The 144,179-nt window shown below is 43.1% G+C and overlaps 2 protein-coding genes and 1 long non-coding RNA gene across 8 annotated transcripts; 1 reads left to right on the plus strand and 2 right to left on the minus strand.

Annotated features, from left to right (window-relative positions):
- Positions 1 to 7,187: 7,187 nt before the first annotated feature.
- CEP152 (centrosomal protein 152) lies at positions 7,188 to 44,841 on the minus strand. Of its 5 annotated transcripts, none has more exons than XM_069983157.1 (28): positions 44,757 to 44,841; positions 41,284 to 41,408; positions 40,439 to 40,545; positions 40,286 to 40,349; positions 39,867 to 40,208; positions 37,652 to 37,820; positions 37,325 to 37,465; positions 35,693 to 35,832; positions 34,340 to 34,540; positions 33,888 to 34,035; positions 33,488 to 33,579; positions 32,911 to 33,065; positions 32,055 to 32,265; positions 31,843 to 31,965; positions 29,116 to 29,246; positions 28,215 to 28,343; positions 27,726 to 27,849; positions 27,442 to 27,633; positions 26,374 to 26,640; positions 25,566 to 25,697; positions 24,830 to 25,450; positions 24,610 to 24,712; positions 23,187 to 23,363; positions 22,018 to 22,108; positions 14,170 to 14,273; positions 11,000 to 11,156; positions 9,125 to 9,228; positions 7,188 to 8,215 (listed from the first exon to the last, which is right to left on the minus strand). In XM_069983157.1, the coding sequence occupies exons 2-28, from the start codon at positions 41,368 to 41,370 to the stop codon at positions 7,443 to 7,445; spliced, it is 5,085 nt and encodes a 1,694-aa protein (XP_069839258.1). In that variant the 5' UTR covers positions 41,371 to 41,408; positions 44,757 to 44,841; the 3' UTR covers positions 7,188 to 7,442. The 5 variants fall into 5 exon arrangements, with proteins under 5 accessions (XP_069839258.1, XP_069839269.1, XP_069839229.1 ...); XM_069983168.1 differs by having other exon boundaries at positions 7,188 to 8,212; positions 39,867 to 40,211; XM_069983128.1 differs by having other exon boundaries at positions 39,867 to 40,211.
- Positions 44,842 to 49,779: 4,938 nt separating this feature from the next.
- SHC4 (SHC adaptor protein 4) lies at positions 49,780 to 114,961 on the minus strand. 2 transcript variants are annotated; one of them, XM_069956603.1, is made up of 11 exons: positions 113,929 to 114,961; positions 97,377 to 97,447; positions 89,012 to 89,075; positions 85,291 to 85,410; positions 83,520 to 83,573; positions 81,245 to 81,296; positions 71,977 to 72,094; positions 60,920 to 61,088; positions 57,754 to 57,814; positions 53,947 to 54,179; positions 49,780 to 51,295 (listed from the first exon to the last, which is right to left on the minus strand). In XM_069956603.1, the coding sequence occupies exons 1-11, from the start codon at positions 114,481 to 114,483 to the stop codon at positions 51,149 to 51,151; spliced, it is 1,644 nt and encodes a 547-aa protein (XP_069812704.1). In that variant the 5' UTR covers positions 114,484 to 114,961; the 3' UTR covers positions 49,780 to 51,148. The 2 variants fall into 2 exon arrangements, with proteins under 2 accessions (XP_069812704.1, XP_069812705.1); XM_069956604.1 differs by lacking the exon at positions 113,929 to 114,961 and adding an exon at positions 112,701 to 112,766.
- Positions 67,329 to 72,893, plus strand: LOC138779432 (uncharacterized). Its single transcript, XR_011361103.1, has 3 exons — positions 67,329 to 67,405; positions 69,269 to 69,407; positions 72,447 to 72,893. It is a non-coding gene; the product is annotated as an uncharacterized lncRNA (long non-coding RNA).
- Positions 114,962 to 144,179: the final 29,218 nt, after the last annotated feature.

Genomic DNA, 144,179 nt, shown 5'->3' on the forward strand with positions numbered 1-144,179 from the left:
CGCCTGTCAGTGAAAGGTGCTTATACTAAAGGTTACTTAAACTCCGCAATAGATCACAGCATTTAAAGTGACACTGTCACTCCCTTTTTTCATTATGACTTCTTTACACAGGTGTAAAGGGTAAATTTAGCATTTTTCACACCTTATTTTATATCATACGTCATGGTGCTTGTTCCAGAAAAAGTGATCTTTTATCATCTATGGATTGTGCTATCAGGGCAGGGCTTCACGGGCAAAGCGCCACTTAGCCCTGCCCACATCACCATTGGCCACGCTCCGTGACAACATCAGTACATAGGCCATTGGTATGGGCCGAACTAGAGGGGGTGGGGCCTAGACCTTTAGGCTGACCTGTTTCAATGGCCGTCGCGGTGGCGGGACCAGCGTTGGTGTTGTGGGCGGGGCTAAGTGGCACTTCGGCAGTGAAGCCCCGCCCAGATAGCACAATTAACATGATAAAAGATCACTTTTTACTGGAACAAGCACCATGATGTATGATATAAAATAAGGTATGAAAAATGCTAAATTTACCCTTTAGACCTGTGTAGAGAGGTCATAATGCAAAAAAGGGGGGGGGGATGGTGGGGACCATGGCTTTGAGGACACTAAAGTGTGTGGGGCCAATCGCACTGAAAGGGCCCCGCACACATTAAAACCCCTTCATAGCCACAATGGTTTATACTTTGTGTTCCTGCTGCACGGTGCATCGGCAGCAGGAACATATATAGCCGCATTGTGGACTTGAAGCTGTTAATCCACTGCCCTGTAATTCTAACTACATGACTCTGCTTATCCCGTCCTAGTATAGACAGAAAAACTGAAAACTATTAGCTTAAAGTATGTTTCCTAGTGGCTAGTGTGAAAACTTGAATTTTTGGCCACAAAGAATTTAAAGAGAAAAAAAAACATTACATCTAGTTTTTGTTTTGTTTTAACCCTTTGAGGACCAGGCATTTTCGTTTTTCCTTCTCCCCTTCTAAGAGCTCTAGCACTTTCAATTTTCTATCCACAGGGCCATAAAAGGGCTTGTTTTTTACAGGAGTAGTTGTACTTTGTAATGGCATCTTTCATTCTAACGTGTATAATGGAAGCCCCAAATATATTTATGAAGATATAAATTGGTGAAATCGTAAAAAAAAAAAAAAAAAAAAAAAAAGAATGCAATATGGTATCTTTTGGGGGGTTCCTGATTCTACGTAATGCACTATACGGTAAAAGTGACATGATACCATTATTCTATAGGTCAGCCCGAACACAACCACATGCAGGTTTACACAAACATTCTTGTTATTTTTTATTTTTTAATGAAATCCTTTTTTGACATTTAATTATTAATGAAATTGGCCTATTGTGACGCTTCTAACGGTTTTATTTTTTCACCTACGGGGCTGTATGGGGTGTCATTTTTACCACCATTATCTCTAGTTTTTACTAATAACATTTGTGAAGATCAGATGTTTTGATCACTTTTTATTCTTCTTTTTTATATATTATGTAACAAAAAATAAAATTAAAAAAAATAAATAAAAAAAATCAGTAATGCGCACACTTTTTTTCCTATCTTCATGTACACCGTTTGCCATTATTGATGACGCTTGTTATATTTTAATCGGACAATTATGCACGCTACAGTATATTATATGTTTATTTATAGGTTTTATTTATAGAATGGGAAAGGGAAGTGATTTTCACTTTTATTGGGGGAGGGGCTTTGGGGTAGTGGAATAATGATTTTTTTGTTTTTTTACACATTTTAAGTCCTTTTTGGGACTTTTACATTAATTTATTACATTATACACACACTGATAACTGCTATGCCATAGGCATAGCATCATCAGTGTGATAGGCGATCTGCTCATTGAGCCTGCCTGTGCAGTGAGCAGATCACCGATCAAACCACACGGAGGCAGGTGAGAGACCTCCGGTGGTCCGTTACAATGATCAGGACCCCCGCAGCGGGGGTCCCGATTGGTAAGTGACAGGGGACTGCCCCTGTCCCTTACACTTAAATGTTGCAGCGTTTAAGGGGTTAATGACAAGCTGCAGCCTGTCATTAACAGTGAGGGCTAGGTTGCTCACTGCAGCCGGCCCCCCACCTCCTATGAAGCTTCATAGGTCAAGACGTACCAGTACGCCTAGGGTCGTCTGGGCACAGACTTCCAGGGCGTACTGGTACGTCCTTGGTCGTCTAGGGGGTTAATAAAAACCTGATTTTAATATGTTTAATAAAAACATTGTATTCAATGCAAATAAAAAAAGATTTATAAATAAACCAGTCCATAAAATAATAACTTTTGCATTACAGCAAGAGCAAGCGAGATACACTACCCTAGTAACTGTAGTCACTTTCTAACTTTAATATATATTTGCACAAAGCAAAAGTCAATAAAATGACATTTACAGCTAACATTTGGTAAACCAGAGGCTAATGGTTACAGTGAAGGCCTAAGTATTCAGGGAAGTGTTTTAACCTCACACTCAGCAGGAGAAAACCCAGATAGTCATGAGTCATGCAGCAAGTTTGTTCCTTTTTTCTCTATACAAGTAAAGGTGCCAAAGAATACAGTTAAATATGCAATAAATATTTGAGATTTTCTGTAATAAGCAGACATCCAAATCAAAAAGACTGCAAGAAAACAGTTCCACATATAAGACACAAGACATTTTCAGCTCATGATATTTCCTTTTTTTGCCACCTTGCCAGTTCTTAGAAAAATTATCATCATTTACAGAACAAACTGTAACACTTTAGAATGTTGCCCTTCAAGGGGATTAAGAACATAGCAACAGAAGTGGCTGAGCAAAATGACATTGGAGACCAGGACAGAAAAGCCTGGGAAAAACGGCTGCTGGAAAATTCTGATTTCAGTTTTCTGGCTGTTCTACAATGTTCTGCCTTTGGCAGCTCTTTTGTTTAAAGCTCCAGTGAGGCCCATTTCCAGCCCAGTCTGTTTCACCTTAAATTGTAAACTCCATTCTAAAGGCAATGTTTGATAAAACTGGCATTTATATCCTATGGAGACCCATAAAATAGAAAGAGTTGTCAGCATACAGATGTCACCAGTGTTTTATTTACTTACTCAACATACATTTCATATCATTTTAATTCAAAAGGATAAGTCCGGCGATTGTTAAAACTTGTCACTCGGCAGGGGCGGGGGGAACATATTAAACAATCACTGCTTACCTCTCCCTGTGCCTCTGCATTGCTGGCTTGCTGCTCCGGGCCTCCCGTTAGGTTCCTGGATCTCCTGCTGCTGGAACATCACGACTTGGTTGATATTTACCAAACTGGTGTCAAGTAGAACTGGCCCAGTTGCAACTAGCAACCAGATACCACTTTTCTTTCCTTGCAGATTTTTTGGTAAAAAAACTGATTGGTTGCTAGGGGTAACTGAGCCAATTCTACTTTACACCAGTTTAATAAAGTATTCATTGGCCCCGAATTATCAAACTGTAAAACAGAACATGGTGTTAGCTGCCCACAGCAACCAATCACAGCACAGCTTTTATTTTTCTAGAAATGACAACTGAGCTGTGATTGGTTGCTATGAGCAGTGTAGACCTGTCTCAATTTTACACTAATTAATAAATCTGGGTCCCAAATCTATACTGTAGTGTAGGCTCTATTTAAAATTAGATTTTTAAATACCTGATTAAACAGATTAGATGCACAGTTTGTTATTTAAAAGAGTTATCGCATTGACGCCATGGGGATTATGTTTTTTTTTTTTTTTTTTTTTTTTGTGTACTTTTACATCTTATTTTACTGTCCCACCATGGGAACTTCACTCTGATTTTATTGCCTGATCAGAGACGTATAATACGTTGCATTGTATTATACCTTAGGGGGAGAGTCTAATTGGCTTCCAAAGCTATGACACTGGAGGCCTCAGTATGAATACTTGCGGTCCTTTCTACAGCAACACTAGAGAGTAGAAGATAATTACAACTTCTATCGTTTCATCAAAAAGCCAGATTTAAAGTGTACATCCATTTAACATGTCGTACAGACTGCATTTATACAAAGTAAAAAACAAGACAATAACATGAGTAGGACTGACTGCACCTCAGTCTACACTTTGCATGTAAGCTCCTACAAGGCAGATTTCCACAATGGCTGTCACATATGTAATTAAGCATTTTAATAAGGACACATAAAAAAACATACATCCATCTGTTTCCATTACCTTGCTTGACCCAGACTACTCCCTATCACGGAGAAAAAAAAACGAAAAAAAAAAAACACGCACACATAGCCCTGCTCTACATAGATTCCTAACATGTTAACAACTGATATGCAAACATTACAAGCTCGACTATAAACTTACAGAACAAAACCATGTATCTGTCAAGCTTGATGCATGCGTTTATCTAGCTCCTATTAGGTTATAATCACAAGCAAGATAAAGGCCTCCTGTGGGATGAGTATCGGACATGTGGATATGGTTATCTCATTGTTAGAAAAACTGATAAAGTTAAACATTTTTTTTCTTTCATATAATAGGTTTTAGATGGGAATAGTGTAGAAGGGACACAGAGCTGTGTAAGATGACAACTAGCTTAGAACTCAGAACTGCCTCTGAGGAAATACTCTAAGGGTCCTATTCTATGGGCCGAGGAGGGCCCGATCAACGATGTAAACGAGCTCGTTTACTGGGCCTATTCCACGGCCCGATGATCGTTGAGCGAGGGCTGCAGGGACATAGTTACCGATGTCCTTGCAGCCCTTGCAGCATCAAACATTACCTGGCTGCAGGGCTTGTCCTCCGCTCCGTCTCCTCCCCGGGTCCCCCGCGCTCTATCTTCTGAATGGCCAGTCAGTTGACAGGCCACACAGCCAATCACAGGCCGCGGCGGTCCCGGCCTGTGATTGGCTGAGCGCTCCGTCAGCTGACCGGCCATTCAGAAGATAGAGCGGGCGGGACCCAGGGATGAAGACAGCGCGGAGAAGAAGCCCTGCAGCCAGGTAATGTATTATGATGCTGCTGTTTCTTCTCAAATCGTCGGTCGCCCTCCGCACACCACTATTCAACCGTAGCGATGCGCGGTGGGGGAACAATGATTTTAGGTCTGGCCCGAAATGAACGATCAGCCGATGACACTATCATCGGCTGATCGTTCTCTCTATTTCACCGAACGATAATCGGCCGAATCGGGCCGATCCGGACGATTATCGTTACTGTGGAATAGGGCCCTAAGGCTGCGTTCACACTACGTAAATTTCAGTCAGTATATTTCAGTCAGTATTGCAACCAAAACCAGGAGTGGATTAAAAACACAGAAAGGCTCTGTTCACACAATGTTGAAATTGAGTGGATGGCCGCCATATAATGGTAAATAACTGCCATTATTTCAATATAACATCCGTTGTTCTAAAATAACAGCAAATATTTGCCATTAAATGGCGTCCATCCACTCAATTTCAACATTGTGTGAACAGAGCCTTTGTGTTTTTAATCCACTCCTGGTTTTGGTTGCAATACTGACTGAAATATACATATACTGACTGAAATCTACGTAGTGTGAACGCAGCCTAAGGGCGCGTTCACACCTACAGGATCTGCAGCAGATTTGATGCTGTGATCAGTTATTTAAATGAAATCTGCTGCGGATCCGCAGCAGAAAATCAGCTGCGGATCGGGTAAGTGTGAACGTACCCTAAGAAAGAGTCAGTAAACTGCCTAAAAATATTAAGTTATGTTCTCACCTAGTATTTGGTCAGTCTTTTCTCAACCAAAACCAGGAGCCGGTTGAAAAACTGTGCAGATGTTTCTTTTATAAATTTTGCCCTGTCAGTTCCACTCCTGATTTTGGTTGGAACTGGAAAAGTTTACTTTCCCAATCCACAGGATAGAAGACAAGTAAGAGATCCATAACCCCTGCCAATCTCTGTATTGGGCCCCCTGCTTGGTTATGAATACAACTGCTGGTACAGCACGTGAACCGCACCTCTATTCATTCTATACTTTCTGATGGCTCCATAATAATGAAAAGAGCTGCAGGTCACATGCCGTGCCTGCGCCTCTATTCATAACAAAAAAGCCAGGGGCCCGATACGGATATTGGCAGGGGGTACGGAGGTTGGACCCCCTGGGACCTCTGCCTTGTCCATCTTGGATAGGGGACAAGTTAATTTTTCCTTGACAACCTCTTTAAGCTGCATACACTACTAGTAACCTGTCACCAAGTGAATGCTATCTAATCTATTAACATCATATTATAGAGCAGAAAGAACGGAGCAGATATATGTGTGTGCGTGCGCGTGTGTGTATGTATGTATGTATGTATGTATGTATGTATGTATGTATGTATCACATACATATACATATATCTATCTTTGGAAAATATATATCTTTCCTGCTCATTCCGTGATTAGGAGTCCAGCTGTCAGCCATTACAAGCGGCGGCAGCAAGCGGGTGAGAGCCAGGGGTGCCGCGAGAGGTGCCAGGGAAGGGGGGTTACCCGGAAGATCGTTTGATCGTCCGGGCAGCCCATGGCATATAGCAGTGGTCTGCTGCCGCAGCTCCTAGTCCATGGAGCGACGCCAGCTGTTATATGAGTCATTTGTCTTTCAACATGTTGAAAGACGACTACAACGGCTCCTGCTCGCCTTGCCATGCTCCGTGTGATAGAGACAATGATCGGCCGATGAAATGATTGGCTGATCATTTCATTAGGTCCAGACCTAAAATCATTACTCGCCAACTGTGCATCGCTATGTGTAATAGAGATGTGCGGCCGACAGCTAATGATTAAATAATCCATTCATACATTACCTCTCCATTCTCCCGGTCTTCTCCTGCCTTCGGCTTTCTTCCCTGGCCAGTCACTTCAGAGAAGCTGCAGCGCCCAGTGCCAGGAAGACAACCAAAGGCAAGAGAAGAACGAGAGTGTGGAGAGGTAATGTATAAACAGGTTAGGGAAAGGGCCTCATGGACACCGCTAACAATGTGAACATAGCCCCAAAGTGTACCAATGTCCTTAACTCCTTGTGGATACACCCCTCCAGAAAAAATAAAAACCTTTATTGTAGCGCTTGTCATTGACTGAGTAAGTGAAAAATAAATAGAAACCTCTCAGAATCCCAAGTGTTACTCAAAAGAGGTGGTAAAATAATAAAATTGATCTTTATTTAAATAACATAATTATGTAAAAACACACAAATACAAAAATAATTCTTTAGAAAAAACACACATACAAAAATAGAATATAAAAAAGGCACAAGGTTATATACACAAGCCAAAAGAATAAATAAGTTAATTTGTGTAGGAAGACTTGGAACGTAGCCTGCACGGCTAAAACAAGAAATGGTTGAGCAGTAGACGCCTTCTGAAGGCTTTTTACCATAAGTTAAAAGTACTTAAATAGGCAATGGACTGTCAAAGCCACTGTCTTGCTGTGGGGATACAAAATCAAGCAATAATTTACGTGAAGGTAGTTAGCTGCCTAGACCTACATCGGAGTATGGCTTAGATTCAACAGCTGTAGGCGGGTGACCCATAACTTTACTAGGATGCAGTGTACCAGAAGTCTGATCTCTCTTCTTTGCAATGTGTGCTGAGTGATTCTGACCTTCATATCTGCTGCCAAAGGTATCATGACTTCCCTCCACAAAGGAAAATAAACCTGCTGCTGAAAAATTCCCAGGAGCATTGGGATTTTGAGACTGTGCCTTCAAACTGGTTAAAGAGCTTTGCGTAGTCTGTGTAAAGAAGCGACCTTTACTTTTCAAGCAGCTCCAGTCCATACTTCCAGTTTCATCACGCACAGGAGTTTCTTGGAGTTCAAACGTTCGTCTGTCTGATCTGGATTTTGGATTCCCATGGTACGAGTGATCTTTCAGTCCATGTAAAACAGATGGTTCACTTTGTTTACGGAATGCGACCTGGAAAGAATCCGCATTAGTGTTTGGACTGCTAAATACAAGACCATCATCCAAAGGTGTACTCATAGAGCGTCCAGCATGCGCTGCCGCAGCTTTCTGCTCCGCATGGTTTTTTCCAATCTGCTTTGATACATCATGCTTAATGGCAGCCGAATCTTCAATAGTAAGGAATCTACCCCCATCAATCTTCTCCTTCATATGCCTCCTGATGAGCTCATCCAGTGTTTTTTGCTCGCTGTCTGGATCAGTCGATCTGTTACTTGAACAGCTCGGAACATTCTTCATAGGTTTAATTGCTTCAGGCTCTGATTCATCTTGGCTCGCTGCTAAGTAAAGATTGAAAAGATACTCAAAAATCTAAAGCCCAGTGTCACTGCACTGCAATTTTACAATGAGCTACAGTGTGATATCAGGACGGCTACAGTCAGCTGTCAGAGGAGATTTACACAGATAGCCATGAATGCCTTCAGGTGCGGACTGTGGCATCAGTGGGTTCAGCTATGGGGAAAAAAATCAGTGCATCATATTTGCTATAGCAAGTTTACTGAAATTTGCAGATTTACTACTGTCAATGTGCCAAATTACTGAAGCAATCTGCTCCAAAAAACGCAACTAAATTCATTGCACAATATGTACTATGTGTCTGTGTGTCTCACCTATAAAAAGGTATGTGACCCAATGAAAAGAGCACAACTATAAAAGCAAGTCAACTAATAAGCAGTATAACACTATACAGTGGCCAAATACAAATACATGTCTATATATTTTGGTGCATATTTTTACATGCAGATTAGTCTCATTGAAGTTAATGTATAACCTATTTTATTTTAGTAACTGCTCTATAAAGTGAAGTCACAAGTGGTATCTCATGGAGAGATGGCATGCCATGACCAGAAGGGAGGCTCATCCTCTGGGACCGCCACTGATTGAGAGTATGGAAAGGACACATGATAGAATTGGCTACACTGGCCTACACAGCAAGGTGGCTGGGAGTAATACTATACAGGTAAATAGTCAGAAGAGGACAGAGTACTACAGTCCCTTCATACTCATGTCCTAGCAATATGCAATCACTTTAGGAGATGAGTTAGGTTACTCGAATGTAAGATTTTGCTTTTGCATGTACCATTGCTGGGGAATGTGTTGGTGTCAAGCAGAAGTCATTCCACACAGAGCAAACCATCAGAGGGCAACAGCGATTATTACCAGCTTTTCCAAAGGGAATCCATACATACCTACATGCATGGTCCTGCTTTGTGTTTTTTGGGAGACTGGAGTTTCCAGCACTTTTGCCATAGTTGCAAGCTTGCTGGCGGCATTCATTATTTTCTTGTCAGCACTAAGAAAACAGATCAAATATTTATAAGAAAGGCAATGGAATGAAATGTTTATATATGTATTCTGTGGCATGCTAGTCAAATCCCACATGGGTCTGCTGTATATACCAGTAGCATGATGGCAGTCCAGTAAATGATAAGAAAGTAGCCCACATTTACCAAAAATGGCACCCTTTTAGCCTTTAGATCAGTGGAAGATCAGCTAGTTTAATGACACGTGATAAAATTATTACTTTTTTTAATTTTAATTTCCTTTCTGTATTGTAAGGCTAAGGGTGTCTTAAAATTAAAACAAGGCGTATTCATCTGTCCGCTGCTTCCTTGTGACATCTTGGAAACCACTGCCTGAGGCAGGTCATCACTGGGCAAAGTGACCGAAGCATCATTGGGAAATCAATGCAATGGATAACACAGATTTTTTTTCCCTACTCTGACTCCCATCATGTTCCTTTCCTCAGACATCCACTCGCTAGACCTATGGCTAAACGCTTGTTACTTTCTACACAGGGTAAGTGGAGTAGAGATGCAACTTCATAAATGTGCTTCTGACCATAAGTCCCGCCTGCTTTCAAGCCACTTTTATACACAGATGTATGGTACCATTCATTTATAAAGACAATTTTTGAGCGAAAATCACAAAAAGAAAAATGTTACAATACGGATAAATATGGGCCGCTGTATTTTAAATAGAACTGGTTAATACAGATCATAGATGTGCTAAAATTGTAGGCATCAAGCATTATATAATGGCGGTCATAAGGAAGAGGTCAGGGGTACTCAAACAAAAGAAATTATCCAAACCCATAGGCCTGGAGTACAACCCACTTCTTGGAAAACCCACCCCTAAAATATATCTTATTATTGTACTGATAAAATGTAAGCAGTGCAAATTCAGCGACCATTGGTGTGGGACAGTCTAGGGGGGTGGGGACTAAAGCTTTAGGCTGGCCCTTTCAATGGCTGCTGAGGGGGCGGGACCTATGCAGCGATGACATCATGGATGGGGTGGGGCTAAGTTGTGCTAGGGGTGGAGCGATGTGGCACATAGGCTGCAAGGCCCCGCCCACATATACCAGTCCACAGGTGATAAAAATGATTTTTTACCAGAACAAGCACCATGAGGTGTGATATAAAATAAGTAATGAAAGCTGTAACATTTACCCTTTACACCTGTGCAAAGTAGACAAAATGCAAAAAGGGGGTGACAGTGTCACTTTAACTGCCCTGAAACTGGGCAGAGCTAGTTTCAGGCCAGTTAAAAGGAAGTCCATAGCGTTATGGAGATTGACGCCAATTCTTCCTGATGATGTCGCCTAGTGACGAAACATATTGAAGAGGCAAATACATTGTTTTTAAATATGATGGTTAGGCTACTAGTTTCTAATACTGCAGACTGGATCTGATAGAGTATAGATCCTGCTTACAGATATTGTTCACCCTACATTTTAATCAGCACAATATTGAATATTACATTTTAGGGGTGGGTTTTGATAATGCCCCTGAAAAACATAGCACGGAAACTGTCAACTGTTCGAACCATCTGTTATATTCTGCCATTTTTATTTTTTTAAGCTGGCATACCACTTGAATGTTGGCAGTTTTGGAGACTCCTGACACAAGCTGAATGAGCATGTGTATAGGTAAGTGGCTAGGGCTAAATGCTTGTTTGGTCAACAGTTATTTAATGAGCCAACTTCCCTAATATACTAGCACTGGCAAGTAGAATTTGCTGCTAAATTAAGCTATAAAGTTTCTTGTGTGCGACACACTCACCCCTCATTCTTGCCATCGTCCTTTAGTAACTGCTGCAGACAGGTCAAGTAATATTTGCGCATTTTCCGAGCGGTTTCTTGCCGTTCTCTTAAAACTTCATTTTTCAACATTTCCGCTGCTCTTCCCTTACTTTCATGTATATAGCGAAGCATGTCATCTGTTTAATAAAAAAAAAGGGTGAAAAAAAACCCAACGTACTGCATGGTCTAAACACAGCAAAAGTGAACCTCATTACATCTTGGCAAACATGAATGCCATTTCCAAAAATCACTAAAAATAAGATACTAAAAATATTCACAGAAACTTACTATACTCCATGGGGGTAAAGAAGAGCAACAGACAAAAAAGCTAAATTGTATGGGTTAATTTGTCCTCTAAGTATACCTGCAATGTCCACAGATTGGGGGGGGGGGGGGGGGGTAAAATCATGCAGCGATGTGTGCAATTATCTTAGTGTAAAAAAGGTTTGAATTTTGTGCCAGAAAAGGCTTCAGAGCACCATTCGCTCCTCTGCATCTATCTACAAGTCGGAGCTTCCCAACTTATCTTCATAGCAGTCTCCATCACCAGACCCAGCACCGTAGCCTTACATAACGTTACACAAAGCTCATCTTATAAGGTACAGTTATATATGGTTGGAAAAACGGGCGCTCGCAGGCCTATTCCAACACTAAATTTAAACATTGACGTACATTTTTCAGAAACTTCTCGAAAAACAAACGAAGAAACTAGAAATACACTTTAAATAAGTACCTTAGAAGGGGCTGGCTACTTTATAGTAAAATTGTTCAGTGTGCAGTATAAGTAACTGTACTCCCTGTATATACCGACAGCAGCTCCCTGTGTACCTCATAGAGCTAATATCAGACTCCCCTCCTCCAGGCTGGGCTGCCTTGCTCTGTGGCCATAAAATGGCTGACATGGAGGAGCAAGTAACCATGCCCAGCCCACTGTGTCCTCCATTGGCATATACAGGCTCAGTCGTGGACAGGGCGGGGCATGGTCACATGCTCCTTCAGGTCAGCCATCTTAAAAGGGGTAGTGCGGCACTCAGCAATTATTCACAGAATAACACACATTACAAAGTTATACAACTTTGTAATGTATGTTATGTCTGTGAATCGCCCCCTTCCCGTGTCCCCCACCCCCGCACGTGTACCCGGAAGTGTGGTGCGGTATACATACCTGACGCGTTTCGACCACCCTTCTGTCGATGCAATCTTCGGTAGGCTGGCCGACTCGCTGCAGCAGTCCCGCATGCTGGCGCCCCTCTGCAACGTCATCAGCTGCTCAGCCGCGATCGGCTGAGCATAACTGTGCTCAGCCAATTGCGGCTGAGCACAGTTATGACACGGCAGAGGGGGGCCGGCAGGAGCAGGTCGGCCAACCTCCCGAAGATGACGTCTTTGAAGAAGATGGCGGACGGGGTCGGTCGATGCGGATCAGGTATGTATAGCGCACCACACTTTCGGGGGTGGTGTGGGTGGGGGGGGACACAGGAAGGGGGGCGATTCACAGACAACATACATTACAAAATTGTATAACTTTGTAATGTGTGTTATTCTGTGAATAATTGCTGAGCGCCGCACTACACCTTTAAGGAGATTCACCACAGCCTAGAGGAGGGGAGTCTAATATTAGTTTTATAAGGTACACAGGCAGCTGCTGTTAGTATTCAGTATTTAGTGAGTACAGTCACTAATACTGTACACTGAGCTACTGTACTATAAAGTGGCCAACCCCTTTAATGATAAAGTTATATCACTCACAACTATGTGCTCCTGCTGTTTCCCATACTCAATATTTAAGAAGTCCCACTTCCTTGCTGCTCCATCCTTTCTGGCACTGTGGACTTTAATACCAACTATAATATGTCAGAGCAATGTTTGACCATGGAGGACGATGGTTGACATGTTCCTTCATGTTCAGTCCCCTTATGGACAGGATTGCCATCTACTCTGCAGCTTATATATTGAGAAGCACAGCTCCCATAGACAATTAATGGAGCAGTAACATGGGTCTCTGTTCTTGAGTTTGTGCAGTAGTGCAAGCAGTCAGACCCCCCCACAATCAGAGTTATACCCTATCCCGTGGATATCCTATGTAAGATGGGAAAACCCCTTTAGGGTACGTTCACACTTACCGGATCCGCAGCAGATTTCATTTAATAACTGAACACAGCATCAAATCTGCACCATCAAATCTGCTGCGGATCCTGTAGGTGTGAACGCACCCTTAGGCTATGTTCACACTACGTAAAAGTACGGCTGTTTTTGCCATCGGCAGTAAATAGTAACTTACTACATAGTAGAGCTACAGTTCACAAGCTGACTGTTGACTTACAAGAACACATTCAAGAATAAGTGAACAACTTTGGCTTTGTGTTCATGTGGACTTCATGGTTCCATCTGATTTCCATAGCCTCCAATGGACAGAATAATGAAGTCTGCAATGTTTTTCTACACATCTATGACTCTAAAGGTAGGGCTGGGCGATACGGCGGAAAAAAAAAAAAAATCAACTTTTAAAATTTTTTGGATAAGCTGAAAATTTTTCTCGCAGCATCAGAAACTATTTTAATGACGTTTGAGACAACAAATGTATCGCTTCCCAGTGTAACAGTGCTCCCCCTGTGACTGGGGGGGACTGAGGGTGACTGGGGCAGGAGTGCACATAGCCCTCCTTTCACCCCGGCACACAGGTTCCCCTCCTGGCTGCACATGCAGGTCCCCGGTCTCTGGAGGAGGCAGCAGGGACTGCAGAATAGGGTGATTACTGGAGCTGTACAGCTCCAGGACCCACAGCGATCACCCTGCAGTCCCTGCTGTCTCCTCCAGAGACAGGAGTGTGTGACGCTGCGTGTAAGAGGCGGGGGGCAGGTCAGCAGCTCCTGGAGGCCGCCCGTGTCGCATTTCTCGGGACTGCCCGCCTGCCCTGCACCTCACTGCAGTGCCCGCCCCTCTCCGGACTGTTTGGCCGCCCGCCCCACGCTGTACCGCGCCGGATGCCTGCCTTATGCTGTACTGCGCCATTTGCTTAATTTGATTAATTGCCCAACCCTACTCTAAGGCAACAGGATCTGTTACAGATTTTTTTTTACAATGGAAACTAATGCCAGAAAGTTTTATAGTGGTTTTGGTTTTAAACAAACACACAAGTTGTTGACTCACTTTTTATTTTGTCCACAGCTTTGATATACTGCGCACGCATCTCTTCCAGTGCATTTCCTTTACACATAGCACAGCCCTTCGCTGAACCCTCTTCTTGTGGAGTGCTACAATGGAGGAAAAATAATAGCACAATCTGAGGTTATTGGGTGAAGATCTGAAACAGTCCATAAAATATTTTATTGAAAGAGTAGTAGGTGCTTGGAACAATCTTCCAGCAGACGTAGCTGGTAAATCCACAGTCAGTAAATGGAGACATGTCTAGGATAACTGTCATAAAAGAAAGAGGGAATAATATAAAGGTAGACTAGATGGACCAGGTGTTTTTTTACTGACATCATTCTTCGCCTGCATTTCCATAAGTGCTAAAGCGACTCTGTACCCACAATCTGCCTCACCAAACTGCTTATACCTTCGGATAGTTGCTTTTAATCCAAGATCTGTCCTGGTGTCCATGTGGCAGGTGATGAAGTTAATGTCCTAAAAACAAACTTTTAAACTTGCAGCCCTGTGTCAATTTGGCTATGTTCCCACTACATTTTTTTCCTCTGTTTTTGAAAAGAAAAAATTATGTCGCATTTCACCGTTTGGCCGTCCGTTGATGGCTGTTGGTACAGTATTCTAGTTAAGTTGGGCTTATTGGCCCTTGGGTGTGTCTTTAATTGAAAATTCCATTAAATTTAGTAGTAAAAACATTGAAAGGACAGGGAAAAAAAGAGGATTTTTTACTCACCGTAAAATCTCTTTCTCGTAGTCTTCATTGGGGGACACAGATACCATGGGTATAGGCTGCTGCCACTAGGAGGCGCTGACACTAAGAAAGAAACAAAGGAAGTGACTCCTCCTGAGCAGGATATACCCGCCCACAGGCACTGAGCTAAACCAGTTTGTACAAGAGCAGTAGGAGAAGTCAAGAACAGGTAAAGTAGGAATAACACCAAAATGGAGAAAGCTACCCTACCGAGGAAAAACCCAAAAGGAAATGGGTGGGTGCTGTGTCCCCCAATGAAGACTACGAGAAAGAGATTTTACGGTGAGTAAAAAATCCTCTTTTCTCGTGCGTCTTATTGGGGGACACAGATACCATGGGACGTCCAAAAGCAGTCCATGGGGTGGGAAAGATAACCGCTAGACAAGGAGCTTCGTGAGAAGGCACAGAATAGCACCAACACAACCATCAACTAGGAATAGAGCAACGGATGATGCTGAATGCATCAGAGAAAACCCCTACAGGTCCGCGGCAAAGGAAAGCGGGTCTAGTCCCTGGAGCAACGTGCTGCACTGCAGACAGAGAGGGTTGTGGCAATCCTGGAAGCCAGCAACATGATGTAACATTGAGTTCAACAGAACTGGTAGGCTAGATGTGGGGAAAAAAACCAGACGCCCAGCCAAGTAGGCGACCACAGGTGGCAGGGACTTACTCTGAGGTAGAACAGAAAAAAGGCAAATACAACCATGACGGGATAGACTGGAAAGTGTTTCATGGCACATAGAGGCCTAAGGTGTCAAATAAAGGAGAAAAAGACTGAGCGTCTTCTCATAGAAGGTGCCACATGAGATGCAGGAGAAGCTGCGTCCCTGACAACGGAGCTGGGAAGAATGGCCAGGCTGAAAGCTCCATAGGCCTAGAAGTACAGTCTTCACTGAGAAGACAAAGCTTGAGCACAAGAGAAGTATGGCAATCTGGGAGAAGCCATGGCCTGTGACATGCGTGACCCAATCTAAGAAACACATACATGTTAATAAGAAGAATAAAGCTTTCCAAGCGTAAAGCAGTCCAGGGAAAGGAAGGAGCAGGAGAAAGGAAAAACATGATCTGAATCTTGAGTAAGTTGTCCTGAAAGAAGTACAGAAGTACCTGGTACCCAGCAGTGCCCAACAGAAAAGACTAGCAGAGGAAGCCGGTAGGCCGGGAAAAAACATCTCCATGGGCTGTTAAAGCCTTAGAAAGGAGGTCGATCATGCAAAACACTCTACTCCCAGGAGAATAGAGGTACTCGAGAGCATGAAAGGAAAGGCTGATGGGCACAGGAGTTGTCACCGGACAATGGGCACAACAGGTAGCACATAGACTAGAGTCCATATGTAGACTAAATCTAGAAACCAACACCTCAAACAATGAGCAGAGGCGTTGCTTGGTAAGAGCAGAAAAGCAAAAAAAGAGAATATACGGCTGTTGCGAAAGTGGGAGAAGACCAGAAGAAAAGAACCTTATGCGGAGTCCGATGGCCACATAGAAGAGATTAGAGGATCAATCAGCTCAACCAGAGCCCTAGACAATTGGAAAGGCGAGCCAGATGCTCTGGTGGACAGAGCAACAGAAAAACAAGGGGACTTTAATGGTGAATGAGAAAAGATGATCGAGAATTGGCAACCTGCCCAGAATGCGATAGGGTTGGAGACTATAGAGTCTTAGGTAAGGCCAGACATGGGCCAGTGAACAACCCTGTTTGCAAGGAGAGGAAACCTTTAAGAGAGAAGTTATCGAGGACTCCACATGGGAGACAAGATTAGGGAGGGGGACCGGGAGTCCCGTCTGGAGAGCATGGCCGGTCAACAAGAAGACCAAGGACAAGCAAGTCAAGCAGGAGTGCTCATAGGAGGCCAATGAGGGCCGAAAACCCACACTTTCCTTTCGGCAGAAGCAATTTCGGAATAACAGTCCTCTGGAGGACTGTAAGATACTTATTATACTAAATATATTCCATCCTCACAGAGGAGGAAAGGACTGCTTGAAGAATTCCTGACTGAGTGGTAAAAAACAAAAAACAAACCAAACCTAGGATAGGGGGGTCATGCACAACAGTGTGCTACTCCAGAGCGTAGGAGTAACTGTGTATGCGGGAGCACTGCAAAACCCTGAACTGAGAACAATGCTTCATAGTCCATATGGCCAAGCAAGGACACTTGGAGAAGGTAGACCAAGAAGTGACCATCCACCTATGCTTAGGACGGTAGAGAAACAGTACAGGCAATAAACAGGAATCCTTACCCTGTGAGACTGCAGCTGCCTAAGAGAGAGACGACTAAATACTTGCCATGTTGGCCATAGGCAGATGCAGAAGGAGACATCCTAAAGCAGCACTGTGAGTCATGTAGGCAGTCGATGTCCTACATACACCAGGGGTAGAAGAAACCCTTTACTGTTTCACCTGAGGAACCGAGAGGCCTCACTTCACCCAGATCAAAGAGAAGAGGCAATGTGGCTGGTGCTGACCAAGGACAGCTTCCTGAAGTAGAGCACCATGAGAAGATAAGACCAAACCTCGCTGAGGACCATCCGCAGTATAGCAGAGGGGGCGGTCTAAGCAATACAATACTACTACTGTTACTAAGCCATACTACTGGGTAACAGCCAGCGAAACAAATGCCAAAATATGGTAGTTATGCCAGATGAAGGACAGGAGAACCACCCTGACAGTACAGGATGAAATAGTGACTGAACCTGTATGCTGCCGGCCACTCAGAGGACCAGAGTATGACTGTATGACAGTCCGGGGGCAGGTAAAGCAGGGGGTTCTGCACCTTGTGTAGTGGGACACGTAGCAGGATGCTCGGGCTTTAGAAAGGATACGGCCCGAGAGGAATACAACAAGGTTACGCTGCCTGAGAGCAGCTAATGAGACTTGCTAGTGGAAGATACAGAAGACAACATGGTGTAGTAACAAGTTACCCTATGATGATCCCCTGATGCGACAGGCACAGATCATAGGCGTCCTACGAGGATGAAAGGTAATATAGGGTAACACGAGCAGACTAGCTGCAAGCTGTACGAAACCGAGGACCAGCATTCAAGAGATACAAATCCCTGGACTGGAAACAGGTTCTGTGCCTGGTAGACATGTAAACAGAAGCCGGTGTGTGCTCTGGGAGCAGGGAAGAGATCAGGACTGTGTCCCAATGTAAACAAGAATTGGCTATGAGAAATGACCAGCATCACCAGTATAGTAAGTGGACCTGAAGGTGGTGTATTACATTGTGTAACAGAATACCACAATCTGTGCACACCGAACTACAGGTAATGTAGTTGGAGCCATATCATGCAGCAAAGGGCAGAGCTCTGAATAACCTTGTACCACCACCTGGGAGGGGGTAACATGTCCAGTTCTATGTCTCTGACATCATGTAGTAAAGGAATCTATGTCATGAAGATGAGAGGCAGGTCTGAAGCACCGCCCGCTAAGGGGTGATGTGAATGACAGGACATGTGTCGTGCTTGTGACATGCTGTAGCAGAGGGGGAAGCTCTGAGTAACACAGGAACAATGATTGGCAAAGGGTGATGTGTCTGGTCCCATAACCTGTATGACCAACCATGTAGCAGACGGTTCTCCTGGTTGTGAAACCGTGTAGCAAAGGGTTCTGCTCAGAGCACAGATACACCGCCTTGTTGACAGGTAACGTGTCTGGTCCCGTGTACTTACCGTGACACCGTGTAGCAGAGGGTTCTGCTCAGAGCACAGATACACTGCCTGGAAACAGGTAACGTGTCTGGTCCCGTGTCCTGCTCCTGACACCATGTAGCAGAGGGTTCTCAGAGTACAGATACACCACCTGGATAGTGGGTAACGTGTCTGGTTCCATGTACTTCTCGAGACACCATGTAGCAGAGGGTTCTCAGAGTACAGATACACCACCTGGATAGTGGGTAACGTGTCTACTTCCATGTACTTCTCGTGACACCATGTAGCAAAGAGTTCTGCTCAGAGCACAGATACACCGCCTGGATAGCGGGTAACGTGTCTGCTTCCATGTACTTCTCGAGACACCATGTAGCAGAGGGTTCTCAGAGTACAGATACACCACCTGGATAGTGGGTAACGTGTCTACTTCCATGTACTTCTCGTGACACCATGTAGCAAAGAGTTCTGCTCAGAGCACAGATACACCGCCTGGATAGCGGGTAACGTGTCTGCTTCCATGTACTTCTCGAGACACCATGTAGCAGAGGGTTCTCAGAGTACAGATACACCACCTGGATAGTGGGTAACGTGTCTACTTCCATGTACTTCTCGTGACACCATGTAGCAGAGTGTTCTCAGAGTACAGATACACCACCTGGATAGTGGGTAACGTGTCTGCTTCCATGTACTTCTCGTGACACCATGTAGCAGAGAGTTCTGCTCAGAGCACAGTAAACTCCGTCTAGTAGCGAGTAACGTGTCTGGTTCTGTGCCCTACTTGTGACACCATGTGGCAGAAGGATCTCACTGAGGGTACAGAAAACACCGTATGGAGATGGAGATACTATGGGACGTCCTGTCCTGCTCCTGACAGGAATGTGTCTGGGTGTAAGTGGTTGGAGGGGAACCAGAATGTGTATATAAGTATTAATGTAATCTTATATACATAAAATCTGACACAGAGGGGTCAACCAGCACCAAAAATGCTTGATCTGCAGACCAAGGGTTGCTGGAACCTTGTATGGAACATTGGCCATATAAAACCTGATGCAAGCCACTCACATATATACAATAGTGTAATAACACACTTCCACCAGTAGGTGTCAGGAGAGATGCAATGTGTCCCAAGCTGCTGGGAATAGGAGAACAGTGTGTGTGGTAACTCTCCAGGAGACCAGACACACATTGCAGGGGGAGGGGGGAGGAGCAGCATCCCTCAGTGCAGGCTCTGGGAGAGCCACAATCCAAAATAAAAAGGCAGGATGCTGTGGTCCGCGGCACCCGAAAAGGGGCGGGGCAACCCGGGAGGGGGTGGGGCATCCCACAGTAAGACTCAGCCACATAAGAAAAATGGCGGGATGCAGCGGCCCAAACGGCACCCGAAAGGGGGCGGAGCCTAACGGGAGGGGCGGGGCATCCACAGTGCAGGCTCAGCAACCTAAGAAAAATGGCGGGATGCTGCGGCCGAAGGGGGCGGGGCCTAACGGAGGTGCGGGGCCTAACGGAGGTGCGGAGCATCCCCCAGAGAAGGTACTCCAGACATAGCCACACTAAGGAAAAACGCGGGAAACTGCGGGAAACCGCGGGAGCCTGCACACCACTGACAGGAGTGGGAGACCCCTCACTGTACACCCCATGGCACCAGTACAAAATAAAATGGTGGAGGGGGCTGGCCTGTTACTGACTGAGGAGAGAGCCACAGAGGTACAGTGACCCTGAGGGAGTGGAGCATGGGGAGATGGAGAAATCCCTGTGTGAGGAAAGCATGGCCCGGGGGTTGTCTATAAGAATACAATGGCGGCCTGGGAGGGAGGGCAGGGGGAATATACTCACCATATAGGAGCCCATACTCACCATTGTCGTCTTCAGCCGATGGGTGCCTCACCTTAACGCGCCAAGCTTTGGGGGGCGAGGCGGGAAGGGGCTGTGCGGATACAGAGTCCGCAGAAAGGCGACCAGATTGACTCATCTGGGGCCCTGGTGTCACGTTGCCGGCCGGTGGCGACCGAGGGGTGACAGCCCATTTACATTTATGGTCTGTTCCCTGGTCGCATAGTGGGGGGATCAGGGTGAGTTTTAGATAACCCACCGTGCCCAAGAATCCATAGGACCTAGAAGGAAAAAGAAAATCTAACTAACTAAACATAAAGGAAGAAACTGGTCTGGAGAACCCAGACCTGTGTCTGCCTCCTACTGACACTAAGCTAAACTGGTTTAGCTCAGTGCCTGTGGGCGGGTATATCCTGCTCAGGAGGAGTCACTTCCTTTGTTTCTTTCTTAGTGTCAGCGCCTCCTAGTGGCAGCAGCCTATACCCATGGTATCTGTGTCCCCCAATAAGACGCACGAGAAAGAAAAACTGTGTGTGAACTAAAAAACAACATCCGCTGTTGGCAAAAGATATCTGAAAATAATTGTCATGATCATTATTTTGACGTTTGCGCAGACAACGTCCGTTATTTAATACACTGTGCGCATTGGATGTCCATCATTTCACTGACTGCAAAGTATTGCACTGAAGTTAATTCAATCGCTGCAATAAGGGATGTCTTTTTAAATACAAAAAGCAAACATTTTTTCTGTTTTTTTTAAACGTTGTGTGAACATAGCCTTTAAATGCTAGCTCTTCCACAAAGGCACCTTATTAACCTACCAAACCTGATAGTGTTTTTCAGATCTAACAAAGTTTAAAGTGTTATCTCATTTCATTCATTCTCTATAAAGCCAGAGGAGAGAGCCAAGTACAACACTCGGCTCTCTACAGCAGCTCCATAGAGAATGAAGGGACCAGCAGTGCACATGCCAATTACCGGCTCCTTTGAAAACAAAAGGAATCAGGGCGCTGTTCTAAATATTATAGTGGGGCGAGCAGTCGGACCCCCATGATATTACACCTATCCTCTATACAGTGGATAAGGGACAAGATAATTTAAATCACAGTAGCTCTTTAATAACAGTAGACAAATCCAAATGTATGTGCTTAAAGGTAAATTAGTCTTTCAAATCAACTTGTTTCATAAAGTTTTACAGATTTGAAATGTATTTCTGTTTTAAAAAGGTTTTTTGGTACTTCTTAGCTGCTGTATGTCTTGCAGGAAGTGGTGTATTCTTTACAGTCTGGCACAGTGGTCTCTGTTGCCACCTCTGTCTGTGGCAGGAACTGTCCAGAGCAGGAGAGGTTTTCTATGGGGATGTGCTACTGCTCTGCACAGTTCCTGTCACAGACAGAGGTGGCAGCAGAGAGCACTGTGTCAGACTGGAAAGAGTACACCATATCCTGCAGGACATACAGCAGCTCATAAGTATGGGAAGACTGAATATTTTTAAATTGAAGTAAAAAACAAATCTATATAACGTTCTGACACCAGTTGATTTGAAAGAAAAACTATTTTGCCAAAGTACCCCTTTAATGATAATAAAGCATGCATACCACTAATATAACAATCCTTACTTTTGTGATGTGCAGTTGGTTCTCATTTCCTCAAGGGTATTACGCAGTTCTGCATTTTCGTTCCTTAGAGTTTGGGTAACAATTTCATTATCTGGAATGACATAAAAACTAGTCAACACATTTACCCATAAAGGATTATACTGACTGTGGCATATGGCTATTCTCAAATGCATCAAGACACTGGAAAATATCTCAAAGTTAAAATTAAATGGACACAAGATATATAAGTTTAGTACAATAGGCAATGAACAGATGAGAGAACCCATTGTGAGCTAAACTGTTCTTTGTTGGTTCCTGGTATCTTACACTTACACATAACCAATTGCAGCCTGTTCATAGATGCTCGGAAAGGGGGGGGGACGCAAAGCAGCCAAAATACTATACAGAATGTTCTTTCCATCTTACAGGAAGCTTATTTGAACTTCGTTATTAGTCAGTGTGTATGTTATACTACATACAATTATACTGTATGCCAATACAATGGCCTCAAGATACAATATTTTCATCATACAATGGTCTTTCCTGGATCATTGTAACTTGAAACAATACAATGCAATAGACAACCTGGCTGGAAAATTCGACCATTTATAGTAAGGGTCCTATTAGACAAATCGATTTTTAACGATTGCAAACAAGATTGTTTATTGTTAACCTGAAATGGTTCACCATATTACACAGAATAATAGTCCTTAGTTACGATTGTTACTACAATTGTTACTCCCATCTGAACGACTAGTGAACAAATGCGGAATTACAGCGAACGATTAACAACGATTTTAGGGTCAGATCTACATAAACTATCAACGACTCAAGCGATTTTTCGATCATTGCCTGCAATTACACAGGACAATTATGTTTTAAATTCGAACGATATAACCATTTTCCACACTATAATCATCCCAAGTAATAGGGCCCTTGGTGTACCACACTTACAAGATTAATTAATTTCATTAAGACCATTGTAAGGGATCACTGTATATCACAGAATCCAAATGTAGCAAACATTGTAGTATTAGGTCTGTGACATTTAAAAACAATTTGTCTTTTCAAAAAATAAAAATTATGGAAGGATCAGTAGTGGTAAAATACTCATGACCCCCAAATCTGCTTTCATCTGCCATGGAAAATCTAGTGAATAAGAAAGGTACCAGTGAAAAAGACGTACTCACTTTTATACTGTTCTGCTTTCAGTTTCTGGTCTTTCACCGCTTGCTGAAGATGGCGACATGCTTTATCCAGTTTGCTGCGAAGCTCTTGACAGTCTTTCTTGTACTTCTCAAGTTGCAGCAAGCAGTTTTCAGGGCAACAGAATTGAGGGTTGTCACCTTTCCTTTTTAAAGGTTCATCTGTAGGATGGAAAATCAAAGCAACAAATATGAGTTATTATCTTCTCAAATACTTCTCTATAGAAGCTAACAAGCCCATATACTTGTGTTTTATTTATATACTTTATACAAGACAGCTAGCAAGCTCCTCATGGCAAAAAGCATCTTGAAAATCTGCCATTGTCAGAGGCATTTCCTGCTGTAACATTCACAGTGAGTACACAAGATTTTGGCATGGACAGGATAAACAATGCAATGTAATAAAAAGCCAAAGCTTTATAAAGAAACCCTTGTGAAGATAGATTCTACAGATTAAAGGGCAGACGCACCAATAAATAGCTTTGGACTAGACAGAAAGGCACATCAGAACCGAGGCCAAAAGCACATGGGAGCACCTGACTGGTACTTCATGGACAGAGCCATCATCGTCCCAGAGAAGCAAGGCTATTAGGAGCGTATTCCCCTGAACATCCAGATAGAGAAAGCCCCATTTAGCTTTGTCACAGTTGTATAGTATCCCACAGGGAAAGAATAAAAGTAACAGTCACCATATGAAGCTGTAGGCAAAACAAAGGCACCGAAGGAAGGGCCCTATTACACGGATCAAATTTCACTTTATAACACTGTATAATAAAACGTTATCTGCTGTTCCACATTAGGATTTTTGCTTGCCAACAGTGAACCTTGTTTACAACCAAAGAATAAAAACAAGCAGATCTAACACTTAAAAGCGGTTGTTCTGCCCGACCCTATTTGTTATATGATCTTAGGGAGGTATAGGATAAAAGGGGGGGGGGGAATCCCAACTACCCCCCCCCCACACACCCCCGCCATTAAAGGGATCCCTGAGCCCTGGTCTCTGTGGTGTAGTGCTTCTAGGACTGCAGACAATACATCACAGGCCCGCTCAGACAATAAGTGGGCACAGCAGTGCCCTGCCTTAGCAACAGGGGTCTGTCACGTATTATTTACAACCCAACGCAGAGATTGGAGCTCTGGGATCTATTAAAAAAACAAGGGAGCAAGGCAGGCAAGTGAGATTTTTGTTTTTAAAACGCACACCTCCTTGAGCATCATATATCAAATGGGGTCAGGCCAGACAACCCCTATAAAACTAATGCTCTGGCTGCAGGATAGGTTATAAGTGTATGATGGCTCTTACAGATTTCTATGTTTTCATGATTGTGGTATCCAGTTCAAAGCCCTGATATAAAAATAAAAACTTACATTAAAAACACAAACTTATAAAAGAGATCATAAACAATACCATTCAGGTGCCTCTTGTGACTTTTGGGTGCACCTTCTGCATTTCTAATATAGGATTGATCCTGTGAACTTGGGCCATGATTTGTAAAATTCTCATCTGGTTTCTGAAACAGATCAAGAAGAACATGTCAAATATGGAGTAAAAAAATAATAAAATAAAAAAATTAATCAAGACGTAGACTTCACTTAAAACATGCATACAGAGGTAACACAACTAGTACCTGCTTCCACTCAGATTTAGCATTAGAAATAGCCTTGTAAGCAATTCCTTTGACAGACTTCTGTAAGCAGGATCGTAGCTTATCCAAAAACTGGGCATCTAGATTGCTTGACGTATATGAGAAATGATCTAGAACGCGTTTTTCAACTAGTTCGTTGTGAATGTCAGACATAATTTGCTCAATTTCAGACAAAATCTCTTTATTGTGATCTTGGGTTCTCCTGGATTCTTCCCAAGTCCGTTGCTTGAGTTGCTGGTTGAACAGCTCGGTCAGTTCTGTCTCCTTCTGAGAGACCAGTTCCTTTTTTTGCTTTTCAAAATCGGCTTTTGCTGTGGAAAGGACTTCGCTGATCTTCGTCCTATGCTCATCCAAGAACGTGCGGTAATCCTTTTCATTCTGTGTCTGAATCTGGTGAATTTCTTCTTGTCTCTCTCTGTTCCACAGAGCACGAGCCTCCCCGAGTTCTACTTTCATCCGTGCCTCAATCTCGTGATTCTTTCGCTCCAATTCCTTCCTCAATAAACCTATTTGCTCCTCCAGTTCTTTTTCTTTCTTGCTGTAGTCAACATTTCCTCCGCTTAACTTCCAATTCTCTTCAGCTGCGGAAATGGCGTCGGATATCTACAAAATATTTAGACGCCATTACATGGCAGAGAAATCAGCAACATAATGCAACATTTGGATGACTGCTGAGAAAACATTCACAATTATAATAAATGCAGTTGTTTTTACTTACCTGCTTCTTTACGTTAAGATCATGAAGCCTCTCCCACTTTTCTCTCTCAAGCCTCAGGTGTGCTTTGTATTCTGACAGAGTAGTAAGTTCTTCTATCCACCTTGTGTAAGCTTTTGTTAGGGCTAGTTCCACCTGTCAACAAAAAATAAAAAAACAACACAATAATAAATCCTACATAATACCCATGTGTTAGTCTCAGCGAACCTTTACAAAATCGGTTCAATGCTGTATATAATGTCCATGATCTGCTGACAGGTAGTGTGCTTCCATTCTAATGTACATAGAGCACCTTATTAAGAATAGAATAAGAACTGGTCTGTTTGATGCTTACACACGTCCAAGGCTAAACTAACTACATATAGTGAGAATTTAAAAAAAAAAAAAATCTCCCTTATATGCCCTTTTTCAAAAGTTAAGGCTATGTTCAAACAATGTATGAACAATGGCCGTTGTTTGGCACACAGTTATTTTAAACAACAGCCATTGTCGCTCAGAAAATTGCTTTGATTTCAATGCACAACGGCCAGAAATAATTGACACATCAATTATTTCCACAGCCATACCAAACAACGGCCGTTGTTTATTACACTGTGCGAACAATGGCGGTTGTTTGCATTGACTTTAATGCAAAATATTTTTCTATGACAAGAACGGCTGTTTTAATTGCTAACGGACGTTCTTGTCATATAAAATATGTTGTGTGAACATAGCCTAAAAACGTAACTTATGGATACAGTGTCAATCTATGCCATATATGCTTCACCCAACACAGACTAAAGCAACAGAAAAGACATCCCAGGTAGCTCACCTGCTTTGAAATATCCTCTCGATGCTGTGTTTCTACATCTATTTGGACTTGCCGGACAGCAGTCTCCTTCTCCTGCACAGCATTCTGGAGTTGACGCTTCAGTTCATCTATCTGCTCAGCTACAGATGCAGATTGTGCTGCTAAAGTCTCCTCTGTCTGTACAGAACGATCTAGGTTTTGCAGGGATTTGGCTCTAGCATCTTGGACTGCTCTGTCTAGTTTGTGTCTCCATTGGTTCTCTAGATCTTGAATTTTTAATTCAGTTTTCTATGGAAAGAATAATAAGGTATGTATTACGTAACTATAATACATAGGTGTACTATGTACTTCATAAACAATGAAGATAATTATAAACCCACTTACTATGTGTATACAAGAAAAAAAAAAGATGAAGAGTAGATCCAAGAGACCATACAGTTCATTCTATTTAGAAAAGAAGACAATCCTGCCAGTGTGCAGTTTGTTCAGGTGCGCAATGGAGACGGAATTCTTCTGCAGGGCCTTTGCCTGCATAGTAAGTATGCAGTCAGAGGCTCTTCAGGAAGAAAACCTGCCTGAACAGGCAGCGTACCAACTGGATTTTTATAGCGTATCCTGCGCCAACACAAAATGATCGGTAATAGGTAATAACTTGACATGTCATCAGGCATGTCAAACGTTATTGATCGCAGTGAGTCCCATTGCAGAGACCTGCCGTGATCAGGACATATAGTAATCTATGTTTCTTCTATGTTTTTAGCAGGTGAGAGAGCATGGCAGCAGGACGATCCACTACCCGGCCGATCACTAATTACAACAATGTAGCCTCATAGACTTACATTATAGCCATTAGCTGCCACACTCTCTCACCTGCTATATTTCCTAATCACAGCTGGGGTGCTGAGACCTGTCGCGATCAATAACTTTTGACATGCCTGATTCCACAGAGTACAGGTCTTTTTAGAGATATATTCAACTTACATTTAAAGAGTATTCCAAGTTAAACCCCATACCCCTATCACATGAATCTGTGACATGCAAGAAGACCAATTTCTCAGTTCTACATAGTTTGACAACTTGTCTCCATACCTTCTGGTTCTCCTTTATCCAGCTGTCTTTTGCCACTGCCAACTGTGCATCAAATAGCTCTTTCATTGTGCTTTCCCTTTCTTTCTCCCACTGCGCCTTAGCCTCAGACAGTGATGACTGGTGCTTAATCTCTAGTTCTGTTTTTAGCGTTTGTAAAGACTTTTCATTGTCTTCTATCAATTTACTTCTCCACTGGTAAATAAACAAACACCCATGTATTAATCTCAGTATTAATCAAACATTTTCTCCATTTTATATTATTTTATAACAGATCACAAAAGTACCTTTTCTTCACTCAGCTGAAATTCTCTCTTCATGTTGTCTTCTAAAGTGTCCTTCTCCTTACAGACTGCTATATAACATTCCTGCACTGCTGTCATCTCATTCGTCAAATCAACGATCTGTGATCTGCAAAGATGCAAGAAAACACATGGCTAGTCATGGTTGAGCTATATTTTGGTGTAATACTAAAGGACTTATCATAAGTCCTAGATCACAAAAAAGTGCAGCTGACAGTGCTATGCTGTTGCCATAATTCCCATTTACTTCTACAGGAGTTACAGGAACGGCATGCAACAGCCTACTCCAAAATTCCCACCATCGCTGATCATTACATTCTAACAGGAGGGGGTGTGTTGGGGTTAAGTCTAAGTAGTGTGAGCCACGTTTATTAGACATTTATGGCACATCCTATGGACCTGCCATAAATGTCTGAAATGAGAAGAACCCTTTAACCACCAACCACTTCTATTACATAAATAAATGGGTCTTACTGTAAATTAGCTATTGTAGTCTCATAAGCCTGACATAGCTGGTTCTTTTCTGCTTCAAAATTGTCACTCAGCTCCATCCTCATATGGTTCTTAATGTCATCGTGATGCTGTTCATATGTGCGCTCACACCTAGGAGAACAAGGATGGAAAATGTTGTCAGTGCTGCAGGTCAGGCTCTGTCTTCGGCATTGAAGCCTGCAAAGCCTTAAAGAGTCACTGTCGCATTTTTTTTTTTTTTTTTTTTGCAGAAATCAATAGTCCAGGCGATTTTAAGAAACTTTGTAATTGGGTTTATTAGCCAAATACGCCATTATCTGCATTCAAAAAGCCTTTTCCCAGGTCCCCCCTTCCTTCCTCTTTTCCATTCACTGCAAAATATCAGGAAATTGTGACTTATTACATCAGACGTACCCAGTCTGTTCTATAGAGAGGGAAGGGGGGAGGAGGGAGTTAGCAGACAGCAGAAAGCTGAGAACATAGGATTAGAGGATTAGAGCTGAGTGAACTCTGTAATAAGAGGTCAGAGAGGTCAGTGCTGACTGTCAGAGGAGATAGAGAGTGATGTTTTTGTAGATTAACTCTTTGCTGTCCTGTTTTGGTGTTTTATTTAGCTCTCTCCATAGGAGAACAATGAAGACAGGGGGGAGAGCTTCAAACTGCTTTTTCATGATAAAAATTCATTTTTCGGCTAATAAACCCAATGACAAAGTTTCTTAAAATCGCCTGGACTATTGATTTCTGCAAAAAAATTTCATGACAGTGACACTTTAATCCACTGTGATAGAAGCTGCACATTAGAACTGCAAATATTGAACAAAGGAAGTTATAGGGTATTTTAAATCACATATATTGATCTCCACCGAGCAGGGGAAATGAGAGGATATTAAGAGTCTGTTAGCACCTTTCAATAGATTCCTTTTTATCTTTATCAAAGTCTTCAAGCATCTGTCGCATTTCACTGCAGAGTTGCTGGTTTGCCGCCTTTAGCTTCTCCTCATTTGTGGCAAGTTCTTTAATTTGCAGCAAATGTTTCTTTAAAAAAAAACAAAAAAAACATTGGACAATATGAAATATTTAGCTAAAGACTGCATTCTTTCCATTAGCTACAGTCACACTAGATTTTCTTTAAGACAAACCAAAGTTCACGTTCCTTTTGTATTAGTTTAAAGGGAATACTGCACAAACCCTCTTAGTAGGGCTGGGCGGTATACCGCAAAAATACCGATACCGTCACTGGCGTCGGTTAACCGACCTCAACTCTGCCAGGACGGTATCTGCGGTATTTTCCCCCCACACCCGGCGGCCGCATGCTCTGGTGCAAGGAGAGAGAGAGAGGGGTGCCGGGTGGAGAGACGGAGGCTGGAAAGCTTATGCTCCGATTCACCTCCCGAGCCAGGACGCACATGTACTGCTGCAGGGCAAGAGATCCTGCTGTGGGGGGGGGCTGAAGAAAAAGGCCGGAGATGTGACAGGCTGCACACAGACGGCATCTCCCCCTCCAGTGTGAGCTCAGCGCTGCTGCTGCCGGGCGGCTCTCTCCTCCTAACTTCTCTGTAAGCTGCACGGTGAGCCCTGCCCCCCCTCTCCCGCATATATAGTTGGGGTCAGGTATGGGTCGGCACCTTCATGCTTCACTGGCCACCGCACTCTGTCCCGCACAGGAATCCTCGGAGCCCCGTTATGTTTTGTTAGTGCTGGAAGCGGCCATGTGTGACGCTCAGTCCGGGACACAGATACATGTGCTACATCACCGAGTGACAGGGGCCGAGGATTCCTGTGCGGGAGAGAGAGAGCGGTGCCCGGGGGAGCAAGGAGGTGTCCACCTATACCTGACCCCCTGCAGCAACTGAGTGAGAGAGAGAAAGATAGAGAGAGAGAGAGAAAGATAGAGAGAGAGAGAGAAAGATAGAGAGAGAGAGAGAAAGATAGAGAGAGAGAGAAAGATAGAGAGAGAGAGAAAGATAGAGAGAGAGAGAAAGATAGAGAGAGAGAGAAAGAGAGAGAGATAGAGAGAGAAAGATAGAGAGAGAGAGATAGAGATATAGAGCAATCAGAAAATCCACAGCACTCCAGCAGTAAAGGTATAGGGTGCCACCCCGCACTAAGTATCCTTCCTGCACATATACAGACTAAAAAATAGGGTTCCGGCACTCCAATAGGGAAGAAAAGTGTAGTTTATTTGCTCAAAGGAACATGCAGCAGCAACGTTTCGATGCCACAATCAGCACTGTTTTCAAGCTGGAACCCTATTTTTTGGTCTATAGATAGATAGAGGAGATAGATAGATAGAGAGAGATAGATAGATAGATAGATAGATAGATAGATAGGAGATAGGAAGGAGATAGATAGATAGATAGATAGATAGAGGAGTTAGATAGATAGATAGAGAGATAGATAGAGGAGTTAGATAGATAGAGAGATAGATAGAGAGATAGAGGAGTTAGATAGATAGATAGATAGATAGATAGATAGATAGATAGATAGGAGAAAGAAAGATAGAGAGATAGGAGATAGATAGATAGATAGATAGATAGATAGATAGATAGATAGATAGATAGAGGAGATAGTAGATAGATAGATAGATAGATAGATAGATAGATAGATAGATAGAGGAGATAGATAGATAGATAGAGAGGAGATAGATAGATAATAGATAGAGGAGATAGATAGATACATAGATAGATAGAGCAAACAATATAGGCAGCACACTAAACGAACTGTGGAGGCCAGCAGTCGAATACCAAGTGGGCTAGTAAAAATACTCTGCAGCTCTCTGATGTGATACAAACGTGAATTTATTCCATATAACAATGTGCAGCAAACTTCACAAGTAATATACGATGTTTTGGCGTCTCTTATGCCATTCTTAAGTGGCACTTGAAAATGGTGTAGGAGACGCCAAAACATTGTGTATTACTTGTGAAGTTTGCTGCACATTGTGATATGGAATAAATTCACGTTTGTATTACCATCGGAAAATGGGGTTTTCAAAAGGGGTGTGGCCTTTTAAAGGGGCGTGTCATAATTATCGTTCAATTTATCGTTACCGCGGCTACATGTACGATAAACCGCGATATTGATTTAGGCCATTATCGCCCAGCCCTACCTCTTAGCCTACAAAGTTCCGGCATACAGAAACTCAGTAGAAATCTATCAATAAAGAATTGCTTCTTCATGCATCTTCTTGCTGCAAATTGCACACAAAGCAGGGCATCCTCCCAATCCCATCATTCAGAAGAGCTGATGGGAACTGTGGTTACTTGGTTTTCTCTCTGCTTGCCAGAGGAGGAAAAAGCTATTACAATTGCTCAGCATCTCCTGACAAGCAGAGAAGATACTGTAGTTTATGAGACAGCCTAGTTACCAAAGCAGGGACAGCTCTACCCAACCAAACAGGAGACCTAGCACAAAGGTCAAAGAAACGGCACATGCTCTGAGCACTTAGCAAGGTGGATGCCCTAGAGGGAGGAGAGGTGAAACTCTAGGCTCGACCAACGTTTGTATCTTCTGAAGTAAACAATACAAATATTACAATTAGGTGATTTAAGAAAAACAAAACAAAAAAACAAATTTGTATAACATAATAATTCACCAACTAATATCAGTAGCAGTAATATTTCTGTGCTACCTCAATTTCTTGCTGCAGCTGCTGCTTTTCCATGTGCAGTCTTTGAATCTCCTGGTCTGTATCAGTTCCTGGTCTACGTGGAGATGTACAATCCATCCGACTATCAGAGTTACTTGAACCGGCCTACCATCCAAAAAAGAAGAATACAATGAGAACACAAATCAAAGAATATGAACATAATGCTCTAGTAGAGTAGTACAGTAGACCCTCACCACACAGTCCTTGGTGTCTTTTTTAGCACTTTCTAGCAGCTTTTTCAGTTCCTCGGTTTTGGACTGATAGCTTTTCAGATCTGACTGCAGCTGAACAATCTGCTGACGTTTCATTTTGTTACTGCTCAAGCTGCGTTCAAGCTCTGCCTTCAGCTCCATTATAATCTCGTCCGATGGAAGATCTTTCCTAAGACCATTAGTATGCATCACCCTACAGGTGTATAACCAGAAAATCACCATATGCTGGAATACAAACAAATACTGCAGCAATCTCATTATGCGTTACTCTCCCAGATACCCCACCTTTGCTGGTGGCACAGCATCTATAGCATTTTCCAACAGAAATAGCTCAAACACAGCCCTGACCAGTGCGACCAAGAACTGCATTTTCTGTTTTACCAAATTCTGTGTGACAACCTCTGCGAGTGGGCAATAGCACAACACTACAGTCTTACGCAATAAACCTATAGAGTACCTATCATTAGGAATTTTTCCCCAATCACCGTGCAGTTGCTCCTGTCACTGTAAAAACAGGTAACTACGCATAGGACCATGATGGGTAAAATTTCTGCATGAGTCCTACTGATTCAATAGGGCTTGTGCACAGATCTCACCCAGCGTGGTTGTACCCATAGATACCTGATCGGATTTCTGCCGCTGGAAGATCAGGTGAAGAATTCTAATGACTGGTATACATTTTAAAAGCTCATTCTTACAATGAGTTGCAGACACCCTGGTATATCTGACAGGGCAGCAAATGTCTTTTGGTGATGACTTCCTGGTAACCTGTAAGATCATAATTTTATATCCTGCTCACATTGTCAGTCAGACACTATAAACAGAGTTTCTAACATACCTGTTAAATTGTGATTTCTGCCAGTTAACTTTCTTAATGCCCAGATCCACATAGGAGTCTGATAGTTCTTGTTCCTCGCCACCACTGATAAAAACCCCCATTTTGGCAGCAGATTCATACATGGTAATTTGCTCTTTTAATTCTTTTATTTCCTCCTAAATAAAGAAACATGCATTTTTGTTTTGAATTTATACAACTTGTATGAGGAAAAAATTTTTTGAACTTTTAGGCATGCTTTAAAAGACCTTTCACTTGTAAAGCAAATTTAAAGCGAACGTACTATCGGTTACATCGCTTTAAGATTTATGCATCAATAGATCTGGGCCCAGGCTAAAGCACTGGAGGCGGGCCTGCCCACCCCCAGTGTGAAGTCACGTCACAGAGAGGAGGGGTTTTGTCACACTGGGGGCAGGCTGGTGACCAGAAATAGACTGTCGCTGTGCACAGGAACCACGAAAATGCGGCACCAGCATCCCCATGCCGGCACCAGCCTATTGATGTAAAAATCTTAAAGAGATGTACCTAATGGTACATTTGCTTTAAAACAAATGTAAAAGGAAAAAAAAACAACACATACCTGTAAAGCCTTGTTCATGCCATCACTTATTAATTTTGATGATTGGAGCTGTTGAAGTTGTATTCGTAACTGTGTGTTCTCTTGAATCGAGCCTAGAAAGTGGGAATGTGCAACCATTAACAGTGATGAAGAAACAGCACTTAAAAGAAGATAAACTGAACTGTGGTGGTCCAATTGTTGGGATCCCCACCAATCCTGAGGACAAACTTGTCCCTTTTTTAAATAGTACGGACAGCCATGCACAGCCAGCACTTCAGGGTACCTATCATTTCCAAATCTGTAAATTTTAGCTTTTTATGTACACCTGCAAACTGGACCTGTTAATGCTTAGAGGGGTCTTTATCTTGGGGATATAATGGAGAGAAGTACTCTCATAGCCCCTTTCTAAAATGTTTCCTACCTGTGTGCAGGAGATTAGCGCACTGCTTTTGACTTTCCTCCAGGCTCCTAGTCAGGCGGTTTATAATCTCTGTCTTCTCCATCTTTATTTCTTCTTGGTTTCTCTCAGACAGTTTGACTTGTTGCTCCAAACGACTACAGATTTCTTTCTATTTGACAAAAAGTTGTGGGGAAACATGAGGACTCGAGATGTACAACTAATGTACACAGAACAATAGAATAAGGCATTGTTACTCTTTGGCATTAACTAGAAAAAATGTGCAGCTTTAAGTGCAACGTCAACTGCATCAGTTTTCTCCATAGGAAATAAGTGAAGCTGTGACCACTGTTCTACATTACTATAGCATCAGTCAGGAATACCACTAAACTATTTCCTAAAGACCCTTTTAGACACACAGCTAAATATATAGTTTGCTCAGCCTTCACTGGCTATGGGACTCTCATCAATCCTACCTGCTCTGTGAGTGCAGCATTAACCTCATCCAGCTTCTGCTGCAGGGACAGCAAGTGCTCCTCATTCTTCTTTTTAAGCATGGACACAACAGCTTCATGCTGTTCCCTAGCTCTGTGGATGGAATCAGAGCGTCGAAGGTCCATGACTTGCTGCTGCATGCTATCCATTGCAAGCTTGGCAACCTTCAGCTCCTTCCTTAACTAAAACAAAGTAATTGAACACTTTAGAACATCAGACATTAAAACCATCTGCTTTATCAAAAGCAGCACAAAGCTAGTAATAATTCTAATAAACATTTATATGCTAACAAGATGTTCCAGCTTTGTTATATGAAGTGATTACAGACACATGCATCCTCTTACATGAATATGAGCACTGGCAGAGGGAGGACGAGACATCTCTAGTCTTATGCTGATAGCAGGCACACTGCTCTATGCCTTCAAATTCCACTGTGGCTCACAAACAGACCCTCATCTATCCTGTAACCAGCCAAGTGTATGCTCATGGCACATCTGTAATCACAATAATGGGAGTCCCAATAGCGTCACTAAACCACCAAATGTGAGGGGATTGAATTCAGCAGTGGTCAAACATATACAGTGATAGAGGAGAATACGGGCCGGCACTATTGCCCTATACACACTAGAAACGGAGGAGGGGTGCGGCATACAATTCAATGTCCCATATAGCAATAAATTGGGGTGCCAAGACAAAAACTGACAGATAGGTGCAGTAGTCCAAAGGTAAGAAACAGAAATCCAGCACTATCCGATAAACCAATATAGTGCAAGTTTTATTCAGAACATCATGGGCTACAGCGGAGGGTGTAGGTGATAAGTAGGCAAGTTCCAGGTTGATGATTGTTTCGTACGTACTGTGCTTTGTCCAACCATGGACAATTGCTGTCGCTCAAATGTCCTGAATAAACGGTGAGTGCTGGATTTCTGTTTCTTACAGTACCTTTGGACAAGCATGTACATTGTCACTGCATTCAAAGTCTATGAGACTGTCACAAAGAGCGCTCCAATGGTGTGGTCCCCAGCAATCATATATTTATCAATTATAACACTGATAGGTGATAATCCCCCCCTCTCCCCCCCCCCCCAAAAAAAAACACACACAGCCCAGTAACGAATAATGAAAATCAGTCTTAATAATATGAACACCATAGTAAAAGAAATAAAATACAACACCCACTGAAATGAGTGGTCTGTTTATTGGGGGGCACTGCAATTCCTCCACAGGGAGAGCCCCTCCTTACAGAAACTGCTGTGGCTAATAAAGAGGCCCCAAGTGATATACCGGATGGGAATAGAGCCTTGATTATTCTTCATAACTTAAAGACTACTTACCTGCTCCTCATCTGAGGTGAGACCGGTCACAGTTTTCTCTAAAGCCGCTACCTGGCCTCTTAACTGAAGCTCAACCTCTTTAGTATTCTGAAGCAAAGACTGCGATTCTTGAAGACTCATTGCCACACCATCCTTTTCATCTGTTATTACAAAAATGATAAACAGCATTTAAGAGATCAGCGTTAAGTTTTTAATAGGTAGACAATTCTTTAAAGGGAACCATTCACCCCGTGGCCCCCGTTATAAACAGACAAACAGTCACATAAAGGTCAATATACTTACCATATCGCTCCCGGTCCCGTCCCGGATCTCGTTGTTGACACGGAGAAATCGCCGAATCTTCTTCTCGCGCCCATTATGGTAATGAGCGCCGCCGGCCCGAAGTCCAGCCTTCTCCCCGCCTCCGACACTTGATTGACGCCGGGTCTTCTTCGTCTTCGTCTTCTCTCTTCTCGCCGGATCCCGCGCAGGCGCCGTGACGGTCGTTTTCGGCGCATGCGCAGTTCACAATTGAAGCCGCTCCACAGCTTCAATGTTTACTGCGCGTGCGCCGATTGTCAGAGCTGGTGACGTGTTGGACTTCGCGCATGCGCGGTACACAGGAACGTCAAGAGCACGTATCCTGTTTACCGCGCAGGCGCAGAAGAGATGACGAGACCTTCGCAACGGCGCCTGCGCGGGAATTCGTGAGGAGACTGAAGACTGAAGACGTCAATCAAGTTCCAGGAGGCGTGGATGGGCGGCGACGAGAAGAGGACCTCATGAATAAGTTGGACTCGTCCGTCGTTTCCTATGGACGTTGGACTCATCTCAGCTCATTACCATAATGGGCGGGAGAAGAAGATTCGGCGATTTCTCCGTGTCAACAACGAGATCCGGGACGGGACCGGGAGCGATATGGTAAGTATATTGACCTTTATGTGACTGTTTGTCTGTTTATAACGGGGGCCACGGGGTGAATGGTTCCCTTTAAGTGTGCCCATCTAAGATGTATTTTTGGTATATTAGGGTAAATGTAATATTTAGAAAACATAGGCTGCCAATATCACAAACTCTAGCAATTGCAACAAGGAACTTTCAGTAATATCTGCAGCATGTCAGATTGGTTAAAGGGGTATTCCCATCACCATAACTATAGCTTAAACATTAGGTAACTAAAAGTTAAGAAATTTTGAAATTTGTTCTGGTTACAAAAAAGCTCTGATGTGTCCAATGTGTTTATAGCCGTTATCAGTAGCGGCCGAGCTGGTTACTCACTCTCTGGTTGGATCTGGGAGCCCACATCAGTGTGTGTACAGGCCCAACCTGCAGCCACCTTATCTCTGCAGTCATCCATCACACAGGCAGCTCCCAGAGTTGGTGTAGCTGAGCTTAGCATAGAACAGCAAAGCTCAGGCCAGCAGTGCTGATGCCAGCCTTAGTGCTGCTGGTGAAGAGGACTAACTTTAGCTCTGTACATTGCGGAGTGGACATGTCGGGTTACAGCAGTTCAGCTCCCAATAAGGTGAATGGGAGTCAAGCTACAGTAACCCAGACTAATACACAAAGTACAGAGCCAAGGCTACCAGCAGGAGTCCACTAAAAAGTAAAAAGGAAAATCCCTTTAAATTGGAAAAATAAAGAATAAATTACCTTTCACTAAGGTAAGCTGATGACTGAGGTATCGTAGCTGCCGCTCATTTTCTTCCAACTTTACATTTAATTCCTCCAATTGTCTCCCTCTCGCCTTGTAAAGGACTTGCAGTTGTACAAATTGCATATTATTTGATGTACCTAAAACATGAGACGTGACTACACATTAGGCAGCACAGATTGAGACAACCACACGCCACGTTCTAATGAATAGGACCTGTGCATGAGGCACTGTACCACCCCCAATGTCTCTCCACACCGTATCTGAACCTTGGGTGGGAGAGAAGCCATGGATTGCCCACAATAATAAAAGATTAGTTGTCTTACATTCACCAGTATCCAGGAAATCTCTTTGGAGATCCCCATAGTTGTCATCTCTTCTTATAAGATCTTGGCTGGTCACATCTTTTCTTGTAACATTTAGTTGGTATGGATTGTATTTTAGTTGTATGGTCTCCGATGTTTGATGGCTATTTCCTTCTGATGCTGGGAACATCTATTAAAAACAACAAAATAGTTACTGATCGCACTACACAGTAATAAAATCCGACCTAGCAAAATGAGTGACAAACGACATTATATATAAAAAAGAAGTTACATTTTCTGTAAATTCAGCTTCATTTTCAAAGTCCTCAGAAACTAAAATCACCCTGCAGAAAGAATGCGAGTAATATCCTGATATTTTCTTTCTAGATATAAATTTGTGATCAAAACCCAAAGTAAGCCACCATGGGCATTCAGTGTATCTGGAAATGCAGTTAAATGAATCCTCCAACACGTCATACTAGGAAAATAAGTGGAGTCACTGAGCTTTGTCCAGAAGCAGCATCCTTAAAGTGGTACTTGGCCCTTTAAGAGATATTCTCTATATATTTTTTTTTTAAGCCAAGCACTTCTCTCCACATATCATCTTTGTGAGTTTCATAGTTTGTTCTAGTGATCAGTGGGGTCTCTGAACACGCAGATCCCAACCGATCAAGATTTTTGATTTCCTGAGGCTGCTACGAGCAACACGACCAGTTTTTCTGTGGGTTTTGATTAAAGGCAGATTTTGATTCGGGTGCTCTTAAAAATGGACTTTGTCACCTCTTAACCCCCGCTAAACTTTAAGTTATCAGTAGAGAATACAATGCTAATTCTATATCTGCAATTTTTATCCTTTTATGTTCTTGCATTTCTTTGCTATAGGCCCACAAATGAAGGAGTCTAAGTAGTCCTTTCCATTATATTCCTGAGCTAAGTAGTCCTTTCTATGAATCAACATGCCCAGTTTGTAGGCTTACAGCGGTGAAATACAAAAAGGAGGAGAAAGTTACAAATTACAGATTTGGATTCAGCCTCCTTTATCCTACTTACAAATGACTTTAGTCATTAGAGTTTAGGGTTTTCAGGAAGGTGGGTTGGAGGTGACAGAGTCCCTTTGGAGTGCCTTCACATGTACTGGATCAGCAGTGGATTTCATGCTGTAAGCTTACAAACTGGGCATGTTAATGCATAGAGAGGACTACTTAGCTCAAGCAGCACTGGGGAGCCTCACACAGCCGCGGCGCCCAGCAGGTAATGTATGCTCTGGGCCGGGGCTGAGGGTGACGGGATGCAGGGGTTTAAAGGGGCCGGGTCACATATCTGCAGCAGAATGAAAATTCCGCTGCGGGTATGTGACCCCATAGAACTTCACTATACCAGGATCCGCAGTGGATTTCACAGCAAACTCGCAGCGTGAAATCTGATGCGGATGCTGTATGTGTGAAGCTTCCCTTAAGGTGTAAGATCAGCAGAATTTAGAATGGATGGATTGATGACGCTGTTTGAAGGCCACAACAACAAATCACAGCTCACCTGAATGAGTTCAGTTTTTCTTTGCAGAAACCAGACAGTGTGGGTTACAGGCAGTTTGATAAGCCTGGGCCAGTGTTTCCACTATTGTCATCCTCTTAGACATGACAAGATGACTTTTAGATGGATTTTCACCATAAAAATCTAAGTAAACATGTATGGCTGGAATCACATTTTTTTTAAACCACCACTGCAGTTTTTGTACCAAAACCAGAAGTGGATTCAAATGGAATGGGAAATAAAGGGAGGACTTGTACGTCTCATTTCTGCTGGATCCACTTCTGGTTTTGGCACAAAAACTACCATGTGTGATTCCAGCCTTATGCTGGATTTACACGGAACGATTATCGTTCGAATTTGCACGATAACCATCGAATTCGAATGATAATCGTACGTGTAAACGCAGCAAACGATCAAACGACAAGCCAGAAATCGTTCATTTTGATCATTGAACATGTTCTTAAATTGTCGTTCATCGTTCGTAAAAAATTCGCAGATCGTTCTGTGTAAACAGTCGTTCACCGATTTTACCTATGTGCGAGATAGGCTTAAGAGATCGCAAAACGAATTTTCCGTATGATATATCATTCCGTCTAAACGCTGATGGTTATAAAAAAAAATCGTTACTTCGAAATCGTTAATCATACGATTGGGCAAATTATCGCTCTGTGTAAACTCAGCATAAGGATGCTTCCTTTATACACACCTGAAACTGTTCTCGCTTAGCCTCTGGAAAACCTTCACCCATCTGATGTCCATTTTTGCTGAATGGCTGAAAGTCCTCTGGAAGATGATACAATTCACTGGTGGAGCAATGGTCAGGCCCATCGTAATGGCTGTTGCTGTGGAAGCTTCCCATATTAGATTCATCATTTGCAGGTTCTTTGGAATAGCTGTGTTTATTATGGAAAGGATTTTCTTCTTTCTCTCTGCTTAGAGCACCCCAGCCATTGGGCATTGTTCCTTCCACTTCTTGGCTTCTAGGCGGTCCATTCTGTAGGCCCATATATTGGGCAGAATTGGTTCTCACACTATATCCATTCTGGTACTGCTAAACAAGAACAAAAATTATAAAAAAAAAAGACAAAGGCTAAAAAGGAAAAAAACAAACAAAATGATACGTACATTTTGATGATCAGACATTCCTCCGCCATCTTCCCAGTGATCCTTAGGATTCCAGTGTGGATGCCTTATAATAAAACAAAGTATTATTGTTTACTCTGGCAATGATTAACACAAAAAAAAAAAAAAAAAGGCAAAGCGAATGACATTACTTACTGTTCAGACAAGTCAGGGTCACTGCAGTCGCTGAAGTTAGGTTCTGAAGATGAGCAGAGGCTGTCATCAAGCAGATCATGGGGAAGGTCTGTGAGGAGCTGCTGTAACTATAGGGGTACATAGGTCCATCAATGGAAAAAAAAAAAAAAAAAAAATCAGCAATTAATGGGGTTTTCCAGGAAAACTGTACTGATGACCTGATATCACTGGTCTGATATCATAGCTTTCCACCGATCTAACTTTTGCACATTTGCAGTCGCACTAGCTGCCCTACACCCCGCCTCGTTGTGAAGCCACACCCCCTTGTCAGATGTTGTGCAACAAGTGTCACATATTAAAATTAAAGACTATTTAGCTTGATAAATCTGGCACACTGTAGTAGCTATATTGGTTTATTGGAGTTCAGTGAAGTGCATGGGAAGTGAGCAGCAGTTCTGCAGCACAGTCACTACACAATGTCCGGAGGGGATGTCTGCTCCCTGCTCCATTCTCTGTGTATGTGGACACAGCGGCTCTAGCAAACAGCTGATCTGCAAGTAAGCTAGGTGTTGCAGCTTGATACATAGAAGCAGTAGAAACTGAAAAATTACATTATTTTAAGAAAAACTTAAAGGACATTTCCCCCTGAAAATGTCTGTATGTAAAGAATAAAAAGCAAACCCAAACCATTCCCACCAGTGAGTACAGCTAATAGCAGATGGCGTCAGGAAGAGGATCCCTAGGGTAATGTTACAGGAGAGGTGTGCCGCCGTACATTTGTCAGATTGTAGCCACTAATCCACCCTCCTCCTCAGGGATCAGCAATGACAAAGGGCAGAACAGCTAATAACAATCTGCAGCCGTACCTCTTGCTCCCTGGCATAATCCTCTTTATCATATTCATCGTCATCATGCTGGGTCTGTAACGCTCCGCTATCAAAGTCTATAGACATGGTGGACTAATTCTGAATGATCCGACGATGATGAAACCCTGCTGGGAAAGCAGAAGATAAATACTTCATAGAATATCACTGTACCTCAATGACACCATGTACGAATAGCAACCGATAGAAACTATGAACATTATATTGGAGGACTAAACTATTAGTTGTATCCCAGATCCCTGAACCAAAGAGCAAATCAGGCTCCGAAAATTCATATTCCCCGCAGCTGTCAGCAAAATACAAGCACATAAGAGTACAGTCACTATCCTGCAGATAGGCGATTGCTGTCTGATCAGTAGGGGTACAGTCACTATCCTGCAGATAGGCGATTGCTGTCTGATCAGTAGGGGTACAGTCACTATCCTGCAGATGGGTGGAGTGTCTGATGAGTAGGGGTACAGTCACTATCCTGCAGATAGCTGATCAGTGTTTGATCAGTGGGGGTATGGCCGCTATACTGCAGATAGGTGATCAGTAGGGGTATGGCCGCTATACTGCAGATAGGCGATAGTGTCTGATCAGTGGGGGTATGGCCACTATTCTGCAGATAGCTGATCAGTGTCTGATCAGTGGGGGTATGGCCACTATCCTGCAGATAGCTGATCAGTGTCTGATCAGTAGGGGTATGGCCGCTATCCTGCAAATAGTTGATCAGTGTCTATTTAAGTTCTCATACTGCTAATCACTTTTGTTCCTGCAGCTATGACTGGCTGAGGCCGCACACCACTGCAACAGGTGATCCGCTAAACAGGCAATTCCTGCAGGGACAACACATTAGAGGAAGAGGGGTAAAGCAGGGACCTGCATGGAATAATCCTTTAAGGAGGTATTTCTCTATCTAGCATGTGTGGCTCATATACAGGGCATAGGTATCTAATAGACCTGGGTCCCTATGTATAGAGCAGGAGGGGCAGTAATGTGAGGTGTCCCGGCTGTAGGGCAGTGGTCCCTATGTATAGAGCAGGGGGTGGGGCAGTAATGTGAGGTGTCCCGGCTGTAGGGCAGTGGTCCCTATGTATAGAGCAGGGGGGGACAGTAATGTGAGGTGTCCCGGCTGTAGGGCAGTGGTCCCTATGTATAGAGCAGGGTGGGGGGCAGTAATGTGAGGTGTCCCGGCTGTAGGGCAGTGGTCCCTATGTATAGAGCAGGGGGGGGGGCAGTAATGTGAGGTGTCCCGGCTGTAGGGCAGTGGTCCCTATGTATAGAGCAGGGTGGGGGGGCAGTAATGTGAGGTGTCCCGGCTGTAGGGCAGTGGTCCCTATGTATAGAGCAGGGGGGGGGCAGTAATGTGAGGTGTCCCGGCTGTAGGGCAGTGGTCCCTATGTATAGAGCAGGAGGGGCAGTAATGTGAGGTGTCCCGGCTGTAGGGCAGTGGTCCCTATGTATAGAGCGGGGGGGGGGGGCAGTAATGTGTGGTGTCCCGGCTGTAGGGCAGTGGTCCCTATGTATAGAGCGGGGGGGGGGGGGCAGTAATGTGAGGTGTCCCGGCTGTAGGGCAGTGGTCCCTATGTATAGAGCGGGGGGGGGGGGGCAGTAATGTGAGGTGTCCCGGCTGTAGGGCAGTGGTCCCTATGTATAGAACAGGAGGGGCAGTAATGTGAGGTGTCCCGGCTGTAGGGCAGTGGTCCCTATGTATAGAGCAGGAGGGGCAGTAATGTGAGGTGTCCCGGCTGTAGGGCAGTGGTCCCTATGTATAGAGCAGGAGGGGCAGTAATGTGAGGTGTCCCGGCTGTAGGGCAGTGGTCCCTATGTATAGAGCGGGGGGGGGCAGTAATGTGAGGTGTCCCGGCTGTAGGGCAGTGGTCCCTATGTATAGAGCAGGAGGGGCAGTAATGTGAGGTGTCCCGGCTGTAGGGCAGTGGTCCCTATGTATAGAGCAGGAGGGGCAGTAATGTGAGGTGTCCCGGCTGTAGGGCAGTGGTCCCTATGTATAGAGCAGGGGGGGGGGGGGGGGGGCCGTAATGTGAGGTGTCCCGGCTGTAGGGCAGTGGTCCCTATGTATAGAGCAGGGGGGGGGGGGCAGTAATGTGAGGTGTCCCGGCTGTAGGGCAGTGGTCCCTATGTATAGAGCAGGAGGGGCAGTAATGTGAGGTGTCCCGGCTGTAGGGCAGTGGTCCCTATGTATAGAGCAGGGGGGGGGGGGCAGTAATGTGAGGTGTCCCGGCTGTAGGGCAGTGGTCCCTATGTATAGAGCAGGGGGGGGGGCAGTAATGTGAGGTGTCCCGGCTGTAGGGCAGTGGTCCCTATGTATAGAGCGGGGGGGGGGGGGCAGTAATGTGAGGTGTCCCGGCTGTAGGGCAGTGGTCCCTATGTATAGAGCAGGGGGGGGGGCAGTAATGTGAGGTGTCCCGGCTGTAGGGCAGTGGTCCCTATGTATAGAGCGGGGGGGGGGGGGGGGGGGGGGGGGGCAGTAATGTGAGGTGTCCCGGCTGTAGGGCAGTGGTCCCTATGTATAGAGCAGGGGGGGGGCAGTAAGGTGAGGTGTCCCGGCTGTAGGGCAGTGGTCCCTATGTATAGAGCAGGGGGGGGGGCAGTAATGTGAGGTGTCCCGGCTGTAGGGCAGTGGTCCCTATGTATAGAGCAGGAGGGGCAGTAATGTGAGGTGTCCCGGCTGTAGGGCAGTGGTCCCTATGTATAGAGCAGGGGGGGGGGCAGTAATGTGAGGTGTCCCGGCTGTAGGGCAGTGGTCCCTATGTATAGAGCGGGGGGGGCAGTAATGTGAGGTGTCCCGGCTGTAGGGCAGTGGTCCCTATGTATAGAGCGGGGGGGGGGGGCAGTAATGTGAGGTGTCCCGGCTGTAGGGCAGTGGTCCCTATGTATAGAGCAGGGGGGGGGGCAGTAATGTGAGGTGTCCCGGCTGTAGGGCAGTGGTCCCTATGTATAGAGCAGGAGGGGCAGTAATGTGAGGTGTCCCGGCTGTAGGGCAGTGGTCCCGATGTATAGAACAGGAGGGGCAGTAATGTGAGGTGTCCCGGCTGTAGGGCAGTGGTCCCTATGTATAGAGCAGGGGGGGGGGGGGCAGTAATGTGAGGTGTCCCGGCTGTAGGGCAGTGGTCCCTATGTATAGAGCGGGGGGGGGGCAGTAATGTGAGGTGTCCCGGCTGTAGGGCAGTGGTCCCTATGTGGCTGCTATAACTACAGATGCACAGAAATAACGCATTCATTCTGTCTACAGTGTGAACACAATCGCTGATCAGATCCATGATTACCAGTACAGTGGAGACCAATGACGGTACCGGCCACGGATCCCCTTCTCAGCTGATCACCAGCAATCATTGTACCTGGTACTTGTAGTTCTACACCTGCGATCGCCCATCTATACAGCTGCACACACATGCCCTGCTCCATCACACACACAGCACAGTGAGGCGGTAACATTACACTGAGACACTTACCGCTCCACCACGTCCTCCGCCGGGCGCCAGGCTTCATGGGCTCCCGCACATCCAGACCGTCACCGGCATTACTACACCTACAACCAACAACCAACAACACCGTCCCAACAGTCAAAATGGGAGCCAAGTCGCTGATTCGCCCAGCAAGGAAAAGAGTGGCGGCCACGCCAACCAATCCAAAAGCAGCATTTGGTCATTATCACAGGATTGGGGCGTGGCTAACAGACAATGCTTCCATGTTAGATAGAGTTAGTAACGTTAGGTTGAGCTGCACAGGCAACAGCCTCTAGTGATAATTCCGGTGGGCGGGGCAGTGGCGCCATAGGCAGCGGGAAGAGAGTTGGCTGATCTGATTGGTTGGAGGAGGAGAGCGGAGTTGGGAAGCTCGGAGCTGAGCTGTCATAGTGTGGGGCCCCAGTGAGGAGGGCAGATGGCGGGGAGCCGGGCTCCTGAGGGGTAGATGGCGGGGAGCCGGGGCCCCAGTGAGGAGGGCAGATGGCGGGGAGCCGGGCTCCTGAGGGGCAGCATAGTACAAGAAATACTAATGTGCGGCATATGTGCGCACTGACCCTCAGCGCCGGCTGTTAAAATGGGAAATATTGTTACACATAACCAAGCATTGCCACCCAACCTGTGTGCAAGTAACGCCACACCACTACTGCACAATGTGAACAGGGCTACATCATTCCACCAGTGTGCAATATGTAGTCCGCTTTTTACCACTGCCGGTGCTACTATAATAGGTTGGATCCATATATCATGTTTGTGACTCTGATGGAACAGTAAATACGCAGCAGATTTGATGGTGCACATTTGATGCTGTGTTCAGTTATTTAGATCTAATCTGCATATTTTTTGCGTATTTGCTGCGTATCGCAGCAGTAAATATGCTGCATATACGGTGTGTGTGTTTATACCCTTAGACAGTGTTCACACATTGTAGTAGTGTCACACAGCACACCCGCCTACCATTTACAGTTTTCACCAAAGGTGAACCATGTTAACAATACGCTTTACAGTAATATATCACACTGCCGAAACCTGCAGGGCTAAACTACAGCAATTTGGGGTAATACAGTTAGGGTCCATTTACACAGAAAGATTATCTGCCAAAGATTTGAAGCCAAAATTAGGAACAGACTATAAACAGGGAACTGGTCATAAAGGAAAGCCTGAGATTTCTCCTCTTTTCAAATCCATTCCTGGCTTTGGCTTCAAATCTTTGGCAGATAATCTGTCAGATAATCTTTCTGTGTAAATGGACTCTAATGGTGCGTTTACACAGAGAGATTTATCTGACAGATTTTTAAACCAAAGCCAGGAACAGACTATAAACAGGGTGCAGGTCATAAAGGAAAGACTGAGATTCCCTGTCTTTTCAAGTCCATTCCTGACTTTAGCTTCCAAAATTGGTCAGATAAATCTGCCTGTGTAAACGCACTATAATGCTAAGTTTACATGAGGCGATTATTGGCCCGATCGTACGAATAACAATTTCGAAGTAATGTTTTTTTTTTTTATAACAATCAGCGTTTAGACGGTACGATATATCATACGGAAAAATCGTTTTGCGATCGTGCGCCCGCAGCCCGGCCCGCCCGCAGCCTGCGCCGCCCCAATCGCCACCCCTGCCGCCGCTCCGATCGCCACCCCCCAATCCAATCGGCGGGGGTGGTGGTCAGAGCGGGGGTGGCGATCAGAGCGGCGGCGGGGGTGGCAATCGAGCCGGCGCAGGGGGCTGCGGATGAGCAGGGCGGCGGGCGGCCGGACTATCGCGCAACGACTGTTTACACGGAACGATCGGCAAATTTTTAGCGAACTACGAACGACGATTTATGAACATGTTAAAAGATCTAAATGAACGATATTTCGATCGTTCGCTACGTTTACACGTACGATTATCGTTCGAATTCGATTGTTATCGCGAAAATTCGTCTGATAATCGCTCCGTGTAAACTTAGCATTAGTCTGCAGGGTCCGCTAGGAAAATGTCTCCCAGGTGTACGGATACATTCACATGTGCCATGTTTGCTGCAGATTTTGCGCTATATCTTTTGATATATTGCTGCCCATGGTGAGACTAACAATTCATACCATACTTGTTATTATCTTTTCAGTCTCCTTCCCCCAGTTCTTAGCTGCTGCTTTCTGCTAAGACACAAAAATCTGTGTGTGCGCCTTTCTCTCCCCCTCTTCCCCTTTTGAGACAGGTGACGTAAACAAGTCCCTGACTGGTCTTATCTGCAACATTGTAGCTTCTTTATAATGCTGGGAGGGTTATTCTGAGATCAAGTTGCTAAGGAACTCACTGTGATTATCCCTCCAAGCATTACAAAGAAGCTACAATGTTGCAGATAAAACCAGTCAGGGACTTGTTTACATCAGCTGTCTCAGAAGGGAGGGGGAGACAGAGATAACAGCATCATGTGTCACCCCACTTATTATACAGTATTTGAAATGTGTGCGCTAAAAAATAAGCACTGCAATCCCCCATTAAAAGTATATATTGCACATTTTTCTGACACTAATTATGATGTGTAAGACACTCAGAAATACAGCTCCATGTGAGTCTTACCGGGGGAGTTTATTATTGATCACAAATAACTAATCACAAATTTTTTAGCAAACATCTACAACATTAAAACTGAAATGAGCACATAATCCTTGATCAATCCCCCTGTGTTCTTGCCACGCAAGTATAATTGCATTGATAAGTTATGGTCCTTTTAAACGGAACGATTATCGTTCGAATTTGCACGATAGCGATCGCATTCGAACGATAATCGTACGTGTAAACGCAGCGAACGATCAAACGACGAGCGAGAAATCATTCATTTTGATCCTTCAACATGTTCTCAAATCATCGTTGGTCGTTCGCAATCGGTCTTTCACCGATTTAACCTATGTGTGAGATAAGCTCAAGCGATCGCAAAATGATTTTTCCGTACGATATATCATTCCGTCTAAACGCTGATCGTTATAAAAAAAAAATTGTTACTTCGAAATCGTTAATCGTGCGATTGGGCGAATTCTCGCGCCATGTAAAAGTACCATTAGCTTACAGCACTAGCAGAATTAGGGTACTATTACACAGGCCAACTACGGCCCCATCATTTTAGTAAACAAGGGCTGAACTGCAGCCGACGGGACCGGGAAGCTGCGGAGCACAGGAGAGAAAACCGGGAGTGGGGAAAGGTAAGGTATCAGGTGCGCGGTCGGTGTAGCGATGCACGGTCGGCGCCCAACAATTTTAGGTCCAAGCCTAAATCAACAATCGGCCAATGATCATTGGCTGATGTTGTCATCGGCTGATTGTTGTCTCTTTTACACAGAGTGATAATCGTCCGATTATCGCGCCGTGTAATAGGGCCCTTACCCCACATGGGAATATTTTGTATACTTCTAGAAGCCTCAGTCTTCTGGGGAGTTCCGGAAGCTTGCTGGCGGCTGTGACACCTCTAGTGAGCCTGGAGACAGATTGGGTCTGTTTCTCATTATAAAAATGCTGAAATACATATGGGGCAGTCCTTCATGTCAGGTTGTTATGCACAGAAAATTGACATCTTGCCAGTGGCACTCCAAAGAGATTGTAATTAAAGGGGTTGTTTATGGGTGGGCTCAAGGTTCAGGGAAGTGACTGATTGGCTTCTTTTGGCGGATAGTGGAATACGCCGGCCCATAGAATGGTGTCTATGGAGCCGGCGGAAAGGCGCGCACGCAAACATTATCCGCAAGAATTCCGTAGTATGAACCCACCCTTAGTGATCATGGTGCAAACCAGGCAGAAAGTCGCCAATCTTTGCACAGAGGGTTACTTGTGCGAAAGCTTGCAAGATTTTGCCAGGTCTGCGCCAGGAGCAGCATTGACAAATCCCATATAGATTCCCATAGAAATCTTCTTCTCTGGAGAGTTCCTGTCTTGGCCAGAGATGTCAGCAGAGAGCACTGTGTGAGACTGAAAATAAAACAACATTTCCTGCAGGACATTCAGCAGCTAATAAGTATAGGAAGACTTGAGATTTTTTAATAGAAGTAAATTGCAAATCTATATAACTTTCTGAAACTAATTGATTTAAAAGAAAAAGATTTTCGCTGAATAACCCCTTTAAAGAGGACCAATCACCTAAATGTAACTGTCCCTATTATGAAAGTATATCTCTCCCTAACTCTATTCATGAAGATACAGACTGCATTTGCAGTCTGTATCTTTATACTTTACCTGATCCTCTGTTCCCTGGCTGTTCCGGTGGGCGCCGCCATCTTGATGACGTCACTTGCGTTCCAGCGGTGCGTTCCAGCGTGACGTCATCAAGATGGCGCCGCCGCCGGAACAGCCAGGGAACAGAGAATCGGGTAAAGTATAAAGATACAGACTGCAAAGGCAGTCTGTATCTTCATAGATAGACTTCATGAAGATACAGACTTTATTTGCAGTCTGTATCTTTATACTTTACCTATCCTCTGCTTCAGTGCCGCACGGCCGGGCGCCGCCATCTTGATTACGGGCCTTGCGTTCCACCGCTGGAACGCAAGTGACGTAATCAAGATGGCGGCGCCGGCCTTGCTGCACCGAAGAAGAGGATAGGTAAAGTATAAAGATACAGACTGCAGAGGCAGTCTGTATCTTCATAAATAGATTAGAGAAAAGGGACTAGAAAATACACAGCGATCTTGCGCTGTATAGCGCGAGATCACTGTGTATTAACGGAGCGGCGGGCAAAGGATCATGGGAACCTTTCCTGCCGCTCTGCATGACGGGAGTTTCCTGTCTCGCGCCGGCTCTTTTGAAAAGAGCCGGCTCGAGACAGGAAAATAAAAAGTGAATAATTAAAAAACGTGACAATAAAAATAATGAATTATATTTACAAATGTTAATAAAATGATGATTTACATCTAATTAGGGAAAAAAAAATTTTTAACTTTCGTCCATGATTGGTTCTCTTTAAGTAAGAAAAAAAGGAATGACACAAATGGTATATATAGAAATGTAATATTTATTGAAAATAATCATGTTTTTCTACTGAACAAAACAAGAAAAGGTACAGTTTTCACATAGTTCTTATATGGAATGTATTAGATGAACAGACATAAATAATACTTTATCAAAAATTTTTTTTTGATAAACATGTACTGTTTTCTATACAATAAATAGATTGCCATAAAATATTTGTTACAAATTTAAAGGAGTATTCCAGTCTTGCCAATGAAGGAATGCGATATATGTGTAGATATGCTATCTCTTGGTGATTGTGGGGGTCAGACTGCAGGGACCACCACCAATAACAAGAATGGCGGGGCTGTGCACTCTGCCAGTCTGAAATCATTGCTGGCTCCAGCTCACAGAATGTGTAGGGTGTTTGCATTCAAGATATATCATAACTCTGTATGAAGATTGTTATACTTTGTATTGCCTATGAGTACATGTGTGACTGATAGAAGCTTTGGGTATGTAGTTATAATAATTTAGCATTTACACAAATGGCAGTTTTCTTCAATCTGTTCTGAAGATACATTTACAGTTCTCCACATCAATAATAGGGATGACGTAGGTACCCTCAAACCATAGGCAACATGATATAAGCTGGCATATGGCCCCATTCACACTTGTGTATCTTGCATCAGTAATCTAAGACCAACACAAAATTATTTAAAAGTAGACAGAGGGAGCAGAAGCTTCTCTAACCCTATTGCTTGATATAACAATATGTGATATCAGTTACTGGACATATGCTTTATGCATAGCATCCAGAGTGAAGAGCATGTAATACATTCCAATATTACATCCGCCTTATCACCTATGACATAGATATACTTTATTTCCCTTATAAAAGCAAGGGAAGTGTCCAGTTACTATACAGAGTTGAAGAGAAAGAAAGCAAGTGTTAGAATGATCTATATATGTCTATTTACACTACAAAAGAAAGATTGCACTGTTAGTAAAAATAGAATGTTACTAATGTCATGATCTATATACAAGACAGCTTTCTTTTTTTTTCCATTTTTTCACTTGATTTTGATCCATATTCTACAACTTCTATCTATATTATAAAGCTATACACAGTATACGGAGATGATTGTAGTATATACAAAACATAAACCCTGTTAAGATTATTCATTCCAAGGCACATACCACTCACTTTGGCTGACTCTGACGTACTGTTGGGGGGCTTTGTGCTTTCAAGTATTATTTGCCTTTATATCTTTATACAGAACTTTGACATTTTTACAGCGGTTGTTGTGAAAAATGCAAATCACATCTACATGTAAGAGAGTGGCCTATGGAGCCTTAATGTATCATTAACTTTATTATGATTGATGTAGGTCCATAAGGAGGTCCATAAGTATGACACATATTCCATAGTTCATATGCGGGCTATATAAATGCAGTCCATTTAACCCTGAAGAGCATCAACTTCTTGCCTCCTCACTGGCTGCCTCAGACTGAGCTCACTTCCAGATGAGGTTATAGGCACCTCATTTTCCATGTGGTACTTTATTAAGTGGCTCACATTGTCAAAAACACGGTCTTTAGTTCTTACCTATTAGACAAAGAAAATGTTTCAGTTACGTGATAAAATTACAGGCGTTAATGTTTGACAACATTGGGATCTATACAGGATTAGTCACAGAAAACAGACAATACCCTTAAGGGAACCACAATTTGTGGCAATACACGTCGGCTCACTGACCTCCTTTTTTGTCTATGAAACATTCATATGAAGATAAAACCTATTTTTTACTTATATATTTAAAGCAATAACATTGTTTTTTATTCTACAACTTATGTTGGATTCTGTGTGGCACTATGTTGCTAGAGACACAGGATGTAAAGAGAACCAATCACTACAGTTTTGCTGCTAAAGCTACTAGCAGTGCCTGATAGATGTGCTAAATCCGTCCTTACTATGTAATATTATCTGCTAAAACTTTTATTCTGGCAAGCCAGGCAGGGAGAGCGTCAGGAACTAGTCATCTGGGTGGAGGCCAGGCTGTAACTAGTCACAGCCCGGCCTCTGCCTGTTAGCATACTCTGCAGGGGTGACTGACAGGTAAAGAGGCCTATTAGAAGCCTTTTTTCCTGTCAATCACCCCAGCAAAGTATGCTAACAGGCAGAGAGCTGTGACAAGTTACAGCCCGTCCTCCACCCAGATGACTAGTTACCAGCTCTCTCCCTGCCTAGCTTGCCGGAATACAAATTTTAGCAGATAATGTTATTACATAAGACATAGTAAGGGAGGATTTACCACATCTATCAGGCACTGCTAGTACCTTTAAAGGAGACCTGTCACCCCCCGTGCTGGGGTGACAGGCTCCCGACCTCCAGTTACAGTAGATACCCTTATACGTACCTCATCCCGCCAAGTCCCGCTGCCGGAGCTGGTCCCGGGACGGAGATATCCCGGTCAGAAGCCGGCGCGCGCGCTCTGGAGAGAGGTCCGGCGTCCATAGAGAATGAATGGAGCCGTGCGCGTGCTGCAGAGATGAGTCCGGCTCCATTCATTCTCTATGGACGCCGGACCTCTCTCCAGAGCGGCTTCTGACCGGGATATCTTCGTCCCGGGACCAGCTCCGGCAGCGGGATGAGGTGGGATGAGGTACGTATAAGGGGATCTATCTGAGGGTCGGGAGCCTGTCACCCCGGCACGGGGGGGGGGGGGACAGGTCCTCTTTAAGGCCCTATTCCACGGAACGATTATCGTTCATATACTCGCTCCAAAGACCGCTCGTTAACGATAACCGCTTAGTGGAATTGGTGTAAACGAGCGAACAACAAAGACGAAATTGTTATATTGTCGTTCAAAATTGTTTTTCAGCATGTCGAAAAAAAAATCGTTGGTCTTTGAAAGATAATTCGCTAATCGGTCCGTAAAATTAGAAATCTTTCAGTCGTTCGTAAAAAGGTTTAAAAAAGTAGGTGTGTCGTATGGTCATGATCACCCCGGCGAAAGTTTTAAACGACCATGTAACAACCGCAAAATAATCGTTACACTACATATATCGTTCACATTATGTGTTATCCTTCGCTAAAAAAATGAACGATAATCGTTCTGTCGAATAGGGCCTTTAGCAGCAGAATTGCACTGATTGGTTTTCTTTAAGAAAAGTGGTTACAGGTCTAAGCATATCATGGCAATTCCTCCAATTAACTTTTATTCATCTTTTGGTGCTTTTAGAAGTTGATAATACTCTTATTCCCTGTTTTAATTGGAATTCAACACCAGAACTGTCATTTATATATCATGTGTGTATATATCTGGTGTCTTGCATATTTTGGTGTTTAGCACATTTCGAATCAGTCAATTTGTGCTGCCCAACATCGATATTTTTGGCTTTTTTTTAGGTTTAGTCACTGGAGAACTGGAGATGACAATAATCATAATAAGTAGTCCTTATATTTTACAAATAGTACCCTGACTTGTAGAGCAAAAGCCAATGTTGACATTAATATTTTGACATTATTTGCCCATACAGCAGTTCTTGGTTGGTTGGTTTTTATTTTTGGCATGTTGATTGGACATGATTTCAATATGCCTTTCCATTTGTTCCTGCGGAAAATAAACTACTGTTGAACAAGGCATGCTTGTTCATGTTGGAGTTGAGAGGAATATGTATCAGTCAAACAGCTATCTCATGAATGGTCATTTTTATATTGAACATGGACAAGGAAAGGATATATTAAAATTCAACCTTTCCAATTTCAGCTAAACAGTATGTTAGATAATTGCATAATCTATAGTTTTATAGTCTTTTCTTACTGATTATCTGACCTGCTGACCATCTAATGTATATGGTGGCCTCCCAACTCTTCCCTGACAGATGATGTCTGTGCAGAAAAGAGTTGGGCAGCTCAATTTCAAAATGTCTAGCAGCATCTTACACCCCTTTCTCCATTGAAAATTCATGTGTATGGGGGAATCGGGACAGATATCTGTTGACTAGCATTCACCAGGCAGCTATCTATGTGTATGACCAGCTTTCCTTTCTTTTACTGTAAATGAAGCTTACATTCAGCTGCTCACAGCAGGGGCAGCTGCATTGAATTTATCATGCAATATCTGTACATGAAAGGAAACTAGTGAGAGACATGTTTACAAATAATTCAGTTAACATAATGTCCTCCATTGCTTTAAGATTGCAAACCAGTCTCTTTATGAAAAGACAAAAAAAGAACAAAAAGTAAACACCTACTTTTCCCTCAGGGTCAACTAGCAGGAGATGTTTCGGGTGTCCACCATGAAGTCCACTCAGTACATACTGACCAATTGATGTCGTGCTTTCTCGAACTAAAAAGTCTCCGTCATGAATAAGTAAACTCTCTGCAAGCTTTCTGTTCATCTTGCCATGATACCATACTTCTCTCTGCATGGAGCTGCTGATCGGTGTTTTGTTTGCCTGACATAGATCTCCCGGATTTTGAATTGCTGTCAGAGTAAAAAACAAAAAAAAATTATTTTTGTTTTTATAATACGGATATAAAAAAATTACATTGATGTTCAACTTCGTATGGTGAGTAGAGATGAGCGATTAGTACTTAGTACTTGATCGAGTAGCTATTTGATCGAATATTAAACTATTCGATACATTAATTTTAGATCAAGTATCCGAGCGAGAATGCAGTAAAAAAATTGATTCTCCTCCCACCATGGTTGGCGCTTTTTTGTAGCCAATAACCATACAGGGAAGCTGTGACAGGCACTAGGAGCACATAGGCATTGCAAAAACAGCATCTACATTCATTGGATGGCTTATTCATGTGACCATGAACTATAACAATTCAGCTTCCGCTGCTCATCTTCAGGTGCCATCTTAAAGTGACTGTACCACCAGGCCCAGGCTGAAGCACTGGAGGCGGCTCGACCCACCCCCAGTGGGAAGAAACCCCAGCCCCTCCATGACGTGACTTCATTAGAATCAATGGAACCCTATCATAGAGGGGCTAGTGGTTTCCTCCCACTAAGGGTGGGTCGGCCCGCCTCCAGTGCTTCAGCCTGGGCTTGGTGGTACAGTCACTTTAAACCTAGTGAGGGAGAAATCTTGGAGTAGGGACAGTTAGGATTTTCGCTGATTTTAGGCAGGCAAGATCCCAAAGGCCCTTCTTAGGGCTACTACACCACACAGCATATAGCTCCGTACAGTGCATAGGCTGCCTACCAGCACATCATCTCCTTAGACAGACTTAGCCTGTGTTGACCTATTTTCTGTTACATTCTATTTGCCACAGGAAAAGATTTTGTGCTCTGCGCTACATAAAAAGAAAAAACTCTGTGTCACCTCCAAGCCATTGCCATCCATAACAGGTGCTAATTCTAATTCTAGCCTGTGTTGACCAATTTGCTGTTAAACTGTAATTGTTTTAGCACTCTTTAAAAGTAATAAAAGCATGCTGTGTCACGTCTGTGTCACGTCCTACAAGCTATTTCTCCTGAATACTCCTGTGTTTACCTAGTTGCTGTTAAATTCTACTCACCGGCTGTTGTGCGACGTGAGCGTGCGCTGGAACTTAACATACTACATGTTGGCCAGGGTTTGCGAGCAGCAGAGAGCATTAATGGAGTATCAGCTCCAAAACCCCCATATGCCTGCCAATCAGCTTTTGCAATTCGCTAGCCATGAGTGACCATGGATGTCTGACATATGCGAGGTGTAATACATATTTGAAGAGTCAACAAAGAGGGTGAGCTGCGATGACGCTATTGTCAGCTTAATACCAACTCTCTGTGTGCTCAAAGAATCTCTGATCACTATAAGGGAGAACACATTGCGTACGGAGGAGGCCAGGATGGGAGAAGTTATAAGGAGCTTGACACCCAGAGCACACTCGTGGTGGTTTCTCAGCGCCAATTTTTGGAGGAGGATGAGGAGGAGGCTGTTAAAGAGGAGGAGGACAAGGCTGTTGTCTATACTGCAGAGGGTAGCACTCATGCACCCCTATCACCCCAACAAAGCGTATGAAATACATGGTTTAGACCATTTCCTTCTCCTCCTCCTCCTCCTCAACCACCAGATTAACCTGCCATTGCATATAATTTTGGAGGGCACACCTCAAGAGCCTCAAACTTAATTATTATTGTGGGCTCACCTCAAGGGCCTTAAACTCTATTTTTAGGGGGCTCACCTAAAGGGCATCCAACTTCATTTTTAGAGGACCCACCTTAAGAGCCTCAAACTCAATTTTTAAAGGGTTTCCATGAGACCTACACCCCTTTATGTGACCACAACACACAAACACATACATACAATGACAGCGGTGGGTGCTGTGTGATTTCCCCTTTGCCTATGCAATCTGTGGTTGTCATAGGCAACGGGATTTAAAGGGGTACAGGATTTTTTTTTTATCTTACAATTTTGCTCTCTGTCCATGCTAAAGTAGAAAAAATAGAGGTTATGTTGTGTTTGGAGTTTATTGTTGAGAGTTGTGATAGTGGCATAATACTGTGACTTTGGCACGTTAGATGCACCCAGGCATGCTTCCCCTGCTGTCCCAGTTGCATTCCAGAGGTGTTAGCATCAATTTCTGAGGTGTCATGGTGGACTTGGTGACCTCCAAGTAGTCGAATTTAGGTTTCCAAGAAACGGCATGCATCTTCCATTAACTTTATTGGGATTCGATATTCAACCAAATTTTCAAGCATTACAGAATATTTAAATCAAAATAGTTTCTTGATTTAGGTGACAAACCATACATTTACAGCATTGCTGCAAAAGGTTGATGCAGCCTTCAGCATCTTGCTTGTAACTGAGAAAACAAACAGCAGTTCTGCAATGTCTGTATGCTGCCATAGCTGTTAAAAGCAACCTGGGCTATTACATCATATACAGTAGGTTGTTTTATGGAACTACTAAAAAACAGCAAATGCTCAGACTGCAGCTTTACTGGACCATCTTGTAACAAAACCAATGGATATTAAAGCAGTGCTCTGGAGTAAAAAGAATTTTTGTCAAATCAGCTGGTGTCAGAAACTTAGTAAATAGATCTGCAAATTACATCTATTTAAAAATTCTCAAGTCGTCCAGTACTTATCAGCTGCTGTATGTCCTGCAGGAAGTGGTGGATTCTTTCCAGTCTGACACAATGCTCTCTGCTGCCAACTGTCCAAAGCAGGGGAATGTGGATTTGCTTCTGCGCTAAACTATTCCTGACATGGACATAGGTGGCAGCAGAGAGCACTCTAACTAATAAAAAATACTCCACTTCCTGTAGGGTATACAGCAGCTGATAAGTGCTTAAAGGCTTGGTTTTATTTTATTATTTTTAACAGAAGTAATTTACAAATCTGTATAACATTCTGACACCAGTTGATCCGATTTTTTTTTTTCCTTTTAAGTCACATAACAATGTAAAAAACGAAAAATAAGGCAGAGTTAAGTATTTTTTGCATACTTGATTTTATACAAGCTTTTCCAGAAATCGGAATTTTATCTTGATTTTCAGGTTTTGGCACTGTGTTCATATAACAGGGATCATCCAAAAGACCTAAATGTACAGACTCTTTGGAAAATGAAAGGTGGAATCTGATTGGTTGCTAGGGGCAACTGAGCCAGTTTCACTTTACATCATGTTTGATAAATCTCCCCCAATATCTTCCACAATAATTCTAGCACAGACCAACACCAACCACTCAGGACTGCCCACAAGGACTGCAAACGCCATCCCATGTTATGGGGTGTTTTATTAACAATTGCTAACATTGAAACTAACATTTGTGGGCTGGTGGGTTAAATAAACATAAGTAAAATTCTGAAGGTGCCCATATACTTTAGAGTAATGTGGATGTAAGGCTCAGGTTTAAGTTCACGCTGCATTTTGTTTCCGTTTAATGTATATGGGTTGGGTGCTGCAGGTGCCAAGCGATGCAGACGTTATCACAGTCCACTATATAATAATAATGTGCATGCGTGTGTTTTGTTATACATGTAATGCCAGCGTTTTTATATTTGGACAAGTGGGTTTGGAGCATTAGCAATACACTATAATATATAATAAACATCTCATACCTACTATCTTCTGGTTCTCTATGCAGTTTTCATATATGTTGGCACTTTTGGGGCAACCCACCTATGATAGAGAACACCCAGAAAATATACATAAGTGAACAGTAATATATTACAGATATTAGGCATTTATTATTTCTATACTAATTTATTTATCATCCATTTCTTTACGTATCTCCTATGAAGGCGTACAGAATATTTATACAAATTATCCGGTTTCAAGAAAGACCAGTTTTTGAGACATGTGGCATGTTTCGCCATCTATGGGGCTCTCCCAATGATGTCGGTGGAGAGGGGGTCGGGCATGATGGAAAAATCACTGCCCAACCCCTCTGTTCCCAAAGAGCTAAGCCGCAGTCAGACTGCATCATAACCCTCCCCATAGAGAACAGAGGAATACTCAGCCATGCCAAGCACTCTGGTGTATGGGGAGGATGGGAGCCAGACAGGATAGATAACTGTCAGCCAAATGATCGTTATTGAAGGTGTATGGTCACATCTACACACAGCAGGTTTTTTACAGAAAATCCCCTTCTCAATGGGTTTCTGCGGCCTGTGAATATACACTTTGCCTCTGTAGATGAAAAGAACAATTTCTGAAATGTCTGTAATAAATCTGACACATCTGAACATATATTTATTTATAGAGGTTTATGCATGTATACATTGTAGTCCCGGTGTAGCAGGCCAGATTAACCCCCGTCCAGATTATACCCGGATATAAAATGGCCTAGGCCAGAGTATACCCCGGGGTATAAAATAGCCTAGGCCAGAGTATACCCCAGGGTATAAAATAGCCTAGGCCAGAGTATACCCCAGGGTATAAAATAGCCTAGGCCAAACTATACCCCTCCAGGCCAGAATATACCCCGGGGTATAAAATGGCCTAGGCCAGAATATACCCCGGGATATAAAATGGCCTAGGCCAGGGTATACCCCAGGGTATAAAATAGCCTAGGCCAGAGTATACCCCAGGGTATAAAATAGCCTAGGCCAGAGTATCCCCCGGTGTGTAAAATAGCCTAGGCGAGAGTATACCCATCCAGGCCAGAATATATCAATCTAATGTCGAACCAGGCCACAGTATACCCCTGGGAATAAACCCTAGACCTGGGGATGTAAAACAGTTTAGGCCATGCTATATCTCTCCGGGCCATACTGCTATTACTTCATTGGTTTTCTCACCCCTGGCCCAGGCCACAATATACACCAGGGCATATATTTTCATACCCAGGGGTGTAATATAGCCTAGGCTATACTATAAACCTGTGGACAATCTAGCCCAGGCCACAATATACCCCGCCAGACTATATCCCTCCAAGTTATCACGTCACTGTTTTTCTCAGTTCTGACCCAGGCTACAGTATACCCCAGGGGATATATTCTATACCAAGGGGTGTAAAATAGCCTAGGCCAGAATATATCCCTCTAGGTCATAATGTTATCACTTCACTGGTTTTTTAACTTTATCTCTAATTTGTAGAAAAGTGCGCAGAGTTATATATTTTTTTTTAATCATACTTGGACACACAGCTGCTTCCTCTTGTTGGGATATACAGTACAGTGCTTACATTGAACTGACAGTAGGTGGCCCCATCACTGCATCATCTGCACTATTTAAGCAGGTGGAGTTTTTTATGGGCTGTGCAAAATTTTTCGGTTGTTGCGCAAAAATCATCATTAGACGCAAAGTGCCTTGATACATCTTGCAAAATTTATTGCACAAATTATGCGTTTTTTGCAGTCCGTTTTTTTTCATCCTTTTTTGCAACAAAAAAAAATGGATTAAAAAACGGATCAAAACGCATCTTTTTTTAGTGTACACAAAAATGTGGTCAACTACAGTATTTGTGTACGCTAATAAAAAGGATGCATTTTTATCCGTTTTTTTATTATGGAATGGAAAAACTGATTAATGGAAAAAATGATCAAAATGGAGGCACACAAACGCTTCTTTTTTTTCTCATCCATTTTGCAAAAAACAAATGGAAAAAAAAATGGACTGCAATAACACAGTGTGAACCCAGTCTAAAACAGCTTGGCTACAAAGCTATGCTAGGGTAGGATTTTGCACAAAAAAATTAAAATTTGCACTTAGAACAACCCCCTCACCTTTGTATACATTAAAAAAAGGTGCAGGCATTGAAAACTGATGTAAAAAAGTGCAAAACCCTTAATAAGTCTAGGACAGGTATTTATGCAGTGCACACAATCTCCTTATTAGCCAAAAAAACCCAAAAAACAACATAATGATAAATGTCCCCTATGGCCGCCGTGCTCAGTGTGCTGCTTTGAGAGTAAAGGAGAGGGCGCGCGCTCCTCTGCTGCCACTGCTCATGACATGTCATTTCTTTGAGCGGACAGGGGAAGAAGCGGACGCGTGTGTGCCCTCTACTTCACTCACAGTGAGACACTAAGCATGGCGGGATTCCACGGCCGAGCGCTCTGCCGCGGAATACCGACATTCCTGCTCAGTGTGAACGGGGCCTATGGGGGAGGCAACCAATCAGATTCCACCTTTCATTCCTCACAGACTCTTTGGAAAAGGTCAATGGGTTGCTAGGGGCAAATGAGCCAGTTTCACTTAACACCATGGGGGAGATTTATCAAACATGGTGTAAAGTGAAACTGGCTCAGTTGCCCCTAGCAACCAACCAGATTCCATCTTTCATTTTCTAAAGAGTCTGTGAGGAATGAAAGGTGGAATCTGATTGGTTGCTAGGGGCAACTGAGCCAGTTTCACTTTACACCATGTTTGATAAATCTCCCACCATGTTTTATAAATATCCCCCTATGTGTTTAGATTTTTAAGATTGACATCAGTAGCTTCTCACTTAACTCAGCAGACAAAGACGAATCCCCAATAAAATGTTGAAATATTAAGTATTTCTTGTGTATATCACTCACTGCTGCTGATTTCATGGGGGTATAAAATGGCCTGAGGGAGTATGAATTGGCCTAGGCCGAAATATACCCCAGGGTATAAAATAGCCTAGGCCAAAATATACCCGGGGTATAATCTAGCCTAGGCCATTTTAACCCCGGGTATAGTCTGGGCTGGGGGTATACTCTGGCCTGTTACATCGTGCAACCATGTTAAAAAAAAAAAGTCATGCAACTTCTTGTATAAAGGAACAAACATCTTAAATTAGATATTTGTGGAAAGTACCTTAGGGTCTTTCTTATCACCATCAGGTCTTGATCCTGTAATCTCCACTTTCATTCTTTTGTCAAGTAGACCACCAGCAGGGGGCTCCTTTCCTGGCACCTCATTGTAATATTCATGACCCTCTTTTCTTTCTGTTTTCTCTGCTACATTGGTGGTGCTCAGTACTTCACTAAACAGAAAGAAATATTATTACAGTAATGCATGTCCAAAAGACAACAGCCATACAATCCATAGAAATTAAAATCTCATAGCCATTATCATTAGATATCATTTTACAGTTAACAATGGAAAAAGTTAAGCAACTTTGTATGCAGTGTTACCTATTACTTCACCTCTATAAGTTTTATCTTTTTCATTAAAAAAAAGGTACAGTTCACTTAAAAATTTGCATAAAAGTTTGTTTCTAAATCAGACTCGTTTCAGTAAATGAAGTCTATGCAGAATTGTGTTTACACTGCATTTCTGGTGTATGTAACAGATGTACAACAGTGGATACTCCTGACATATATTGCTTCTGTATTCTACTTTACAGTGGTCCCTCAAGTTATAATATAAATTGGTTCTAGGACGTCTATTGTATGTTGAAAATATTGTATCTTCAGACCAAAACTCTATGGAAAACTGGTAATTGGTTCTCAACCCCCCAAAATGTCATCCCAAAATGAGAAAAAATAAGACAAGAGGATAACTTAAGTACTGTAGATAGACACATACAACAGTCAGAAAGAGCTACTGTACTACAGACTATAAATTACTTTCTGTGTAGAAGATGGGAGTGTTTTCAGGGCCCTCTACAGATCACACAGGGTCCCAGGAATATATAATAAAACCGCCCTCACCTGATGCTCAAAGGAGCAACTCACCCTGGCCCAGGTAAAAAGGACATGTAGTATCAGGCCATGTTCACACAACATATATTTTCGTAAAACCACATCCATTGTACAACAGCCGTGATTATTACGAAAATATACGTTACTTTGCCATCTATGGGATCCCGGCCGGAGCGTATACACATAGTATATGCTCCGCCCGGGATCCCTAGCGCCGCCACAAACAACTGACTTGTCAGTTTTCTGCAGCCTCTATTCATTGAATAGCGGCAGCAGAAAACCATGTCAGTGCGCACTGTGGAGCGTGCGGCTCCAGCTACTCGCTCCATAGTGTGCGTGCGCACCCGCATCTGAACACTACGACACCAAAGATCATCCGCCCGGTACCGTCCGGGTCACGGAAAGGCCGGTCTCTTACATTGTGCGAACATAGCCTCACACTGTATTGTAGAGAGGCGCTATTAGACTGCCAGTCACTGCAAGCACTCCAGTAATACTGGGGTCTTACCAAGAAAATGGCCACTTTTTGGTTGAACATCTATCTATCTATTCACATGTGCTGCAGATCCTGACTGTCTGCAGCACTAGATGGTAAGTCTGGTTTGAAGTTACGATGGTCCAGAAAGGACCATTGTATATTGAAAATATTGTAAGTTGAAGCCAGTGTAAGTTGAGGGACCACTGCAATGGCATATAATGGCATACATCACTCATTGTTTAATATTATTTAAAAAAAAACACACAGCATGTATTATACACATTTTGTCCAATGTATATTCCCCCCCCCCCTCAGTGTGTTAATTAGATTTGTTCTAAGGTGCCCAGGAGGCCAGGCTAAAGGTATTGTTTCATCTGAGTTAATCAGTGGAATTAGTGTATACCTGCAGTGCATATTTGGAGGGGTTCTGTATACCCACAATGTATAGTTTTTAGGGGTCTTGCATATCTGTAGTGCATAGTTGGGGGGCTGTATACCTACAGTGTATAGTTGGGGGGTCCTGTATACCTGTAGTGTGTAGTTGGGGGGGGCTGTATACCGGTAGTGTATAGTTGAGGGAGGTCCTGTATACCTGCAGTGTATAGTTTGTGAAGGTCCTGTATACCTGTACTGTATAGTTCGGGGGTCCTGTATACCTGTAGTATATAGTTGGTGCTGTATACCTGTAATGTATAGTTGGTGGAGGTCTTGTTTACCTGTAGTTTATAGTTTAAGGGTCCTGGATACCTGTAGTGTATAATTGGAGGAGGTCTTGTATACCTGTAGTATATAGTTCGGGGGTCCTGTATACCTGTAGTGCATAGTTTGAGGGTCCTGTATAACTGTAGTATAGAGTTGGTGGAGGTCCTGTATACCTGTAGTGTATAGTTTGGGGTCCTATATACCTGTAGTGTATAGTTTGGGGTCCTATATACCTGTAGTATATAGTTGGTGGAGTTCCTGTATACCGGTAGTATATAGCTTTGGGGTCCTGTATACCTGTAGTATAGAGTTGGTGGAGGTCCTGTATACCTGTAGTGTATAGTTTTGAGGTCCTGTATACCTGTAGTGTATAGTTTGGGGTCCTATATAACTGTAGTATATAGTTGGTGGAGTTCCTGTATACCTGTAGTGTATAGTTTTGGGGTCCTGTATACCTGTAGTGTATAGTTTGGGGTCCTGTATACCTGTAGTATATAGTTGGTGGAGGTCCTGTATACCTGAAGTATATAGTTGGTGGAGGTCCTGTATACCTGTAGTGTATAGTTTTGGGGGCCTGTATACCTGTAGTGTAAAGTTTGGGGTCCTGTATACTTGTAGCATATAGTTGGTGGAGGTCTCGTGCACCTGTAGTGTATAGTTTTGGGGTCCTGTATACCTGTAGTGTCCTGTATACCTGCAGGGTCGTATTTACCATTAGGCACCCATGGTCTGGTGCGTAGGGTAGCACCTTGCAGAGGGGCAGTACCCTGCCGTTCAGACTTGCCAGAAAATCTGGTGTCTTTTCGAGGGGGGTATGGCGGTATTGGTCAGGTCTGGTATAGGGGTGTTATCCAGTCACAGTATGGCGGTATTGGTCATGTCTGGTATGGCGGTGTTATCCAGTCACAGTATGGCGGTATTGGTCACGTCTGCTTTGGCAGTGTTATTCAGTCACAGTGTGTCGGTATTGGTCATGTCTGGTATGGCGGTGTTATCCAGTCACAGTATGGTGGTATTGGTCAGGTCTGGTGTGGCGGTGTTCTCCAGTCACAGTGTGGCGGTATTGGTCAGGTCTGGTATGGCAGTGTTATTCAGTCATAGCATGGCGGAATTGGTCAGGTCTGGTATGGCAGTGTTATCCAGTCACAGTATGGTGGTATTGGTCAGGTGTGGTATGACAGTGTTATCCAGTTACAGTATGGCGGTATTGGTCAGGTCTGGTATAGCAGTTTTTTCCAGTCACAGTATGGTGGTATTGGTCAGGTGTGTTAGTGTCCTGTATACCTGCAGGGTCGTATTTACCATTAGGCACCCATGGTCTGGTGCGTAGGGTAGCACCTTGCAGAGGGGCAGTACCCTCCCATTCAGACCTGCCAGAAAATCTGGTGTCTTTTCGAGGGGGGTATGGCGGTATTGGTCAGGTCTGGTATAGCGGTGTTATCCAGTCACAGTATGGCGGTATTGGTCAGGTCTGGTATGGCAGTGTTATCCAGTCACAGTATGGTGGTATTGGTCAGGTGTGGTATGACAGTGTTATCCAGTTACAGTATGGCGGTATTGGTCAGGTCTGGTATAGCAGTTTTTTCCAGTCACAGTATGGTGGTATTGGTCAGGTGTGTTAGTGTCCTGTATACCTGCAGGGTCGTATTTACCATTAGTAAGGTGTGTTATGACAGTGGGTAACACTGTCAGGTGTGTTATGATAGTGTTACCCAGTCACAGTATGGTAGTATTGGTCAGGTCTGGTATAGCGGTGTTATCCAGTCACAGTATGGCAGTATTGGTCAGGTCTGATATGATGGTGTTATCCAGTCACAGTATGGCGGTATTGGTCAGGTCTGATGTGGTGGTGTTACCCAGTCACAGTTTGGCACTATTGGTCAGGTCTGGTAGTGTTATCCAGTCACAGTATGGCGGTATTGGTCAGGTCTGGTATGACAGTGTTATCCAGCACAGTATGATGATATTGGTCAGGTCTGGTGTGGCAGTGTTACCCAGTCACAGTTTGTATACCTGTAGTGCCCTGTATATACATGTACTGTATAGATGGAGTAGGGGGTCCTGTATACCTGTAGTGCCCTGTATATACATGTACTGTATAGATGGAGTAGGGGGTCCTGTATACATGTACTGTATAGATGGAGTAGGGGGTCCTGTATACATGTACTGTATAGATGGAGTAGGGGGCCCTGTATATACATGTACTGTATAGATGGAGTAGGGGGTCCTGTATACATGTACTGTATAGATGGAGTAGGGGGTCCTGTATATACATGTACTGTATAGATGGAGTAGGGGGTCCTGTATATACATGTACTGTATAGATGGAGTAGGGGGTCCTGTATATACATGTACTGTAAAGATGGAGTAGGGGGTCCTGTATATACATGTACTGTATAGATGGAGTAGGGGGTCCTGTATATACATGTACTGTATAGATGGAGTAGGGGGCCCTGTATATACATGTACTGTATAAATGGAGTAGGGGGCCCTGTATATACATGTCCTGTATAGATGGAGTAGTGGGTCCTGTATATACATGTCCTGTATAGATGGAGTAGGGGGTCCTGTATATACATGTACTGTATAGATGGAGTAGGGGGCCCTGTATATACATATACTGTATAGATGGAGTAGGGGGTCCTGTATATACATGTACTGTATAGATGGAGTAGGGGGTCCTGTATATACATGTACTGTATAGATGGAGTAGGGGGTCCTGTATATACATGTACTGTATAGATGGAGTAGGGGGTCCTGTATATACATGTACTGTATAGATGGAGTAGGGGGTCCTGTATATACATGTCCTGTATAGATGGAGTAGGGGGTCCTGTATACATGTACTGTATAGATGGAGTAGGGGGTCTACCAGTTATTACTGTGGATGTTGTGAGGCAGCTTCCCTAGCAACCATTGCTCCCTGTGAAAATGAAAGCAGTAATCCTATTGGTTGCTAAGGCTCCAACTGCTGTGTCTGCTACAGCTAATTATATCACCTGTGTTTGCAGTGAGGAGATTTACCTATTCATCTCTATGGGGCGCTCTTCCCCCTCCCCCTCCCCTTCTGTACATTTGGCGGGGACGGGAACTTCGCAATAACCTTCCCGGGCACCCAATGTATCTGTGGGCCAAATTTGGGGTCAAACGGTTCAGGCGTTTGGAAGTCTATATGGGACAGACAGACAGACAGACAGAAGGACAGACAGACAGACTTTCATTTTTATTATATAGATAGATATACTGAATGTAGTGGGAAAAGCTCTATAGGTTAAGAGAGCTTTATGTGTCTCTTCATTCTGTGTCTGGGTCTGTGCCTCTGCGGTATTCATTTACATCAGCATAGCCACAACCTAGGAATGAATACTCATGGGACCAGTAGATCTCCTCTCTGCAGCATTGGAGTTTATTGTGGAAGAACCATTTAATCTGAATGCTAAAGATATCCTAATAGATAGCTAGAGGGTTAAACAGCCAAGTTTACAGCTGAATAATTCCTGCTGCTTTTGTGGAAAGTGTCTAGATAAAATAGTTTGCTTTTAAGACAGATAAAAAAGTTGCCTACAACAAAGAGGCCGAAGATCTGTCTGGGAAGACGTTGGGAGGTAAATGGATGATGAGTGTGTATTTCAATGACGCTGGTAGAAAGTATGAAAAATATTATTATAGAGAATGCATTAGATCAGTGGAGATCACTGTTGGTGGTTCGTTCTTTTACCATTACATTGCATTTATATATTATTTTATCACATATTTTCTTCCCCGGGTTACAATGTCACTGTCATTTTTTTGTTAATTGCCACATCTGGAAGGTTTCATGTAAAACCCCTTATCATCTTCCATTACAGCATACTGTAGCCTCCAAGGATTTCTCAGTTTCTCTACTATTCTTCTTGGAAGATAAAGTCTTTTTTATGTGATAAAATACAAACATGACTTATTTTAATTGGCAAGGGCTCTGAAACCTCTCAGAGAAGCACTCAGCGGAAACGTCTGTACTTCATTTCCCAGAACCACGAGGGGAGAAAGAGCATTTCCTTTCTCTTAACTTGTGGATGTTTTCAATTTGTTAGAATGCTGATATATTTATACTTTGCTAATTTGCCTTCATAAAATATATACGAAAAAATGTAACCCTCAAAAATGAACAATGTGATGTGGGATTTCTATGAAGGATTTTTGGAATTCAAAAACATAAGGCCAAGGTACAGACTTTGAAAACTTCCTTTGGTATCTGACACTAAGAAATTAGGAGCAAAACCTATAACCCGTTTAGGCTATGTTCACATAATGTCTTTTTCTTGTTGTTTTTGTAGGTGTCCATCATTATGGCGCCAAAATGCATCTGTTTTATGCAAATGACTACTGTAATTTGCATAAACCGTCCATGTTTTGGTGCTAAAATGACAGCTGTCCACAAAAACGGTTGATAAACTGTCAAAAAATTGGTTGAGTGGACATAGCTTAAGTTCTAAGGTGAGTCCTGTCTGTCAACAATCAGATTGATATATAAGGATACTGAAGGCCATATTAACACCTAGTATGACTACTCTTGTCATGCTCTTCAAACAATTCTAAAACATTTTTTAAAGTATGGCAGGGGCATTATCCTGTTGAAGGGGGACCTTGCCATTATGGAATACCACTAGGAGATGTGCTTAGTTCCAAAATGTATAGGTAAATGGAGCATGTCACAGTAAGATTCACATGTATTTCAGGACTTAGGGTTCCCCGACAAACATTTCTTACAGTGTCAAACTGCCTCAATCAGATTGTCTTCTTACCATACTGCATAGTGCTCTCCCTTTCCGAATAGGCAACACACACAGCCATTCACGTAAAAAGATGTGATTTAGGCATCCTATCATGCAAACATATATACACACAGATGATTTGCTAAGTTTCTCCTCTTACATTCTTAAAGTGTAACTGTCATTTCAGGGCCATTTTTTTTAAAACATTAAATATCAACAGTTCAAGTGATTTTAAGAAACTCTGTAATAGGTTTTATAAACCAAAAGAGTTTCCTTCTGGACTGAAAAAGCAATCTCCCAGCCTCCCCCCTCACTTCAGAAGAAGCAGGATTTCTCTGTCCATTATGTGTCTATGGAGAGGGGAGGGGCTGTTAGGAGTGACTGAGCACGGAGCAGTCCTGCACAGCACAACACCCTGCAATCTTTTCTCAGTAAGTTCATAGATAAGCACTGACCTTTCTGACACCTGAATCCTGCGGTTTAGGTGCCCAGACAGTCTACAAACAGCTGACCTTCCTGTCACCTCTTCCTGCTCCCTCATCTCCCTCAGCCCCTCTCCCCTTCATAGGCTTACAATGTAGAGAGCAGAGCCCGTCTTCACTGGCTTCTCTGTAATGAAGACGTGTTTGCCTGATAATGCACAGATAAGAAGTCAGGGGGGGGGGGGGAGGCTGGGAGATTGCTTCTTGAGTACAGAAAGAGTTTTTTTTGGCTGATAAAATCTATTACAGAGTTTCTTAAAATCGCTTATACTACTGATTTCTGCAATAAAAAAATATGACAGTTACGCTTTAAATTCCATAGTGGGAACATACCCTAACACTCAGGTTCCTGCACATCTGACTAGGCTCTTCCAACTTAATTTCTATTGCATCTTAGGGCTGGAATCACACACTGCATAGGAAAGAGAAGTACAAGTCCTCCCTTTATATTTTTCATCCCATTTTAAACCGCTTCTGGTTTTGGCGCAAAAACTGCACTGTAAGCTTTTAAAAAAAAACTGCCGTGTGTGTTTCCAGCCTAAATAAAGTTAGGATAGATCTATCAAAATGGAGAGGATTCTCACTTTCTTGACTTAGCAGAATTTACTGGGTAAAAAAATTAACGTTCTCCCCTATATCTCATAATTGACCCAGAAAGTCCCAATACATATTCCTAGTAGATTTTTGAAAATCTAAGATCCCTCAGACTGTCTTTTGTTTGGGATCGGCTTTCTTCTCCACTTGATTATAATGACTTAATGTGATGGAAAATGAAAGGTTCCACCACTGTGACCACATAGACCTACATTACCCTCCTTATAATAATATGTTTTAGGCTAAATTTTCCCCCCAACCTTTTTTGACAGCTTAGATTTCCCAGTGACTGTGGGGTGCTCATATATATTGGGCATGCCACATAATCTCTATATGCAAATTAGACACCTGTGGGTTTAGACCTTTGGCTAATTGGGCCATCTAAGGGGAAGCATTCCCAGGAGCTTGGCTTCAGTACACTAGATTGTCTAGCTTTCTAAATAAACTGCACCCTCCTTCCTCTTTATACAGAGACCTAACTCACCTTGAACCTATGTGCTACCTTTCAGGTTATTTTATACATTTGGAATGTCTTCTATATGGACCGATGCTCAAGAGAAGAGAGCTTTATTCCCTGAACCTATTTGTAGAAGCAGCAGGCAGAGGATTGGATGAAGGCCTACATCTTTACACATAAGTTAGATATAGGTAGGTCATATAGGAGGTGAGCACAGCTGCAATATGCATATGTGGCCATCCATGGGAAGCATTAAAATAATAAAGATGACAGAATTGTTAATAGTCAGTATCCTCCTCCACTCCTAGGCGGGTAAAACAGGCGCAGGTCCAAGAGATAATAGTGATATAAAATATCATAAAATTTATTAAAAGAATTATGACAGCGACACAACGCGTTTCGAGACCGGTCCGGTCTCTTTATCAAGTGTCTAATAATAGGTGTTGAACACTTAAAGGAGAAGTCCGGCGAAAATTATTTTTTTATATGTTATTACTTATGGAAAGTTATACAATTTTCTAATGTACATTAATTATGGGAAATGCTCATATACTGCTATTTCCCTTAATTTTAGTGTATCAGGAAGTGTTAGAATTATCTCTGAAGCAGTGACGTCACGACCAACGGTGTAATTCCTATGGAGTGTCCAGCAGGGGGCGCTCTATATATAGAAGTCAATGAGTACCATTGACTTCTATATATAGTGCGCCCCTGCTGGACACTCCATAGGAATTACAGTGTATGTAATGTAATGTAATGTAATGCACTGTACTGTTGTGACTTTATGAATACATTTATGGAATACTTTGGGGAGCAAGTGTCCTTGCTCCCCAAAGTATCCCATAAATGTATTCAATGAATACATTTGCAGGGCACCGAGCAGGGAGGGAGAGAGGTGCCATCTACCTCCCCCCCCTTGCTCGGTGCTGGGAACATATACAAAGTACTACTCCCCCATTATCTGCAGATAATGGGGGAGTAGTACCTGTGCTATCCCTATCACCGCCCGCGCCGCCGCTCACACAGGGGCTGCTATTCATCGCGCTGCTGATTCCCCGCCGCCCGCGCCGCTCCTAACTACCCGCCCGCTCGCTCGCCCGCCCCGTTCCTGGTTGCCGCTCTCTGCTCATGCCGTCAGCCCACCCCCACTCCGGCCGGGAGCACGGCGCTTCCTGGTGTCCCCGGCCGGGGTGGGGGCGGGCTGACGCGGCCGGCATGAGCAGAGAGCGGCGGCCAGGAACGGGGCGGGCGAGCGAGCGGGCGGGTAGTTAGGAGCGGCGCGGGCGGCGGGGAATCAGCAGCGCGATCGTAAGTTTGATGCCGGGAGGAGGAGGGGGAGCGGCGGGGGGCATGAATAGCAGCCCCTGTGTGAGCGGCAGCGGCGCGGGCGGTGATAGGGATAGCAAAAGGTACTACTCCCCCATTATCTGCAGATAATGGGGGAGTAGTACTTTGTATATGTTCCCAGCACCGAGCAAGGGGGGGGAGGTAGATGGCACCTCTCTCCCTCCCTGCTCGGTGCCCTGCAAATGTATTCATTGAATACATTTATGGGATACTTTGGGGAGCAAGGACACTTGCTCCCCAAAGTATTCCATAAATGTATTCATAAAGTCACAACAGTACAGTGCATTACATTACATTACATTACATACACTGTAATTCCTATGGAGTGTCCAGCGGGGGCGCACTATATATAGAAGTCAATGGTACTCATTGACTTCTATATATAGAGCGCCCCCTGCTGGACACTCCATAGGAATTACACCGTTGGTCGTGACGTCACTGCTTCAGAGATAATTCTAACACTTCCTGATACACTAAATTAAGGGAAATAGCAGTATATGAGCATTTGCCATAATTAATGTACATTAGAAAATTGTATAACTTTCCATAAGTAATAACATATAAAAAAATAATTTTCGCCGGACTTGTCCTTTAATAAAGAGACCGGACCGGTCTCGAAATGCGTTGTGTCGCTGGCATAATTCTTTTAATAAATTTTATGATATTTTATATCACTATTACCTCTTAGACTTGCACCTGTTTTACCTGCCTAGGAGTGGAGGAGGATACTGACTGTCTTTAATCCCTGTGGGGATTAGTCAGGAGTGGCTGTGGTTCATTCACATGCTATCAGTGAGAGTTGTGCCTTCCATCAGCACAACCTACTCAGGTGAGAGTTCTATGTGCTTACTTTCACCACTTCAGCCCTGTCTGAATTACGCTATGGAGAGCTGTCTTATATTTTGTTTCTAAGAATTGTTAATAAGAACCCATTATAAGGTTTTATATGATTTCCCTTAACATATAAACTTATATACTAAACAAATTAGTAAAAAAAACAATCCAGGACAATCCCTAACATTTCATCATGAGGTACATACAGATGCAATGGGGTGGTATGGAGAAGTAGGATTCCATATGTCTGCCTACATTGACCTTACTGATACCTTGCAAATCTCAGTAATTCTGGATCCCCATCAGTTATGACCAGTTAAATGTTATATCTGTCATCACCAAATAATTACTTAGAAGAAACGGGACAACCTAGCAGAAATAATTGACACATGGCTGTAAACTACTACTGTTTTGAGGGAAAATGGTAACAACAAGATGATCAACAAGTATCACCGGCCAGTCATATGGTGCCACGTAGTGATACATAACCCCAGCTGATACTAGTGATAACAGGGTCTGAGAAGCAATACATTGTGAAGCAGAAAAACATAATTATTTTCATTGTAATTCAAAGATTACCTCTCTTCTATGAAGGACGGACTCTTCAAAAACTGTTTAAAACGCAGTTCAAATGCTTGTCCTATTGTATTGATGACCTCTTGAGCTTTGCTGTTTGGACATTCCAAAATATGACAAGCTACAAAAAAATGTAACACACAGTTATGAGAAATCTCAGCATCATACCTAAAATTGTTTAAAATGTCATATTATAAAATATACTGCATTCAAAAAGTCTTCAGACCTTTTCACTTTTTTTCAGATTTTCTTATGTTGAGGCCCTATGCTAAAATAGGAAAAAAAATCAGGTTTTCTCAATCATGGTCAATACCCCCATAATGAGAATGTGAAAAAATATTGTTAGAATTTTTGAAAATTAAACATTTTTAATTTCCATTGACTCAAGTATTCAGACCCTTTGTTATGACACTTGAAATTTACACATGATTTGGAAAGCCTTGTCACAGCCCTGTCTATATACTTTATTGCAGCTGACAATGCATATCAGAGCAAAACCAGGCCATAAAGAGGAAAGAACTACCTGTAGAGTTCAGAGACAGGATTGCGTGGAGGCACAGGTCTGAAGCAGGGTACAAACACTTCATGCGGCAATGACAGTTCCCAAGAGCACTGTCTTAAATGGAAGAGGTTTGGAACAACTAGTCTAGAGCTGGCCATCCCACCAAGTAACTGGAGAAGGGCCTTGGTAAGAGAGGTGACCAAGAACCCAATGGTCACTTTGGCTGAGCTCTAAAAATTCACTGTGCAGATGGAAGAAACTTCCGGGAGGTCAGCCACCACTGCAGCACTCCATCAATCTGGGCTTTATAGCAGAGCGGCTAGAGAGAAACCTCAAACGCCTGCCTGGAATTCGCAGGAAAGCACCTAAAGGGCTTTGACTGTAAAAAACAAGATTCTCTGATCTGATGAAACCAAGATTGAAAGAAATTCTGAGCATCATGTGTGGAGTAAACCAGGCACTGCTCATCACCTGCCTAATACCAACACTGCAGTGAAGCATGGTCAGGGTTGAGAGAAAGCTGAATGGAGCAGAGTACATTGATATTCTTACTAAAGTAAGGTACAAGGTACTCTGGACCTCAGGCTGGGACAAAGGTTTACCCCATAAAAAGACAGTGGGGGAAATTTATCAAATTTGTTTTAAATAGAAACTTATCTATATTATGCCTTTTGCCTTCAGAGCACTTTTTTCCCTGCACCAAATTGATCAAAATGGCACAGGCACTGTTATAAATTTAAAGCAGACAAGATTTGGAGTGGCTGTGCCATTTCACCCAATAAAATGTGCCATTGTAGAACAAGTCACATTTCTTAAAGGGGTAGTACAGCGGTAAGCAATTTTTCACTAAATAACACACATTACAGTTATACAACTTTGTAATGTATGTTATGTTAGTGAATGGCCCCCTTCCCCGTGTTTCCCCCCACCCACGCCACCCCCGGAAGTGTAGTGCTCTATACTCACCTGATTCGTGACGACCCCCGTCGGAGGGACGGTCGAAGTGGTTTGGCCGGCCGCCCGAAGATGACATCATTGTCTCAAGATGGCGGACAGGGGTCGACACGGATCAGGTGAGTATAGAGCAGGGGTGGGGAACCTTTTCCATGTCGAGGGCCGGTCGGGCCTTAATAAAATCATTCGAGGGCCGCACTCAATGTTATACCGTGCGCGGCAGTTAGTAGCGGGGGTTTGCAGCACCCGAACAAGGCAAAGTATTGTTCCCCTAATGCCCCTGCTATTGTAGTTAACCCTCTGTGATGCCCCTTGTACCTGATTTGAATCCTTAGTGATGCCCCTGGTAGCCTAGTTAACCCCCCAGCCATGTCCCTGGTGGCCTAGTTAACCCCCCCAGTCATGTCCCTGGTAGCCTAGTTAACTCCTCAGTCATGTCCCTGGTAGCCTAGTTAACTCCTCAGTCATGTCCCTGGTAGCCTAGTTAACTCCTCAGTCATGTCCCTGGTGGCCTAGTTAACTCCTCAGTCATGTCCCTGGTAGCCTAGTTAACTCCTCAGTCATGTCCCTGGTAGCCTAGTTAACTCCTCAGTCATGTCCCTGGTGGCCTAGTTACCCCCCCCCCAGTCATGTCCCTGGTAGCCTAGTTAACTCCTCAGTCATGTCCCTGGTGGCCTAGTTAACTCCTCAGTCATGTCCCTGGTGGCCTAGTTAACTCCTCAGTCATGTCCCTGGTAGCCTAGTTAACTCCTCAGTCATGTCCCTGGTAGCCTAGTTAACTCCTCAGTCATGTCCCTGGTGGCCTAGTTAACCCCCCCAGTCATGTCCCTGGTAGCCTAGTTAACTCCTCAGTCATGTCCCTGGTGGCCTAGTTAACTCCTCAGTCATGTCCCTGGTGGCCTAGTTAACCCCTCAGTCATGTCCCTGGTAGCCTAGTTAACCCCTCAGTCATGTCCCTGGTAGCCTAGTTAACTCCTCAGTCATGTCCCTGGTGGCCTAGTTACCCCCTCAGTCATGTCCCTGGTAGCCTAGTTAACTCCTCAGTCATGTCCCTGGTGGCCTAGTTAACCCCCCCAGTCATGTCCCTGGTAGCCTAGTTAACTCCTCAGTCATGTCCCTGGTGGCCTAGTTAACTCCTCAGTCATGTCCCTGGTGGCCTAGTTAACTCCTCAGTCATGTCCCTGGTAGCCTAGTTAACTCCTCAGTCATGTCCCTGGTGGCCTAGTTAACTCCTCAGTCATGTCCCTGGTGGCCTAGTTAACCCCTCAGTCATGTCCCTGGTAGCCTAGTTAACACCCCCCCCCCCCAGTCATGTCCCTGGTGGCCTAGTTAACCCCCAGTGTCTGCCCCAAATGAAAAAAATAAACATCCCACTCACCTTTCCTCCGCTCCCACGCTGTCCAGGTCCTCTTCTCCCTCCTCTCTTCTGTGCCGGTCTTCTCCTGCAGGCGGCGCGCGATGAAATGACGTCATCGCGCGCGGCCCGCAGGAGTCAGAAGACGTGCGCCGCGCTGGTGAGGCAGGAGCCGGCATACAACACATCTTCCTGTGTCTGTGCCAGCTCCTGCCTCACCAGCGCGGCGCACGTCACAGGAGGGCAGGAGTCAGAAGATGTGCACCGCTCTGAGGGGAAGGAGCCGGCACTCACAGCATCCTCCTGGCAGCTGTCACAGACAAAATAATATTCGTGGGAGTTGTCCTTTAAGGACAATACTGTGAATGTCCTTGAGTCGTCCAACCAGAGCCCTGACTTGAAGCTAATTGAACATCTCTGGAGAGACCTGACAATGGCGGTCCACTGGCGGTCCCCATTCAAGCCGACAGGGCTGGAGAGGATCTGCAGAGAAGAATGGTAGGAAATCCCCAGATCCAGGTATATAGACCTTGTGGTATCATACCCCAGAAGACTGGAGGCTGGAATCACTGCCAGAGGGCTTCAGCTAGTAAAGGATCTGAATACTTATGTCAATGCAAGATTTTAGCTTTTCCACGTCAGTAAATTAGCAAAGATTTCTTCGTTTTAAGGAGTATTTAGTACAGATTGATGTAAGAAAACTTGACTTTTATAGAAAAAGGCTGCAACATAAAATGTAAAAAAAAGGGAAACAGTCTGTAGCCTTTCCAAATGCATTGAATTATAAAAATATACTTTTGTAAGCAAGTCAACCAACAGTGCCATTCACAGAGACTCCCATAATATTGTCAGCTATAGAGCACCCCATAATATCAGCCATAGAGCACCCCATAATAGTGCCAGTCATAGAGCACCCCCATAATAGTGTCAGCTATAGAGCACCCCATAATATCAGCCATAGAGCACCCCATAATAGTGCCAGTCATAGAGCACCCCCATAATAGTGCCAGTCATAGAGCACCCCCATAATAATGTCAGCTATAGAGCAGCCCCATAATAGTGCCAGCCATAGAGCACCCCCATAATAGTAACAGTCACAGAGACTCCCATAATATTGTCGGCCATACAGCGCTCCCATAATAGGGTCAGCCATAGAGCACCCCCATAATGGTGCCAGTCACAGAGACTCCCATAATAGTGCTAGACATAGATGCCGCATAAGCACATAGTAGTGACAGCCACAACAGCCCTTATACAGTGCCAGTCACAGTGATTAAAAACTTCCTAAGGCTATGTTCAACACCAGGGAAACACCAGGGTGGCCCCTTTTTGTCAATGTCTAACTCAAGGTGCGAGTATTGCGATCATGACAAGGGCTTGCCAAGGCAGGCTTCCATCCACAGACAGCCGTTTCGGGGTTTTTGCCCCTCGTCAGTGTGGAGTAGGATTCTGGCTAGTTGGGGCAATAGCAAATCGACCAATAAAACACAGTTATCACTGAACTCAAGGAGAACAGTGAAAAAAATTCCTTAAGGGGCTATTTATCAGGGTGGTGTGGTGCTCTCCCTATCATGGAGGCACCCCGTGGCAACAGGCTAGTGATATCTGGCTATCCCGTGTTTTGAGACTCGCAACTGAGGCTCCACGGACTCCTGTTTTGCATATTTAAATTTTTGGGGGCATCAGTGGAGACTCTTGACTGAGTACTTCATTGGAATTTTTTTCACTGTTCTCCTTGAGTTCAGTGATAACTGTGTTTTATTGGTCGATTTGCTATTGCCCCAACTGTCTGTGGATGGAAGCCTGCCTTGGCAAGCCCTTGTCATGATCGCAATACTCGCACCTTGAGTTAGACATTGACAAAAAGGGGCCACCCTGGTGTTTCCCTATTTATGTTCCAATACTCGCAACCGAGTGGGACTTAAGGGGCTATTTATCAGGGTGGTGTGGTGCTCTCCCTATCATGGAGGCACCCCGTGGCAACAGGCTAGAGATATCTGGCTATCCCGTGTTTTGAGACTCGAGGCTCCACGGACTCCTGTTTTGCATATTTTAATTTTTGGGGGCATCAGTGGAGACTCTTGATTGAGTACTTCATTGGAATTTTTTTCACTGTTCTCCTTGAGTTCAGTGATAACTGTGTTTTGTTGGTCGATTTGCTATTGCCCCAACTAGCCAGAATCCTAAGGCTATGTTCCCACTATGGGATCTTAGTGCAAAATTACAGCCGTCTATTTATAATGACAGCTGCATATAGTGTTCATGATCATTATCAGTAGCCGTCATCATGAAAAGACGTCTGCCTTTTGTCGTTGAATGACAGCCTACTCCCATAGTGGCAATACTGCCTAAAGAAATAGCAATAAGTGTCTAATATAGATAAAGCATCTTTCTCGAACCAAGTACTTTAGGGCCCTATTACACCAAAAGATGTTTGACAGATAATCTGACAGATTTTTTTCAGTCAAAGGCAGGAACGGACTATAAACAGAGAACAGGTCGTAAAGATAAGACTGAGATTTCTCCTCTTTTCAAAACCATTACTGGCTTTGGCTGGAAAAAACTGTAAAATAATCTGTCAGACATCTTTTGGTGTAATAGGGCCTTAACTCTCTCGCACAATTTTCACAAAAATTTGTGCATAATCTGCTTTGTAAATTGCTTTATATCTGAATATATACTTATTTATTTATTTATAATTTTTAGGAAAATGTTCCATTGTAAATGTGGATCTGCTGTTATGTCTTTCACCATTAGATGTCAGTGTTTCTCAAGTTTCCCAGCCGGCATCGTTTAAGGCTGTGTACAGCTGTCTACTACAAAGCCATACAACCTGTCAGATTCTGCCATGTACAGAGATATTCTCCTATTACTATGCATACAAACAGAGCTAAAATATGACAATGGGAATAGTACAGCTAGAAAAATCAGCAGTTTGCAAGCATCCTTTTTTAAGACTGGGTTCACATCATATGTGGACTGCACATTGCTGTATTCTGATGGATACTACAGCATACACCTAGTCATTCAGGGGGGCATTTATCAAGATTGGCATACTCCTACCTCAGTCTTAAATAAAGCCTCGTCCCCTTTTTATGACCGGATTTACCATGAGGCATACACCTCATAGTAAAGCCAGCTAGCCCTGCATCTGGCGCAGACTTTGCGCAACAAATCTACAGGGGAGCTACAGGAGGGGATCTTTAGATTTTCCGGGTAGTCCACAGGAGATAGCGGTGGTCTGCTGCCGCTGATCTTATTACACGGAATGACGGCCAGATGGACAGACTGTCGCTATCGTTGTTGGGATTTTAGGGCATGCTTTAAATCATTGTGCATGTTGGCTGACTGTTGATTTAAAATATTACTTGAAACAGAACGTCTGGCAGCGGGGAAAATGTTTGAATCTCTGCAGCTCTGTCATTACAGTGCCACGGCGATTCAAAAAGTTTCCCTGCTGCCGCCATGATGTTGCTATTTAATGCCAGGCGGGGAAACAATCCAGGACAGGCATTCACCGCCCATAGGTCTGGACATGTGAATGTGGCCTTAGTTCTGTCAGTCTTGACTATGATTGTTGCATAAAAAAAAGAATGCTTAAAAAATAAAAAGACAAGGGGGGAAATTGATCAAGGGCAATGGGGGACATTTACTAAGGAGTCTAATAAGTGCAACAATTCTAATGGGGATTGGTGTGTATTTTGTTCCAAAATCTTGTCACTTGATTCATTAAAATGTAGCACTGCCATAGTAAATGTATCTTATTAAAAAGGTGCAAAAAAAAGGCGCAAATATGAAAAAATTGCGCATTTATATTTACCTGGTCCTGACCAGACGTAGGCCTGCGCCTGTTTATGCGACTTTTTAAAAAGTTGTAAATTATAAATTGGGCGCTAATCCCAGATTTCGCGAACTTTTGGGTGAATACTTAAAACAGGCAGATTAAAAAAAAGTCGCATCTAAAAAGTATTCACCTGTCGAATACTGGTTCATAAATAGAACTTAGACCGAAAATGGGTGAAAAATGTGAAAAATGTAATTATTCACCGAAAATTAGGCGCAAAACCCTTGATAAATGTCCCCCTTTGTGTCTATTTTTAGGTTAAAAAAAAAATTAGATTTTTCGCACATTTTTGGTCAAAGTTCTACTTATGAACCAGTATTCGCCGGACGAATATTTTTAGATGCAACATTTTTTTAGATCTGCCTGTTTTGAGTATTCACCCACAAATTAGCATAATACAGAATTTGTACCTAATTTATCATTTACAAAATTACAAAATGAGCCACCTAAGGGCCTAAGAGCATGCCCTTTACTTTTTAACCACCAGAAAAGTGTAAAATGTAATTTTTAATAATCGCTTATAAAATGGACACACATGCTAAAAAACCAGAGTAGAGGAGGTGCCATCGTGCCCTTAGTAATGAGATCTACTGTGCAGCCAAAAACGTCCAGACTACATCTTAAACGGACCCACCGCAGTTAGATCAGATTGTGCTGATTTTCTGTCGTCATACATATACATTGGAGGTATTTGTCCCGAAAATATGTGCCTGACAGATACTGCTAATACAGTGTGAAACCAGCCTTACATAGACATTTTTACACCTAGCTGTCAGGGCAGGCAACATAAAGTTCCTCATGGAGATATTGTGCAGGAACCACGCCTGTTAATAGCTGAACAATGAAATAACTCTGTTATTCTCTTGCTGTATCACTGTCTCTGCAAATCTGATTTCCTGTCGGATACTGGAGACTCTGTTCAGCTTCATTGTGACTTCTCCGTGACTAATGCAGGCCATATAACCACAGAGAAATCATAATGTCCTGTAGTCAGAGTTCATTTCCCTTTCTCTCTCTAAGGCTCTAGCACACGCTGCTGTGTATATTATGTAATGGAATGTTACACTGCAACAATACACCTTGTTAGGTCCATGAACAATGCATGCACCCATGCGTATGAAAATTGGATTCAATATATTCTGAATCTTTAGTCCTCACCTCATCTTTATTTGTATGTTAATTATATTTACAAAGGTATCACAACATCCCAGACATCAGATTACTAAGGGAGCCTTTACACATAGAGATTTAGCCGACAGATTTTTTAAGCCAAAGCCAGGAACAGACTATAAACAGGGAACAGGTCATAAAGGAAAGACTGAGCTTTCTCCTCTTTTCATATCCATTCCTGGCTTTGGCTTCAAAAATCTGAAAGATAAATCTCTCTGTGTAAAGGCACCCTAAAGGCCCTATTACACAAAGAGATTATTATCTGACACAGCCGTTACGGCCGATGATTGCCTCGTGTAATAGAAGGCAGTGATCAGCTGACATGCACAATGTCAGCTGATCGTTGTCTTTCAACATGTTGAAAGATCAACGATGAGGATAGCAGCAAGATGCTGCCATCGCTCCGCATAATAGGAGCAGCGGCAGCAGACTGCCACTATCTTCTATGGGCTGCTCGGACGATCTAGCGATCGCCTGGGCAGCTCTCTGCCCCCCTCATGCTGTTACCGCTTGCTGCCGGTGCGTGTAATAGCACTGACAGCCAAGGGGGGCAAGGAGAAAGGGACAGGTCCTGACAGGTTGGCACTCGTTTGCTCCTCTGAATCGCCAGGTGTAATAGGGGCTTCAGTCATGTATCCTGTGTGATAGTATTCAGGGACGTGTGCAATGAATGTCTGTGGGGGGTGGGGGGATACAAAACTGAAAAGCCTCCTTGCATTCCTTTCAACTATATTTGCATAGTCAGGATGCAGATATACTTAAGTACCATGGTGAAGCATGAAGCCATTCATTCATCGCCCTGCCATAAACACTTATAGGCTGCAGGCACTTTTTGACATAACCTCCAGAAAAACACATTAAAAGTCAAAACCAAGGGATTTTTTTCATTGTTTTACTATATTAAAATGCTTTTAATCCAAGATCTGTCCTGCGGTCCGTTTGGCAGGTGATGCAGTTATTGTCCTAAAAAAAACTTTTAAACTTGAAGCCCTGTGCCAAATGGGAGTATCTGTGCCCTAACTTTGCACAACCTCTCTGTCCCTTCTCCCCACCCTCTTCATCAGTAGGAATGCTCCAGGCAGATTGCCTCCTATTCCCCACCTGTGTCAGCACAGCACATGGGCTGGATCTTTAAGAACTGTGCAATGTTCAGCATGGAGAAAATGTTTCAGTGGCATTCCTAATGATGAGGAGGTTGGGAAGGAGGGACGGAGGGGCGGTGCAAAGTTAGGGCACAGATACTCCCGTTTGGTACGGGCTTCAAGTTTTAAAGTATTTTTTTAGGACAATAACTGCATCCCCTGCCGAACGGACGCCAGGACAGATCTTGGAGTAAAAGCAGCTATCTTTAGGTACAAGTGGTTTGGGGGGGTCAGATTGTGGGTACAGAGTCGCTTTGACTTTTGGTGACTCAATGCGCAGATCTAAAAGACTGTGACTGCCATACCTCTTTGGTTGACTGGATCCTTAGCTACATAGGCAACATAGTCAGTCGTGTCCTGAAAAAAAAAAATGGGTTAAAACAAAAAGTGTGTTTTTCATGCCAAGAATCCATAGCTTATATAAGTAGAAATGTTAGAGTGAAGTCGCACACTGCAGATTTGTAGAAGAACAACATTTATGTGAACAAATCCACACATTTGCCACCAATACTTCTTCAGATAAATTGAATAGATTTTTAGTTGCCGAGAACGCTTGTCAAATCCCCCTTATAGGGCCACAAAAAAACTAAAGTACGGAGAATATAACAAAGAATTTCTAATTATAAATCTACGTTGAAATACAGATGTTATTTGTAATTCTTTGGCTGGGTTCACATTAGTGCAATATATTATGGCAGCAGTGGCCTAACTGGGTGCCTGATAATGGAAAGTAACAGCCATCATTACGGGTCATCGGACCTGTGCCCAGGCAAGGACTTGAGGCTGTAACACGAAAACATATCTGTACTAGCAGAAAGAAATGTGGATAAAAAATGCCTTCTCATAAGAGCTGTATCAGAAGGAATATTTTTAAGTACGGTAAACTAAATATACAAAGGATCATAATATTATAAAATATAAATGAATGGAATTGTAATAAACAAGAGGTTGCAATTTGTTGGCGTGTGATAATATGCAAATTGTATAAACAGCCTTAGAAATGTAAATTTGTCACCAGAGGAACTACAGTGAACCCTCAACTTACAATGGCCTTAAGATACAATATTTTCAACATACAATGTTCCTTTCTGGACCCTCGTAACTTGAGACCAGACTCAACATACAATTCTACAGACAGTCCAGATCTGGGGAACATGTGAAAAAAACTACATGATCGACCAATGAAAGTGGCCATTTTACTCGTAAAATCCCAGTATTAGTGAAGTACATGCACTGGTGTGCTGTCTAGTATCTCCTCTCTACAGTACAGTATGATACTACATGTCCTGTACTGCTGTGTGTGTCTAGTATCTCCTCTCTACAGTACAGTGTGATACTACATGTCCTGTACTGCTGTGTGTGTCTAGTATCTCCTCTCTACAGTACAGTGTGATACTACATGTCCTGTACTGCTGTGTGTCTAGTTTCTCCTCTCTACAGTACAGTGTGATACTACGTGTCCTGTACTGCTGTGTGTCTAGTATCTCCTCTCTACAGTACAGTGTGATACTACATGTCCTGTACTGCTGTGTGTGTCTAGTATCTCCTCTCTACAGTACAGTGTGATACTACATGTCCTGTACTGCTGTGTGTGTCTAGTATCTCCTCTCTACAGTACAGTGTGATACTACATGTCCTGTACTGCTGTGTGTCTAGTTTCTCCTCTCTACAGTACAGTGTGATACTACATGTCCTGTACTGCTGTGTGTCTAGTATCTCCTCTCTACAGTACAGTGTGATACTACATGTCCTGTACTGCTGTGTGTGTATATAGTATCTCCTCTCTACAGTACAGTGTGATACTACATGTCCTGTACTGCTGTGTGTGTCTAGTATCTCCTCCCTACAGTACAGTGTGATACTACATGTCCTGTACTGCTGTGTGTGTCTAGTATCTCCTCCCTACAGTACAGTGTGATACTACATGTCCTGTACTGCTGTGTGTGTCTAGTATCTCCTCCCTACAGTACAGTGTGATACTACATGTCCTGTACTGCTGTGTGTGTCTAGTATCTCCTCCCTACAGTACAGTGTGATACTACATGTCCTGTACTGCTGTGTGTGTCTAGTATCTCCTCCCTACAGTACAGTGTGATACTACATGTCCTGTACTGCTGTGTGTGTCTAGTATCTCCTCCCTACAGTACAGTGTGATACTACATGTCCTGTACTGCTCTGTACCCGTGCCAGGATGAGTTGCTCCTTTGGGCACCAGATGAGGGCTGCTTCATTTTATTTTTCTGGGACCCTGTGTTATCTGTACAGGACCCTGAAAAAGCTCCAGTCCTCTACATAGAAAGTAATTTAGAGTTTCTTGTAGCTCTATCTCACTGTTGTATGTTAGGACTTGCTGTATCCATATTAGTTTGCTGCTTATTTTCCTTCAAATTTTCCTTTTTTTTTCTCATTTTGGGGGTTTTAGAACCAATTACCAGTTTCCCATAGAGTTTTGGTCTCAACATACAATGGTTTCAACCTACAATGGTCGTCCTGGAACCAATTGTATTATCATACAGTGAATTTACTATGTAATAATTGCAATGTTGATTTTATAAATTGTGGAAAAAATATTATACTTACTGGATCACCACCCGAAGCAAATGATATTGACTGCATGTGATGATTTGCAACTACCTAGAAGACAAATTGAAAAATTGAAAAACTACAGCCCTAAACATTATTTTACTATGGTACATGTAATACAACATCCATAAGGAGTCTGCATGTTCTCCCCGTGTTTGTTTGGGTTTCCTCCCACAGATTAAAACATACAAATAGTTAATTCTGGAAATTAGAGCCCTATTAAACAGATCCAAGTACTAGAGATAATGATCAGCCGTTAAACGTGTCATCGACTCATCGTGTCTTTAGGTCCGGACCAAAAATCATTGACCACCGACCATACATCGCTACCTGTAATAGCGATATGTGGCCAATGGCTAACCATTGAACAAACTGTTATATGTCACCTCTCCATGCTCCCGGTCTTCTCCTGTTCTCTGCTTCCTCCCCAGCGCTGTGGCTATAGCTTCAGACTGGCCTGTCTGAGCTGGCAGGCTGCTCAGCCAATCACCGTCTGCAGTGGCCCCACACAGTGATTGGCTGAGCAGCCTGTTATCTCAGACAGACTGGGATCATGGAGAGGGGATGTATAACAGTTTAGGGCAAGCTCTGCACGGACATTGCTAACGATGTCCATGCAGCCCTTGGTAAAGATAATCAAGCCGTGTAATAGCGCCAGCAGATTGGGGCTCATTTACATTATTGATCAGGCCATCATCGGCCCGTCTAATAAGACCCTTAGATTGTGAGATTAATTGGGACATGGAACAATCAGTATAAATAAAAGTAAAGAAAAGAAAGAAAGTTTTAACATTTATTTTGGAACTTTTCTGCCAGGGGGGCAGATAGGTGGTAAAAGGACATCCTCTGCATACCACGCAGTGTCAGCTTTGCACAAAAATAAGAGTCTCTGAGGGCAAGTTATGTTATTGAAGGTTATGGCCACACATGACCCCACGCCATTATTAGTCACAAAACCATAGACAAAAGCCTACTCTTTATGACTTCTTTTTCTGGCCCTGGTAGCAATGAGACTTGCAGGACCTATATTTCTTATCAGCTTTGATATATACCCAGACATTTTCATATACAGGAATATTTGAAAGGGCTGAGCTTTCCTGTGTTCTCTATAGGGAGCAGTAAGCCACAGCAAGTGCACTCTCACCGCAGCTTATTTCTTTCTGAACAAAGGGGTCAGCTGTGGTCGGTGGTGGTTCTAGATGGCCCCATACACGCTAGACTAAATTGTCACTCTATGGGTATGTTCACAGGTTCTGTTTGCAGCAGATTTCACACTGCGAGTTTTGCAGTGAAATCCACTACAATAGTCAGTGGAATTACAGTCTATGGTCCTTCATTCTTGTAGCTGAATTTTATTCCGCTGTGAGAATGCAGTGAAATCCAGATTTAACTAACTGCTGACTGCAAATGCTTACCTTCCCGCTCTCCCTCGGTGTGAACCTGCTTCAGTCTCCTGGTCCCGATTCACTGACAGCTACAATCACTGGCTGTGGTGGGACAGCGCATTGATTGGCTGAGCGGGCCATCAGTGAACCGGGACCAGGAGACTGAAGCAGGAGAGCACAGAGGGAGCGAGGGAAGGTAAGCATTTGCCGTTTAATATTTTTACCAGCCGAGCAGCTAATTATTTAAATCTGGCTTTAATAGATTGTAATTGTACCGATTATCACAGCGGATTTCACTGCAAAACTTGCAGCAAATGCGGTACATGTGACGACACCCTAATACTATAACTGCACTGTATATTCACACAGTTCTCCGCTCTTACCTGCTGGGTGTCAGTATCTGTTAGCCTAAGGCTGTTGGTGGAGATGGTCAACTTAACATTTATCCCAGAAAACTGGAGATTACTTTTCCCCAGTATGGAAGAAAGATATTTCACTGGAGGCTGTAAAGAAAAAGGAACTTTTATATGTATTTTATATTTTGACGCCATCTTTTGATAATTACTGACACAAATAATGATCAACAAATGTGCTGTTTTTAGTAACTTACATCCCTGTACGGTTTTTTTCTAACCTGTGCACAGGGCCGTCTTAACAGCATTATGGGCCCCTGGGCAGAGGTGCAAATTGCTTTTTATGCACCCCTTACATAAGAGTTTTCCTACATAGACCAAAATGTATAAACAGGGCTATCTTTACAGCAAAAAATTCCTACAAGACTGATAGCTTACACCAAGATATGATAAACAATATACACTTTATTGATAATTCATGTGAAGTTCATAAAAATACATATTTAAAATTCCAAAATCATGATATAGACAGATTTGTACAGATGAAATAGGTGGGCCACAGAGATCACCAGGACATAATTGAGCAGTGAGGGGAAGCGTAGTAAAATTAGTCAGGCGCCCAAACAAAGGGAGAAATTGATAAAGTGCACAGTGCTATAGGATCTAGTGTCCAATCAACATGTATAGCAGCAATAATAGTATATATTAAGGTGCACAGTGCTGCAAAGATACTGTATATGAAATCTCTGATATATGGGCGACTGCGGTGATTACATATATACACAGTAATAGCGACAATGCCTAACCAGCTTCCAAACTAGTAACATGCTACAGTGCGGGATATACCTCAAGTCCGATGACTGCGTGGTCCTCCTCCTCCCCAACGCACGTTTCACGTTAGCTTGATCACGGGGCGTGGCTAAACACTCTACCCTCCCAGTTTATATACCTATCGGCTCATCCTTCCATCTACGGGCGCTTCCGTCATGCGTCCCGCATCATCACGCCACTGACGTGGCGCCGCTCCGTCCGTCCGCCCACCCCCAATGACGTAGTCTCCGAGGGCGGGACAGGCCGACATCAAGGCGACGCGTTGCCATGGTGCGACGCACGCTGGGCGCACTGAGTTCAGCGTCCGATGTAGGGACGGCTCCATAAGCCCTATCTAAGCACGTTACTCGTAGTAAACAGGGAAGCTGGTCATCACTATCAAGCCATATACGGCACCAAGTATAAATGTGTCATAGGTAATATGGGGTTAAGAAATGGGCATACACAATAAAGACAACAAGGACATATTACAATCAACCAAGTGGTGCATCATCACCAATTAAAGTATAAATATGTGTATAAATTTTATCATGGTGAAAAAGGCTATATAGCTATATAAAAAATAAATATATAATAAGATATTAAATATATTTTTTATATTTAATATCTTATTATATATTTATTTTTTATATAGCTATATAGCCCTTTTCACCATGTTTCACCAAGTCATCGGACTTGAGGTATATCCCGCACTGTAGCATGTTACTAGTTTGGAAGCTGGTTAGGCATTGTCGCTATTACTGTGTATATATGTAATCACCGCAGTCGCCCATATATCAGAGATTTCATATACAGTATCTTTGCAGCACTGTGCACCTTAATATATACTATTATTGCTGCTATACATGTTGATTGGACACTAGATCCTATAGCACTGTGCACTTTATCAATTTCTCCCTTTGTTTGGGCGGCTGACTAATTTTACTACGCTTCCCCTCACTGCTCAATTATGTCCTGGTGATCTCTGTGGCCCACCTATTTCATCTGTACAAATCTGTCTATATCATGATTTTGGAATTTTAAATATGTATTTTTATGAACTTCACATGAATTATCAATAAAGTGTATATTGTTTATCATATCTTGGTGTGAGCTATCAGTCTTGTAGGAATTTTTTCCCTTACATAAGAGGCATATTATATGACGTAGATCACGCCATAGATTATTGAGATGGCATTTTCTATCATTTGGCAATCGCCCTTTATGAAACCAGACAAATTTCTTGGATGGTGAATGATGTGCCAATTTGCTAATAAAAAGACTGGGCACTTCCCTATCAAGATTCCTCCCTTGCTCTGGTCATGTAGAGGATAACTTTGCTGAAACCATTGTGAACAAAGAAGCCTTTGAGAAGTGCCTGAGATCACATGTATGAGATATTATGATTCATTTCTTGCTTGTATTATGGGACTGATACCTTTGCTGGTCAACCAGTAATGTTATACTGTATTTCCAAACTTTCCGAAGACAAAGGCCTTTTTATTAGACAAATATAGAAAAAGTAAACTTTGTAAACTAGTCTCTTCTATTTGAAAATATAATCTTTTAGTTGACCAGTAAATGTATCACTCCCATAATACTTTTTTTCTATCATCGAAATACATAGAAACAGCATGCATTCAAATGTGATTTAATAAAGTTTTTATTCCTGTATCATACAAAAAAAATGCAAAGACTTTGTCAAGCTTATGAACGGCAGGTAAATCAAAGACATATATATCAGTATATGATGAATATTTGCCTCCTTACCCTAATCATCAGATCGTATATATATATATATCAAATATTTCTACAAGTCATAAATAAACCAATACCCATTAAAGGGTTTTTTAGGGCAAAAGTGATTGATGCCCTATCCCCTGCGGATCAGCGGGCCTGCCAGATCTATGCTGTGAACTAGAAGCAGTTGGCTTATTTCACTGCATAGTGGTCCAGCATGGGTGCTGGTTGTTGAAACACCACCAATCAGCAATTGATGGCCTATTCTGATGCTGCGTTTACACGAGACGATAATTGGCCCGATCGTACGATTAACGATGTCGGAGTAACGGGGTTTTTTTTATAACGAGCGTTTAGATGGAACGATACATCGTACGGAAAATTCGTTTTGCGATCGTTTTACGATTACTTAAGCCTTTCTCACACATTGGTTAAATCGGCGAACAACTGTTTACACGGAACGATCTGCAAATTTTTTGCGAACGACGATTTGAGAACATGCTGTAAGATCAAAATGAACGATTTCTCATTCGTCGTTTGATTGTTCGCTGCGTTTACACGTACGATTATCGTTCGAATTCGATCGTTATCGCGCAAATTTGCACGATAATCGTTACGTGTAAACGCACCATCAGGATAAACTATTAATTTTTGTTGCCTCTTTAAGAACAGTGCCTTCTAATCCACACACACTGTAACTCACATTCATATGTGTTTAAAACTTACCAACTCTCTAGAGTTATGAACAGGTAAAGCTCTGCTGCTCATGCTTTGAATTAGCCGACCATATTTACTTGCCTTATATCTCTATCCACAAAAACCCTACAGAGGCTATATGTAAGGAAACCTGAACATCTTTAAAAAAGCTATGAGATGCAAAACTTCACACCATCATTCTCAAACAGGACTGGATGGATATTGCCTATTAGAATGTTATTCTAAGATTAAGAAAAATTCTGTTTTTTGATATGGTTATAATAAATTTACACTGTGTCACATCTTATCCCTCATAGTTTGCCCCACTTAGTCACCTTGCATATACATGTATATACTAAAAAATTACCCATGAATCATGTATTTGACTATTTTCCATAAATATGTGACCATTTGTTCCATTACGCTCTGTTTATCACACATTTTATTACAACAAAACAATAGTTAACAGTAAGTTGCCATGTGATCAAATCAAACTGATAATTACCCTTCGTTTCTTGGCAGCTCCTTTTGCACAAGGGACGGCCTCACAAAGTCGGCTTATTGCTTCCCTGTAGACAGTTATAGACAATGTACATTAAATGTCTTAAATGTGTTAAAATACAGTTTTTATGAAATCAGAGACAAAAGAAGGTAAATTATTGTTTCATAGGCTTTATATGGGTGAGTGATATGAATCTGGGAACAGGATCAAACATCTCCTCTCTTCCCTCACTTACCTTATTCTTCCATGAGGAGCTGATTTTATCGTTAACAAGTTCTTAATACACCAATGAAACTGACTATGGACCCCCGGTAACTGGCTGCCACATGTATGACTGGTCACTGCTATACATCATTTCTGATAATGTGAAGACACAAATCACCAGATTTCAGATCATACCCCAGTTGGCCGCTGCCATTTGTTTTAGAGACTGGTGGGGGTTACATCACCAGACCTCAACAATCGTAATTTCTGCCATGTCGCTATGACATGTCAAAAGTTTTTCTTCTAAAAAAGAAACTGAGAAATGAGTAGCTATAGCAGATTATATGTGGGTAGTTGGCTCTGTAGAAGAATTACTGGGCCAAAAAATGCCTTACAGTACTAGGCTTTTCTTCACTCACTGACCCCATTAGGGTTCACAATCTTAATTCCAAATTAAAAGGATTTTCTGGAACTCTGAAGGGCCTATTACACGGAGCAATTATGTGCCGAATTAGGCAGCTATGTCCCTGTGTAATAAAGACAGCGATCACTTGTAGGCTGATCATTGTCTTTCAACATGTCATAAAATCATCGGTCATGTACTGTAATAGCTGATGCATGGCCAATGGCTGATAACAGCAAGGGCTGCAAAGACTAACAATGTCCGTGTAGCCCCGCCAACACAATTATCGAGCTGTGCAATGGGCTCGGCAAGCGAGCGCTGATCTAGCAGATCCCGGCTTCTAATACGGCCTTTACATTGGAGGCCTATCCTCAATATAGGCCATACATATCTGACTGGCAGGGTGCCAACAACATCCCCCACCGATCAGCTGTTTGGCACAGCAGCTCCAGCTACAATAAACAAGTCCATAAGCAAATAGCAATGTACTGTATAGTGATCATGCAAGGTTACTACAGCTCAATTCTTATTAAAGTGAGAAAGAGCCGCATGGCCGCTACACAGTGAACCCTCAGTTCATTGGGTATTTTTTGAAGAAGTGTCTCTGAAAAACAGCTGATCAGTGGGGTCCTGGGTGTTGGTACCCCTCCGATCAGACATTGATGGCCTATGCTGAATATAGGTCCTCATTCTAAAAGTCCCAGAAAACCCCTTTAACGTTAGTATGTTTTTGGAGTGTAGTAGAAAAACACATTACCCAGTGGAAACCCACACAGTCAGAACAGGCAAACTCCATATGTTGTCCTTGGTTGGCCGCAATGTAACCACTGAGCTTTAGAGACTGATTTCTACACTTTCAATGATAATGTTGTAAATATCCAGAAGACACATTCTCACGATACTCAAAGACATGTCCAGCTTACTGTCCTAGTCATGGCAAGTTAACCAACACTTAGATCTTTTTTTCCCTAATACTTTGTTCCTAGGCCTTGAGGGTGCAGAAGAAACTAATAATGATTTGGCCTCCACAGTTTCCAGTTGAAGTGGAGGAATGGTGTGTTTCAATCCAGGGATGACTAACCGGATAATTTATCTGAAATAGCTGGATGTTACTTGAAAATCTTATTTTGTATTTTCCTTTATCATGCTTTTACATACATATCCATTTTGTATCTCTTTTTTTTGCCCACTCAGTAATCACAATTACACTAGTCTTCTTTGTTCATTGTAACTTCTTGAGAACAGAGGGATGATATAAGAGGTAGAAAATTCTATTGGAAAAAAAATTGCTTTTAAGCAGAAAAAAAGCACAGCTCGTCACTGAACAGAAAGCTTTATTGTTTGAACAAAACGGAAACATCTTATGTGAACAAAGATAGTTATTCAGCAAAAATCTGTCCAACGTAAGAGGCAGTATTACTAAAAAGACATTATTGTCTAGTTCTGGAAAAGAGTACGGGGTAAATCGCATCTCTGATCAAATTGCTTCAGTGCCTCAATTATTCTAAGCTTGGTTCGTGCAAGTGCAAAAGTGGTGTAAAATTTGGGAACAATCACTATAAATTAAGCAATTTTTGGGTCAGAAGAATATTTTGCAACTTGAGGGGGAAGGCAGGAATATGACTTCTCTTTATCTGAAAGGGCACTTTCAAGTCAGAAAATGATGTTTTACAATATTTATAAGCATAAAAGTCTAAACCATATCTAAAATTCACCATATATAAAAATGCATTGACATAAGTTAAATTAAATATGTGTTGTCTGTATGGATATGATATATAGGTATGGAATCATCAGTAGCAGCCAGATTATTAAGTGACAAATATGATACACATGGCACAATATGATTAATACACATTGCTAAAAAATATATAGGGGAAAAATGATCAAACTTGCACCCCTGGCGTATGCCACAGAAAAGGCACAGATACCACCTTTTCTGTGGCGGTCGCCTGATGGGTGGGCAGGGGGGTGCGAAAAGGTAGGGAGGAGGCATGGCCTCTTACCGCACCTAACCTATCATGGTATACGCCTACGCCTAGAAACAGAAGTAAACTGTGCAGAAATGTACACCTGCTCCAAAGGAGGTGTCGATTTTTGCGCAACCCCTGGGTGTGGAATGAGTGCAATGGTATGAGTACACCAGTCTTGATGTCCCCACAATAAATTTCCTACACACAAACACTTTTGTTTTGTACATTTTGCTTCCCTAATCTCCAATCACGATCTGTAGGCAGGACCTTCATAACAGGACATGAATGTATGCCTTGGACATAAACAGTTGTCAGTACAGTATACACAGTTGCATGTTTGTCATTTGACTCCTATTAGAGGGGTTGTCCAGGGGGGAAATTTCAAAAATGTACTGAAGCAGGAAGCCACACCAATCCTTGTTACTGAAGCTTTTTCTCTCTCCATTGAGTGCCTGGTGAATTGGTCATGCTTTATAAATTCCTTTTCTCTCAGTCCGGATTCCTACTGAAGCTTTTGTAATGCTGTATACTGTGTTACCTTCTTGTTTTGGTTCACCCTTTGTATACACTACCGTTCAAAAGTTTGGGGTCACCCAAACAATTTTGTGTTTTCCATGAAAAGTCACACTTATTCACCACCATACGTTGTGAAAGGAATAGAAAATATAGTCAAGACATTGACAAGGTTAGAAATAATGATTTGTATTTGAAATAACATTGTTTTTACATCAAACTTTGCTTTCGTCAAAGAATCCACCTTTTGCAGCAATTACAGCATTGCACACCTTTGGCATTCTAGCTGTTAATCTGTTGAGGTAAGCTGGAGAAATTGCACCCCACACTTCTAGAAGCAGCTCCCACAAGTTGGATTGGTTGGATGGGCACTTCTGGCGTACCATACGGTCAAGCTGCTCCCACAACAGCTGGGGTTCAGATCTGGTGACTGCGCTGGCCACTCCATTACCGATAGAATACCAGCTGCCGGCTTCTGCTGTAAATAGTTTTTGCACAATTTGGAGGTGTGTTTTGGGTCATTGTCCTGTTGTAGGATGAAATTGGCTCCAATCAAGCGCTGTCCACTGGGCATGGCATGGCGTTGCAAATTGAGTGATAGCCTTCCTTATTCAGAATCCCTTTTACCCTGTACAAATCTCCCACCTTACCAGCACCAAAGCAACCCCAGACCATCACATTACCTCCACCATGCTTAACAGATGGCGTCAGGCATTCTTCCAGCATCTTTTTATTTGTTCTGCGTCTCACAAACGTTCTTCTTCGTGATCCAAACACCTCAAACTTGGATTCATCCGTCCACAACACTTTTTTCCAGTCTTCCTCTGTCCAATGTCTGTGTTCTTTTGCCCATCTTAATCTTTTTCTTTTATTAGCGAGTCTTAGAAATGGCTTTTTCTTTGCCACTCTGCCCTGAAGCTCAAAATCCCGCAGCCGCCTCTTCACTGTAGATGTTGACACTGGTGTTTTGCGGGTACTATTTAATGAAGATGCCAGTTGGGGACCTGTGAGGCGTCTGTTTCTCAAACTAGAGACTCTAATGTGCTTATCTTCTTGCTTAGTTGTGCAACGCGGCCTCCCACTTCTTTTTCTACTCTGGTTAGAGCCTGTTTGTGCTGTCCTCTGAACGGAGTAGTACACACCGTTGTTGGAAATCTTCAAATTCTTAGCAATTTCTCGCATGGAATAGCCTTCATTTCTAAGAACAAGAATAGACTGTCGAGTTTCAGATGAAAGTTCTCTTTTTCTGGCCATTTTGAGCGTTTAATTGACCCCACAAATGTGATCCTCCAGAAACACAATCTGCTCAAAGGAAGGTCAGTTTTGTAGCTTCTGTAAGGAGCTAGACTGTTTTCAGATGTGTGAACATGATTGCACAAGGGTTTTCTAATCATCAATTAGCCTTCTGAGCCAATGAGCAAACACATTGTACCATTAGAACACTGGAGTGATAGTTGCTGGAAATGGGCCTCTATACACCTATGTAGATATTGCACCAAAAACCAGACATTTGCAGTTAGAATAGTCATTTACCACATTAGCAATTTATAGAGTGTATTTGTTTAAAGTTAGGACTAGTTTAAAGTTATCTTCATTGAAAAGTACAGTGCTTTTCCTTCAAAAATAAGGACATTTCAATGTGACCCCAAACTTTTGAATGGTAGTATACATAGATATCATTTGATTGTCTATTTGAGCACTGTTGCTCCTTGCTGCAACAGGTGACCCTTGTATTCCTTAAAGTGTTCATGTAATTAGAAAAACTTTTGACATGGTCACGGTTTTTATTGTTTAGGCTTTGAGTGTTGAAACTGCGACCAATCATGAGAATGAGCGGGGAGAAGTCCACACTGAGCACATTCCTCTCCCGGCCTGTGAGAGGCCCGGTCTGTGAGAGGAGGACGCTTCATAGACTTACATTATGTACAGTAGCTGTCCTGGTCACATTGTAAGAAATGGACCTTAGTAAATAAATATTGTATGGTATGCCTATAATTTTTCATTTATCGGAATTTTTGTATTCCATGCATGCTAAATGCCCATTGTTTGCCAAGATTCTCACATCAAAAGGTCACTTTCCATAGACACCATTCTACGGGCCGGCTCATTCCGCATTCCGCCAAAAGAACTGACATGTCAATTCTTTCGGTGGAATGCGGAATTAGCCGGCCCATAGAATGGTGTCTATGGAGCCGGCAGAAAGGCGCGCGTCTGTGAGCGCGTACAGCTGGCGGAATTCAGTGGAGTTTATCCGCGAGAATTCCTCAATGTTTTTTCTAATGACAGCTACAGGTTAACTCGACTCACAGTTGTTTTTCCCTTCCCTTTTTTCTTTTTTTCCTCTCCCTTAGCTTACTCTTCTGTAAATAAAAATATTTTTAGTTAAAAAGTATACTTAACTGTATTTTTCTCAATGTAATTGAAGTAATGGTATACCAGCATATAGAGGCCAATTGTGTAACAAGATGTAAGTGGGTGTAACAGTTGCTTGTTTCGACCAAAGTTTCCTTTTTTAGAAACTTGAAGTATCAGATTCATCAGGTGTCACAATGGGAAACTTTCAGACCAAATTCCACAAATAAATTGCCCGCATGTTTTGCATTATGTCTACGTGTATTTTTGATCCAAAACCAGTTTTGCAAGTTACACAATAGACTGATCAGCTTTTGTCAGGTATATAAAGATGAAAATAGATGTCTGGGCGAATTCTGAGTTCACATGAAAGCCTTGTGACAGAAGACTGATCACATGATGGGGGTTACCAATGAGTTCTTATGTGTTAAGGCAATCTGCCTGATCTGTGTTACATAAATATAAAGGCAGTCAACAAAAAAACTTTTGTTTTTAAGATGATGATCATTCAAAGCACAAAAATAGTGATATTCTTATAAATCCAAAGTCAGAGCAAGCATAAACATTGGTTGTTCTATTTATTTTACAGAAAGTGCAGTCTCACTAGTTCATACTGGCTGTTTATATCCCTAAATATTCCCCTATTATTACCTTTTTGATTGTTTATTAATTAATATTATTTTTTATTTATTTATTTATTTATTCATTTATTTATTTATTGGACAAGCAGTGGCGGAACGGCGACATGCCCACCAGTCCTCCTCAAGAATGAACAAAAGCAAGGGAAACAAAATCAAACATAAGCCTACAGCTATATATGACTCCCCTCTAAATAACACGAGGAGTACCCCGGGGCCGTACTAGGCCCACCCCGATCGTCCAATGGTTTTTGTATTGTAGAAAGACCGAAAAAAGTGAGGGAAGAAAAGGAGAAGCGAGAAAAGAAGCAGGAAGAAAGAGAGAAGAAAAGGGGAAAAAATAGAATAACTCGGGGGAAGGGAAGGGAAGGGGCGTGTGGAGGGAAAAAATTGGGAGGGGAAGGAAATGAAGGGGGTAAAGGGAAAAGGGAAGGGGGCAGTCAGTGGACAAGACACCTTGCAACGATATGTAGGGAGAGTGCAGTCACCAGGACCAAAAGCGACCACAGCAGTTTAGCCTGGGCCTCATCAATCACCAAGGACTCATATTAAGGTGTGTCCTTGAAGTGCATCCAATCTTACCAGGGCTTAGTGAACGTCACATTCGTTTTATGTATAGAAGAGAACAAATCTTCTGTGTACTGCAGGTCATTTACCCTGCCCTATTATTACCTTTATATTTTCTCCATATTTTCTTTGTATACTGATGCTTTAGTGACTAACAAAAATCGGATAATGCTTAGCCTGTTAGAATGTCTCCAAAAGCATGAGAGTTGCAATCCGAAAAAAGGGGTGTAGTCTTCATTTCTTGCAAGGTTTCAGCTTGCGCATAGGGAAGGGTTCAGTAGGGCAAGACATCTCCTTCCAGCACTGAATACCATCCCTAGGTGACGCCTTACAGCCTTAGGAGCTGGGTTCCATTGATACCCATACTTGTAATTTTGACGTACATATATTACTGGCTTGTGATTTGTTTCATTCTTAATATATCAGTAAAAGTGACTTGTGACTTGTATTCAGTTCAGTCTCCTGTCATGCGGTTCACTTTGAATTAGCTTCAAAGAAACTTACAATCAGCTGCCATGAGACAATGTGATCTCCAACCTGTGTCTCAGGGCGTACTGGGAATCTTTGTGGTATATCCCAAGGACAATACAATACAGCAGTATGCGTGGAGTTCCACATGGTCATCACTGATAAAAGGATGCATTGATTCAGTTATACAATGCTAATTTATATGGTTTATCAGTCATGTTGGAAAAACTTCCAACAGTTTTGATTTTTTTTTTTTTTTTTTTTAATAAGCCCTGACGTCATGTAGGAGGCCCGCTCAGTGGCTGTGCTATGTCACGTCCCCAAAGCAGCATGGGCGCCAACACAGGAGCCAGGGAGGTAAGTATTATTTTTTTTACTTACCCTCTCCCCAAACAAGTGTCATTTCCTCCTCTGTACTGTCTTGAAAAAAATAAAAAAAATTGTGATTTTACACCACTTGAGGTGCTGGACTATATGTTGTGTATCCATTTAACGCTGCTCCAGGTTTTCATTGGTGGGAAGGAAAGGAGTGCTGGATGGACAACCCCTTTAATGGTCTCTTCCTGCATATCCAGCACGTGATCACTGAGGCTACCTTAAAGGGACTTTCTGGCTTCATAACAAATTTACCAAGAGGCAGGTGATGGCAGAGGAAATACACCCTGCCCTTTTCTCTTTCTCAGTCTAGTGCTGCCTCTTGTTCTTGCTGCCTGTTGCTGACGCCAGTAACTTGCATTCCACAGTGTAAGGAGTATACTTTACCAGGGTACTTCCAATTGGGCCCTCAGAGGAAGCATTGTGGAGTATAAGGTTTTTTTTTTCCAGAAGCCAGAAGACTTTTTTTTCCTTTTTTTTTTTTGGTGGGGGGGGGGGGGGGGTTAACATACAATCAAGAAAACAACATTAATAAAGTAAATGACAGACTAATGCATAAGGAGAGAAGACTGACCATGAGGGCTTACTATCTACAAAGCAGCACTGTTGTCACTGTTTTCACACACATATGGTTAGAGTATTATGCCAGTTGTGATAACCGGTGTATAGGTGTCTATTCATACACTCAACTTTTTTGTTCTTTTATAGATTTTTTATCTTGCAACAGCTGAAGAGCCATAGCTTAGTTTTGATACTACTTCTCTGAAGTACAGAAAGTTAAATAATAATAAGAAAAAAAACAGCAAGATGACCTTCATTGTTTACTAGTTATGTTATCACACTGAAGAGACAGAACTTTTAGGAATTAATTTTACCTTGTAACTTGCGTTCTTGTGCCAAAGTCAAGGGACCTCATGGACTGCAGCACTTCAATACAACCCATATACTGCAAAACACATAAACAGGTTCAATAAGCGGAGTCATTCAAATACAAAAATACATTTCAATGTGCATTGAGTAACTGTGCTATGCATTTTATGTGACAATGAATAAAGTCAATATTTGACTGTAGTCTTTTGGGTAAGCAAATGTTTCTGCTGACACTGCGCTGCGTGCGTCCCATTGTTTGGAACGCACACGTACCTGGAGCGTCACTTCCGGTCAGGGAGTGACGTTACTTCCAGTCCGGGGCCGGACATGCTGCGGCAACCTGTGGGCATTTCGTATGAAATGACAGGGGACATGTATGTGATATATATATATATATATATATGTATATGCATTTTACTGTGAATATTTTTAATGGCTTGAGAAAGGTGAGACCTATAGGTTACAGAAACGTGTTGCCTTCTATATCAATAGATTCACCTATTGGTCGGAACTCGTGGACCAGTGTGCAATATTGACTATATGCTTTCTTGGAGGGGGGTCTTTGGAGATCATTCGGTCCTAAACCCCCCTATGTGGAATGAGTACATGCATTTACTTTCCAATTTCATTTATTAATGATTAATAGCAGTCCTGAGCGCAAATCTTGTTTTTTTTGTATTGTTTTCTTTATTATGATTTATTACAAGTGCTCGATCAATGTAGCTGGTACAGGGCTAGGGGGCTGGAAATATACTCACAAGCATATGTAGGATGCTAAGTGCCTGCTTTCTTTCTATGAGATCGTTTGGTCATGCATCAGTGTAATAACATGGAACACATGTAATAACTTGGTGTTATATGTTCACAGGCAAATAAAGGGTCAACTGGTAAAATGGCTGCATTTGACTGACCTACAGACATAATATATTTTACTTATTGTGTTGAAAGTATTACCATAGGAAAATAAATCTCATCCTGTTCTAATCATATACTCCTAATTTCATTTTAGTATTCAGCCCTCCAGTTGCTGCCATGTGATGGGTAGCGCACTAAATAATTGCTGTCTAGGCTCTAACATTTCCAAGAAGTGAAAATACTTTTGCTTGACGTTGAAACATGATGTTGGTTATTGGTCAATTAAACCTTTAATTTTGTGGATCCCTTTGAAATAAATGGCACATTATATGAGCTTAGCTGTCTTTGGCACTTCTATAAATAATGAATACATTGTCTGCACTTGTCTGGACACACAAGTCTGTGCACTGTCACTCCATTAAGAGTCCTATTTAGGAGTTCTCAAGATTGCAGACCCCCTGTGACCAGACACCTATCCTGGGGATAGGGCATAAGGGAAGTATTAAACAAAGTGATTTTCAATGATTAACGACTAATGATAAACGATCGCAAACAAGATTGTTTATCATTAACCTAAAATCTTTCACTATATTACATAGATCGATAGTTGTTATAACGATAGTTACAACGATTGTTACTACGATTGTTTACTCCATCTGATCCCAGCAAAAGAATGAACGAACAATTAGTGAACGAATGTGGAATTACACTGAACAATTAGTGAGCGATTAACGATGATTTTAGGGTCAGATCTAAATCAACGTGCAACGACACCATACAATTTTTCGATCGCTGCCTGCATTTACACAGGACAATTATCGTTTAAACTCGAACAATATAGCGATTTTCCGCACGATAATCATCCCAGTGTTCCTAGCGGTCTTATCGGACCGTGGAGCAGGTGACTAACTTTAATGGCGCAGAAGAGGAAGGTAAGAGGCATACCTTCCTCCTCTGCATCTCCTGTGCAATAGGGGCATATCAGCAGGTTAGATTTGTTCAACCTACTAATAGTTGCCCTTTAAGGAGTCCTTTTACACTTGTCAATCTCTCAATCCGCATGGCTTCCTGAGTGTCACGGCCGCGGCGGGCCGGAGCACGGGACCTCTCCATGCAGCCGCCGGGGTCCATGTGCAGGGACCCGGCGCTGCTACTAGTTCGGCCCCGGGGGGCGCCTTACCTCGCCCTGTCACCCGCTGTGCCGGCCGGTGCGCGCACGCCGGTTGTCTCTAATTTAAAGAGCCAGTCCGCCCCTAATTGGTAGTTGCACCAATCACTCCCTATAAATCCCAGCATGCCCTGTCCCTCGTGTTGGAGCCTCTACATGCTTCCCATAGCGTTTGGCCCAGCTCCCCGTTGTTCCTGACCTCAGTCCTTGTTCCTAGTCCCTGTCCGCTGCTTACCCATTGTTCCTGAGCACTGCCTGCCACCTGCGGTTACGCCCTCAGACCTCTGCCTGCATTACCATCTGCCTACTGCTCCTGCCACGCCTCGCCTGCTGTCACTAGCAACCAAGCCAGGGGTAGCGACCTGGGGGTCGCCTGCCGCAGTAAGTCCATCCCGCCTTGCGGCGGGCTCTGGTGAAAACCAGCGGCCCCTTAGACTCCGCTCCCTGGTGCGGTTACTACCATCGCTAGTGACAGTTCAGTGGATCCACGACTCCAGGTGTTACAGTAGGCTCCAACCATGGATCCCGGCGAGGTGCCTGATATCCGCGACGTAGCCCGAGTGGTCGCCCAACAGGCTCAACAAATCCAGCAACAGTCGCAGCAGATCCAGCAACTCACTGCCGCCTTACAGCAGCATACTACAGCCCAACGTCCTCAAGCGTCCGGGAAACGCCAGCACCTAGGTCCGGTGGGAGAGGTCTCCCTAAGTGTGAATGCCACCTCTCCAAGGTTGTCTATGCCAGTCTCCATCCAGACACCCACGGGACAAAATCACCAGACTACTGCCTTTCTCGATTCTGGGTCAGCAGGCAGTTTTATTGCAGCAACATTGGTCAAAAGATGGCGGCTACCGACCATGTGCACTACCAGACCGCACCTCTAGTCCTCCAGGTGGGCACTTCACATCAGGAAAAGATCTCCTTCTACGTCCTGCCCCATTCTTCTTTCACCATCCTTTTGGGCGGTTACGCCCTCAGACCTCTGCCTGCATTACCATCTGCCTACTGCTCCTGCCACGCCTCGCCTGCTGTCACTAGCAACCAAGCCTTGGGTAGCGACCTGGGGTTCGCCTGCAGCAGCAAGTCCATCCCGCCTTGCGGCGGGCTCTGGTGAAAACCAGCGGCCCCTTAGACTCCGCTCCCTGGTGCGGTTACTACCATCGCTAGTGACAGTTCAGTGGATCCACCACTCCAGGCGTTACACTGAGCCCTCTGTGACACCCACTTGTCGAGCACTCAGAAAGTCAGCCACAGCACTGCTTGTCACACAACGGTTGCAGCAGTCACACACACTGACTCACTCTTGCCTATGCAACCTTCTTATTTCCTTTGGTGCCACCCCTGAAAGAACTGCAAAACCTTTGCACCTTTGCACTAGGTCATCCCACAGGCTGTAGGCATCCACAAGGCCTGGCCGTGAACCCTGTCACCATGATTACCAACCCCCAGATAATATGTTCACAAAGCAGTATAACATTGATATGGTATTGCTCAAACTGTTCCAAACTGTGTGTACAGACTGTAACATACAATAAATATGAGCACACATTATATAGTCTATTTATATTTACAAAAGTAAAAGACATAAAATCATTGCCAATATCCAAAGCATAGGTCCATACATAAAACATGGGAACCCCTATTCTATGTACAAGCAAACCCCATACTATTACAGAAAGCTGCAGATTCCTTATAAACTACAGATGACTAAACCGCCAGTAAAAAAGGATTATCAGATATACTGAGTCTTTGCAAGAGGAACATGAACAATCACTTCAATAAACATAAGGCACTTAAGTGCTAATAAAGAACCAGACGCAGGATGTAATATAAAGAAAAATAATACCATAATAGCCGACCTACATGCTGGTAGTTTCCATGTATGTTGCAAAGATGTTAGATTTTACATGTGCTGACTGTAGAGCCAAAGTTACAACAAATATATATATAGCCAGTCAGCAGCTGTAGTGGGGTCCAGCCTCAGGAGGTAAGAGCATCTTATTTCTTTTATCCTCACCTTCCCCAGCACTTGATAAAAAAAATGGGCCTGGACGGACTTCTTTAATGTGACCATCTCTACAATTTTTAATGCACATGTCCAGCTGTTCAATGCTTCAGTACTTTTTGCACATCTTGCTGTTTTTGCTGTTCTTTAACAATGAGCTTGTTACTTGCTGGCTTGGTGGTGGTGGTGTTACAGTGAGGGTAAGTGTGTCTAGTCAATACAAAACTGCCCTACACTTAGTGAATGGTACAGTGACAAGCCCAGACTACTTGAATTAGATCATTAATCCAGTCATTGTACTTCTGCATGAACAACACATACCAAAATTCATTTTTATGGATGGCAATGCTCCAGTTTGCATCATTAGAAAGCGGCTGCTGGAGACTGGGGGACCTCAAATGGAGTGGCCTAAACTGTCTTCAGACCTGAATCCCATAGAAAGTCAACTTGTGAACAGCATGATACATTGTTGTCAAGCTGCAATTGATGCTCGAGGACACATGACAAGTTATTGTGACATTGACATTTTATTGTTGGGGTATACTCTCTACTGGGGTTGAATTTTTTCCAACAAATTGTTTCAAATGAGGTCACCATTGCATGCCTCTACTTAAATGCCTTACTTTCATGATATAATATCACTTTTTATGTTTTCCATAAATGTGGCCCGAAAGTCAAATATCCCTCCATTTTTGAGAGGTATGTTAATATGACAGATAGATCAACCATAATATTAAAAAAACACTATCGTCTTGATGCCACATACCACAGGACACATTCAGAGGTCTTGAGGCATCCGCATCTTAAAGGGTAATAGCTGTTTTTGGGGCATGGCAGTTCTATATATTATATATACACTTGGGGGGGACATTGATCATTGTTGTGCCGATGGTGTACATCATGGGTCTCCAAACTGCGGCCCTCCAGCTGTTGTCCCATCATGCCTGGGCAGCTAAAGCTTTGGATTTGGCTGTCCAGGTATGATGGGAAATGTAGTTTTGCAAGAGCTGGAGGGCCGCAGTTTGGAGACCCCTGGTGTACATCATGGAGAAGGTATGAATCTGTACCTTCTCCCTGGCATACGCCAGTCATAACCCTTGCTCCCGTTAGCAGGCAGGGTGCGCGGCAAGGCAGAGAGGAGGCGTGGCCTCCCCACTCCGGATTTACCATGATTTACATCTGCTAGTAGGAGTGATAGAAATCTACACCCACTAAGGATCAGGGGTAGATTTGCGCAGCAGGTGCAGGTCCCGCCAGATTTACTTAAGAGATATAACACTGGCGCACTGAATGTCTCCCTTGCACTTAATGAGAACCTTCCTAATAGCATAAGTAAATGTGAATTAATTTTCTTGTGCAGTGTTTGCTTGGGGTTTTAGTTACACATATATCCTGTATTGCTTAAGCAGAGAATCTGCAGGTCTAGCACGGCTCTTCATTATGTATTCTCACTACGTTACATGCAGGGATGCTCTTAGCCAGCATCTCTCCCCTGTCATTGATAAAATGAAATATTCAGTGGAGTAGGTGAGTCATGCGCTGAGATCATATGATGATGAGTAAGTGTTCACTCGCCTCTGTGGCCTGTGCGTGGGAAGCTACTCTAAACTAAGATGAGAAAATCAATATGAGAATTACTCAGAGGAGAATACAGGCCGATGTTATCTTTTATTTACAGATGAAGCCTTGTGCCTGGAATTGAAATACAGATCCTTTTAATTCTCAAGTAATTGAAGAACTTGAGACCAATATACAAAATGTTTTATAAGATGGAGATTTTGGACTTTGCTCTATAGGACAGCCTCCCACGTCTCATTGAGTTTCACTGTAAGGAATATACAACAACTTGACCTTTCAGCAAGTTCACTTTTAGGCACTTACATCATAGTTCAGTGTACGGTTTGCAGTGCTGTTTGTTTATGCTTTGTTCATGGCTATTCCTAATATAAATTTTAAGGCTTATACATAAGTCTGTTGCATTTAAGACTATTTGGGCTCGACACGCCAGGAATCCCATCTATATTCATTTAGCAGACCCCTGTGTTTTGGGAAAAACTTTCAATTAAAATAAACTGATTTAAAAAAACAAGTCTGTCACAGCTCTGTACAGCGTCATACAGAGCTTTAATACTGTATCTATATTACCCTATGGAACCCTGCTGTATATCTGCATGCACCCAATGTCATACAGTGGCATAATAATAAAGTTTTTGAAGTGTGTGACTCATATGGAACAAAATGTTGGCATGCCTTATCATATGCCCTACCGAGGTGCAAGGATATTCGTAAGGTACCTCAAACAGGCTCCATGCTCACAGCACACCCCTGATCTCTCACCTAGCATCTGATACTGTTCATGCCATATACATTACTTGGCATATTTCCAACACAGCCTTATATTAGAAGAAATGAAACTAAAGTGTAAATCTTCTGTGTATTAAAGCTATTGTGCATGTTTTAATGGAGGGCAAAACCAGATGGATAATTGTGATGATTTTTACCTTAAAGGGGTAGTTCACAAAAAAAAATCTTTCAAATTAACTGGTGCCAGAAAGTGTTAGAGATTTGTAATTTACTTCTATTAAAAAAATTCCAGCCTTCCAGTGCTTGTCAGCTGCTGTATGTCCTGCAGGAAGTGGTGTATTTTTTTTTAGTCTGACACAGTGCTCTCTGCTGCCACCTCTGTCCATGACAGGAACTGTCCAGAGCAGTAGCAAGTCCCCATAGAAAACCTCTTCTGCTCTCCAGACTGGAAAGAATATCACTTCCTGCAGGACATACAGCAGCCAATAAGTACTGCAAGACTTGAGATTGTTTAATAGAAGTAAATAACAAATATCTGGTACTTTCTGGCACCAGTTGATTTGAAAGAAAGTTTTTTGGGGTGAACTACCTCTTTAAATGGGTTATCCAAGACAAGAAGATGCACTGCTACTTTCTTGCAAAAACAGCACCACACCTGTCTTTAGGTTGTGTGTGAAATTACAGTTCAGGACAGGTCCCCCTAACTGCTGGTACAGCTCTTTAGTGTTCCTTATTGCATGGCGGGTGTCTGTATGTCTGCTGGAGCTGGTATTCAGGAAAAACAACTTTTATTTCAGCGGCCCAGTTTCAATGAGGCGGAGCCTAGAGCATCTGTGCCCTCGGCTTGTAGCGTCTCTTATCCCCCCCTATTTCTGTCCTCACATTCCTGGACTGCATCTTTATCATTGGCAGATCTAGGGGATGGATGCCCTATGCCCCGCCTCAGACACCCTGCCACCTGCCACCCTGCCAAAAGTTGTTTTTATCCCAAATACCAGATCCAGCAGACATACAGCCATGCAATGACGAGCATAAAGAACAGTACCAGAGATTTGGGGGCTTAAACTAAAGATTTTTTAACACAGCATTTTGCAGTGTCCAGTAGAGGACATCATGAGACTCCCCAAATGATGCCAATAACAAATGCCACAGTGCCATCCATCATACATAGGGTCCCATGTCTGATGCCAGAATACCCATTTAAACCCCTTTACATGGACCTATACCTTGTGAGGGTGTGTTCACATACAAAATGGTATTCTGCATTTTCGTTGCTTCAGTCAACCCCCCCTCGGACTTGATTAGTGATCCCCAGCACCAGAAGGACCTCAGCAGCGATGCCCGGGATCCCCTTTACCTCCAACCTCCCCCCCCCCCCAGGACCTCGGCTTTGATCCACCATCCTATCAAACATACACCCGCACTTCAGCAGCGATCATCTGTCCCCCCCATACCTCACACACATACACACACACACACACACTTTTTTTTACCTCATGAGAAAATCCTGAAGGCCTTTCCTGATAATTTCCTGAACATAAAAACTGATCACTGCCAGGAAATCCTGATGCTTTCTGGAGGCCCCTTCACATGTCAGAGGCTACATTCACAAGCTTCACATGTTCCTGTTCCGTTCCATGTCGCCTTTTTTTTTTTTTTTTTTTTTTTAAACTTATTAGAGCCAGATATTGAAACATTCTTTATTTTATCCTGCTTCTAGTTACTGGTTGTAAGTTTATTCATGTTATTTTTGGCACATGATTATGGGGCAGCCATCTTGCCTGAGCTGTTTATAAGAGCGTTAAAGGGGAACTATCAGCAAGTTAGATGAATCTAACCGGCTGATGGCCCCCTGTTGCACACAGGGCACTGAGGATGAAGTCTTTCACCTTCATCCTTGGTGCTGTTCCCCTGCAGTTTTAATGCAATCCTGCGTCCAGTAAGGCTGCTTGGAGCAATGCCTCATCCCCAGAACACGGGAACTGCACTGAGGGTGAAGGTAACAGACATACCTTCATCCTCAGCGTCCCATGCGCAATAGGGAGCTATGAGCAGGTTAGATTTGTCTGAGCTACTGATAGTTCCCCTTTAAGTGATACACTTTCTCACAGGACTTATGCTGTATGGAGGTAAAAAGCAACATACCAAGATTTCTCTTTTGTTCATTCACTTTGCTTTTTTTAATTGATGAAAAACAACTAGTAACACTTCTATTACTGGAAGCATTCTTACTCTGCAGCATGTTTACACACCTGCCTAAAACTTTTGCACAACACTGTAATTAATTTATACTATTGTTTATTACACTAGATTGAAGGCAATAAATATTGTGGACATTGTCTGTTTGTGTCTAGATAAAGTTTTCAGGGAGAGGTATATATACAAACAGAGTACCGAAATAAATCTGATATTGGGAAATTTAGTCATGAACAGAACTAAAGGTATTTTATCAAGATCACTTTTATTTCTATTGGACATTGTTCACATTTGTGTTTGGAGCCTAATACAAACCTTCTGCATGCAAAGAACCTGACAAAATGTAGATATACCCATTATAGTTAATATGGTCCTTCAAGAATGAGTGGAATCTATGGGCTGTATTACACTGCACCATTTGCAGGGAAGCAAGTGGCGACCTGTCAGCTCAGCGCTCACTTCCCCCTCATTCCCTGCTCGCTGCCTGTGCTATTACACACACAGACATCAGGGAGCAGTGGGAGGGGCTGCCTGGACGACGATTAAAATTGTCCAGATCTCCCATTGAGGTCAGCGGCGGTCTGCTGCCGCTCCTATTGCACAAGTAGTCTGTCGCTGCCATGACCGGCCCGTTTCAGAATGTGAAAGACCTTGATCAGCCGACATTGTGCATGTTGGGTGATCGTGGTCTTTTAACATACGCTATCACACCAAACAATTAACGTCTGGAACGGCTGTCAATCAGCCAAGTACAGCTGATAATCGTTTGGTATAATAGAGCCTTATGAGAAACAGATCTGCCATAGCTGTCAAGGCTCCTTTATAAACACAATTCAATAAATTAGTGTGAACAGAGCCATAAAGGGAACCTGTCATTAATTTCATGCTGCCCAAACAATGAGTTATTAGGGTGGTCTCCAGTGGCCTCTCCCCACCCCACTAGCTTTGACTCATGAAGCTCTCCCTGTTTGGGTATAGGGAGAGATCTATCAATCAAGGTTGGCAGGGCAAGTAGAAGCCACCAGGGACCACCCCAGTGACTTATGGTTCAGACAGCATGAAAAGGTTCTCTTTTAGCAGGCCATAGATTTCAGATGGCTGCCCGCCAATTGTCCCACAGCTATGTGTACAAATCTCTGCATGCTGGAGTAAGTGTGCAGGTGTTATAAAGAGGGAGAAGGGACAAAGTTGCTACCAGACATACCTCCTCAATAACAATCTAATCCAACCGGCCAGACTCTTCTCTCCCCTGACATCTGCCATTGGAGGAGAGACAGGAGGATTCCATACACATAAAAAAAAAAAATCTACAGAATTGACCACCATTACTCTATGAGTACACTGCATTTATGATCCTGTGGGTATTTTCTTTATGGTAATCAAATATCTATAAACTATATTATCTGCATAAACCTTCATGCGCAGAACACATAGATTTCAGCCCTGACAATAACACTTCTTTGTACAGTCACGTGCGTGAGCTTACCATAAACGCAACATCAATGTATTTTCTTATTAATTTCATAATGAAATGGACAAGTACACTGCTGCACCAGACTGAGCCTTAGAAAGAAAATATCTGAATCACTGATGAGATTGAACCATGCATGAGTCACTCATGTTAATTCAACTTCCGACAAGGTCGGTCTGTTTTTTATTTAATGGTAAAGATAAGTGCCAGGAAGATCTGGTATCCATATAGTATCTCAGTGACTCATACTTGCTCCACACTTTAATATGCAGCAGTTCATCCTGTGTTAAATCCGTTGTCTAATTCACTTAGACATTTAGTTGGTCAGAATAATACAATCTAGAAATAAGTGAAATTAAAAAGGCATTGCAAAATTTACTGCCAGTTCCGTTTAGTAGGTGCATTTGGGTCACAAGGTAAGAACAATGATTATCCACAAATAGAGCTTATTCAAAGCACCAGTTGATCTTTCAGATGAACTCACTTTCAATGGGCAATATTGTTTCAAACAACTTCCCTCCATTACATAGCCAGGATGATTCATATTTGTAAATTACTTTATTTACCAAAAAATATTCTTTATTCCAGAAAAACAGCTCTAAAGCTCCGGCAACTAGGTGTCTCACTTGTCTACAATCTGCTGTTCACTGCCTGTTGTCAGGGGGAATCTGTCTAGTATAGTAACAGACCAGGACAAATTACAAGAAGGGGGACAAGGCTTAGCAAGTGCTTTCAGCAGGGGAGAGAGTCTGTAAACGTTTTAGAGAGCTGTGTACCTGCAAGCTGAGCCAGTCTTCCTGCTGGAAATGATCATTTCTGTTCCTTAAAGGTACATCAAAGCTTCCCTCTCATCGCTGACCACCCATAAAGCCCAGAACAGCTAGTCCCTGTGTAAATACTACTGTACTTACTACTGTAGATACATCCTGCTAAGGTGTAATCTGTATCCAGCTGCTGCTGTTTCTTTCCTTTTTGCCCACATAGCATCTTGCAAACTCGTGAAGGGTGCTGTCAGGGGCTCAAAACAGTTGTGAAAACATTAAAATCACCTTGTCACATGGGTTCAGTTTAAGTTGTCCACAGATACTGTATAAAGATTATTTAGCCTGTACAACATTGAAAATCGTAAGCTAAAATATAGTTACATATGTATAAGCCTCTGTTTTATATGCAGGAAATTGTAAGTTTGCCTGTCAGCTAAACACTGTTGTGGTGAATTTTCATAGATGTGCCTATTTGATTCTTGAAGTGCATATCCAAAAGACGACAAAAATATAAGGAATTTAGGAGTAGGTAGAGAAATAATTCCTTCCAATAATTTTGTCATTTTGATTTTCTTAGTTGGGTTATAATAAATATGAACAGAACTCATTATAGTGCCGTGCCTAAAACCCCCAAAAATAGTCAAATGTAAGAGTCAGGTAGCATCACAGACTTCTAATTTTCATCTACAGGCAAACTGGTTGACGCTGAACCAAACAGCCCAATGAGTAGATATCTCTGTACTTTCCCTTGCAGCATGTTCCTTTGGACAGATGACTGGTGGGGCTGATATTAGTCATATTCCTACAGTAGATACCAGCATAGCCAATAGTTTTCAGGGAATTTTGGGGCAAAGGTAATCTTTTTAGTTAATGGACCAGTTACGCTACATGTATAGTCAGTTCCCCAGTCCAAACAATACAGTGGTCTGCTAATTGTACCAATGTAGAACCTTGTCAAGGAGCTTTTCTAAAACCTTGTGTCAGACTAATGTTAAACCAAAGAGGTGATGCATTTAATGGCCCTATAACTATGGCAGTACAATAAAACCTGCACATGACACTCGTATGTGTAATATGCTGACTGCACTTCCATATGCCTTCATAATTACACTGAGACACTGAATTTATTGGACTGTTTCAGAAGAAAACTATATTTATAACATGAAGCATTTGGCTAATAACTAGGGATAGCACCTATAGAGATGTTATGGATGGGCCACATCCTACAAGGAAAGGGAATAATTGTGTAGATGACACTTACGTGCACTACAGTCACCTTATAAACATTTTCACACTGCGGTGTTACATTAAAGGGGTATTCCGCCCAGGGCAGTTTAAAAAAATAATTAACAAAGTAGCCCTGTTGTACTTACCATGTCCCCCTTCCTTCTCCATATTGAAGTTTTTATAATTCTGTCATGCTTTTCAATGTAGCGCTGTATGGGAGACTACAGATCCCCGCATGCAGCACGCCACCTACATTACCTTAGTCTCCCTCCCATGCACGGCAGAGGGGGAAGGAGATGAAGGGGGAATAGGATGGAGGTGGAAGGAAAGAAGGAGACAAAGTGGGAGGGGGACTGAGGTGGAAGGAGACAAAAGGGTACGGATGGGGAAGGAGAGAGAGGGTGAAAAGGAGAGAGAGATAAAGGGCATAGATACAAGCCCAGAGAACTGGTGATGCACGTGGATGAAGCAGGGAGAGGGCGCATGCGCAATATATGCACTCTGACCAAAGGCATGGCCCACTGAAGGTGATTTCAGTAGGTGACGTGTCCTCTGTTTCCTCAGTGGGCAGGGTATAATCACTAATCCAGCCCATTGAAGAGGTGGAGGACACGTGATCCACTTCTTGGAAGGAGCGAGACAGAGAGGACACCATTTAGCTCATTTTTTGCATCCAGAGGGTATGAGTCAATAGAGAAAGCCCCAAAGGGGCACAGAACACATCATTACTTGCTTTGACCAATATGTGAAGCTATGGCTGGGCTATTACATAATTTAAACAAGATCTGCGGTGAAATACCCCTTTAAGTACCATTGAAAAAAAATCTCTAGATGAAAAACCTACTTGTGAATTATTTGTACATTTTCTACATGGCTTATAAATACATTTAACATTACTTCAATCGAAAAAGCATTCAAGTACAACTTTTTTTATATTTTTGAGCCAGCCTGAGACTATGGGGCTATTGAAGAGCCAGGGCATTAACATGAAAATCCATCCCCAGCCAGTAGAGTTGAGCTAACCTGGAGCATGCTCGAGTTCATCCGAACCCAATTGTTTGGCATTTGATAAGCGGTGGCTGCTGAACCTGGATAAAGCCCTAAGGCTATGTGGAAATCATGGATCTAGTCATTGGCTGTATCCATGTTTTCCAGACAACCTTAGAGCTTTATCCAAGTTCAGCAGCCCCCACTAATCAAATGCCGAATGCTCAGGTTCGGATGAACTCGAGCATGCTCAAGGTTCGCTCATCTCTACCAGCCAGTCATTGCTCAGAAGCACCTATATTAAGGTGCCACTTTCTCCTGTGCCTTGCTTGAGTATTATTGTAGTTCTGTAATCTGCAGCAGAGCTGTGCTGTATCTGGTACCAGTTCCACCTGGTTTACTGACCCAGTCTATAACCACTGGAAATGTGATTCTTATGCAGCCTGGTACCCTCTGGCAACAGAAGTCCAGTTTTCTCATCCTAGAGCATGATGAAGGGTAAAACCTAGAGGGTACTTATACGCCTCTCCTGGCTCAGCCCGAAGGCAAGTAGAAGGGTGTCCACACCTGATGTCCATTGCAGCCATGACACTGGCATTTTAATACTTTGGGGGACATTTATTAACATTGCGCTCTTGGCATACACCACGGAAAAGGCGCAGATTCTTACCTTTTCCGTGGTGTACACAAGCTGTAACCCCGATTGCAGGCAGTGGGGGGTGCAGCAAGGTGCCGAGAAGGTGTGGCTTCCTTCCATGCCTAAGTTATCATCGCTTATGCCTGGTGCAGATTTTTGCACCACCCCTGTGTCAGGTGCAAGTCTGTCCGGCTTTATTAGGGGTGTGCGCATCTTAGTAAATCCGATTGGGAAAATGGGGGCAGGGCTTTCTGTAAGACTGACATATGAGTATGCCTGTCTTGATAAATGTCCCCCTTTATGTTGCAGTCTTTATGGTATGGTAGCAGTGTGGCTTCCAAGCACATCTCTACCATCATATATGTGTCTACCTTCCCACAAACACACCCACCACTGCTTAGGCAGCTGGCAATCTTCAACTGAGATGAAATGTTTTCTGTCCTCTGACAAGTCCTGTCCTAAGAATACTATTATTTAGTCAGTGTTTGCATGAGACATATCCATCTTATAATTCACATAATATCCTGCTATGTGGCTAGGGGTATTAAAGGGGTTATCCTGTGAAAATATTTTCCTTTCAAATCAACTGGTGTCACGAAGTTATATAAATTTGTAATTTACTTCTATTTAAAAATCTCAAGTCTTTCCATACCTATTAGCTACTGTATGTCATGCAGGAAATGTTGTTTTCTTTTCAGTCTGACACAGTGCTCTCTGCTGACATCTCTGGCCGAGACAGGAACTGTCCAGAGCAAGAGCAAATCCCCATAGAAAACCTCTGCTGCTCTGAACAGTTCCTGTCTTGGCCAGAGATGTCAGCAGAGAGCACTGTGTCTGAATGAAAATAAAACAACATTTCCTGCATGACATACAGCAGCTTATAAATACTGGAAGACTTGAGATTTTTAAATAAAAGTAAATTACAAATCTATATAACTTTCTGACACCAGTTGATTTGAAAGAAAAATATTTTCGCTGGACAGCCCCTTTAATAGTGGTTACTACTGGACCTGTGGTCTCAGGGTGGCTTAGCACAGCTAAGGAAGGGAAGGTCTGCTGTTACACAGATACCATGAGCAATCTCTTAATACTAGATTGTAAGTTGTGGTGAGCCTGGCCTTTACCCTTGTTGTTTAAAGTATTAGTTTGCTACTATGTTTGACTTTGTCTGTTACATGCACTTGCCATATAATTCATGTACTCTCTATATTGTTAAGTATTATTATTATTTGCCTAGTTGCTATGTGGCCATGTACTGTATATCTGGCTGCGCACTTTTGTAGCCATTCTCTATTGTCCAAGGTAGCAGAGCCAAGGTCCCTGGTTACCCCGCTCATCAGCTACAAAGGCTTTGAAAGAACATTGCCTGTGGCACTATATACTGACAATGGTGCGCACTGGGACACTGGCCTGGTTCACAAGGTCATGACGCTGTATTCTGACAGATTTTGTACTTACTCTAAGGACTGATAATTAAGGGGACTCGTCTTAAGGTCTCATAATGATGAAGTGTGGTGTGGGGTCTGGTTTGATGATTAAAGGGTATGGCCTGGGGTCTGCTACCTTCACTATTGGGGGTCTGATAATTCAGTTCTTTGGGGTATAAAAATGTAAGGGTCTATTTGTCTGACAATGTAGGAGTCTGGGATCACATAACAATGCTTAACTGTTTGGTACATTGTTTAAAGACAGACAAATTGAGAGTGTATCCATACCTTACATGTTACATATTCATGCTTAGGGGTGCCCATTCAGGAGTTTGTTGTAGGGTCCAGTCTTTTCTAGTTATGCCTCTGTATGTAAGAAAATATAGTCCTACTACACTGGACTCAAGGTCATCATGTAGAATATTATAGTGCTATTTACCAAAGTCTGTACTCTTCTCCAAAATATTTAGTCTGTGACCAGCATTACTGCAGATGCTTGACACAGTACTTTATGGGAAGTCTGTATATTTCTACAGGATGGGCAGAACAGCAAACATTAGCGATAAGTCATCCAATAACTCACACCTTAATTACACAGACAGATTTGTAGGACAATTTATAAGCCGGATTTTTAACACCAAGCCTGGTATTATCGTCATTCTCAGCTTTCAGTGTGAAGGTGTTGATGGGTAGGAACTTTTTCACACCAACCCCATTACAGAATTTATTGGCCTGCTGAGACGGCTGCCTGCATTTCATGTGCTATCTGATGGGTGCTGTGAGGCAAGGTTAGTCACAGAGCAGAGCTGTATTTTAAAGCCTGACTTCACCCTCACACCTATGTTAACATCACAGTGTATTGCTATACAGATGTGATGGCTTATAACCGTACACAGGCAGGCATTGTGTATAGGTTTACTTAAACTAAAACGTGGATAACAATTCTTCCTGATGACGCTGCGGATGCAGCGAAACACGTTGAAGGGTCTATAGGCAGATTTTAATCAGCAAGAGCACACTGCTCCACCATATTCAGTGTCATAGACCTGGTTTGGTTCTATTGCATATGGTTTATATGGTAGCAGTTTGACTGTTGTGTTTTAACACTTTCTTTCTACCACTTGATACACAGATTTTATTCGCATTTTAGTTGGGTCCCATTATAGGGGGCACTTGTCCCCAGGCGTTTATCCTGAGGGATTAGGGGTATATTAAACTAAGACATGGCTCCAATTTAGCCTGGACTTTTGTGCCCATTTGTTAAGCCTTTTTTTTTATGTTTTATATTAGTTACTACAAAAGCGAGGCAACAACAAATGCATCTCTTATCATAGCTCCGACAACTCGTACATATATCCCAAACTTCTTTCTAGTTATACATCTAAACTCTCATATATTTGCAGACTAAACAGACAGAAAGTGGAAAAGCTGGGTGACATTAGCCAAGTGTGAACAGGTGTTGCCTATACGTACAACATATACTGGGTTTTATGTATAGACGACGTAGGTTACTTACTTTGACACAGTAGGAAAGGACGGGTCCCATGTTCACATTCTGTATGTAGCTGTTCTGATCAGGTGAAGACTTCTTCTCACTTTCTGCACTAGCCTCCTGGGGTTTTGCTTTCATGTCCACATCCTGCCTTACTTGAGAGGAGCTCATGTAGCTGTTGAAAGTGTTTTCTGCAGATGTTGGGCTGTTTGGAGCAGTGTGACTATCTGTCAGCTTTAATCTAGGTACTTCTTTAGTCCCCAGGGAGAATTGCTTCAGTCTCATCAGGCTGGCTGAGCTAGACAGCTTAAAATGAGGCATTTTGGGTATAAAAGTGCATAGTGTAGATGTACTGTCCCGTGTTACCAAGGTGAGGTCTTCTACTGGTAAAAAGGAAGTCGAATTTGCATGAGAGTTGGCACGAGCTTTGGCATTTAAAGATGGGTTGGATGAACATTCTTCGGTCGTTGTTATAGAATCATTCCTGAATCTGCTGTACTTGGCCCTTTGAAGCATTCCTGGGGATCTACAAAGGAACTGATGCAGAATGTGTCCACTGTGCTGACCGTGGTCTTTCATAGCCTAATGAGAATACTTGCTGGCATTTTATACAAGACGCCACAGTCACTTCTCCGTCCACTTGAAGATTTGTGTTTTTGCAGCATTATTCCACAACATTGCAAAATGCGGATAAATTTACACACTAAAGCCAAAGTAATATATTCATGCACGGTACGATAAAGATGTACGGTGCTTGTGGCTAGAGATCCATAGGTCTAAATAGACATAGTAACTAGTTACAGTCCAAGGTGTAAATGATATTCATGGAATTAAGCTGTCAGTGTGTGAAGAAATTCGAATCCAATGTAGAAGTCTGGTAGCTGCGATATAAGAGCTTGCTTCTTTTGCAGAAAGTCAGGCAGCAGGAAAGTCCATATATCCTGTGTGATGAGCCCTCCTTAATCCCATGCATAAACCATGTCACACTCGCATCATCCTGGGGAGAAGGATCTTGGGGGCGTTGCAGAATTTCATGAATGAACTCCACTGAATGAAATGCTCCCTAGGTTTGCACGCTAGCAATCTGTGAATGAAGTCAGGAATGGCTGGAATTGACTCACAATCCCGAGGGTGCTCAGCCCACATCCAATAGGAGAAAGGCAGGATGACTCACACAGGACAAAAACACTAAGCTACTAGTTACAGCTCGGGTGTGTGCTTGTACTGACAATGTGGAGGACGTGGATGGCTGAATAAGATAGATGGATAGATAGATAGATAGATAGATAGATAGATAGATAGATAGGCTGCAGCATATAAATGTAGATGGTGCACACCTAGCTCCACTGGTATAACTTACACAGCAATCAAAAATACACTGCAGTACTTCAATGTCACTGAAATAATAGAGTTTATTCACCCCTAAGCAAACAATGTGCAATGTCTGAGCTAAAAAGTCGCACGTTTTGGTGATTGTATAGTGCTACGGTGTATTTATGATTGTTAGATACATAGTAGAAATTAAACGGGTGACTGGAAAGCTGGATCCAGTCCTGTGAAAGTTTTCACAGTTTCCCAGGGCCCGGTTCAGCTTTTCCAGGCACCCAGGGTGTAGCGGCATGAAGATCAAAGGCATATAAACCGACTGCCGTAATGAAAAGTAGATAATCTGTAATAAGTGAATTAGAGATAGATGCATTGATATGAAATAAGGATTAATAATACATAGACAGGCAGCTAGATCAATATATTATGTAACCCTTTAGGCAGTGAGGTATTCATAAAAAATATGTGAGCTGTGCCACAGTACCATGTTAGTTATTTAATGACATATGACGGCCCTTAACTGTTGAGGTACCAATTTACCTTAGACTTTAGGTGGCCATACCCGTTCACCTGTCTATTTACCGTGTCTGAAGCTATCCTGAAAGACCACTGACATAATGTTGGTGGTGATAATGGTCGGGCATGATGGAAAATCCCTGCCTGATAGTTATGCCCATCTAACCATCCACAAAAATCACTGCCTAATAGTTATGCCCATCTAACCATCCAAAAAAAAAACCTGCCTGATAGTTATGCCCATCTAACCATCCATAACAGATGCAGAGAGTGCAAGCCAAATAGAGAAGGGACAATGGAAAAGGTCACAGCCTTTGATGTTCTAGGCTATGTTCACACAGTGTATTTTTAAGGACAATGCAATAAATAATGCACTGTATTGAACTCTATGGAAAAAATGGCCATTGATCACACACTGTATTAAACACTGTGTTCCCCTACGGCTGCACAAATAATTGACTTGTCAATTATTTGCGTCCACTAATGCAGGAACAACGCCCATTGTTCCCACTCGGTTCACACAATGTATGGACGTTCTGACGGCTGTACATTGCATGAACTTCAATGGTTAATTGGATTGCATGCACACCCAAATGTGGCTGCAATCCTAAAATAAGATAAAATGACATTGTCTCCTCTACCTACTGGTGTCACATGTCGCTGCAATGCTGTACAGATCACTTTACAGCAGTCTCCTATTTTCACTACAGACACAACAGGCAGGGCTGTATGAACAGCTGCTGCTGCCCTAGGCGCTAGACCCGCAGACGCTCCATCTTCCCTCACCTACTAGCATCATGATTTTCTAGTTACTGAACATCATATTGATATTTGATCAGTCTTAAGCCGCATTCCCACATTTACTGTACATCACCAGATGCAGGCGAAAATAGACCCTCATGCGGTAACTAATAGGCATAAATTAATTTCTCTACATGTAGAAACATTGTCTGAATCCTGATTTTCATAATTTTTAACTTCAAGATGGAAAATGTGAATTCTGCTGTGCTGTTTGTTTAACAGATTGCAAGAATTAGCAGGGAAAGGACAATGCTGCACTGCAGTCTGCTACTCTGTGTGTCAAAGACTTGGGGTCCATAGAGTTACATTAGGAGCCAGATTAATTACGTGGCACAGAGCCGGGAGAGGATCACACTTACTGCAGTCTTCTCGTCTCGTTCTCGCGATCGACACAGGTCTGATCATGGTGTCTCTATGACATGTCAAAAGTTTTTCCAAATGACAGTGACATTTTAAGTAATTCCCATCTTTCAATCGGCATGGTCATGAAAATGTACAGTAAGATCGTCCTGAGCGGTCGATATTCGGCCAAGTATTGCCAATAATCATTCAGTTCCTTACACAAAGTGGCTTCCAACATCTCGGTGGTTGAGCAAAAAAAAAAAAAAATCTTTCAAATCAACTGGTGCCAAATCTCTACTTTTCCAGTAGCTATCTGCTGCTGTATGTCCTGAAGGAAGTGGTATTCTTTCCAGTCTAGAGAGGACAGGTTTTCTATAGGGATTTGCTACTGCTCTGGACAGTTCCTATAAATAGACAGAGGTGGCAGCAGAGATCACTGTGTCAGACTGGAAATAATACACCACTTCCTGCAGGATTTACAGCAACTGAATGAATGAATACTGGAATACTTTTTTTGCTGAACTACCACTTTAGAGAGATTGTCCTTTCAAATGTTTCTTATTGGAATAGAGAATCATTTGTATTCTGTCCATTTCCCTGTCCATTTTTTCAAACCTATTTTCACCTCTGTGTCCCCGGGCCTCCTCCTCTGTTGCTGCTTTCTGGATTTGTGTTCATTTACATAAAGAACTTCCAGGTCACAGGGGTCAGCAGTAACATCACAGCTCTGCAAGCCTATAGCCCCACCCCTTTTTCTTGGGCTCAGATCTAGCTGTACATGTTTTTTTTTTTCCTCTTCAAATACAATAGTTAAAGGGGCACTCCGGATAAGAAAAACTTGTTTTCTATTAAAAGTACATTAAAAGTTATATAGATGTGTCTATATAATGTATTACTGTATCTGTACAGTTCTGCCACACTGGTAGCTGATAGAAATCCAGGAAGTGAAAAAAATGGCCTCTGTGCCAATTCACATTGTCTCCTGCTCCCTCTGCTATCTGCTATTCTATCTTACATTGTGTGTGTTTGCTGAGCTTAGGTTGATGATGCAGACTGGGGGCAGGGCGTGATGTCACAGGAGTGATTTACCATCTATGATCGGCCAGAAGCAGGTGCAGCACTAATTTTACTGATTGTGATGGGTGGGAACTGTGATGATCAGCTGAGGGAAAGCATTGCATTCTAGGAACTGCTCAATCAGGAAGAACAGAAACGCAATAGAGAACACCCCCTCCCCCCCCCCCCCCAACAAATGGATTTTGGGTAGTTTCAAAACGGGCATAAACAGGTAAGTAATGCTATATGCTTCTGCAGAAGTTTCATTTTTTTTAACCTCTACCTGGAGTTCCCCTTTAAATAGTGGACTCTGTGCTGGTGGACATGCATCTCGGCAGTGTGGTGGCTTAGTGGTCAGCACTATTGCCTTGCTGCACTGGGGTTCTGGGATAAAAACTCATCAAAATGGGGGTTGGCATTTTTGTCTCTAAAAATTACTGTGTAAAGTAAAGAAACCATAGCCATGTAAACAGGGCCGGATTATGGTTGCTGAAGACCCCACCATTTTACATCAGGTGGTATCTGCAAACACTGCAGTGTCTGTCAATTACTTACAGTATATTATCAAATAAACTATTTTTCTGGAGTTCTGAAACTTTTAGCTGCCATGTGACTATAAACACCAGCACCCATGTACATGTTAGGAGTTGTAGTCGTGGAATACATACACACTACAGATTGACATCCTACAGGGGAGCGCGGTTTCAGGGGGCGGGGTATAAATGAGCCAGGATTCTGTTACAGGTTTACATCAGTAATAAATAGATAGAATGGTGACTGACATGAGGTGAAGTATAATCTCCTCTCCATATTACAATGCCCTAACACTGTAGAACTTTATAGTACAATAATAACAATATTGTTCCTTTATTTATATAGCTCCAACCTATTCTGCAGTGCTGTACAGAGATGGTTATTACTCATACTGGTCCCTGTCCCCAGTGGAGCTCACAGTATATTAGTGTGTGTCATAAAATCCATGCAAATACTGGGATACATACACACAGCTGTTATCCCAGGACTCCAACACTACAAAGCAACATGGCTATCCTCTGTGCCACCTACAACACAGCTATCAGCATCTGGTCTCCTCCATGTAATGCTGCTCTTACTGCTGCAGTTTCTACTGGGCTCAGATGTTAGCTCCTCCTACAAGGGTGGGGCTAAATCAATGTGGATGCAGACCTCACCCAACTGAATACTCATACTGTGTTCACAGAAGGGAACAGGAAACAGACAGGGAGCATGACATCACAGGAAATAAAGAACGCAGACAGAATGGTCATGTGACTGAGCCCGAGAACACAATTAGCTATAAGGGGGAAAAAAAACACCAACAGATGTCAATGCAGCGGTAGGTTATTGAAAAATCCCAGACAACACCTTTAACCGTTTCATGACACAGCCCAAAATGGCCTTAAAGGGGTACTCAAGAAAAAAATAATATATATATATATATATATATATATATATATATATATATATATATATATATAGATATACAGTGGTGCCTTGGATTACGAGCATAATTCGTTCCGGGGCCATGTTTGTAATCCAAATCCACTCTTAAACCAAAGCAAATTTTCCCATAAGAAATCACTGATATGCAGACAATTGGTTCCACACCCCAAAAATAATGATTTTTTATTCTGAATAAACATGTAAAAGAGATGAAACAAACATTCAGAAACAGCTAAATATGTGATATTATCAAGGGGCGGTCTTGGCATTTCTGGGGCCCCAAGCGAAGTTATGTCTGGGCCCCCCCCCCCTCTACACGCACTCCACAACAATAGACCTCTGTGTGCTGCCCCCAGTAGTATATACCCCTTGTGCGCAGCCGCCAGTAGTATATACCCCTTGTGTGCTTCCCCTCAGTAGTATATACCCCTTGTGTGCTTCCCCCAGTAGTGTATAGACGCCTGTGTGTTCCCCTAGTTATATATAGCCCCTCCGTGTGCTCCCCCAAAAGTATATAGACCCCCTGTGTGCAGTCCCAGTTGTATATAAATGCCCCGTGTGCTCCCCCACTTGTATATAGCTCCCCTGTGTGCTCCCACATTTGGATATAGACCTTCTGTGTGCTCCCCCACTTGGATATAGACCCCTGTGTGCTCCTCCAGTAGTATATAAACCCCCTGTGTGGTTCCCCCAGTAGTATATAGACCCCCTGTGTGCTCCACCAATATTATAGATCCCTGTGTGCTCCCCCAGTAGTATATAGACCCCTTGTGTGCTGTCCCCAGTTATATATAGACCCTGTGTGCTCCCGCAGTTATATATAGACCCCCTGTGTGCTCCCAGTTATATATAAACCCCCTGTGTGCTGCCCCCAGTAGTATACAGACCCCCTGTGTGCCCCACCAGTAGTATATAGACCCTCTGTGTGTTCCCCCAGTAGTATATAGACCCCCTATGTCCCCTGCCAGTAGTATATAGACCTCTGTGTGCTCCTCCAGTAGTATATAGACCCCCTGTGTGCTGCCCCAGTAGTATATAGACCCCTGTGTGCCCCCAGTTATATATAGACCCCCTGTGTGCTGCCTCAGCAGTATATAGACCCCCTGTGTGCCCCACCAGTAGTATATAGACTCCTGTGTGTTCCCCCAGTAGTATATAGACCCCCTGTGTGCCCCAGCAGTAGTATATAGACCCCTGTGTGTTCCCTCAGTAGTATATAGACCCCCTGTGTGCCCCACCAGTAGTATATAGACCCCTGTGTGCTACCCCAGTAGTATATAGACCCCCTGTGTGCTCCCCCAGTAGTATATAGCCCCCCCTGTGTGCTCCCCCACTTGGATATAGACCTCCTGTGTGCTCCCCCAGTTGTATATAGACCCCATTCTGCTGCCCCAAGTAGTATATAGACTCCCTGTGTGCTCCCCCAATTATATATAGCCCCCCTGTGTCTTCCCCGTTATATAGCCCCACTGTCTGCTCCCCCCATTTGTATAGACCCCTGCTGTGCGCTCCCCCAGTTACACAAGCCTGTGTGCTCCCCCTCCCATATAGTATATAACACAATAAAACAAACACTTATACTCACCTGGGTCAGAGCGTCTCCTCTTCTCTTCACTCTTGTGGCCGCAAGGGTTTTCCCTGCGGTCACAAGAGGCCGCGCTCCCCTTGTCCTGGCGCCAATGCTCCAGTGAGGTCATTTCCTGCGGCCACAAGAGTGACTGACAGGAAGGGAGCCAATGGCTCCCGCCCTGTCAGTGCTGCTGCTGCATGTAACTGTGAGCGCTCATTACGAGTGCTCATAGTTACAGTTCAGATCACAGCAGCGAGTGGGGCAGCAGCCCTGTCTAGCGGTCTTGAGCACAAGAGAAGAGCTGGGCATCCCCCTGGATGTTGGGGGCCCCAAGCGATTGCTTGGGGTGCTTGGTGCCAGAGACCGCTACTGGATATTATAAATTACTGTGCAGTAATGGAGAGGATGGGTAACACAAGGACTGACAGACAAAGATGAGCGGAACTTTCGGACTTTCGATCCGAAAGCCGCTCACTCCAGTGCGATGCCTGCGATCCCGGGTGCATAGTTGCGCTCCCGGGAATCTGCGGCCGGAATCTTCCAGGGAATCCAAGATACATTCCCTGGAAATCCAGGGAATGTATCTTGAATTCCCTGGAAGATCCTGCCCGCAGATTCCCGGGATCGCAACTATGCACCTGGGATTCGCTCATCCCTACTGACAGAGACTGCAGGGAGCATGAAGGAATGAGCAGGGCAGATGTGGGCACATACATGCAGCACTCTCTGTCTGGGGAGAGAGGGATTACAGCTATGGAGAGATTACCTCCACAGTTCTGTCCCTGATACAACCCCCAGCCTGAAGTGGATCTGCTATGATTTGGAAGGTGATGGAGACTTCCTGGGTCAGAGTACAGTGCTGTAGACCCCGCTATGTAGACCATGCCCCTCCCCCACTCGTGCTCCCACCCAGTTCAGGGAGCTCTTACACCAAAGCACTGCTCCTAAACCAAAACACTCCTAAACCAGGTTACTCTTAAACCAAAGTACCTGTCAGGATTGTGCAGTAACCTGGTGTGAACTGGGCCTGTTTTTACTTCTATGTGCCACACCCACTTGCTTCTCAGCTATCTGGCAATACAGGAGTTAAACTGATTTACTGGGAGACTTGATTTTTTCAGCTGAGTAGGCCTTTAGACTGACTGGTTTCTCTGCCTATCTGGAACCTGGAAGAGCTGAGCACCAGTCCAATGGGGATTCAGACCGGGCTCTGGTTCAGCATAAAAGAAAGCTAAGGCAGTGTCCCAGCACTGGCTATTAGATTAACACCCTGATCCCAGCTCCCCCTGTCTATTCCTGCGCTCCCCATCCTAACTCCCTCTGCTTGCTTGAATTTGTTACCCGACCTCTGGCTTGACTTTTTGACTATTCGATTGTAACCTGATTTTGTACTACGCTGCCCGTTTGGTTCTGACCTTGCTTGTTTGACTATCCGCTATTTCAGGGGTACTCAACAACTTTTAGTGAAGGTCCACTTACCGGGGTCTATTGTCAGGTGAAGGTCCGAGCTGAACATCAGTAGGAAACGTGTTTTGTTACTTTGTCACAAACGTTCAACTATTTATATACAGAATTGCTGCTTATTAGCGGGAAAATTGGCATTTTTTTCTCTCTCACCAGGCCTTTGATATTAGGTACAAAGGGGGTGACTGCCCTGGTAGTATATAGCCCCCCTGTTGCTCCCCCAGTAGTGTATAGCCCCCCCTGTGCGCTCTCCTTCAGTAGTATATAGCCCCCTGTTGCTCCCCCAGTAGTATATAGCCCCCCTGTGCGCTCTCCCCCTGTAGTATATAGCCCCCTGTGAGCTCCCCCCAGTAGTATATAGCCTCCCCGTGCGCTCTCCCCCTGTAGAATATAGCCCCCTGTGAGCTCCCCCCAGTAGTATATAGCCCCCCTGTGCGCTATCCCCCTGTAGTATATAGCCCCCTGTGCGCTGTCCCCCAGTAGTATATAGCCCCCTGTGAGCTCCCCCCAGTAGTATATAGCCCCCTCAGTAGTATATAGCCCCCTGTGAGGTCCCCCCTGTAGTATATAGCCCCCTGTGCGCTCCCCCCAGTAGTATATAGCCCCCTCAGTAGTATATAGCCCCCTGTGAGGTCCCCCCTGTAGTATATAGCCCCCTGTGCGCTCCCCCCAGTAGTATATAGCCCCCTCAGTAGTATATAGCCCCCTGTGAGGTCCCCCCTGTAGTATATAGTCCACCTGTGCGCTCCCCCCAGTAGTATATAGCCCCCTCAGTAGTATATAGCCCCCTGTAAGGTCCCCCCTGTAGTATATAGCCCCCTGTGCGCTCCCCCCAGTAGTATATAGCCCCCTCAGTAGTATATAGCCCCCTGTGAGGTCCCCCCTGTAGTATATAGCCCCCTGTGCACTCCCCCCAGTAGTATATAGCCCCCTCAGTAGTATATAGCCCCCTGTGAGGTCCCCCCTGTAGTATATAGTCCACCTGTGCGCTCTCCCCTTGTAGATGCCCCCCAGACAGAAAAAAAAAATAACAAAAACAACTCACCTAGCACCTCGTTCCCCGCTGCGGCTGTCTTCGTCTCTTCCCGTCGGTCCGGCCCCCGGCTGATACGCGCTCTGTAGGGATGTCCCGGGGATTCCCCAGCAGAGCGCGCATCAGTGATCTCAGCGTACGCCGCCGGCCTGCACTTCCGGGAAGGACAGGCCGGCAGCGTACACTGAGGTCTGTGGTGCGCGCTCTGCTGGGGAATCCCCGGTACATCCCTACAGAGCGCGTATCAGCCGGGGGCCGGACCGACACTGCCCCCAGCCCCATTGGCGTACTGACATCTAAGGACAGTACGCCTATGGGGCGGGAGGCAGTGCGGTGGGGAGCGGGACGGACCGGATCCGGGGCAGTTAGGAGGTCTGACCAGGGGTTCGGACAGCTGGCCTCCGCGGTCCGGGTTCGGACCGCGGTCCGCCAGTTGAGGACCCCTGCGCTATTCTGTTTGTTTGTCTGTCTTGTTCTGTGTGCACGTATCTAGTACAGGGAACGTCTTCGTGGTTGTCCACAGCTGCCTAGGGCCGTTTGAGGCAAGTAGGTAGGGACAGTTGGTGGGTTCAGCATCAGGGCCTGTCCCTGCCTCCCCTGTCCTGACAGTACCACTGTATATTACTTTTATTTAAAAATATCAAGCTTTTCAGTATTTCAGCTGCTGTATGTCCTGCAGGAAGTGGTTTAGTTTTTCCAGTTTGACACAGTGCTCTCTACTGCCACTTCTGTCTGTGACATGAACTGTCCAGAGCAGTAGCAAATCCCCATAGAAAACCTCTCCTATTCTGGACAGTTCCTGTCCAGGGCAAAGGTGCCAGCAGAGAGGACTGTGTAATTCTGGAAAGAAAACACAACTTCCTGCAGGGAAAATGGACGTAGTTAAATGCTGTAAGACTTGATATTTTTAAATAGAAGTCATGTAGAAATCTATATACCTTACTGGCATCAGTTGATTTGAAAGAAAAAAAAAAAAAATTCACCAGAGTACTTTAACCCCTTCCCTCCTGGGCATATTTTCGTTTTTTCCTCCTCGGATATAAAAACCAATAGCACTTGCATTTTTTTCACCTACAGACCCACATGAGCCCTTATTTTTTGTGCAACTAATTGTACTTTGAAATGGCAGACTTAATTTTTGCGTAAAATATATTGCGAAACCAGAAAAAAAATATATGCACAGTTAAATAGAAAATAAAACGCAATATTTTTTATTTGGGGTGGTTTTGTGTTTACGCCATGCACCACATGGTAAAACTGAATTATTATACATGTTCCTCAAGCTGTTACGATTACAACAATATGTAACATGTATAACTTTTATATTATTGGATGGCTTATAAAAAATCAAAACCTTTAAAAAAAAAAATAAACGTTCCTTAAAATCGCTCTATTCGGCTAGGTTCACACTGCGTTTTCAGCATCCATTTAACGCATCCGTTTTTTGCAAAAAACGCATGAAAAACGGATTGCAAAAAACGGATTCATTTGTGTGCATCCGTTTTTCCATTGACTTCCATTATAAAAAAAACGGATCCGTTTTTTTTGACGGACCAAAACGGACAAAAAAACGTTGCTGACCCTATTTTTCTGGACGTTAAAAAAAAACGGATCCGTTAAACGGATGCTGAAAACGCAGTGTGAACCTAGCCATGCTTAAAGCGTTTTTATCCTTTGGTCTATGGGGCTGTGTGAGGTGTCATTTTTTGCGCCATGATGTGTATTTTTTATCGGTAACTTACTTGCGTATATGCGACTTTTTGATCGCTTTTTATCACAATTTTTCAAAATTTGATGCGACCAAAAATGCGCAATTTTGCACTTTGGGATTTTTTGCGCTTACGCTGTTTACCGTGCGAGATCAGGAATGTGATCATTTAATATTTCAGGTAATTACGCTCGCGGCGATGTCAAATAGGTTTATTTATTTATTTTTATTTATAAAATGGGAAAAGGGGGGTGATTTAAACTTTTATTAGGGGAGGGGATTTTTTATTATTAAAAACACTTTATTTTCACTCACAGTAATTAGAAGCCCCCTGGGGGACTTCCATATACAAAGCACTGATCTCCCATTGAGGTCAATGCTGTGTATATAATGCTGCAGACCATCTAAATAGATTGCTGAGCCGGGATCAGCATCATTCCGACACTGAGCCCCGGCTCAGTACACCAGATCTCCGGCCACTAGACACCAGGGAGAGGGACACACAAGGCAGTTAGAGGCAGCTGTCATGTTTGACAGCTGCATATAACTGGCCTAATTAGCGGGCGCGGGCGATTGGCGGTGCGGCGCACGGCGATCGTGCTGCAGTAGGCAGCCAGGATCGCGGCGGTTCAGAGTGGGGCCACGGCGCGGCCCCTCTCTGAACCTCCCCCCCACGCAGGACGTGTCGGTACGTCCTGCAGAGGGAAGGAGTTAACCTCTTAGGGACCCATGCCGTACCGGTACGTCATGGAATCCTGTCGCTTAAGGACCCATGACGTACCGGTACGCGAGCCCTTTAAGAGAGCACCACAGGCTGCCAAGTCGCGTTCAGGGGAAGATGGCTGTTATAATACATAGCAGGCCATCTCTCCCTGTCGGCACGGGTGGTGTCGGTATCGGTCGGATGATCTTTAGCGCCGCTTAGTTCTGATCCGTGCGCGTTTGCTTCAGAACTCTCCACTGCACAGTATGGAGCATGCGGCTGGAGGCATTCACTCCATAGTGTGCACTGACAGGGTTTTCTGCGACCGCTATTCTGACATGCCAGTTGTTTGCTGCGCCGCTAGAGATCCCGGACGGGACTTCATAGACAGAAAGGCAACTTATATTTTCTTAACCACGGCCATTGTTGCAATCGGCAACAACGGCCATAGTTTTATGAAAATATACATAGTGTGAATATAGCCTTAGAGTGTATTAAGGAAGGGACACCCGAATCCAACACCCAGAATGCCCCTCCATCCTCGGAGTTAGTGAAAGATGATCTTCCCAGTGCTGGATAAAGGTTATCACCTGCACGTTGATAACTTTTATACCAGCATCCCCGTTTCGGTCCCTCGCTGCCCGAGCTACTGTAGCTTGTGGCACGATTCGGAAAAATCAACAAGGCCTCCCAATTCATCCGGTAAGACAACCGATGCCAAGGGGGACAGCAGGGGCTTTTCCAGTGAAAATATGTTGCTGGTCAAATATAAGGACAAACGTGATGTCCTTATTTTTACAATTCACAGGAATAGCGCCACCCCTGTCCCTGTACGTGGTACCACAAACCTGATTGTGTTCTAGACTACAATCAGTATATGGGAGGAGTTCATCTCTCAGATCAAGTCCTCAAACCATATAACGCCACGAGAAAAAACAGAAAGTGGTACAAAAAGGTGGCCATTAGAGTTGAGCGAACCTCGAGCATGCTCGAGTCTATCCAAACCCGAACTGTCGGCATTTGATTAGCGGTGGCTGCTGAGAGACATTTGGCTAGAATGGATGTTGAATGCCATGTCACATTTACAAAGCCCCTGAGTTGCCAAGACAGTGGAAACCCCCCACAAGTGACCTCATTTTGGAAACTACACGACTCAAGGAATCTAAAAAGGGGTGCAGCGGGGATATGGACGCCTTGATGACGGGCACATTTGTGCCGTGAAAGTGAAAAAATGAAAATTTTCACTTTCACGTCACATTGTTCCACATTTGTGCCCGTCACCAGTGGGGTCCATATACTCACTATACCCCTTGTTAGATTCCTTGAGAGGTGTAGTTTCCAGAATGGGGTCACTTGTGGGGGGTTTCCACTGTCTTGGCAACACAGGGGCTTTGTAAATGCGACATGGCCCTCGAAATCCATTATAGCCAAATCCAGCCTCTAAAAGCCAAATGGCACTCCTTCCCTTTGGAGGCTCGTCTTGCGGCCGAATGGCGCTTTATGTCCACATGTAGGATATTTCCGTACTCCGGACAAACTGCTCTGTTAAACCCTTGTGAAAATAAAAAATTCACGGCTAGGCCAATGTTTAAATGTAAAAAATTTAATTTTTACACAACATCATTGATCTAGTCTTCACATTTTTCTTTTACGCCAGGGGTTAAAAGAGACAAAACAAACTGTCCACATGTGGACTTAGGGTGCCATGCGGCCACAAGACAAGCCTCCAAAAGGGAAGGAGCGCCATTTGGCTTTAGGAGGCTGAGTTTGGCTGGAATGGATTTCGAGGCCCATGTTGCATTTAAAAGGCCCCTGTTTTGCCAAGACAGTTGAAACCCCCAAAGTGGCCCCATTATGGAAACTACACTGCCCAAGGAATGTAACAAGGGGTGTAGTGAGCATATGTACCCCTCTGGTGACTGGCACATATGTGGAACAATATGGCGTGAAAATATTTAATTTTTTACATTATAATGTTGGTCTAGCCTTGAATTTTTCATATTTACAAGGGGTTAAAAGAGAAAAAAAAACACACAAAATGTGTAGAGCAATTTCCCCTCTGTCCCATGTGGACATAAAGTCATGGGCGCAGGGCAAGCCTCCGAAGGGAAGGCGTTTGGAGGCTGGATTTGGTTAGAATGGATGGTGAATGCCATGTCGCATTTACAAAGCCCCTGTGCTGCCAAGACAGTAAAAAAAAAAAAAAATGACCCCATTCTGGAAACTACACCCCTCAAGGAATCTAACAAGGGGTGCAGTGAGGATATGGGCCACTTGATGACAGACACATTTGTGCTGTGAAAGTGAAAAAAAAGAAAATTTTCACTTTCACATCACATTGTTTCACATTTGTGACCGTCACTGTGGGGTCTATATGCTCACTGCACCCCTTGTTAGATTCCTTGAGGGGTCTAGTTTCAAGAATAGGGTCACGTGTGGGGGTTTTCCACTGTTTTGGCTGTATGGGGGCTTTGTAAATGCGACATGGCCCTTGAAATCCATTCCAGTAAAACGCCAATTGGCGCTCTTTCCCTTCGGAGGCTCGTCCTGGGCCCGCTTGGCACTTTATGTCCACATGTGGGGTATTTATTGACTCGGGAGAAACTGCGCTACACGTTTTGTCTTTTTTTTTTTTTACTTTCATCCCCTTGTTAAAATGAAAAACTTAAGACTAGAACGTTTGTGTTAAAAATTTTATATTTCCTAACACCTGTGGGGTCCAGATGCTCACCACACCCCTTGTTACATTCCTTGAGCAGTGTAGTTTTCTAAATGGTGTCTCTTTAGGGGTGTTTTTTTATGTTTTGGCATCCCAGAGCCTCTGCCAACCTGAAGTGGCACTGTCAAAAATGACCAAATATAATGGAGGAGTTAAAATTCAGTAGGCGCTCCTCTGTATCCGGGGCTCGTGGATGCGTAGAAATATTGCTAATGCTATTTAATATATAATTTATGTGGCATAACCATTTTCTGTACAAGCAAAAAAGTTTCAAAGTTGGAAAAATATAATTTTTCACTTTTTTTTAAAAAAAAGATTCGTTATAAATATCGACTCCAATTTACCAGAAGTACAATATGTCATGAGAAAACAATCTCAGAATCAGCCGGATAGGTAAAAGCACTCCCAAGTCATAAATGAATAAAGTGTCATATTCATAAAATTTGCCTCGGCCTTAAAGGCCATTCCAGACCCGGTTCTTAAGGGGTTAATGACCGTGCCAATTTTTATTTTGGCATTTTCCTTTTTTCCTTCTCATCTTCCAAGATCTATGTTGCTTTTATTTTTTCCATCTACAGGGACACATAAGGGCTCGTTATTTTTTCCGGAACAAGTGTACGTTCTAATGGTGTCTTAATCCACACCAAAATACATGATGGAAGCCCAAAAATATTATTTATGGGGTGCAATTGAAAAAAAATGCTACTTCATAGCTTTTGAGGGGCTTATGTGTCTACATAATGCACATTACATGACATGATATCTTCCTTTAAGACATTAGTCTGAACACAACGATATGCATGTTTACTAAGTTTTTCTAATGTTTTACTCTTTTTTTTTTAACAGCAAAACTTTATTTACAAATAATTTTGATCTTAATTGCCCTTTTGTGACTCTTATAACAGTTCTATTTTCCAACCTACAAGGCTGTTTGGGGCATCATATTTTGTGCCATGATCTCTAGTTTTTTTACTACCATATTTGTGTATCTACACAAAAACACATACAAATTCAACAGCTCACTGCAATGGCAAGATAGAGACCCACTACAAACATGAAAATCATTAAAAGCAGCCCCCCAAACTGTCAAAAAAAAATCTCCACAAAAACAATGAGGCTCTTGGTTACTATCTGCGAACAGTGTAAACCAGTCCACCAACGATAAGGTGGCCTCATGCTTGGGGTGGAACCTACACTGTACTAGCCTCTCCATGGCATATAATAAGCCTATGCTCTGAGCATGCAGATTCCATTTGCAATTTCAGCTATAGCAATATGCTCCTGCCTAGTGTGAATGATGTTCTAGGAGAGCTGACCAAATTTGTCTTTTTTTTTTTTTTACATTGGAGTAGCTAGGACTTTTTTTTAAGTATTATATTTAATGTAACAACAAATCAGCAATCAAAGCTTTTTTTTCATTTTTTTGTTAACACTATTTACTGTGCGGGAAAATCAATGTTATGTCTTAATAGCTCAGACAAATACGCAAACTACAATATATAATCTATTTTTGTGTTTTATTTATAAAATGGGAAAGGGCCATGATTTAAACTTTTATTGGGGGAGGGGCTATGTTATTTTTTTTTTACAATTTTTAAGTCCCTCTAGGGAACTATTACCTTCAATCATCAGATTGCATACACTGGTCAATGCTGTGTCATACCTGAAATCCTTTCCTGTAGTCAAAATTCAGCACAGTATTCCTCCCTAATAAATTGCTACATACAAAACAGTATGTGGTGGTTATTTCCTTTAATTATGTCACTGTCTTTTGGTATTTGTTAACTGTTTAATCATTACTAATCATTTGAAGTTCTATCCAATAGGGCTACCTACTTATTTAACCCTTTGGACTACAGGAAAAGAAAATTTCAAGTAAGCTAGTAATTTTACTTGTATTCTCAATGTAGCTTCTTTTCCAAAGACGTTTTTACAGGAGAACTTATTCTGTTGTTGATCATGAGTTCCTGGTTTTCGAAACTTGCCTTTGCATGATTACCAACATCTGTTGGAGATCAATTTCTTTGGACATAAGAATCTGAGATATCTCCAAGTGTCTCAGACTGCTAGAGGGCAATCTCTAAGCCAAGTGTTGTCACAGGCTTAGTCCTTCTTTCTCTCTGGTCATCATAGTAGTCAGTTACTATTGTGAACTTTTTGCCACCATTGGTGGCCTGATTAAAAAAGAAATATGACATTTTCTTTTCTGAAAGGCAAATGCGCCAAACAGACACCCTCAGGTCTTTATCAATCATTGCCTGTTAGAGTGGTGAATCTTATTGGACTTATTAATGGATCTTTCTTCTGGCTTAGAGTTTTAAAACTGTCAGGATCATGATTAGAGATGAGCGAACCTCGAGCATGCTCAAGTCCATCCGAACCCGAACTTTCGGCATTTGATTAGCAGTGGCTGCTGAACTTGGATAAAGCCCTAAGGCTATGTGGAAAACATGGATTTAGTCATTGGCTGTATCCATGTTTTCCAGACAACCTTAGAGCTTTATCCAAGTTCAGCAGCCGCCACTAATCAAATGCTGATCGTTTGGGTTCGGATGGACTCGAACCCGAACCCAGTTCGCTCATCTCTAATCATGATGGATTTGTTTTGTAAAACTTTATACCAGTTTTAATTGGCCTCAGCCCCCAGTGAGTAGCTCACACTCTTCAAGATCTTCCATGTTCATGATCTACTTCAACGAATTATCTCCACATGGGTTGTGCAATTGTTTTTCCAAGAGCAAGTTCTGTGTATGTTAGTCTATTAAAACAATTAGATATATTGCCCTGGGCTAAAATCACATTAACCAGGCTTCCAAGTCTCTTGGAAATCACCTTTTGAGATGGTCTATGCCTGATCTGATGTCCTTTTGTTTCTCATCACCCTACAACCTAGCCTCTGTTACAAATCTTTGCATAAATAGGACATTGTGAGTGAGGTCTATGGAAGCTTATGTTTCAGTTGCCATAGTGAAAATAGTCCAGTGACATATAATAGCGATCTGGACCCATAATGCGCCTCCTTTAAACTTGCTTTTTACTTAATTTGACCATATCAAAATGTTCAAGAAGAGCAAGCAAGCTACCTTCTACCCCATTGCCTCTTCCCCTTTCTATACTTCCTTTCTTCTTGTCGTCAACTAACAGCCCCACCCCGTCAATTAACCTGGTCTAGATCTGATAGATTTGGGCATAGGTTCCTATTACACTAAGCGATTTTTAATGATTAACGATAAATGATTGCAAACAAGATTGTTTATCATTAAGCTGAAATCGTTCACCATATTACCCAGAACTATAGTTGTTACCAACAATAATGGACAATGTGCAATTACACTGAACGATTAGTGATAAAATGCCGAACTTGAGCGAACGAATGTGGAATTACAGCAAACAGTTACCGATTTTAGGTTCAGATCTAAAAAAAAGATCAATGACACATGAACTATTTTTCAAACGTTGCCTGCAATTACACAGAACGATTATCATTTAAATTCAAACAATATAACAATTTTTCGCACGATACTCATCCCGTGTAATAGGGCCCTTAGGCTCCTCTTACACTGTGCAGTTGTTTCAGTTTTTGCAGCAGCTTTGGATCTGAAAGGGGTTATCCAGCGCTACAAAAACATGGCCACTTTTCCCCCTACTGTTGTCTCCAGTTCAGGTGCGGTTTGCAATTAAGCTCCATTTACTTCAATGAAACTGAGTTTCAAAACCCCACCCAAACTGGAGACAACAGTAGGGGGAAAGTGGCCATGTTTTTGTAGCGCTGGATAACCCCTTTAACACTGGTATACATTAATTTTGCCGACTACAAGATAACATGTGATCTTTAGGTATTCTGGGGTGCTGAATCCAAAAATAACATCCGTTTCCTCCAGTCACGTCCAGTTTTTCCACATAACGCTGTTTACTAGTAAACTTTTGCCGTTATAACGTAACATATATAATTATTTGGAAAAGCTGAGTGTGAAAAAAAAATAGTGTGCAGAAAGGTATGCAGTAGGTATAATTAAATGGAAGAATACTGAATAAGTAGTTTAAGGGTACAAACACACCGGGCAACATCCCGCTGTGAATTTGTTATTAACCCTCTGCGACCGATGCCTATACATCACCTGCTCCGGCTTGCTTTAGGGCTCCCAGTGTCTTCACGTCCCGCTCAGCCAATCAGTGCGCTGCGGCGGGGCAGTGCCGGAACCCCCTGAAGCAAGCCGGAGCAGGGACAAGGTGACCTATAGGCTCCTGCAGCGGGGGGTTAACGGGGCGGGCTGCTGTCTGCCATAGAGTGTACAGGGCAGGGATCCGCAACGGGTCTCGCGAGAAATCCGCTGCGGATACACCCAGTGTGTTTGTACCCTTAAAATGCTGGCTATATATATTTATGGAACATCGATATCAGGGCAGATGGAACACAAAAATGATGGCAGACTACTGCTGGTGTTTACAGAGTGACAACCCTGATCATAACTATTCCAGGGCATCCAAAAAAAAAAAAAAAATTGCAGAGGGGAGATCCCTTCATCTCACCCAGCCGGCCCTCAGAGTCGCACTGACACTGATCCCGGCTCGGCAATCTGTAGATCTGGGCTGCAGCAGCCCAGAGTATTACAGCTTTGATCTAATCAATCAGTGCTGTATTATGTATACTGCAGTGATTTTTATGATACATCAGTGCAGTTGTATAAGAATTCTCCCAGGGGGAATGTAACCCCTTCAAGACAGAGTCCTTTAATGCACAAAAGTCTGGGTCAGATTAATGCAATGTTCCTCCCTGCCTTCTATGAGCAATAGTGCTTTTATTTCTCCACCTACTGGGCTGGTTGAGGTGTAATGTGTTCCGCCATGATCTCTAGTTTTTATTAATATCATATTGGGAGTAACAGAAAAATTTTGATCGCTTTATATTTTTTTCTGATGTATAATTTATTAAAATCAGCAATCCTGGTGTGTATTTCCCCCCCCCCCCCCCCCCCGTTTTTTTTTTTTTTTTTTTTTTTTTTTTTTTTTACAGGTTGAACATTTTTTTTTGGAACCGTTGTGGGGGACATATAATGTATTGGATACGTGCAATATAAATGACATGCTAACGTGCAGGTCAATGCAATTTCAGTAAAAAATTGTATAGTTTTTTGAAAATTCAATTTCTCTGGTGCAATGAAAATATTGTACGTAATTGTACGTAAATATTGTACGTAAGTGTACCTATCACCTCAAAAAACATTTGACATATTAGAGGCATGATGCCAGTTTTCTTTTTTTTTTTCTTTTTTTTTTTTATTCTTTATCAACATTTTCAATTTTTTTTTTTTTTTTTTATAAACTGGTAACATTGCATGGAAAATAGAACAATGGGCAGTGCAAATTGCAAAACCCGAAACACCATTGTCAGTTAAAATAGTGTAACAATAAAACATGTGACAGAGCTTCAAAACAAGAACCGTAGGCTTCCATCTATCTTCACCTCAGTGTACATAGCCTAGTATCCTATCAACATCCTGTCTGAAGCCAGAACCAGTGGAGAAGGAAGGAAGGCAAGGAAGACAGAAAAGAATTGAGACAAGGTAGAGGAACAGGGGAAGGGGAAAAGGGGGGGAGAAAAAGAAGAAGAAAAAAAAAAAGGGGGGGGGGGAAGGAAGCGGGGAGGATAGCCGGACCCGGCCCGCCCTACGCCGTCAGCTCCTCCATTCGCTGGATCTCAGCCACCTTCCGAATCCAGTGGCCAACGGAAGGGGGAGACGTGGATTTCCAATGTGCTGGTACACAGGCCCTAGCCGCATTTACCAAGAATCTGAGCAGGGACTTCTTGTATGTTTTAATCGGGATTTCAGACAGGTGCAGGAGGTAAAAAGCTGGGTCATTAGGCGCCTGCAACCCCAACTTGTTGGTAATAATGTCATGGATGCTCTCCCAGAAGGGCCGCAGCACCGGGCAGGACCAGAACACATGTAACAGGGTACGCTCCTCCTCGCCACACCGCCAGCAGGAAGAAGGAGAATCTGGAAAGATTTTGTTCAGTTTAGACGGCACGTAGTACCACCTAGCCAGGAGCTTAAAGCCCGCTTCCTGAAATTTGCTGGCAATAGAGGATTTGTGGGTGAAGCGGTAGATCCTGTCCAGTTGCTGGTCCGTCAGGGAGAGACCCAAATCCCTTTCCCACTTCTCAACATAGGAGGGCCGATACCCCTCCGGGGGTGCGGTTATCATGAAATAGAAAAGGGACAGAGAGGCGTAATGGTTGGGCGCCTGAGCAGGTATTTTCGAACGCTGTAAGTGCGCGGGCAAAACCCGCTGGTTCTGGTAAGGCCCTCAGGAAATGTGACAATTGTCGCACTCTCCAGTCTCCCAAAGGGACCGGTTCCCCAATGTCCAAGAGTTCCCACAGGGAGAGCCACTGACCATGTTGGAGAAAGTCACGTGCCCTATGTTTCCCTGCCTGGAGCCACAATTTAAAGGGGCCTGCTGAGCCACCAGGGGCGAATTGTGGGTTTCCCAATATGGGGAAAAGAGGAGAAGGTCCGGGTGAAATGTCATCTTTTGGGAAGATATTCTGACACCTAATCAGCGTTGGGCCTATGGTGGGGTGTCCCTTCAATTCTCCCAGATGCGATGGGTGAATCCAGGGGAGGGACGTCAGGGGAACAGTTGAGAAAGTTTGTTCCAGGCGCACCCATTGTTTGGAAGCCGCGTGGCAGTGCCAGTCCAGCAACCTTTGCAGAATAGAGGCCTCATAGTAACTTTTGATATCTGGTAGGCCTATGCCGCCCCTAGTTTTCCTAACATAAAGGAGTGCCCGTGAGATCCTAGCTGCCCCCTCCGCCCATATGAATCTGGTTAAGTCCCTGGAGAGTAGGCCAAAGAAGCGGTTAGGGATTGTAATCGGCAGGGTCTGGATCAGGTAGAGAATCCTGGGCAGAACATTCATCTTATAGATCTGCATCTGCCAAACCACGTATATAGGCCTCTGGACCATTTCCTCAGGTCCGCCTGTATAGTATTATGGAGTTTCAAGAAATTACGAGGATACAGCTCCGCTAGGTCTCTGGTGATCCAGACCCCCAAATATTTAATCGCACTGGAGGACCAGCGGAATGGGAAGGAGCCCGCAAGAGCAGACTGCAGCTCCATTGGTAACGAGACGTTAAGGGCCTCTGATTTCTGGAGGTTTATCTTTAGATTCGCCAGCCGTGAGAAGGTGTTCAGCTCTGCCATGAGATTCGAGAGGGTCACACGGGGGGAAGAGATTAAAAAAAAGCATATCGTCTGCATACGCCGCTAGTTTGACCGGGTTGGCTCCGAAGGACAGGCCCTTGATGTCTGGGTTTGCTCTAATCTTCCTCAGGAGGGGTTCCAATGAAAGCACAAAGATCAATGGGGACAACAAGCAGCCTTGGCGCGTGCCGTTCGTAATGGGAAAAGGGGATGAGAAGACCCAATTGACCTTTGCCGCCCCTGCCGGCGAAGAGTAGAGCGAGGAGATCCATGACATCATAGCCGGGCCTAGCCCAATATGTTTCAGGGTCGCAAAAAGGAATGGCCAGCCAACCCGGTCAAACGCTTTCTCCGCGTCAGTCGAGAGCAGACACAGGGGAGTTTTAGTGGATTTTAGTGGGCCAAGTGAATTGCATTTATGACTTTGGTGGTGTTGTCTCTGGCCTCCCGGGCCTGAATGAAGCCAACTTGGTCATCATGGATTATGTCCGGGAGCTCCACAGACAGACGGGAGGCCAGGACTTTAGAAAAAAGTCAACATTTAACAACGAAATAGGCCTGTAACTTGGGCAGGCAGAGGGGTCTTTCCCCTCCTTATGAATCACTGTGATATGGGCAAATGACATATCCGACGGCAGAGCTGAACCCACGGGCTTTAAGAGGAGGTCTGCGTAATTTTTATAATAAGAGGCCGGCAGTCCATCCGGGCCTGGGGCCTTAGAAGGTTGCATTGTCTCCAGTGCTGCCACAAGCTCCTCCTTTTTTCCCCCGTTTTTATTAGATCGGGGCAAGGGGGTATTTTAAACTTTTATTGGGAGGGGGTTTATAAAGGTTTTTTAATACCATTTTAAAGAAAAAATTTTGTACACTTTTTATCACTGTAAAACATGCAAATCAATAGATTGCATGTACTGATCTATGCTATGCCATAGCATAGCATAGATCAGTATTGTCGGCGATTAATATAGAGCCTGCCTGAGAGCAGACTCTATACATGGATTGCCGATCCGACAGGACGGAGGTAAGTGACTTACCCCTGCCTGTCAACGGAGTACCTTAAACGTCGCGATTGCTATAGATAGCAGCGTTTAAGGGGTTAATGAGACGCAGCTGCCTCTCTACCTCCAGCCCCGGACACACTGCTATCACTGCAGCAGTCCCGCACACATCAGAAGCCCTATCAGTGCAGGAACGTGTGTGTGTGTGTATATATATATATATATACACATATATACACACACACACGTATATATACACACACACACACACATATATATATATATATATATATACACACACACACACGTTACTGACGGGAAGGGGTTAAATTAATTTATGCAAAAAAAAAAAAAAAAAGGGGGGGGGGTTATCAATAAAAAAAATCCCATGCCCTAGTAAAAGTTTAAGTCATCCCCCTTTTCCCATCTTACAAAAAGAAACATATTTGGTTTTGCCGCGTGCCTAATATTCTGAACGATTAAATGATCACATTCTTGATCTTGCACGATAAATGCAAAATGGCAGATTTTTGGTCACATCAAATGCAGAAAAATTATAATAAAAAGTGATCAAAAAGTTACATATAAGTAAGCAAAGTACCTGCCATTTTTTCGGCAGGTGATGCAGTTATTGTCCGAAAAAACACAATTAAAACTTGCAGCTCTGTGTCAAATTTGCATGACCAAGAGTGTCTTAGCCCTAGGCCTGCACAGCCTCTCCATCTTGCCTCCCCACCCTCTTCTTTTGTTAGGTTAAACTTAACAAAAATGATAGCAGCAGGGACAACCCATCCAGCACTGCAGAATCTGGCGCCTCATGGAAGAAGCGGCCATGGGATTCCCTTTAACATGTTAAAGCAGCATTTCCAACCTTTTCTACCTCATGGTAGCCCTTGGTAAAAAAAAAAAAATAAATAAAATAAAAAAAATGTAGCTCAGGGCACCCCAACCAAATAATGTTCCACACAAAAAGAAGCCATTTACTGACTCACAAGTGACATCATCTTTGATAAGAGTTATCCACTTTCCCTTTTCTTCTCCATCCAGCCCAGGCCTCCATGATTTCTTCTTCCAGCTACAATTCATCTCTTCAGAACTTGCCAAATATCTATGGCTCCGCACATTTCTAGAAACTTCCTTCCTATTCTCCCTCCTATAGGGTCCCAAACTGTAGTAACTGCACTGTTTGGTGTTATGTGCAGTACAGTGAGTAGGTGTGTGCTTTGCCCCAACAAAGTAATAATGCCCCCTGCTGTTGCTCTCCCATAGTAATAATGCCCCCCTGATGTGGCCTCCATATAGAAATCATGCCCCATGCTGTGCCCTCCATAGTAATAACGTCCTCCACGCTGTGCCCCTCATTAGCTATGCATCTGTAGAAACTGCATGGCCGCAGCTTCTAGGCATGCCTTCGGTAACCGTGTCACAATCATCCAAAACTGTTTAAGGGTGCGTTCACACCTACAGGATTCGCAGCAGATCCGCAGCAGATTTGATGGTGCAGATTTGATGCTGTGTTCAGTTATTTAAATTAAATCTGCGGCGGATCCGGTAAGTGTAAACGTACCCTAAAAGAAATAAACATAAACAAACCCATAAATCTTTATTCCACACACACATATGACCTACGTTTCAACCCACACCTAAGCCAACATTTCTTTGTCACCCTGTTATACCCAGTTTTCTAACTTAAAAACAAAACCATAAAATATTTTAGCATTTGGAGTGCTGTTGGAATTTTCTTGTTTTGAAGATTGTCTTCATTGTTCAACAGTTGTGATGAATCTAAAGAGTAACAATGGGTCACTCAGCCAACAAAATACTAACCTCTGCATTTTCTGGTGGACAAACTGCAAAAACCAAATAAAGGTGACAAAGTCTGACCTGATTTATGTGAAAGTGGGCTCACAGTGGACAGATTCCCACTTACCGGACAATGATGGCATGTTTTAACTATATGTCACAAAACGTCTATCCTGAGACAGTAATGGATGAATAATCTGGGCGTGCATGCAGTACAATTCTATAAAATAATGAAAAAAATCATGTCTAAAATTATTTATTAGGCAAGGAGGAAATTTCACTAGTATTTACATAGTGCAAAAGCTGTTATTACTCCAAAATGAACAAAAATATAATTATCCTTCATACAGAAAAAACCTTCATATTTTATTAGGAAAATGTGTTCCCATGTAATGATTACATACAATTTTTTTCCTTTTCATTAAGAGAAATATATTAACAAATACAAGGATATACGCCATAAAGACCTGGGGAAGGGGTGGGGTACAGAACACTCAGAGAGAAATAAAATAAAAACTGCTGGCCTATATATGTAATAAGAGGGAACTGCAGAAAGGGAAAACAAGACTAGCACAATGATAGCATTTGCTCTCAGAAATGTTAGTGAAGCATGCCAGTAATAAATTAACAAACTTCAAAAATTCAAAACATACTTGGCACTCAAAGATGCTGCACGTTTATTGTACCTTATAGGATAGTAAAACACATGTATAGGATAGTAAAACACATGTATATGCTTCAACATACGCACTGGCGCAGATTCATCAATGTTACAGTGGAGACTTCTGGGTAGATGTAAAAATGGTCATTAAACTGGGGGAGGACCGCGTCACTTTTACAGAGGCACTCAGCTCATATTCATTGCACTGAATACTAACAAATGTTATTAAATAGGGTCTGTACAAGGTCCATACCAAGTCTGACCAGCTGTAACCATGCTGAGATTACTTATTCAAGTCTGTCATTTAAGTATATATGCACCTGTGTCACAAGCCAAAAAGTTATATCTGCATTTGTGTTCCTTAAGAGGGTCACATTAGGCTCTGTTCACATGTGTATCCGTGTTCATTAAAAAGGTAGGGATGAGCAAATTTACAGTATTAATTGAATGCTTCGCTAGGCTTGGCAGTGGGCTTGTCAAGCTGCCGCCTTTTTACTCCATGCAGCTCCTCCCCTGGTTTCTGGGAAAGTTGGATCCAGTCCTGAGAAACCGGTAGAAGATTGCCAGGACTGGATCCAGCTTTTCCAGGCACCCAGAGCGAAGCCACATGGAGCTCAAAGGCAGCTGGCTGACAAGCCCACCACCGAGTATAGCGATGCACTTCACTGGTACTGTAAATTGGCTTAATCACCATTACAGATTCTATTATAAACAGATGCCACAGCACAAACAGGGCCAAAGCCTTACCTTATGTTGGCTGGATTTACAGAATTGTTTTCAAGCTCAGATTCAATGCTCAGATTGTATAAGAAAAAACAGCCGTAGGGAATGCAATCTCTTATTAAAAGAAAGCTTCTGACACACCCATCTACAGACTGTCAATTACTACTATAGATGAGTGAATTTACAGTAATAATCTGCTCATCTGCCGGCTGTCATTTAACTCACTGACGCTCCTCCCCGGGTGCTGGGAAAAGCTAGGAGAAGTTTCCCAGGACTGGATTCAGCTTTTCCCAGCACCCGGGGAGGAGCGGCACAAAGCGGCAGCGTGTTAAAAGGCAGCCGGCTGATGAGCAGATTTCTGAGATAAAGCGCTTCGCTTTATTACTGTAAATGAGCTCATCTCCACTTATAACAGCTCAGCTCCTTTGAAGTGAAAGAAATAGGGCTATAATTGTGCACAAAACCTGCAGTCATGTGTGGCACTGTTTCTGGAAGAAAGCAGTACTTTTTAACCCATCTCTTCTATTCCTTCCTCTTATGCTGACATTTTTTATAAATGCTTTAATTTCTGCAACGACATGCAGCTCAGATGTCTCGCCAAGGATATATAGCATTACATGAGTAACCAGCTCTGACCACAGATGCCTTTACTGTGCACAGAAGTAGGTTAGCAAAATGCAAGCGCAGAGTAAGTGAAGCAACATATGTCTGCATCCTATATGATGCATGTGTTACGGAAATGTATGCAATCCAAAAGTTGTGAAAAGTATCAAACTTTGCACCAGAAGCAGCACTTAAAAAAGTCGCAAATTTCTGTACAAATACTAGGCATCAATTGTGGTTAAATTTATGTCAACTCAGAGCTGGTGTAGACTTCTAAAGGCCCTAATCCACGGAACGATTCGTATTCGGCCGCTACGGACGATAATCATCCCGTGGAATAGAGTGCAACGATCAGCCAACATCGTTTATGTCGGCTGATCGTTGCAGTCGCTTGTTTTTCAACATGTTAAAAAACAAGCGACTGATATAGCAGCGATCTGCTGCCGCCGCTCTGTTGAATAGGGGCATCGGCAGCTGACGCTGCTATATCCTATGGGCTGCCCGGACAATTAGCGATCACTCGGGCAGCCCCCCCGCAGCTCCCCGCCGCCCCTCCCGCACTCACCTGCTCGCTGCAGCCGCGTTGAATAGCGGCGGCGGAGAGCGGGGAACGAGGAGCAAACGAGCGCTGAGAGCACTCGTTTCCTCCTCTAAACGACCCGTGAAATAGGCCCTTAAGGCTGCCCACATTTATCAATAGGCGTGCACCTTTTGGTAAATCCTATGCAATCGTACGCTGGCAGGGGTTTACCCGAGACCGATGTATAAAATGCCGGACTTGGTAAATTCAGCTGCCTAGTGTCTCCTATGCCTTATGCCAGTTTTTGAAGCCGTTACTCTCTGATAAACCTGCATCAACATTTCTGAGGAACATGAGTGGTTGAGCGAAAATTGAAAATAGGTACAATAAAATGCCAGATATATCTGTACATAAAATACATCGCAATATCGGTTTCATATTGATAAACAATACCAGTAACACTTAAATGATCGAAGGATTAAAGCAAACATTACTTCATTGGACTTGCCCTGACTGGTAAACTGTTAGGGACTTAGGTTACATGTCCATTAAACACTTTATACATAGACCCATCCTCTTTCACAGTCCTAACAAGTACTTCATCATTTTTATACACCATGCCACCAAATGGCAACCGTAACGGAAGAAACAGATGATAGTACAAAACAAATACTTACAATTAATTTACTATATACATTGAACATATAGACAGTTCATTGTGTGAAAACAGCTATATCATTGAACATATGCATCTTTTTTACAGAAACAATTTAGATACTTCAGGGAAGGTATTTTTCATTTACTACTGGGTTAAAGTTATATGCAAATCAACCCTTACCATGTCTCTGCAACCTGTTCTCTGCTGCAGACTGCCCTAAGCATGTGGTTGTAAATCTGACATTTACATGAAATCCACCTACTTACTTGCAAAAAAATGGGTAGCAAGTGGCATTTATTAACTTTTTGGAGGCCAAAATATGCTTTATGCAAAGAACAGAAAGTGTTTAGTGCAGCGTTCCATATAATATTGAAAAGGGAGTTATATAGTGGGTAGTTTATAATGCAGTTTTAAAGGCGCTGTCCAGGTTAACACCATGGCTGCTTTCTTCCACAAATAGCAGCTTTTATCTGGTAATATATAAGCAGCAATATGTGGTGCTGTTTTAGAAAGAATGTAACCATGATGATTTTTTAATCGTGGACAACTCCTATAATGCTTTATTTTGCAGTAGCACATCTTTAATAACTATCTTGGATGATGAGTATAAAACCCTTTTAATTTTAGTTCCTCTGACTTACATTGTACGTAGTCATAGATCCTTTCCTTTTTCAAGATGAAGACATTTGGTTGAAAGCAAACTGTAAAAACATTCCCTAGCTAAGTATTGCCACAGGATCAAGAATGATTTGAACATGTAGACGCATTTTATAAAAATCTGAATGCTCGGTTCAAAACCCTATCATTTCCACAGGCAAGGCATCTCTTGAAATATAAGGGCTGAGGTCCGTCACTTACTACTAATAAGCAAGACATCACTCCTTACCCTTTGCACTCGTGCACATGGGTTTCTACACTAGTAAATACATTTACGTCAATAGAACTGTACAATGTTGCCAACTTCCCATAGGCAACTGAAGAATGCTTACAAATGAGCAATTTACATTAATTCTAAAACACTTAAATAAAAAAAACAGTTATGAATGTATGAAATTACAAGAACTATCAAAAGACACATTCAGTAGAACCATCTACTGATATCCTATGTAATGTCCCTTTGATGGGCAAAACACATTTCATCCACATGGCATGGTTTGGGGAAGTTACCCCTAATGCTGACAGAAATCATGTAACCCTATGCCACAGATCTTGATTGTGTCACAATGAAGGGACACGTTTTAGTAATTACATTTCTTAACATACAGAACTAGAAGTGTGTAATCCAATAATATGTAAAATTCAAGGGGTTATCCAGCGCTACAAAAACATGGCCACTTTTCCCCCTACTGTTGTCTCCAGTTCAGGTGCAGTTTGCAATAAGCTCCATTTACTTCAATGGAACTGAGTTTTAAAACCCCACCCAAACTGGAGACAACAGTAGGGGGAAAGTGGCCATGTTTTTGTAGCGCTGGATTCAGTCCCCGAATGCTGATCTCTGTGACCAAGGGGCAAAAGATTGTTTGCCTATGTGCAGATGTAACAACAGAGTTTATCATGAAAAACTTTCTGGTGTTATTTAAAATCAACCTAAGGTGCACAAATTAAAGTCTCCATTTAATCTATGAGACTGGTGCCCATTGCTAATGCACTGAAACTATTCTGCTAGCAAAAGGTAATAAAGTGGGGTTACCTGCAGTAAAGATGAATTTAGTTGGACAGAAGCCTCACCGATTCTGTCATACTTTGGTCCTTCACCCTGCCAGCAGTGCTGCCAACATAGCAGGGACCTGGGCCTACTTATTAGCAGAGCCACATGACTGCAATTGTAATTTTCCGCAGAAAAGGCTATGCAATATCACAATCAGTTTAGCCATGCAGAGAATGCATGACAACACTAGTGAGAGGTACATCTTCCCCACAGGGCTCCATGTCCACAGCAGCCTGTGTGGAAGAGCCTATGCACAGACAATCCTTCCTCATGCAGCCCCTTAAGAACCTAGAACATTTCTAGAGGTTTTTTTTTTTGCTTACGCCTTATTTAGAAAAATGTACAGAGCAACTGTGAAGCTAAACAACATAATGTGGTTACAGATGGTTAGCCTTTGACACAAGACACAATCATGCATTACCTAACAGAAAATCACATTTGATCAGGTTACATTTAATGTCTATATTTGTAAATGGGACCAATATATTAGTTGCCACTGCACATCCCCAAACACAGCAGGTGTTATGAAACTCATCTGTAGTTCAGTCAGTAATGGATACAATTGGCTCGAGTTAGGTCAGCATTGTGTATAATCAGGTTTCATTAAAAAAAAAAAAAAAAAAATCAAAAATCAGGATAAGTGTTTTCTTATTAAAAAAAATTACAAACTAAAAAGAGCAAAAATAAATA

This window comes from Dendropsophus ebraccatus, chromosome 1 (assembly GCF_027789765.1).
Source record: "Dendropsophus ebraccatus isolate aDenEbr1 chromosome 1, aDenEbr1.pat, whole genome shotgun sequence".
Taxonomy (NCBI): domain Eukaryota; kingdom Metazoa; phylum Chordata; class Amphibia; order Anura; family Hylidae; genus Dendropsophus; species Dendropsophus ebraccatus.

Bases quoted from the DNA above. Each gene is read 5' to 3' on its own strand.
- CEP152 (XM_069983128.1), bottom strand. From the start codon at position 41,370: ATGTCTATAGACTTTGATAGCGGAGCGTTACAGACCCAGCATGATGAC. The intron at 35,833-37,324 runs GTAATTTATTCT...TTGTAATAACAG, and splicing joins TCAGCTTACCTTAGTGAAAG to ATGAAAAGGATGGTGTGGCA. The intron at 29,247-31,842 runs GTAGCACAGAAA...TTTTTTTTAAAG, and splicing joins AGCTGCAGCAAGAAATTGAG to AAACATTTGCTGCAAATTAA.
- SHC4 (XM_069956603.1), bottom strand. From the start codon at position 114,483: ATGAAAGACCACGGTCAGCACAGTGGACACATTCTGCATCAGTTCCTT. The intron at 89,076-97,376 runs GTAAAATTAATT...AACTGTCTACAG, and splicing joins ACAAGAACGCAAGTTACAAG to GGAAGCAATAAGCCGACTTT. The intron at 83,574-85,290 runs GTAAGAGCGGAG...TTTGTCTTCTAG, and splicing joins CAGATACTGACACCCAGCAG to GTAGTTGCAAATCATCACAT.